General features: G+C 34.7%; 15 protein-coding genes, 3 long non-coding RNA genes, 3 other non-coding genes and 2 pseudogenes across 33 annotated transcripts; 14 read left to right on the top strand and 9 right to left on the bottom strand.

The window, feature by feature from the left end:
* Positions 1 to 2181: 2181 nt before the first annotated feature.
* LOC105633662 (uncharacterized) lies at positions 2182 to 2602 on the top strand. Its single transcript, XR_016322415.1, has 2 exons — positions 2182 to 2243; positions 2336 to 2602. It is a non-coding gene; the product is annotated as an uncharacterized LOC105633662 (long non-coding RNA).
* Positions 2603 to 4083: 1481 nt separating this feature from the next.
* On the top strand, positions 4084 to 5240 carry LOC105633663 (uncharacterized). Its single transcript, XM_012216293.4, has 2 exons — positions 4084 to 4426; positions 4519 to 5240. The coding sequence occupies exons 1-2, from the start codon at positions 4262 to 4264 to the stop codon at positions 4999 to 5001; spliced, it is 648 nt and encodes a 215-aa protein (XP_012071683.1). The 5' UTR covers positions 4084 to 4261; the 3' UTR covers positions 5002 to 5240.
* Positions 5241 to 5688: 448 nt separating this feature from the next.
* SDH5 (succinate dehydrogenase 5) lies at positions 5689 to 7834 on the bottom strand. Its single transcript, XM_012216294.4, has 4 exons — positions 7534 to 7834; positions 6547 to 6857; positions 6275 to 6460; positions 5689 to 5927 (listed from the first exon to the last, which is right to left on the bottom strand). Exons 1-4 carry the CDS (start codon positions 7682 to 7684, stop codon positions 5871 to 5873), a joined length of 705 nt encoding a protein of 234 aa, XP_012071684.1. The 5' UTR covers positions 7685 to 7834; the 3' UTR covers positions 5689 to 5870.
* A 423-nt stretch (positions 7835 to 8257) lies between these two features.
* LOC105633665 (putative carboxylesterase 2) lies at positions 8258 to 9460 on the top strand. The gene has a single exon (XM_012216295.4). The coding sequence runs from the start codon at positions 8279 to 8281 to the stop codon at positions 9332 to 9334; it is 1056 nt and encodes a 351-aa protein (XP_012071685.1). The 5' UTR covers positions 8258 to 8278; the 3' UTR covers positions 9335 to 9460.
* A 635-nt stretch (positions 9461 to 10095) lies between these two features.
* LOC105633666 (putative carboxylesterase 2) lies at positions 10096 to 11416 on the top strand. The gene has a single exon (XM_012216296.4). It carries the CDS (start codon positions 10342 to 10344, stop codon positions 11326 to 11328), a length of 987 nt encoding a protein of 328 aa, XP_012071686.1. The 5' UTR covers positions 10096 to 10341; the 3' UTR covers positions 11329 to 11416.
* A 2591-nt stretch (positions 11417 to 14007) lies between these two features.
* Positions 14008 to 17937, bottom strand: LOC105633667 (Mov34/MPN/PAD-1 family protein). Its single transcript, XM_012216297.4, has 6 exons — positions 17709 to 17937; positions 17035 to 17212; positions 16375 to 16456; positions 15256 to 15432; positions 14957 to 15124; positions 14008 to 14418 (listed from the first exon to the last, which is right to left on the bottom strand). Exons 1-6 carry the CDS (start codon positions 17848 to 17850, stop codon positions 14227 to 14229), a joined length of 939 nt encoding a protein of 312 aa, XP_012071687.1. The 5' UTR covers positions 17851 to 17937; the 3' UTR covers positions 14008 to 14226.
* Positions 17938 to 25391: 7454 nt separating this feature from the next.
* On the bottom strand, positions 25392 to 27556 carry LOC105633669 (uncharacterized). The gene is made up of 6 exons (XR_016322710.1): positions 27399 to 27556; positions 26612 to 26709; positions 26321 to 26377; positions 25983 to 26059; positions 25784 to 25835; positions 25392 to 25671 (listed from the first exon to the last, which is right to left on the bottom strand). It is a non-coding gene; the product is annotated as an uncharacterized LOC105633669 (transcript).
* A 5448-nt stretch (positions 27557 to 33004) lies between these two features.
* Positions 33005 to 35633, top strand: LOC105650560 (patatin-like protein 2). The gene is made up of 5 exons (XM_089726060.1): positions 33005 to 33219; positions 33349 to 33717; positions 33799 to 33960; positions 34046 to 34521; positions 35046 to 35633. Exons 1-5 carry the CDS (start codon positions 33052 to 33054, stop codon positions 35101 to 35103), a joined length of 1233 nt encoding a protein of 410 aa, XP_089582186.1. The 5' UTR covers positions 33005 to 33051; the 3' UTR covers positions 35104 to 35633.
* A 5016-nt stretch (positions 35634 to 40649) lies between these two features.
* On the top strand, positions 40650 to 42976 carry LOC149493437 (uncharacterized). Its single transcript, XR_016322668.1, has 2 exons — positions 40650 to 41757; positions 42650 to 42976. It is a non-coding gene; the product is annotated as an uncharacterized LOC149493437 (long non-coding RNA).
* A 1143-nt stretch (positions 42977 to 44119) lies between these two features.
* LOC105633671 (patatin-like protein 2) lies at positions 44120 to 46525 on the top strand. 2 transcript variants are annotated; one of them, XM_089726248.1, is made up of 5 exons: positions 44120 to 44340; positions 44470 to 44838; positions 44920 to 45081; positions 45239 to 45645; positions 46170 to 46525. In XM_089726248.1, exons 1-5 carry the CDS (start codon positions 44203 to 44205, stop codon positions 46225 to 46227), a joined length of 1134 nt encoding a protein of 377 aa, XP_089582374.1. In that variant the 5' UTR covers positions 44120 to 44202; the 3' UTR covers positions 46228 to 46525. The 2 variants fall into 2 exon arrangements, with proteins under 2 accessions (XP_089582374.1, XP_089582373.1); XM_089726247.1 differs by having other exon boundaries at positions 44121 to 44340; positions 45170 to 45645.
* Positions 46369 to 47659, bottom strand: LOC105633899 (patatin-like protein 2). The gene is made up of 4 exons (XM_089725915.1): positions 47555 to 47659; positions 47235 to 47396; positions 46967 to 47128; positions 46369 to 46894 (listed from the first exon to the last, which is right to left on the bottom strand). Exons 1-4 carry the CDS (start codon positions 47657 to 47659, stop codon positions 46574 to 46576), a joined length of 750 nt encoding a protein of 249 aa, XP_089582041.1. The 3' UTR covers positions 46369 to 46573.
* Positions 47660 to 50678: 3019 nt separating this feature from the next.
* On the bottom strand, positions 50679 to 53014 carry LOC105633900 (patatin-like protein 2). Its single transcript, XM_012216602.4, has 7 exons — positions 52711 to 53014; positions 52242 to 52423; positions 51945 to 52134; positions 51691 to 51855; positions 51301 to 51603; positions 51043 to 51215; positions 50679 to 50948 (listed from the first exon to the last, which is right to left on the bottom strand). Exons 1-7 carry the CDS (start codon positions 52843 to 52845, stop codon positions 50858 to 50860), a joined length of 1239 nt encoding a protein of 412 aa, XP_012071992.1. The 5' UTR covers positions 52846 to 53014; the 3' UTR covers positions 50679 to 50857.
* Positions 53015 to 55026: 2012 nt separating this feature from the next.
* LOC105633901 (alpha/beta-Hydrolases superfamily protein) lies at positions 55027 to 61397 on the top strand. Of its 5 annotated transcripts, none has more exons than XM_089725723.1 (11): positions 55028 to 55984; positions 56599 to 57756; positions 57924 to 59078; positions 59250 to 59291; positions 59774 to 59850; positions 60058 to 60142; positions 60264 to 60347; positions 60440 to 60541; positions 60690 to 60788; positions 60881 to 60981; positions 61048 to 61397. In XM_089725723.1, the coding sequence occupies exons 1-11, from the start codon at positions 55034 to 55036 to the stop codon at positions 61070 to 61072; spliced, it is 3879 nt and encodes a 1292-aa protein (XP_089581849.1). In that variant the 5' UTR covers positions 55028 to 55033; the 3' UTR covers positions 61073 to 61397. The 5 variants fall into 5 exon arrangements, 4 of the variants coding, with proteins under 4 accessions (XP_089581850.1, XP_089581849.1, XP_089581851.1 ...); XM_089725725.1 differs by having other exon boundaries at positions 55769 to 55984; positions 56646 to 57756; XM_089725726.1 differs by having other exon boundaries at positions 55844 to 55984; positions 56642 to 57756.
* Positions 61398 to 61755: 358 nt separating this feature from the next.
* HO2 (heme oxygenase 2) lies at positions 61756 to 65242 on the top strand. 2 transcript variants are annotated; one of them, XM_089725728.1, is made up of 5 exons: positions 61756 to 62372; positions 62674 to 62897; positions 64133 to 64240; positions 64327 to 64465; positions 64959 to 65242. In XM_089725728.1, exons 1-4 carry the CDS (start codon positions 61841 to 61843, stop codon positions 64417 to 64419), a joined length of 957 nt encoding a protein of 318 aa, XP_089581854.1. In that variant the 5' UTR covers positions 61756 to 61840; the 3' UTR covers positions 64420 to 64465; positions 64959 to 65242. The 2 variants fall into 2 exon arrangements, with proteins under 2 accessions (XP_089581854.1, XP_012071692.1); XM_012216302.4 differs by having other exon boundaries at positions 61758 to 62372; positions 64922 to 65242.
* A 793-nt stretch (positions 65243 to 66035) lies between these two features.
* LOC105633673 (uncharacterized) lies at positions 66036 to 68142 on the top strand. Its single transcript, XM_089725727.1, has 6 exons — positions 66036 to 66252; positions 66704 to 66939; positions 67028 to 67286; positions 67384 to 67563; positions 67670 to 67825; positions 67917 to 68142. Exons 1-6 carry the CDS (start codon positions 66220 to 66222, stop codon positions 68082 to 68084), a joined length of 1032 nt encoding a protein of 343 aa, XP_089581853.1. The 5' UTR covers positions 66036 to 66219; the 3' UTR covers positions 68085 to 68142.
* A 568-nt stretch (positions 68143 to 68710) lies between these two features.
* On the bottom strand, positions 68711 to 78426 carry LOC105633674 (uncharacterized). Its single transcript, XR_016322591.1, has 16 exons — positions 78267 to 78426; positions 77402 to 77795; positions 77061 to 77286; positions 76724 to 76972; positions 76495 to 76613; positions 75657 to 75755; positions 75436 to 75523; positions 74507 to 74736; positions 73151 to 73335; positions 72742 to 72941; positions 71221 to 71553; positions 71027 to 71128; positions 70399 to 70696; positions 69896 to 70044; positions 69531 to 69815; positions 68711 to 69192 (listed from the first exon to the last, which is right to left on the bottom strand). It is a non-coding gene; the product is annotated as an uncharacterized LOC105633674 (transcript).
* A 2598-nt stretch (positions 78427 to 81024) lies between these two features.
* Positions 81025 to 82599, top strand: LOC149493436 (F-box/LRR-repeat protein At3g58900-like; annotated as a pseudogene).
* Positions 82600 to 83883: 1284 nt separating this feature from the next.
* LOC110009418 (uncharacterized) lies at positions 83884 to 86533 on the bottom strand. Its single transcript, XR_016322589.1, has 2 exons — positions 85938 to 86533; positions 83884 to 84666 (listed from the first exon to the last, which is right to left on the bottom strand). It is a non-coding gene; the product is annotated as an uncharacterized LOC110009418 (long non-coding RNA).
* A 7095-nt stretch (positions 86534 to 93628) lies between these two features.
* Positions 93629 to 98337, top strand: LOC105633675 (polyadenylate-binding protein RBP47). The gene is made up of 6 exons (XM_012216306.4): positions 93629 to 94428; positions 95002 to 95470; positions 97162 to 97229; positions 97315 to 97445; positions 97562 to 97658; positions 97870 to 98337. The coding sequence occupies exons 1-6, from the start codon at positions 94051 to 94053 to the stop codon at positions 98038 to 98040; spliced, it is 1314 nt and encodes a 437-aa protein (XP_012071696.1). The 5' UTR covers positions 93629 to 94050; the 3' UTR covers positions 98041 to 98337.
* Positions 98338 to 101330: 2993 nt separating this feature from the next.
* HEMD (uroporphyrinogen-III synthase family protein) lies at positions 101331 to 107744 on the top strand. Of its 6 annotated transcripts, none has more exons than XM_020679219.3 (10): positions 101339 to 101650; positions 103085 to 103169; positions 103684 to 103750; positions 104410 to 104528; positions 104697 to 104792; positions 105759 to 105814; positions 106473 to 106558; positions 106874 to 107008; positions 107130 to 107204; positions 107286 to 107744. In XM_020679219.3, exons 1-9 carry the CDS (start codon positions 101441 to 101443, stop codon positions 107185 to 107187), a joined length of 912 nt encoding a protein of 303 aa, XP_020534878.1. In that variant the 5' UTR covers positions 101339 to 101440; the 3' UTR covers positions 107188 to 107204; positions 107286 to 107744. The 6 variants fall into 6 exon arrangements, with proteins under 6 accessions (XP_089581659.1, XP_089581658.1, XP_020534878.1 ...); XM_012216308.4 differs by having other exon boundaries at positions 103681 to 103750; XM_020679218.3 differs by having other exon boundaries at positions 101340 to 101650; positions 103085 to 103172.
* A 143-nt stretch (positions 107745 to 107887) lies between these two features.
* On the bottom strand, positions 107888 to 110929 carry LOC105633678 (serine carboxypeptidase 1). 2 transcript variants are annotated; one of them, XM_037637095.2, is made up of 8 exons: positions 110183 to 110929; positions 109909 to 110016; positions 109556 to 109827; positions 109217 to 109468; positions 109039 to 109145; positions 108865 to 108954; positions 108394 to 108499; positions 107888 to 108297 (listed from the first exon to the last, which is right to left on the bottom strand). In XM_037637095.2, the coding sequence occupies exons 1-8, from the start codon at positions 110550 to 110552 to the stop codon at positions 108136 to 108138; spliced, it is 1467 nt and encodes a 488-aa protein (XP_037493023.2). In that variant the 5' UTR covers positions 110553 to 110929; the 3' UTR covers positions 107888 to 108135. The 2 variants fall into 2 exon arrangements, with proteins under 2 accessions (XP_037493023.2, XP_089581657.1); XM_089725531.1 differs by having other exon boundaries at positions 109217 to 109312.
* Positions 110930 to 112049: 1120 nt separating this feature from the next.
* LOC149493435 (serine carboxypeptidase 1-like) lies at positions 112050 to 114530 on the bottom strand (annotated as a pseudogene).
* A 1016-nt stretch (positions 114531 to 115546) lies between these two features.
* TRNAF-GAA (transfer RNA phenylalanine (anticodon GAA)) lies at positions 115547 to 115619 on the top strand. Its single transcript has one exon. It is a non-coding gene; the product is annotated as a tRNA-Phe (tRNA).
* Positions 115620 to 118737: the final 3118 nt, after the last annotated feature.

Below are 118737 nucleotides of genomic sequence, written 5' to 3'. Positions count from 1 at the left end.
TGGACGAACAATGCAAGACAGATGAAGGGAAATATTTCCCTCCTCGTAAAAGGAAAAAGAGACGATTTTTGTTACCTGAGAAATAGAATTCGAGCACTGTAATCAGATAAGATGTCAACGAGACTACTTTCGTTTTAACTCTAGAAGCCGTTGATTGTTGTTCCGGCAAACATCTTTGCTCTCGAGCTTCTTCGCCAATCCACATGAAATCGCTGAGCTGCTACAAAGCTTGCTAATTACAAAAACTTCGGTTGCAAAATCAAGTAACTCCAGGTAAGGGTTTCTACTTTCTGCCATTTGCTTTTCCACTTCATTCACTCATGAGCGAGAGTGGTGAAAAGATTCAGGACCTTATATATCATATGAACCCAATAAATTCCAATTTGAAAGATTATTTGTGGGAAATTGGCCTCTACAACAGAATTTTTCATCTATTGCTAGTAGGGAGTAATCATGTCCAAAGGTTGTGTATTTATTGCAAGTGATTTGAAGTTAATAGCATAAGGGGTTTAACTATTCGTTGATGTTCAGTTTGGTTGGGCAGGTTTTATTGTACCTTTAAAGCTTACATTCAAGGAATATTCTGATTCTACATTTATCAGGCCGTGAATCTTACTTTTAATACCACTGAAGCAATCCCCAGCTAGTGAGGAAGATGGGCTCTGAGGAAGGAAGTCCACATTGGAGTGTCTTTGATGAAATCAAAACGATACCACCAACTCCAGACGCTCTCATGGCAAAGATTGATACAGGTATTACTAATTTGGAGTATGCTCGTGCCACTGCAGTCCTCGACTCTCCGTCTCCATCCCATTTAAAGAGTGAGATTCCCAATGGAGGTGCAACTCCTCGATATGATGCCCGAATGGCTGATGAAGCTTATAAGGCTGGATGTGCTGCATTAGCTGCAGGCAAGCTTGATGAGGCCCTTCATTCCTTGAACGTTTCTCTTTCAAAATGTCCTCCTGATAAGACCTCTGCTGTTGCCAAGCTTCAGTCTCTCATTTCTCTTACATCACAGCAACTCCAAAAATTGCCCACTTGACTTGATAGCGGTATGCTTAGTCCTTCAACAATTTATTTATCTTAGTTTTGGTTGTTCATTGACTGATGTTACATCTTTGGGTCTATTTAGTGAAGTCTTTAAAAATCTCATACCCTTCTTATAACATGCCCTTCACACAAAAATTTCTAGCTATGATTTTCCTTTGCTTACGATTCTTCAGTTACTTTTTGTTTTGTTATTATGCTGCTATGGATGCCTTTTCACACAAATATTTCTAGCTGTCATTAAGTGTTTATTAATATGCTTAAGAGGCGGGACTTCATATGTGAAGAGTAGGACAACCACACGAGTTGAGTCTTGCCACTCTTAATTTGGCTTGCAGTAGGACAAGTATGGACGCTTGTCGTATGAAATGTGGTGTTGGCCTGGTAATATTGACCTAAACAAGAGCAATATACAGGAACTATTACTACTTCTTGGTAGGAAACACTGATGATCTTCTGACATCATTGGTTCTTGCTAATTCTTTGATCACTGATGGGAGCAACGATGTGATGGTAGGAGTTGAGAAGGCCTCACAAGATTTTTCTTTGGCCATTGCAAGAGTAAATAAATGAAGGAGATTGTACCGTCTCATCACTGCTGTTGCAGTCTAGCCCAGAATTTGCTGAGTAGTTTTGTTTAGCAGAAGTGAAAGAGGTGAAGAAGCTGAGTATGAGTAAGCTAAGCAAGGATTTGACCCATGGTGGACGGGTTTTTTCACAAAAATTGAGTGATGGGTAGATAAAAAGTTTAGGATTTGAAAATGATAATTAAAATGGGTTTAGCACACTAAACATGTTTAAGGATTATAAGATGCTGTGAATATTAAACCGTTACCTTGACTTCTATTGGCCCAAAAATCAGGTTTGATGCTTAGTTTTGTCTAAACAAAAATATCTGATTTGATTTATTTTGGAGAGTACAAATATATAACAGTAACCTTGTCTCGACCCAGTAATCATGTTAATTATGCTGTTATTGTGAAGACGATAAGATTATTTGAGTCCCCATCTGACAAGATTACAAGCAAATTTATATATTTATGCTTGGCCGTGTTTCATGTTTGTTTGACGTTTATATTTACAAGCTAATAGAGTTTCTAATTTCAGTTGCTTAAGAGAAAAATTCTTTCATGCAGTTTTTATGCTTATTTTGGAATAAGATGCAATTCTTTGTCAACTTAGCAGTTGCAGAGGTTGACTGTCTAATTGCTTTCGTATTAAAAAGCTTGGTAATCATCATTAGTCACTCTCCTTTTGACATGGTTTGCACGCTTTTTGATCTCAGTGGCTTAAGCATCATGATCAGACAGTGAGTTGGGTGGATACTGTTCCAAATTTCAGCAGCAACTGAATGAAATGAAGTATAGAAACATTAAGCTGTATATAATTGCACCATTATCTTCATGAAAATTGTGAAAAGACTTGTCAATATCTGATCTATTTTGTAATAGACTAATTTCTTTAGCTGTCTATTATTGTATAAAAGTTGTTACATACTTGTTCTTTGTTTTGAGATGACTATGTTTTGTGTAATAGACTCACTTTCTTGCTTCATGGTCAAATTATATATCCGAGAATTGTTCGCTCCCATGTTTTTAGACCTTTGTTTCTTCATAGATGGTGAGCTGGGTGTCGGTGTATTTTAGCGGCCCGCGTCCCACGTCCCACTTAGTGTCGTTCTACGACAGAACCAGCGTGTGACGTTAACGGGTTGAGGGCGGTTGGACCAAGACAACGTGTTTTTCGGACTACAATTACTATTCTGCGATAGGTAGTTCAGTATTTTAGGTGGTCATTCGACACATGCGTTTGCCTCTAACGGATAGAGGATCGTTATTTAGAAATAAAAGTGAAAAAAAGAAAAAGAAAGATGTCTCCATAAACGATAATATCATCCCTACGGTGAAAAAAACAATCCTATAGAGCTCTTATTGTTTATTAACTCACAGCTTAAAGCTTCCACACGGAGAGAGGAAACGGAGTGGCGGGATCTCATATCTATTATTCTAAACACAATCGCTTTTGGAGAGGATTTCTAAACATAATCGCTTTTGGGCGAAAGAGATTAGCTCTCATTTAATTATTAGATGGAAGATGAGAGGACACCCTTAATAATAATAAAAAATATAAGATCTCATATGTGTTATAGAAAGTGTCTGCTGTCATTAAATTATTATGGTTTTGTGATGGGATGTGTATACAAAAGGCCGAATAAAACAAATAAAGGAATTAATTAAATTTAATTTCAAAACAATTTATGAATAAAGGAATTAATTTTATATTATTGCATGCACGTTCTTAATACCCAAAATAACAAAAATTAAAAATAGTAAGATTTTGGGTTTGGTGGGGAGGAAGAAAATAACAAGAAAAGCAAAAAAAAAAAAAAAAAAAGGCTGAACTTCTTTTTCTAGCAGATTTTTACGTTACCATCTCTGAGTAATTAATAAATACTAACGTTATACCCATGCTATGCATGGTTTTAATATATAATTTTTTTTATTAATTTTAAATTTTTTCATTTATAATATTATTAATGATTTTTTATTATGTCCAGTGGAGGCCTAATTGGAGAAATATGTCATATATCAAATTAAAATGCCAAATAGATATGCCACGTGTTAACTGTCTAAGGAAATAATGTTTGCTTTATATATATATATATATATATATATATATATATATATATTTTGATATTGACGTGCCTCTCCTTGTTTTTGTTAGAGTTACCCCTTATAATAACTTTCTTGGACGGTTCTTTTTATCCCTTATAATAACTTGTCGGTGAGCCATTCTTAACTTCTTTTCATTATCAGTATCAGATAAATAGGGTTCACGTCAATGGTTTGGTATCACGTCTAATAAGACTCCCATAACTTTAGCTTCAAGTGATACTTGAAAAAGACAAAATTTGCATATAAATCCTTTTAGATTTACCAATTCAGAGTGGAATTTTAGCCGACAAATTTGCATCAGACTGTACTGAAAAGAAGGGGTAGAAGACTTTTATAACTTTGTCTTTACCCCAAAGAATGGATACAAAATGCTTCTTGCTTGGTGCTGAACAAGTAAGTTGCAAGGCCACTGTCATACAGCCAGGTCAATTTCCACATTAACTCAATGTGTGACTTCTTTCTATTACATATGTTGGGATCTGTGTATATATTTCTGTGTTGAACAAGTAAAATTGCGAGTTCCATTTTTCTCCAACATGGGCGTTTTTCATCATGAGGAGTCACCAAATCCTTCCAGGAAATGTAAATTCCTGTCTGCAACTTTCAAGGATGCATTTTCCAATTGCCGCCCTTGTGGACGGATTTCGAAGCCAAGCCCGGATGTGGAGTACTCAGCCAGTGACATAGATTATGAGCAGGAAGTACTCACTTTTAACAATTTTATAAACATAATCTTCTATCTCTTGTGTTTTCAGGTTATGTTATGGTGTGTGTGACTTTTTTTTTTGTCTAGGTTCTTGTTTCAGAAATCCGAAGCCGAGCCATGGAAAAATCTAGGCAAAGATCATTTGTTCTGACTGATAGTTTTTCTTGGGTATTTTCTCCAAGGACCGGGGAATTGTTCTTGGCTCCGAAGATTGTGAAGCAAAGGGAGGATGGTGATGAAGATGCTGATGATAAAGAAGATGATGGCGATGAAGAAAATGATGAAGAAAGAGAGGAATTTCTCTCTGTTGGGAGTTGTTTTACGTGTTGTTCAAGTGCTTTGAGCAAAGAAGTGTTTCTATCTGTGCAGACAAACTTGTCTCGCTGCTCAAGCTTTAGTGAGCTTATTGACTTTAAAGATTTTCCAAGGCGTGATATACTTCAGGAGTTATGTCACTGTGAAGGATGGCCATTTGGTCTTTGCAGGAAAGCTGTGTTACTTCCACCTTTGCCCAAGTCTCCGACAGAATCTTGGTCTTGGCGTAAAGGCAGCAGAATAGTAAAGAATTAAAATGGCTCGAGGGCGAAGTGGATGGGAACCACAGTTAGCGGCTACCTTCCCTGAAAAAGAGTTGATTCTGTCATTAAAATTTAAAACCCCAACAGAGATTGAGGAAACAAAAGGCAATTTTTCCTACAATAGAATGACCCAAATTAGAACTTGCAGAGTCCTGGATTTGAAACCAAATGTACCAATTACATTTCTGTTATAATTGGAAACTGATCAGTGTTTTTATGTTTTTTAAACAAGCTACAAAAAGCTATTTACCGAGGCCAGTCAAAAATGCTATTTACCGAGGCCAGTCAAAAATTTACCATGATAAGCTCATTTTTTCACACAATCCTCCAGTAACTGAGTTACTGCACCAAGTAGTTAAAAAAGCATCCTATAATTAGCGAGACAATTACTCACCTCTTAAAACACAACAATTGCATTAAGATAGTAGCCAGTGGCGTTTTTACATAAAAATCATATGATCAGACAGCTTCATTTGACTCGACCAACCAAATGATCACTAAGAATTAGCAGTAGCACTTGTTAATTTTTCACAGCACGAGCATATGAAGTTCAGTAAACGGCATGTGTCTGAGAAATTTACAAATTTTTATACAATAAATCATAGTAATTGACTACGTCATCATTAGCTATGGTGTGAATGGAAGACGGGTCCAAAAACGTTATTAACCACCATAAAACTGGAAAATAAAGAAATTCTCAAACTGGATGAAAACATTTCATATTCAATTGGTGACATAGATAAGCTCTTATTCAACAGGCGTCAACACAATTTTGAAGGTTTGCCTGAAAGAACCACTCAAAAACATGATTCCAAACATAGAAAGCTCACAATTACACCAGATCCTTCCCACAATATGGCACTAAGATCTTTGCTCAACATAAGAACCAGCAAGTCCAGAAGTGCCAAGAACAGTAACCTGCAACCAGAAGATCAAATCATATTAGGAAATAAATTATTACCTCAGCACTCATCAATAGGATCACAAAAAATGAAGGAACAAAGGCTTAAGGTTGCCCCACATTCTTTGGCTCAGGGCTCTCCTAAGTGGCTATATCATTAAGATATGAGAACATGTGACTCCACATGATCTATTTTACTTGTTGCATATTCATTTCTCTAATAGGCAGTATTTACTATATGGTCCCCAAAATAATGCTTTTTGACACAAAACACTAGTTTGATTTTGATACATAATCTAGCAAATATGGGTGGCAAACTGTGTAAGGTTTAGTGGGTTTACAACAGTGAAACAAGTCCTAGTACCTTCCCCCACTCTGAACCAAGCCCACTGCATCTCATCTTCAAGTATATCATTTTTGATCCCAACTCTGTCTCTACTTTCTTCCGCAAATAACTCTCATCAGGTCCAAATGCGTCCAAATAGGCAGAATATCGTTCATAAACAGTTGAAAGTGCTTTGGTTAACTCAGATGACAAGGGCCTTACATTCTGCATAAAAATTACATCCATCATACAAATAATCACCGAGACAGAAAGAAAGAAATTGAGCATGAAAACCGTGTAAGTTATAGTACCTCGCCACTCATTCCAATGCTGTCATCAAGTTCCATTTTCAGAGAAATGAGTATGCCACTGAATTCCTCAACTGCTTCAGCTGCACGGAAAACATTCTTCAGGATCTCTTGGCCAGCATTGTCATCAGTCTTTTTAGACAATGCATTCTTCACATCGTAGATGAGAGGGTCAGGAAGCTCATCCCAACTTGCTGCCATCAAGTCCTTGAAAGCTCTTTTAATTTCAGGATCCTGAATGGCAGGCAAGTGACTTACATCCTGGCTAAAATATCGTGTACTTCCGATTCCCATTGCAAAAGAAGATCTGAAATCTGTATGAGTTTTCCACATAAGAAATAAGTTATGATAGTTATCACTCACAAAATAGCATTAATATAAAAATAATCCTCTGTCTTTCCCTAGATGTTAGTGAACACTTGCAAGAGGGCATTCAATATCACAAAGAACTGGATGTTTGGATTATTGGATACTAACTGAAACGTGCAGATAGAGACGCCACAGGTTAGGTCCATTTATCCAACACGAAAGCAACATACTTTAATCCCACAATGATATGCCTTAAACATATGTTTTACAATCATAATATCCAAAAAAAGACAATAAAAAGAAAATCCCCAAATCAAATTAAAATTAGTGATCCCGGAGAAACAACCAACTATAACATAAGCAAATATGAAGTTCTATGCTTTGCTCGTAAGTTGTGAATCCATAATCGACCCAGCATATTTAATCGCATAAGGCTAGCTATAAAGGGCATATAAACATCCAGCAGAGCTATTTGAAATATATGCAAAAAGATCCATTATCCGAAAAATTAAAGAAAAAAACTAAATTTTGACAAAGGAATTGCAGACAACAGAATTCGATTAAAAGCAAAACATAAAGTCACCACAACCAAGTCATAATCGAATCAACAATCAACTTAAAGCCCATAAACTTGAGAAGCTACCGGATATAAAAAGAGAAAAAAGTGGGAAACAAAAGTACCGGAAGGGGTCGAAACGGAAGGCGAAGAAAGACTGAAGATGGATCGAGAAGCCAAGAGGTGGCGGAGCTGGTGGTGAGTAATAGCGGCGAAACGTGAAGAACGGAAAGAGGCTGCGCGGCATATGGATCTAACTAACATCATCTTCTCCATTTTTTTCCCCGATTAGCTGCAAAGCAAACTGGTAGAATGCAGCGATGTTTTATTTTTATTTTTATTTATTTTTTGTAACGTGTTTTTGATGGGGTGTAACTGAGAATCAGAATTCAGGAATGGGCAATTGTAGGAAAATGAAAATAGTATGACATGACCGGTGCCGTTTCTTTCCATTCCATCTATCTTTTCTTTTCTTTTTTTTTTTTTTATATATTTTTTTAAAAAATAGTTTCCAGTCACAGTTCAAGCGATTATAAACTGGGCCAAAGTGAATAAGTGGACCTTAACTATGTATTTGGAGTGTAGAGCCCAATGGGATTTGACTTCCTTTAATTTGTATAGAAGGAAGGAAACCTTTCCGTCCCACAGGAAAAGTTTTCCGTTCGACCAGAACGACAGAAAGGCCTTTGAACGGCACAAAATTACTCCATCTCAACAAGGAAGATTCGAATTTATTTTAGTATTTTATTCTATGAATACTTGAATTCAAACTTAATAATAAATAAATAAATATAAATACCAACGGAAACTATTGATCCTGGAGAAAATAATAAAAAAAAATTGTAAATAAATGTAAATAAAGATGAGAGGATGAGAAGTATCATCTATACAGATATCCACAAAACACCTCTGCCTCTCTCTTTCTCTCTAATTTCCATGGCTTCAGCTTCAACCAATGATCAAGAAGTAGCCTATGAGCTTCCAGGTCTTCTCCGACTTTACAAAGACGGCCATGTTGAGAGACTCCGCAATACTGATGTCGTTCCACCATCATCTAATCTCTCTGCTGGTATTTCATCCAAAGACATCACAATAAATATTTATGAACCCAACATCTCTGCTCGCCTTTACCTCCCAAAACTCAACCACCCCAACCAAAAGTTCCCTCTCCTCGTCTACTTTCACGGCGGAGCTTTTTGCGTCGGTTCGCCATTCTGTAACAAATATCATAGCTACGTGACAAAGCTCGTAGCTGAAGCTAATGTAGTTGCAGTTTCTGTCAACTACAGGAAAGCGCCGGAGCATCCTATTCCGGCGGCATATGAAGATTCATGGGCTGCACTCCATTGGATAGCTTCCCATCGTAACAGTAACGGACCTGAGCTATGGTTAAATAACCATGCAGATTTTGGAAAAGTGTTTCTAGCAGGAGAGAGTGCTGGCGCTAACATTGCTCATAACTTGGCTTTAGCTGCTGGTTCTGAAGATTTGGGATCTGGGCTTGGTATTGAGCTTTTAGGAATTGCATTGGTCCATCCATATTTTTGGGGGTCGGATCCAATCGGTTCGGAGGCAGCCGATCCAGATAAGAAGGCACATATAGACCGGTTGTGGCCATTTATTTGCCCGTCAAACCCGGATAATGATGACTTGCGGATCAACCCGGTGGCATTGGGTGGGCCTGGCTTAACTGGGCTGGGATGTAAGAGGGTGTTGGTGAGTGTGGCTGAGAAGGATGTGTTGAAGGATAGAGGGTGGGTTTACTACCGGGTATTGAGTGGAAGTGGGTGGATGGGTGTGGTAGAGATTGGTGAGACAGAAGGCGAGGACCATGCTTTCCATTTGAATGATTTGGAGTCTCAGAAAGCTAAGAATTTGATCCAACGTCTGGCTCATTTCTTTAATAGAGATATGCCTTTTCTTTGATGTTAACTAATTTCTACTTAAAACAAATTTTATTTGTAAGTCATTTTTCCTGAAGTTTTGTTAAAAAGCTCTCATCTTTCTAGTTGGGATTGTCTTGAAAATGTAAGCTATTTTACATTTCTAAAATTTCCATCCTCAAATACAAATAAAAAAAGCCAGCAAGATTAACCTATGTTGCTCAAGTTGTAATCTTAAAATTCAAAGGTTTCCTCAGGTTTAAATTTGTCTACCTTAAATTTAAAATAAAAAATCTCAGATTAGATTTGCAACCTATGAAGAAGTTTGCACCAAAAGATTTACATATATAATTAAATATAACCAAACTACTATACAAATTTGAAATGGCTTCTAAGCAGCAGTCATCCAACAGAAATCCTCACAATCACACACGTGGCACATATGTCCTTGGCTTACAAGAACTTCAAACACAACGGAATGCCGCTCAGCACCAATCTCAGTTTAGATGACCTTTCAATTCTATCTCTCCCGTTGGTTAAGCAGATGTATCTGGAAGAAAAAAAAAATCGTAACAATTTATTAATTAATATAAAGTGAATTGTTATTTGCCTCTTTTTTTTTCCTTTCCATTAGCATTTAGCAATTAAGATTAAGACAATCCACGTGTCCTTAATTAATTCCATGAAGTCTAGAACTATTAATGTGTATTTACCCATATTTTTTCAACAAAATGGTCAGACATGTCCTCCTTATAACTAGAAACTTGTTTTCAATTAAACATGGTAAAACAACCGTAATAGTATATATAAAATAACCTTATTAACTAAGTATCATAAATTTTTTTTTCAAATTTATTTTCTCACCTTGGGGCTTGAGACTAGCTCCTAGTCCTAGCATAATTATTAATAATATAATGTCTCACCAAACGAACCTATTGTTCCTGTCCATAAAAACCCCATCTTGCATCTTTGGCCTTAAATTTCTTTAACTAAACACCTCTTTTTACACCTCGCCTTCTGTCCCTGTCTACTGTTCTTTTCTCCTTCCCAATGGCTCCGGCCAAACAAGTATCCCGTGAAGTTTTTCCTTACCTTCGAGTATACAGCGATGGAACGATCCAGAGATATGCTGGAATAGAAGTTACACCCCCAGGCTTCGATTCTCCAACTGGGGTTTTCTCCAAGGATATCTTTATAGCAACGCCAGAAACCACTCTTTCCGCCAGACTCTACAGTCCGGCGGCTACTGATTCCATCAAGAACAATAACCAAAAGCTTCCTCTTTTAGTTTATTATCACGGTGGAGCCTTTTGCATAGCATCACCTGCCGAGCCCAAATACCACCACTGCATCAATCAGCTTGCTTCCCAAGCTAAAATCATCGTTCTTTCTGTTGATTACAGGTTAGCTCCGGAAAACCCTCTACCTATTGCTTATCAAGACTCATGGGCTGCACTTGAGTGGGTGTTTGCCCATGCTAATGGAGATGATGGAGTTGATAACATTAAAACCGAAGCATGGCTACACGATTATGTAGACTTTGGACAGATTTTTTTAGCAGGTGACAGTGCTGGTGCTAACATTACACACCACTTAGCTTTAAAGGCAAGGAATTCGGATCCGGGTATTGGAAATATCAAAGGTATTGTTATGATCCATCCATATTTCTGGGGAAAGGATTCCATAGGAGAAGAGAAAATCGATAGTATAAGAAAATCAATGGTGGATAATTGGTGGACGTTTGTTTGCCCGTCCAACAAAGGGTGCGATGATCCATATATTAACCCGTTCATCAATGGAGCTCCAAGTCTTAAAGGGCTGGCTTGTGATAGTGTCCTTGTCTTTGTTGCAGAGAAGGACATATTGTGTGAAAGAGGGAAGCTTTATTATGAAAATATAGTAAAAAGCGGATGGAAAGGAAAAGCAGAGATTGTGGAGACAAAAGGAGAAGATCATGTTTTCCATATTTTTAAGCCAGATTGTGAGAATGCTCATGTGTTGATGAAGCGCTGGGCTACTTTCATCAACCAAGCATAGTAGAGTAACTTTGCTTTGTGTCAATTATATGTATAACTTTACAGGTAGATTTGCAATTCCAAAATCTAAAGTATTTACTTTACTGTAACCTAGTTTTGATTTTAGATTTGATTGTTTGCCTCCTTATATAATGGTTGTCGCTTTTAATTAAGATTGTTGACGTGAACATTTGGCTAAATAAAGATTGGAACAAAGTTTGTAAATTAAAATTAAAGAAATTAATTTTGTAAGTAATCAACCGTTTACTTTGAATAGAAATGATTCAGATATATATCTTGAACAAGGGATCCTGTATTCAATTTTTATAAATAGAAAAATCTTGGTTGTCAGTTCGTCTATAATATAAATTAAAAAAAATATTATTACAAGAACAACTTACCAATAAATGGGGATGAATTTTTCACTATTTAGTTGTTATCATTATTTTGATATTTTTTTAAAAAAATCTTCACGATCTTAAAAAATAATAAACGATATATCAAATATAGTTTAAGGGGTATGTTTAATTTTTTTTTGGTAGAATTCATTCGGTGTCCAAAGTTTATTAACCAACTAATCTGCATTTATGTTATATAGACCAAAACAAAAGGGCACCGAGCTTTCTACTAAATTTTAAAGACTCTTTATATTCAAGGCTAAACTTCTAGTTAAATAGAGAAAAGACTATTGTCATCTTACAAAGAAAATTGGAGAACAAAGCTCAAAGAAAATTACAAACACATCAGACTCAGAGGATGGGCAACCTGTAAATGTTGAACTAATATTAGCCAATATTACTTGTCAACTGCTCGTAATTTATTGTCGTGACCAAAGGTTAGCTATTAGCGACAAAGTAATTACACACGACTGTATTTTTACCACGAAAATCGAAAATCTTCAACGGTTGGGGGACCCACAAAAATCTTTGTAAGTACATGCAAGATAATAATGACGGAAGCATGAAGGAAGAAATAGTAGACCTATGTGATTTGGAATTCAATTCTCCTGCTGCTTTAAGAAAATAAGTATAGAAAGCAATTGCATTTTCTGTCTCTTGGTACATTTTACTATTCCTAAAACTCATTTCAGTCCATTTCAATTTAAGTAAGTGAAATAAAGGAAGAGAGTGTTTCAACTTCCAACGGTCTCTGGTCGATACATTTATTTCCTTTTGGGTTGATATTGAAACATTAGTGGGTAGGTTCTTCGTGGTATGATGTGCATGTTAATTAAGTTGCAAATCTGATATATAGGGTATTGCTTTTTAGGGAGCTTCCTTCCCAGACAAGAGTTCTGGAATTTCCACAATAACTGGAAAGCTCTCTGATATCATTTAATAACAGGGAACATGAAGTTGGAATCGTCGGTGATGGCTAATATCATTCTGGCTGCCTCCATGTTTCCGTCCGTAAATGTCTCATTTCATCATCTGTATTGTGGGTGTCAAAAAGTCATCGCCATCATTAATTAGAAAAAGACTAGAATTTTCCATTATTTGATTAATCAAACTTCTCTAGCTACAAATCTTAGCTTTAAGGGGCTATATTTCTTCAACGAATTAATTTTATGTGCAGAATTTCCTGGGTGGAATTGTATTTTTGTTTTTATTAATTTGACAAACATAATGTTATATAAGCTGTTGTCTGTTGTCAGTGTTTTTCACGTGTATGACAAATTGTATGAAAATAACGTCTTCCAGTTGGGTCGTGTATGCAATAGCCACCGCATAAGTAAAGTGAATTCCCACTTAAAAAATTAAAAAAATAAAAAAGAAAAAGAAAAAGAAAGAAAGAAAGAAAAGTGAACTTGAGACGGGTTTTAGATGTTGATTTCCTATGTAACTTTTGCTTTTTTTTTTTTTTTTTTTTTTTTTTGAAAATTATGTAATTTTTGCTCGAGTTTAGAGGTTACACCGATAATATAATAATTAAGAAAAACATATCAGAAGCTCCTAAAGTTTTCAAGTTTGAATTATTAATTTTGTGAAAATTTATTTGTTCATATTAACCGCTTAAGATATCATTTATGGCGAGTATAATGTTTTTCCAACCCATAAAAAGAAAAAAAAAAAATCTTCCAAGGATTAAATCGTTTGAGAAGTCAATGCAACATATAAATTTCATAGGTAAATAACGTAAAACTGAGGAGCATTTCCTTAATAATTAGTACAACTTTTGACCGCCGTAACAATGAGATCCTCCAAGATGACAAATGCACATGGCGCAATAAATTAAGAAAGAGAGAAAAAATCTCGCTTCGTTCCTCTTTCTGGAAATTCTCGAATCAACTGGTGCATAAACGGTCAATCACAAATTAGCTCTGCCTTGATCAAGAGTCTGAAGTTATATGTAGACTAGAGCTTCAAGGAAAATAAATCTTATCTTCAAGATAAGAAAATACTTTTCAAGGAAACTGAGATACATCATCATCCTTGGTTCTCTACCAACACATTAGCTTGAAATTTCAAATATTCATATAATAAAGATAAGTCACTTAAAAATTTGAATGAAAAATACAGCAGGGATTTGCTTTGTTTTATGCCAGAAAAATTCATCTTCGCAACTCTTCAAGATGGCATTAAAAACCAGTTTACTTGCCCATTTCAGTTGAAGTTAATTCTAAAATTCCATGAACAATACGTCCAAAAGCCAGCTCACAATAAGGGTAGATAGAAATGACAGAAAAAAAGATAGCCTCGCATAGAAATAAGATATTTGTCATTCCAACAATTAAATTTTGTCCGTAGCTACGGATATCCAAACATATGAAGCTACAATGCATAGTCCACTAGAACAAAAAATGAACTGAAATAAATTCGGATATAATATAAAAATCCAGGATCGTTCTACTTGAAACAGAGAATACAGCGAAGCAAGTAAAAGTAAGGGATTTTAGAGAGAATATAGAAATACAGATAATCTAGAACACAACTGTGTCGAGCATGGTACCCAAAGTTTGAACTATGTTTGAAGACATCAAGTTAGAGACATGCTCTTCAAGGTGCTTCTTCGCATCTTGCCTTCCCACATTTGCAATTGCTAGCTTCTCAGGTGGCAGCTCATCTTCCTCTTGCACTGCCTTGTTGTATTTAATAGCTAAGTTCAGCATCTCCTGCTCATTCCAATATGAACCAATATCACATTACTAGGCTACTGATAAAATATCACTACCATATTTGCTTACTACCCACCAGACGTGCATAATGAAATTAGAATGGTCCATATTGAGTCACAAATAGGAGAAGAGAGGTTCATAAGATCCATTGAGAACCCATGCAAAGAATAGAGGACGCACTTAAATTGTTCGATGGCAAACCATCACTAGATACCAGATCAGATATTAACAGTAAATTTAAATCTTTAACCCCACTCTGCTTTGGGTATAAAATATCCAATTGTATGGTAAGTAGGATAACAGACAAGTGAAATGCCTCACAGTAAAGCTGACTTTTGACCACTCAGGTTCCCTCATTTAGTGGACAAAAAAAAAAAAAAAACAAAACAAAAAAAAAAAAAGAAAAAAAAAAAAGAAAAAAAAGGCTACGCATGACATCTCATGACTCGATGCAAGGGTAGTAAATTCAATACCCATTAAATTGCAAGAACACAGAACAAAAACAGTCAGCTCTAGTTTTCAAATAATCACTCACCTGAACAGTCTGCTCATTGGTTTTAGAATGAGTATCAAACCGCCTAAGGGTCAATCCATCTGTCCACTTCTTCTTGTGCAGGTTAAGAAGCATTTTTTCCTCAAGTTCATTCTTTCTGTAATTAATGGCTATCGAGTAATAGTGTCGGTTCAATCCATGTATCAATGCCTGAATTTTTTAAGAAAAGCATGTCGAAGTTATATATAGCACAACAAAAAACAAGAGTGGTGGGGTTGGAAGTGAGAAGGGCAAAAAAAAAAAAAAAAGAAAAGGAAGGTCAGCATTGGTTATGAACTCACCTGAATGGAAGGTTTATTTAGATGCCCAAGGTTGGAAGTTGTCTGCCGTGGTTCTTGTCCAAGCATCATTGTTTGAGGGTTGATCAAACGAAAAGCATCAATTACCACCTTCCCTTTAACACTCTGAATTGGGTCCACCACAACTGCCACAGCCCTTTGATTCAAAGCTTCAAAACTCTGCAAATAATATCAAACATCATAAGTGGTTATCAATAGTAATAAAGAGCTAACAATCAAATGCAAGAAGTTGTAATTAAAACTGATCCCAATTAGAGTGATCAACTTAGAGTCATTGCAACAATCCAGTACGCATGACCTGCTCAGATCAGTAGTCTACAATCTCAAGTCTTCAAGATTAAATTGCATCGAACTTGTAAAAGAACAAATAATGTTTTGAAAGAATGCTATAAATTTCTTCTGGTACAGCGTATGTCAAAATCTTAAATCTTTCCAACCATGAGATTGGTAGAGAGGAGATAAATTTTTTCGTCCAACTACCAATGAAATGTCAAATTGGAACAAGCCTTCCTGTTCAGTGATCACAAATTCACAATTGCAGTCCTCAAATCCAGGAAATCTTAATCTAGAAATTCAGCAATAACATATATCATACATCAAAAATCAAACAGCATTGTCAAAAAAATGTTTTAAGATCTTATGTATAAATGTTTTCAACATTTGTACACAACATATTCTAGTGTCAATTTATGCTGTCCTGACCACCTACAGCACTCCTTCTATCAGAGGCATAGCTCTCCAGCCATCTTATTCATTATTTGGATGCTAAAAAGGTGCAAGTAAATCATACTAGTAATAGTAAAACGTCTTTGATGCTTCCAGAGAAGCCAATTAGAGTACTTAATCTAATAGGTTTCCAAGTTCAACAGAAGACCTTTCACCATTTCTCCTTAACAGGATCCCACCAAAATTTCAAGTCTGGGGTGCCTATGCTACTACCAGGCAAAGACTGGTGCTCAACCAAAAAACTGCAGAATTAAAAGGGAAAAGAGAATGGGAGGGGAAAAGAAAAAAAACCGATACAATCCAATAAAGAGGTAGCATAGACATGAGGTCACGCATGGATTAGAAGCATTGATACTAAGTGAATAATAGACAAACCTGTTGTGTGTTTATATCAACACCAGAGAGCCAACAGCCAAATCCAGGATGGGAGTGATACCATCCAACAACCATCTCTGGCCTGCAACACCAAACAAATGAAATAAGCTACTCAAAGAGGTGCAGTGCATAAAGTGAAAGGTCCAGCAAGAGGACCAAAAAGTTGGTAAGTAACAGAAATTATGATTTTTCACAAAGGGCATCCAAACCACCAACTTCAGCTACTTGCCACAATATGGGATATCTGATAAATATGACATAAGATAGTACAGAACCCATTGCTTTTCTATTGAATTACAGTTAAAATTATTAATTTAGATTATCAACCATCACATTCTACCACATTCACATGACTAATGCTTTTGAAAGTTACAGATTTGTCCTTCGAAGGTTCCTAATTAGAAATCCTCCATGAAGAACCAGCTAGAGCTAATCCATCTGGCGCTAACAAAATTGATCCTTGTTAAAATGGCACACCCCGCAAAACAACCAACTCCAGCAAGTTGTGCAACAAAAAGTTTCTCCAGAAGACTAGTGTATATATACTAAGGCAATTCAACTGTTTTTTTGCGAGGGAAAAAAAAACCAAATATCAAATGAATTTCCAATATATTCCAAAACTCATCATATTTAATATAAACCAAATTGATTGAAGAATACCTTCCTGTCTGTTTGAGCATGTCAAGCATATTAGTCTGAAATACGTGATCAACAGCTTCAACGCTAACACCAGTACCGCTTTGCGGCATTGCAAATACATCAACAACCCGAACTGTGTATTCATCAACAAACTCTCCAAGCATCAAGCCCATCACTTCCATGGGGACCCCAGCTCTTCCTATTATTCACATAAGCCAAATCAACAGTTAAAAAAAAATATCAACCGAATTTTATTTCCTAACCAAGTCTCAAAGAAGCCAACGGAAGCCAACAATAAGAACACCTAAATCATCCATCAAGAAGAATCCAACATCGAAGACAATAAAATTTGCACAATAAGCATATAAACACCACGAGGCATAAGGGAAAATAATAATTGAGATCAAATTATACAAACATGATAATGATACACATCATCAAGTAACAGAAATTTCAAATTCAAACTTCAATTAAAAGGCAAGAGCATACTAGTAAATAATCCAAATCCCTAAGTTACATCAAATATATGCAATCCCAACGCCTGAAGCACGATACTTAGTCAGAAAAAAATAACGCATGAGATCAATAAACCCTAACTTCGGTTTCAATTTCAAATAAAGAAAAATTTGAGTAAAACCCTAAAATTTTACTTTGACAAAAAAGTATCTACAAGTCTAGATTGTTGAGAATCATACCGTGTTTGAGCATTTTGAGGAGTGCGAGTGAGGAGATGTACACTTGCTCGGAGGAATCAAGAATTGGAGAATCCGGGGGCGGATGACCTAACGCACCTCCAGCACCCGCAAACATTCTTTGCAGTCTCTCCATACCGGACATTTTCTCCCACTTTCTCCTAGACAAGCAGAGGATCTGGGGGGTTTTCTTTAGTAGCAAGACAAGGCTTCTGTAATGAGAAACTTTAATGGTTCTGGTATTTATATAAGCTATTAAACTGCAGCTATAAACACTAAACAGGGACTAACTTGTGCGAGTGGATTTTGCTGTTATGCCCTTGTATATTCAAAAAATTACAGTAAACCTGCGTCTATCTGTTTAATAGAATTACAAAAGAGTTCTTGTCGATTATAAAGAATACAATTGTTATCCTTATATTTGGCGGAATTTACCATTTTTTCGACCATATACGGTGGCATAACATTTAGACTCGCATTTTAGAAAATTGGGGCAAAGTTGGACTTCAATTTTTACAATAGGCCTAAAATTTGTTTATTGGAGGCCCAAGCTAAATCCAGTATTATCGGAATTAAGTTAAAGGTTATGTTTGTCGGGAGCTTTTTAAGTAGTTTTAACTGTTTTGATATTTTTATAATATTTGATAATATAATATTTAAATTAATTTTTAAAATTAATTGATGTAATATTTAATTTTCAAAATTTTATAAAAAATTATTTAAACCGCTAATAGTTAAATGCTAAAAAAAACTAACTAATTTCGCTTAACACGAATTTCCACGACGGGCTATAGTAAGTTTATTGGGTGCTAGAGCAATACCACTTTTTCGGCTCATTATGAACCTCCAAGGCCAATTTACCAAAAAAATTCAAGCCCAATTAAAGTTGGTCCGGAATCTGCTGGTAGGTCTTAGTATATTTATTGGCCTAAAGTGACCAATATTTAGATCCATTATGAAAAAATCACTTCCATTTTTTAGACCATTTTGTCCCGAATTCAGTGTAAACAAGCGAGTCGAGCACGAGCCTTATAGGCTCAAAACTCGACAAGTTTAAAACTTTTAGGCTCGAGTTCAACTCGTAAAATTTTAAATTCAAGACTCAATGATCGAATAAATTTAAAATAAATATTATATATATATATATATATATATATATATATATATATATATATAAGTCCAATTAGTTTCGACGAGCATTAAAACTGATCATCCTTAAGATGGAGTTCGATTCGAACTGAAATTTTTCAAACCAAGCTTGAACAGCTTGTGAATCGGCTCGAATCATTTACACGGAAATTCCCCAACTGTAATTTAAAATTTTGCTAGCACATAAAAAGCACACATATTTACCGATGGCAGTGCATGCTGAGCCCAGTTTAATAATTTTGTGAGCCATATAATTATATTAGATTTGATTTGTGCATCATATATATTAAATTTTATTCTTTTCAGTCCAATTATAGATAGATTCTTCACGGACATGAATATAGCCAGGTCTAGTAGTCTATATATACAGTATGAACCAAAATGTGGATGGAGAATTGCAGGTGAGCATACGTGTGAACTGTAGGTGAGAAAAGTGTCTAGAGCAAAATAAACAGCAAATAAATTACTTAATTAATATAGAAATTTAGACTTTAACGTGTAGCTTTGAGTTGGAGTGAAATTCATAGCAAAATAAAATATACCAGCAGAAATAATGAAGTAAGTGAAGGGTTCATTGTGGTTTGAACGATGGAAACTTTTCCTTGAGCTTGCAGACAACAGAAAAACTTCTCTGTCGTCTGGAAGACAACGAAAAATTTTTTTAAATAGTAAAAGTTGTTCTCTGAGACAAGTGCATAGTTTTTTTTCGCTTATTTTGATCACAAGCAAATAAATTTGAGTGATAATACCACATATCAAATTCTTTATTCAAGAACTTAGGGAGCCATGGTGGTCTAGGGCTAAAATATTTGATTTCTGCATCACATTATTACACTGGACATGGAGAATTGCAGGTGAGCGTTCTATGGGATTAATTTGTAGGTGAGAGACTTGTAATGGGACCAACGACAGAAATAGTTAGTTTGTTAGTTAGCTTGTGAGCTCCAAGTTGATCCTTGAAAGCTAAATTAATTAAGGAATGCAAATTATATATAAACCATAAATGCTTAAATCATTTCCAGAAAATGCTTATATCTTTTTTGTTTTGGGTGAGAAAATGCCTTTGTATCTCCGTTAATTTCATCCATATATATCATGTAGGTTGGCCAAAATATTGTCAAGGGAGAAGCAGCTTCGTGAAGCTACAATTTTTCTGAAAGAGGTTACTTATACTCATGTGATTTTTCTGAAAGAGGTTACTTATACTCTACTTAGAGGTTACTTATACTCAAGTGATTTTTTCTGAAAGAGGTTACTTATACTCTACTTATGTGGATTTAATGTAACAGCTAAAATTTAGACTTTTTACATGTACCTTTCAATTACTGTCACGCGTTATTATAATTTTTTTAAAAAATTACTAATAAAATTAAAATTTATCAACCAGTTATATTTTAATCGATCTTGAAAGAAGATGTATTCCATATCTCATATTGTACAATGACTTTCCTATATATAGTCATACAGCTCAATACCCTAACTATATACAATTAGGAAACTAATCTATATAAATCAGATCAAACTAATTATACCAACAGAATATTACATATTCTATTACACCCCCGCAGTCTGAGGGTTAAAAGGACGAACACTAAGACTGGCTCTGAAATCTTCGAAGAGAACTTTAGGCAAACCTTTGGTGAAGATATCAGCAATTTGAAACTTGGAGGGGAGATGACTTACACGGATTTCGCCCTTCTGAACCTTTTCGCGAACAAAATGTATGTCCAATTCTATATGTTTAGTTCTTTGATGTTGTATCGGATTGGCTGATAAGTAAACCGCACTTATATTGTCACAATGAACTAAAGTAGCCTTCGAAATGGGACAATGAAGCTCTAACAACAAATTCCTTAACCAACAGGACTCGGATACAGCATTCGCAACACCCCTGTATTCAGCCTCCACACTAGATTTGGAAATAGTAGGTTGGCGCTTGGAAGACCAAGATACAAGATTATCGCCAAGAAACAAACAGTAGCCCGAAGTTGAATGGCGGGTATCCGGACAGCCGCCCCAATCAGCATCAGTATAGGCTAGAAGAGTGTTTGTAGCAGATTTTTGCAAATGTAAACCATAGTCTAGCGTACCTTTAATGTATCGCAATATCCGTTTCAAGGAATTCATATGGCTTTCAGTTGGAGAATGCATAAAGAGACAAACTTGCTGGACCGCATACGAAATGTCTGGCCGTGTGAAAGTCAAATACTGAAGAGCTCCAGCTAGTTGGCGGTACTGCTTAGAATCAGAACAAGGTATACCCTTTGTGGAGCTCAATTTTCCTTTAGTATCAACAGGTGTAAAACTGGACTTGCAATTGGTCATCCCTGCTCTTTCTAAGATATCTTCGGCATACCTCTTTTGAGAAAGAAAAATAGCATTTTTAGAATGAGTAACAACAATCCCCAGGAAATAATGTAAGCAACCCAAATCCTTCATTGCAAATTCCTGTGCCAATAGATTGATTATTTTCTTTCGAAAAGCCACAGAGGAAGCAGTGAGTATGATGTCATCCACATAAAGTAACAAATAGGCAATGTCAGCATTATGGCAATAGACAAATAAAGAAGTATCAACTCGGCTTTGTTTAAAACCAATAGTGGTGACATATTCTGTAAACCGTTGATTCCAAGCTCGGGGGGCTTGCTTAAGGCCATAGAGAGATTTCTGTAATAAGCAAACATGATCAGGGTGACTTGGATCTCTGAATCCCTGCGGTTGATACATATATACGGTTTCAGTGAGGTTGCCATGAAGGAATGCATTCTTGACATCTAATTGATGTATTTGCCATGAATTAGCCAATGCAAGACTAAGCACAGTTCTAATAGTAGCAGGTTTCACCACAGGACTGAATGTATCAGCACAATCGATTCCTTCACGCTGAGAACGACCATCACCTACAAGACGAGCCTTATACCTTTCAAATGAACCATCAGAATTTAGTTTATGCCGAAAAATCCACATAGACCGAATAACATTGACTTTAGGAGGACGAGGTACTAAAACCCACGTCTTATTCTTAAGGAGAGCCTTATATTCCTCAATCATGGCATTTTTCCAATTCAAATCATGAAGAGCTTGTGTTGGATTTTTAGGAATGGGAGACAGAAGCAACTTGTCAACATGATATGAGTGTTGATATTTAGGATTGGGTTTGACAATTCCATGTTGACTCCTAGTTACCATTCGGTTTGGAGGAGGTGGAGGTGGAAGAGGTGAAGAAGGTGAGTGAGAAGACTGTGACTCGACAATGGAGGAAGTAGAACCGGCTGGATTACTTTGAGAGTAAATACGATGGATTTCTATTGGTGTTAAGGTGTCATCGAGAAAATCATAGGAGTTAGAACATGGGAAACAGACAGTAGAGAATGGAAACTGTTGTTTATCAAATTTAACATGGCGACTAAGAATGATTTTTCCAGAAGACATGTCAAAACACTTGAAGCCCCTGTGACAAGAGGAATTTCCCAGGAATACACAAGGCAAGGATCTATTGGCTAATTTATGAATAACAGATGCAGGACGCAGCGAAAAACAAAGACAGCCAAAAACCTTAATGTTTGTATACGAAGGAATTTTGTGATACAAAACTTGAGTTGGTGACTGAAATCCTAATATTTTGGTGGGTAAAATATTATGGATATATGTAGCATGGTGAAGAGCATGATGCCAATACTGATGGGGTGTGGAGGAATGGGCTAGAAAAGTGCGAATAGCATTATTAAGTGTTCTGATTTTTCTCTCGGCTTTACCATTTTGGGAAGAAGTATAGGGACAAGAAAAACGAAATGTTATCCCATGCTGAATACAAAACTGATGCAACAGTTGGTTATCATATTCCTTGCCATTATCACATTGCAATTGTTTAATCGAGGTTTGAAATTGTGTGGTAACAAAAGCATGAAACTGAATAAATTTTACAGTAACCTCAGACTTGCGTGAGAGGGGAAAAACCCAAAGGAAATTCGAAAAATCATCCAAAAATAACAAATAATATTGGTGCCCTGAAGAACTAAGAACTGGTGAACACCACAAATCACTATGAATTATTTCAAAAGGTTTATGAGTAACATTAAACGAATCCTGAAAAGGCAACCGAACAAATTTACCAAGAGGGCAAGAATGACAAAATTCTAACTTGTCCTTATTACAATCAATCAATTTATTTTGTCTAAGAGATTGAAGAATGACTTTGACAGGGTGACCCAAACAAGCATGCCAAAGATTTGGCGAAACAGCAGAGAAAGCAGACTCATGACCAACGCTAGGAAGATGGAAAGGATATAAATCCCCAGAACTCTCACACCGCAGAATTTTGTTCCCCGTCGGAAAAACCTTCACAGAAAACCCAAACGGATCAAACTCAACAGACACCCAATTATCAGTTGTAAATTTACGAACAGAAATAAGGTTTTTAATCATGTTTGGAGCATGCAAAACATTACGAAGGTGTAAAGTGGGATTAGAAGGAGACAGCTGAACATTACCATGACCTTGAATTGGAATAATATGCCCATTACCAACAACAATACCGTCTTTGCGGCTCAATTTAGAATAAGAGGTGAGCGTACCTGGACTTGCAGTCATGTGAGAAGTGGCAGCTGAATCCATATACCATTGTCCTTCCGGCGACTTTAAAGACATGTTGTGCAAGGCCTGTTCGATATCAGTCGGAGCATATTCAGTAGACTGAGATGGGGCAGCAGCAGTGTAAAAAGATTGCTGTGAAGGATGAGACCCTAAAAGTCCTTGCTGCGGTGCTCGCGATGGACGTTGAGGCCAAGGATTTGTTGGATAGGGACATGGTGGCGCCATCCACGGCTGTGATGGGTACCAGCCATTCCACGAAGGGAAATTCCAACCAGACGGCGGCATGTAAGGAGGAGGCTGCGGATAAAAAAATTGTTGTGAGTTCCGAAAATTGCCTCGACCCCCACCAGAATTCGGATGATTCTGATTAGTCTGATACCCACGCTGATTATTACCACGCTGTTTCCCTTGCCGCCGTTTGCCTTTGAAAGTGGCTGGCACTGGAGCCGGATCCTTGTAAGAATCAGATGGAGGATTAGTAGCAGCAGTCCGCATAAGCAACGCAGTATTATTCGTTGCCTCTGATTTAGCACGTTCGGCTTTCGTAGTCTCATCCAAAATAAGCATAGAACAAGCTTGTGCAAAGGTAGGCATAGGTACTTTGTTCTGAACAACAGTAACAAAACCATCATACGCATCGGTAAGGCCGGTGAGGAGTCGAAGAACCATCCTCTGATCACTAACCTTTTGATCAACATTGGCTAGTTGATCAGCCAAAACTTTAAGACGACGAGTGTAAGCCTTTGCGTCCGGAAAATCTCTCAGATGAGTATTGGCGAACTCAGTTTCGAGATGAACTGCACGAGCAGTTTTATTATCCTGGAATAAGTTGGCAAGATGATTCCAGGCATCAAGTGCAGTATCCTCTGGATTTATAATGGTGTTGAGGAGATCATTAGAGATCGTACCATAAATCCATTGGCGCACGATGTTATCAATACGAACCCATTGCGCTTGTTCATCAGCCGATCGTGATACGGCACCCGTTGGAGAAGTAATATGATCATGGGTGAGTGTAGCTTTGGCATGAATGGTGAACAAGGTAGCCCAATTGTGATACTGGGCAGATTCATAATCAAGGGTTAAGGGAATGGCTAATTTGATATTCGTGATGGTGGTGGCTGGGTGAATTTTGTCCGCCATCAGAAAGGAATAAAATTAGCGATGAAGAGAATAAGAAGGAATAGAAATAGAAGAAGAAAGAAGATCGATAGAAGAAGAAAGAAGATTGATAGAAGATAGGTATCGTTCACGGCTCTGATACCATGAAAGAAGATGTATTCCGTATCTCATATTGTACAATGACTTTCCTATATATAGTCATACAGCTCAATACCCTAACTATATACAATTAGGAAACTAATCTATATAAATCAGATCAAACTAATTATACCAACAGAATATTACATATTCTATTAGATCTTCCCACTTATATAAAAGAAAGTGGGAGGTTTCAAATTCCAGATCTCTCTGTCATGGTAATTTCTTATTCTATTTTGAAGCAAATTAAAACTTTTTTATTATAAAACTGGCAAAAGAATTGTAAATTTTGAGAACCCAATAACATCCTTTTGTATATTTACAGTGAATATATATCAACACTACAAAAAAAATGGCATTTTGCGACCGACCAATCGGTCGCAAAATGCCAAAAAATCGGTCGCTAAATCAATTAGAGACCGATTTGCGACCGATATTTGTCGGTCGCAAAAATGCTGGTCGCAAAATATTTTGAGACCGATTTTTTCGTCGGTCGTAAATTAGCGACCGATAAATTGGTCGCAAAAAATTCTGTCGCAATTAGGTCCCAAATCGGTCGCAAATTGTAAATTTAAAATTTTTATTTTCGGTCGCTAATCGGTCGCAAAATTGAAAAAAATAAAAAAAATAAATATTATTAACCCATAATATTGTTATAATTTATATTATTAATGTTACTTTCAGCACTTGACCATGTTGGTTACACCACCGCTTGAAACTGAAAGAATGGTTCCGAAGAAGGAGAGGTTTTCGGTACCGCAGTTGGGACAAGGGCCTTAGAAAATCATGTAATTCTTTAGTATGTCAAGTTGGAAATCGTTTAATCAGAAGAGAAATAAATGCAGATTTTTACCTTCAAGATCAAAAAGTCTTTTACAATTGCATTTGTGAAAGACTAAGCTAACCAGACTATGAATGGCACCGCAGCAAACCATGTGAAGATGAAGCTGAATGGTTCTAGAAGCTGCAACTCAACAAATTAGAAAACTTTACATTGAAGCTCTAACTAATGATTGTCTTATCAGAATCTTTTTCATAAAACCAAAAGAAGAAAAAGAAGAATGAGTGCTGTTTACCTCCAGAAGATATGTTATTTCAAATCCAGTCAAATCATCCAAGAAGAAAAACCTGTACAAAGAAAAAGAAAATGAAAGTTATTAGAATCAACAAATTGTGAACTTCTAATGTTTAGATGGAATCTCCTTCAACAAAGATTGTCAAACAGATAAAATGAAAGAATTGTAGATTAGTGAAGAGAAAAGGAAAACGACTTACAAGCCTAATGCAACAACAGTTGCAGGGACATACAACATGAACATCTTTAAATAGTCAACAGACAGGTCACTGTAAACCTGTAGAAAGACGGTTGAGCAGGACAAGTAAGGTTAACCATTAGAATTGCAGGACATGGAAAAAAAGAAGAAGAAATAATCAGATTAACGTCTTGAAGTGAAATAATTAATATAAATGATAATGTCAGGGTTAAATATAAATAAAATGCTGCATTAGAAAAACAAATTTGCAGAGCTTACCTACTTAGAACTCAATATTGAACAAGATTAATGTACATAATTACAAGCACAAGAGGAGAGAAAAATTGGAGCGATATGCACCTTTCTACTACGAAGACTGCATCGAGGACCCTCAACTACGATATCACTACCTTCTTGCTGCAGAACAATTATTAATAAAAGATAAAATCAAAGATATACATGAAGGAAACTGCATTTATTTGCACAATTTCAGTTGGTGGCACTAATATATTTGTAATTGGAATGTTATAGATGCGAACTTTCTTAGTCTCATCTTCAACTCATTCATATGCAATTATAAACTAAAAGGAAAGAAAAGAAGGAAGAATAGGAAACAGAAAATATAAATGTAACTTCATTTTATATATATACCAGCTAAAGCATGCCTCATGTTCCCAAAACGCACACTAGTCCAAACACCACGGTCTAGCCTATGTTGGGCAGCCTTTGCTGATGCAAGTTGAAATCCACTGCAATAGGAAGAAAAGGTTGAAATCAGCATGTGATTGGGATAAAAACATTAATAAAAGAAATTAATATAAACATTAATAAAAGAAATTAATATAAACAATTGAATCACAAAAAACTATATATAAAAACCAAACTAGTAATCCAGTACCTCGAACAGCCAAATACTTATCCTGGATTTGATTATAAAGAAACAAACAAGCTGAGGCATATATTATCCTCCTTATGTAAAGGTAATGCATTTGGACTCCATAGTTCTAAATATACAGATATGTATTTCTCTTCAGATGCTTTCTTGTTTCCTTTAGGGTAAAGAGAAAGTCTCCAGCATCAAAACATGTAGGTGAAAAACAACAGCAATTAAAAATTAAATACTCAATTTGTCTCCAAAACTGTGAGATTAGAAGTTTGAACTGCAGTTTGAGACCCAATCGCCCAAAAGCAATAAATAAATAAATGAATGCCCCAATTTCTGGGCAGACAAGCATAAAATGCTGGCAAATAGAACCCACAATAATAATAATAATAATAATAATAATAATAATAATAACAATATTATATTTTAATAATAATAATAATAACAGTACCTAATTCCTAATCGCAAACACACACAAAACTTACCAAAAATTATTATAATAAAAACACATAAAATGGCAAAAAAAAAATTGAAAAAAAAAATCGCAAAACTTACCTCAACTTGTATCCAAATAGCAATGGAGTGACCGGAGTTGCAATGGAGCGGAGATGGCGACGTCAGGCGGGCTGGAGCGGCGTCAGGAAGGGCTGGAGCGGCGTTGCGAACAGAGGAGAGGAGAGGAGGAGGAGGAGAAAGAAAGAAGAAGAAAGAAGAAGGAGGGCGTCTGGTGTTTAAAGCAGCCCTAATATTTGTGACCGACTTGTCGGTCGCAAATTTCATTAATATCTGTCGCAATTTTTAACTCTGCGACGTTGTTTTACTTCGCAATAAAATTGCGACCGATTTGCGACTCAAACTGTCGGTCGCAAATAATCGGCGGCAAATCAGTCACAAATCGGTCGCAGAACTTATTCTTAATTTTGAAGCGCGCAATTTTGCGACGGAATAAAACGTAGTCGCAAATCGGTCGCAAATCCGTAGTACATTAGTCGCAAACTGAAAAACAAACTCGTGGAAATTTTTAGCGCTACAATTAGCGACTGTTTGTCCATAGGTCGCAAATCGGTTGCAAAATTGCGACTGATTTGAGTCGGTCGCAAAAATCGGTCGTAAATCGGCGATTTTTTTTAGTGCAATACTTCAAATTTCATAAATAAGAATTGATTTTTTGAATTTAAAAGAAGTCATCCATGAAGTGACCTAGAAAGTGAATCTGCTGCTTTTCATCGAGTAGTTCTGCAAATTTATAAGACACTATAATTACCTATTCATTTATTACCAAGTATTGTGATGAATAAACTACTATTAACATTTTATTATGGTAAAAAACTTGATAAAGAAACGTTTCATTTCTTTTGATAGCCTCCTCGTTAGTGCCTGATCAGTAGCCTCAAACCTACGAGTCTCTAAGTTCGCTCTTAAAGCAAATTTCTTTGTTTAATAGCCTTTTCCCAACTTCCATATAACATTCTCCAAATTTGCTAACACAGCATCAACGGCGAAATAATTTTTTTTTTGCTTTAATACATTGTGATTTGAAAGATCCAATAAATTGAAATAACATCATAAACTATACAACAGGAGTTAATTCTTGCTAGAAAATTTAGATTGGAGATTTAAAAACTAACTACAACACACATGGTTTAAATATTAAAATTAAAGAAAAGAAAGAGAATGATCATATGTTAGTGTTGTTAGGCATCAGCTCTAATACCACTTGTTGGGCATCAGCTCTGATACCACTCGTTAAGCACTTTCAACCACTTAAGAGAAAATTGACACATCGAAAAATAAAAATGGAACACACATAAATTTACGTGGTTCACACATTGAAGTCTTCTAAACCTGGTTGAGAGACAGACAGACAAGAAGCTGAAGTGTATGAGGACAGATAATGGTGGAGAATGCACTTGGTGGCACACAAAGTGTTTCCCAAAAAAACACCCCAAAATAATTTCCTCACTATTTTTCTCTCCCCTAATTTAGGAAAACCCTTCCTAAAACTAGATACCTCTCTCTCTACATTTTTGTATTACTCTCTTTGTGTACCTACTATTATTTTAAATAGTGGAAGAATTATTCGGAGTTTGTCCCGTGGACGTAGCCCTAAACAGTTGAGGGTGAACAACGTAAATTTCTGTGTGTTCCATTTCTATTTTTCGCTGCATCAATTTTCTCTTAAGTGGTTGAAAGGGCCCAACAAGTGGTATTAGAGCTGAAGGTTTCGGCAGGTCCAGCAGGTCAGATAGCGGTACCGGATCCGTGGATATATTTTGAAAATAAATATACCACGATGAAGAGAAAATTACGACGAGTCCATTGGTGCTGTTCGCTCGGAAAGACGTTGCAGAATCAACTTAGTGATGAATAGTATAATAGTAACTCGAGGTTGGTGGTGAATAGTTACTATTGGCGTTACTGTTGCTGAGCCCATCACTATTCACGTATAGTACTATTCATGCATACAGGTATTATTCACATATAGTATTATTTATGTGTACAGTTACTATTCATGCATACAGTTACTATTTGAGTATATTGTTACTATTCATGATCACTATTGACGTATACTGCTGTTCACGTATATGGTTTATGTTGGTGATGATATTCTGCACAAGTCAAAATGGACAAGCAAAATGATCAGTCTAAATGGCGGAAATTACCATATATGGAGAAATGAGAGATCTCCTTATAGTAATCAGAATGCATTTGCCCTTGTTTAGTTGAACTAAACCGGAAGAGAAGACTGATGAGGAATGGGCTTTGGAGCATGCGTCCAAATCTCGATTGGTAGATTTGATGATGAAGGTTTCTGTAGCACCTTCAGAAATGGTCAGTGGAAGCTCACAAAAGGTTCATTTGTGGTAGCTAAAGACCCAAAACTATACGTGATGCATGCGAAACTTTCCCAAGACACTTTGAGTGTAGCGGAGAATGACAGCACAATTGAATTGTGGCATAAACGACTACGCCACATGAGTAGGAAAACTCTGGCAAGAAAGAACGTACTACCTAGATTGGATGAAGTTCACCTAGACAAGTGTCTTGATTGTATGGCGGGAAAGCAAAACAGAGTAGATTTCAAGATTACCCCTCCTTCTAGAATGAAGAATGTATTAGATCTGATTCATTCAGATTTGTGTGGACCATTGACGATGTCATATGGTGGAAATCGACATTTTGTGATATTTATCGATAACTATTCTAGGAAGACCTAGGTATACACATTGAAGTGCATCAGGACAAATAATGGTGGAGAATACACTGGGCCATTTGATGCTTTCTGCAAAGAGCATGGCATTCGACATCAAACGACACCTCCCAAGACACCGCAACTGAACAGTGTGGCTGAGAGGATGAACCGAATTTTGATGGAGAAAGTCAGATGTGTACTCTCACATGCAAAGTTGTCTAAGAGATTTTGGGGTGAAGCTTTACTCACAGTAGTTTATCGTTCACCCTATTTCCCTCTATAATTTGATACTCCAAAGAGAGTATGGTTAGGAAATGATGTTTCCTATGATCATTTGCAGGTGTTTGATTGCAAAGCCTTCGTACATGTCCCGAAGGATGAACGGTCGAAGCTTAATGTCAAGACTAGACAGTGTGTATTCATTGGCTATGACCAAGACCAATTTGGCTATAAGTTTTATGACCCAATCCAGAAGACGATTATAAGAAATCGTGATGCTGTATTTGTTGAATATCAGACTATTGAAGATATTAAAGCAGAGTGCCAATAGATTTGATGAAGACTCAATAGACATACAGAGAGTCCCTCCAATAGAACGCAGACGAATTGGAGATGAAGAGAATGTTCCACAAGAACAAGTGCCAGAGGTAGAAAATCCAGAAATTCCTCATGAAAATGAACCAGATGAAGATTATGGTGTTCATGTTCAGCCACCAGCACCAGAAGGTTCTCAAACATTAAGAAGGTCTAGTAGAGTTTGACAACCATCTACTAGATATCCAGTCAAAGAGTATGTACTGATGACTGACGGGGGAGAACGTGAAAGCTTTGAAGAAACTATTGGAAATGAACACAAGAGGAACTGGGTTGAAGCCATGCAAGATGAAATGAAGTCCTTGCATGAGGATGAAACATTTGAGCCGGTGAAGTTGCCTAAAGGCAAGAAAGCTTTGAAGAATAAGTGGGTGTTCAGGATCAAGCAGGAAGAAAACAGCTCCCAACCACGATTCAAAGCTAGACTGGTTGTGAAAGGATTCAATCAAAGAAAGGGTATTGATTTTGATCTTTTCACCAGTTGTGAAATGACATCCATTTAGACAGTGCTCGAAATGGCCGCTAGTTTTGAACTGAAAATCGAGCAAATGGATGGAAAGACTACCTTCCTACATGGAGATTTGGAAGAAAAAATATACATGGAGCAGCCAGAGGATTTCGTAGAAAAAGAGGATTGTGTTTGCAAACTGAAGAAGAGGTTGTACGGCTTGAAGCAGGCACTGAGACAGTAGTACAAGAAGTTTGAGTCTATTATGGGGGAGCATGGCTACAGAAAGACTACTTCAGATCACTGTGTTTCTATTCTCTGATGATGACTACATTGTTTTTGCTCTATGTGGTTGGTATGTTGACTGTTGGTCAAAATTACTAGCTTGAAGAAACAGCTAAGTAAGTCTTTTGCCATGAAAGACTTGGGACCAGCAAAACAAATTCTTGGCATGAAGATAGAAGAGCTAAGAAATTATGGTTGTTACAGGAGAAGTACATTGAGAGAGTACTTCAAAGGTTTAGAGTAGAAAATGCTAAAGTGGTTAGTTGTCATGTTACTAATCACTTTAAATTGACTTCTAAACAGTGCCCTTCTACGGATGGAGAGAAGGAAGAAATGAAAAGATTTTGTATGCTTCAGCGTTGAAAACTTGATGTATGCCATGGTTTGTACACGGCCAGATATTGCTCACTCAGTTGGAGTAGTGAGTCGGTTTCTTTCAAATCTTGAAAAGGAACATTGGACTGCAGTGAAATGGATTTTCAGGATATCCAATCACATTTGCAAGGGGAGTCGTGTCGTGGCAGTCAAAATTATTGAAGCGTGCAAGGAGTTGCTATGGATGAAGAAATTCTTGAATGAACTCGGAATTCATCAAGAATGATATCAGATATTTTGTGACAGTCAAAGCGCAATTCACCTTGGAAAGAATTCCTCCTTCCATTGAAAATCAAAACACATTGATGTTAGATCAGGGATGTGTTGGAGATGAAGCTGTTACAGCTTGAGAAGATCCATACAGAAGAAAATGTATCAGTCATGTTGATGAAGATTCTTTCAAAGGAGAAGTTTGAATACTATCGATAGCTGCATGGATGATGATGGCTAACGTCCCCACTTGAGTGTACAGGGGAGATTTGTTGTGTCGGTGTCCACTCAATGGGACCCACACAGTTTGAAAAGAAAAAAAAAGAAGAGAAAAACGTGTTATTTGAAAAAGAAGAAAAGTTGGCAATTCTTTTGACAAAATGGAGAGCCATGAATGAGTTATACACGGCTCTCTCGTAACCTGCCTATAAATAGAGGCAGATGCACCTCAACAAAGCACACAGCAGAAAAGGAAGAAAAATATGTAGAGAGAGAGGTATCTAGTTTTAAGAAGGGTTTTCCTTAATTAGGGGAGAGAAAAATAGTGAGGAAATTATTTTGGGGTGTTTTTTTGGGAAACACCTTGTGTGCCACTATTTTTGTATTACTCTCTTTGTATACCTACTATTATTTTAAATATTGGAAGAATTATTCGGAGTTTGTCCCGTAGACGTAATCCTAAACAGTTGAGGGTGAACCACGTAAATTTCTCTGTGTTCCATTTCTATTTTTCGCTGCGTCAATTTTCTCTTAAGTGGTTGAAAGGGCCCAACAAGTGTTAGGCACGTCATCTTTAAATGGAGAAATTACGTACATTCATTCATATAAATTATCAACTTTTTCATTTGTGGACAAAACCCAGCAACCATTCTCATTTATCTATCGTCAACTAATATGAAAGTATTGAGTCATATCCCAGAACTAGATAGATTTTTTATGTCCATTCGAATGGGTTAATTTGGATGAGTTAAATCTTGAACAATGTGTTGAAAATTTAAAGGTGGCGTGAAGGGCCTGGTCTATAAATAACCTTCAATTTCCCTTTGGGATATTTCAAGCCTCTTCCTACGCTTTCGTTTCAGTACTATACCCTAGCTTATTACATGCATTTTCCTCCATTAATAATATCTCCTATGGAAGTTTCAACTCCAAGATCACCCTTACAGCCTCCAACCTTCGGAAACTTAATCACCATTCTTAGCATCGATGGCGGTGGTATTAGAGGACTTATACCTGCAACAATTCTTGGCTTCTTAGAGTCTGAGCTTCAGGTAAAGAAATTAAAATCTTCATTAATCATAAATTATATCTATATTGCACGTAAATTATCTTCATATAATATATATACATATATTGTTTGTAAAAAAATTAAATATTTTTTTATACATGGGTGTGTGCAGAAGCTGGATGGTGAGGAAGCAAGATTAGCAGACTATTTTGATGTGATTACAGGGACAAGTACCGGCGGTTTGGTGACTGCTATGTTAACCGCACCAAACGAGCAAAATAAACCTCTATTTGCGGCTAAGGACATTAAAGATTTCTACACTGAGCACTGCCCTAAAATCTTTCACCAAGATACCTCTCCATTTGCTCCTGTTGCGAAATTAGTCAAGTCTTTAACCGGACCCAAATATGATGGCAAGTATTTACATAACATTGTTAAGGAAAAATTAGGCGATATACGAATTGATCAGACCTTGACTCATGTTGTGATCCCTACGTTTGATATCAAGCACCTCCAACCTACTATCTTCTCTAGCTATGAGGTTCATAACAAATGTGTAGAAATTAAATATTTGATTATATCTCCAAGAGTTTTTATGAAGGAAATTAATTTTCTTTTCCAGGCCAAGAAAAACCCATCCATGAATGCCCTTCTATCAGACATATGCATAGCGACATCAGCTGCTCCAACTTATCTTCCTGCTCATCGTTTCGAAACCAAAGATTCGACAGGCAAAGTAAGGGAATTTGATCTTATTGATGGCGGTGTGGCTGCAAATAATCCGGTATATACCTTTTCATCAAATTTATTGTATATCTATATGTACATGCTGAATAAATTAAGTTCATTCGGGTAAATTATATATTCAGGCTTTGGTAGCTATGAATGCTGTGATGAAAGAAATTATGGATAAAAATCCTGACTTCTTTCCGATAAAGCCATTGGACTATAGCCGATTTCTGGTGCTCTCACTGGGGACTGGTTGGCCAAAATGTGAAGAAAAATATAAAGCTACTGAAGCGGCGAAGTGGGGTTTGTTCGGATGGCTAACGAGTGGGCATTCAACCCCATTAACGGATGTTTTTGTGCAAGCTAGTAGCGATATGGTTGATTTTCATATCTGCACTGTGTTTAAAGCTCTTCATTCTGAAGAAAATTACATCCGAATTCAAGACGATACCCTAACCGGTAACTTGTCATCAGTGGATATTGCAACAGAAGAAAACTTGAACAATCTTGTGAAAGTAGGTGAGGAGTTACTCAAGAAACGAGTGGGAAGAGTCAACTTGGACAGTGGTGCCTTTGAGCCTGCTTATGAGGCTACAAATGAACACTCCCTCATAAAGTAAGTTTCTACACGGATGTAAAAAAATATGTGTTGACAAAAAGAAATTAAGTATAATTTATTTTTTAAAAAAAATCCATTAATAGATCTTTTTAATAATTAGATTTATTTATTTCCTAATTCTAGCCATGTTTAATTCTTCCTATTTAATTTCATTTAAGTCCTTATAAATATAATAGTTTAAAGCAATATTTTAATTATTTTACATTTAATAACAATCAATTTTTGCATAACAATTATATTTTTATTTTACTAAAAAATTACAAAAAATGGTATTTCTAACAGTTCTAGTCTATCAGATACACTTAATATTTTAATTTATTAAAGTATTTAATATAGAGTTGTGTTTTTAAAAATTATGAGACATGTAAATTCAAAATCATAAATAATTAATGATTGGATTCTAATTCAAGTTTTCTCCCACAAAATAAAATCAAAGTATTGGAAATAATATTCTTAAATTCAAATTTTCTTTTGGGTTAGAAAATTTTAGATTTGGTTTAATTTTTGTGGCATGTATGTAGGTTGGCTAAAATGCTGTCAAGGGAGAAGCAGGTTCGTGAAGCCAGATCACCACATTGAAAAACCATTGTCATGGATTTTCTAAGCAACATAAAAGAAGGGTCGTGAATACTCAATTCGTCAATTAAATGTTTACTTTGTCGACAATTGTTTTCCAAACGCGTGAAAGACTTTCTAAGCAACATTGGCAACACTGATCAGTGACGACGAGTTTAGACGACCACGAACTACAGCATCAAGATCTTTTTTTCTTTGTTTTTTTTTTTCCTTTTCAACTACACAATAGCGAAAATAAATACGACAAATTGTTGATATATAGTGCCGGTCCGGCCCATGGAAACGGGTCGTGACAAAGGTGGTATTAGAGCTTAGGTTCATAATTCTAGATATAACTGCGGAGTAATTCCTGTCACGTCTTAACATAGTCTTCCTTGCTTTCCTCTTAAACGTTATTCGCAGCTAGATTAAAGTCAAGTCATTTAATGATTAAAATTTGTATAGTTGTTCTTGAAAGATGTGATTTAGTGATTGCTGCTAAAGGGGTGGTTTAAAAAAAAAAATCCTTCTATGGAATAAATAATGTTCATTTGTAATTTAAGTATGTAAGGTGATAAGTGATATATGATTAATAGGTTGAAGTAAATGATAAAAGCACGCTACTGTTATTTAATATGTGTTGGACGTGGAATATATACATGAAAATACACTGAGTGTGTATATGTGTGCCTACGGAAGAGGTATGTTGAGACTGAGTTGTTAGTGTGAATTGATAAGAAAACTAAATGATTCGGATTCAAGCACATTAGGATTTACTTAATTAGAGTATTGATTTTAGCATATCTATTTGATGAAGTTTACGTGATGTTGGTTGGTGGAATTTATTATGACTATTGAGGTAAGCATTCTTCTGGATGAAATATATATATTAATTGGTGTAATTACATAAATAATATTTATAGGGTTTAAATAATAAATGATTTGGTGTGCTTTGCAATAATAATTGATGATGAGTATTTTTTGTAAAAGATAATGTTTGGTGGAATATTTATATCAAGTGATTTTTAATTATGAAAAGTAATTACTGCTTGGTGGAGTAAAGTGTATTGTGGTATTGATATCTCTTTTCATGTGTATGAATATAGGGAATAATATAAATTATTGTGGTTATAAGAAAAGTAAATTGTAATTCTTAATAAGAGATAGATTAATTTAATCTTTATTTACCTAGTGACGGATATTGTGTGGATTGTGGCACCTTATGGGTTAATAGGACATGATTATGAATTAAAATTAACGAGATTTAGCCTTTTTATGTTTAAAATAATGGTTGCATTCTAGATGTTATGTAAGTTATAAATAAAGATTATTGTTTAATGAGAGATTCTATGATTCGAGAAGAAGTAAATGACTCATATTAAGAAATTAAGACAATTATGTTATATGAATAGTGGGTCATGACAGTTAGGTATATTGATGAATGACATTGGACATTAAGGGATAATTGTCCAATTATTAAATTGATGTTATACCAGTGAATTAGATAAGTAAAAATGGATCTAGTCCTGTTATTGTATGGATATTAAGAAAGAATCAGTTACAGAAACGTGAGGAGTATACATTAGCATGATTTAAATGAGGATAGTTAGTATTTAGAGTTTTGACAAATTTGGAATCACTGTTATTAAAATTGATAAAAAATAGGAGTAATGATTTATCGAGGGATTTAAGATAAGGATTTCTATATTTTGGGATTTCATGAATATAAAAAAGAAAATTGTGGTTTATGTTGATCTCACTAAGCTTGTATGGGAATAAATTCTAAGCGAAAACAATTAAGAGTCTATGAGTAATCATTGCTAAGATAGAAAAGATTATAGTTAACAAAAGTATTTACAAGTCGTAGAAGATTTATGAATCTATACGAGGTATCTACAAAAGAAAAAGACCTAACTCCAAGGACATTCAGGGATATAAAGGAGTGTCTAGTAGAAAAATGATAAGTTGAGTAATTAGGTTGAATCATCTATAGAATTATGAAGGCGATGCATACAATTAAGGGATAGTTAGTATAATCTAGAAATTATGGATCTAGTATAATAAAATGAATGTAAAGGATAATAAAGGAAATCGGTGGTTTTGGGATTGGAACGCTATTATATTGGGTGATAATTATATTAGGAAAATGATAATTTGAATATCATTTGAAGGAGAATAATATTTGTATAATTGAAAAGTTTTTTGTTATATCTCATGGAGAATAAAGATAAGGTGGATATTAAGAATTTAAATGATCACGAATAGTAATTTTATGCTGTAAATAAATTTAATATTTATGAAAATTTAGAAAATTAAAAGATGCTTTAGAATAAGTAGTTAAGAATATGTAGTTAGACAAAAAGAAGTGAAATATTATTAAAGGTAGAATGATGGAACATGTATATTATTGAAGGTATGAAAATTGCTTTGAGGTTTAAAATAATTATCACTGTCGATGATAACTCTAATAGAATATTAAACAAATAATTGATAATGTTATAACCAAACTTATGAATTGAGTTAACCGGGTCTTTACGAGGTGAATTTCGAGAATTTAGTGGTTCATAAATAGTAAATTTAGAATATAAAAAGAGATCAAATGTAGGAAGCTATTGAATGTCTTGTGATAAATGATTCAAGGATTGTAATCCCGATGACGAAAGAACTTAGTACTTATATTCAGAAAGAAAGATATATTTTCTACTTGAGAGAAAGAGATAAGAAAATTCTGACTTCTGTAACTTGATAGCATCTAGTTAGAGAATAGTTTTATGAGTTATATTAATTGAACACATATATTGAGCTTATAAATGTATTATGTACAAGTGATGAGTGTTATTAATAGTAATAATTGGGAATAAGAGTTGATGAAGGATCATGAGACTTAGCTTGAGATGACAACGAATGCGAAAAAATTTAATTTCTTGACGTAAAGCAATTAAAATAAGGAATTTCTATTAATCAGTGCAACTTTTGCAAATTACTTGCATTTTTGGATAAAGAAGGAAAGTTATATTTATGTCCTTACTAGAACATAAAGGTAATTAGAGTATTTTCATTTATTAGTAAGCTAGCTAGGTTTTAATTTACTATTTATCTGGGATATTGAAAATTTTGTGTAAGAACAAACAAGTGGATTCGGGATAATTTTAGCAAATTTAGTGAGAAGAGTACACGCAAGTGTTTAAAGATTGAAAACATAGAGTATAAGATTAGTGGATGTGTTAACAAGACGATCTAAGAGTACATCTTAACTATACTTGACGACCAACTTAAGTGTGTTAATCTAGTAATTTATTAATTTAAAATTTGCTCATGGAATTATTGAGATATCAATTAGGATGAGAGTCATTAATATATGATTTGAAGTCAATGTAAATCTATTCTGAATTTCTTAGTAATTGGTAGAAATTATGATTGAATGAATAGAATTGTGTTATAAATGGCAGTTTGTGACATATCTTATGGTTTAAGGGAATACTTAATTAGTTAGATCCATTCGAGGACTGGTACATTGTAACTTCGATGTTGAAGAATTGAATGAGGTATTAACCTTGTTTGGAGTAAAGAATATAGAGAAAACATAATTAAGGTTGAGGATATTCTTAGATCGTATTAGGTATAAATTTTACAAATCTTGGAGGTGATAGACATTACGATAGACTTGGAGAGAAAGAATAACTCAATGATATTGTTATCTGAATATTCATAGGCATTCATGGGATTAAGAATAAACATAAAACAAAGGACATAATTTAATCAGAAATTGGATTATAGATTTAACATTCTTAATCTCTTACTAAGCTAGAGCAAAATACACTACTTGATTAGGATTCTTGATTTCTAGATACGTAAACTTAGGTCTAAAAGGTTGATTAAAGACAGAAGAAATAGGTAAATTGGATATAAACTACGGTTTGGAGAATTTTACATCTTGATTAAGCTTGTAAACAAAAGAATATAGGCTGGACTTCTTTATGGAATTGAGTATAATAGAATAGTGTGTGCAAGTTTTAGAAAATAAATTAAGAATTATCCGGCATGGCAACAGCTAACTTGGCTAATTGCATAAGTTCTTGTCATAATTAGTTAAGAAATGGTAAGGTATGATAATTTGGAAAGAGGAATAGAGAGGTTAATAACTAAAATAGAGACTTGATTGTGAATTTAAATTCTCTCTATATAGTCGATGTACTATTTGTTTTTATGGGATTCTCATTAGTAGAATTTGAAAAGAGATTGTCTATATATCTTTCGTTGGAAAATGGTTAAGTTGTTAAATAGGTGATGTGTTTGGGATAGAGGTCAGAATCTCCTATCAGTTGATAGCAATTAGCTAGAGAAATGTCATGATTCTGTTTGAATTAAGCTTGTAGTAGTGCCATGAATTTGTTCTCTTTAATTGGAAACGATCAAATGGTACTTAATTGTAGAACTTGATGATAATGGAAAACCTCATTGAATTGGCAGCAACCATCTTATCTAATTATAAACTTCATCAATAATTGTGAGGACAGTGATATAAATATCTGTAATTGATGGAAAATGGACGATTCAACTTGTAGGTTTGAATCTCGACAAAAATAATAATAATAATAATAATAATAATAATAATAATAATAATAAGGATTCTAAATTGGGATAGTAGTAAATTCGATTGAATATGTGGATTCTTGTATCAGAAGATTTAATACTTGGTTTGTGTATGAACATCTTATTGAGTGATGATCATTGCCTATAATAGCTAGTGAGAGATAAATAAGGCGATACATCAATGTAGGTCACATGATATATAGCTAATCAGATTAATAACTCTTACCTGAGCAGAGGTTCTGAGGAACTTAAATTCTTACATGTAAAGTTGAATACTAGTGTCGAATCTGTACCTTCGGTTATGAATATTTGACTTGAGTTGACGACTTGTGGATATAGTACAACTCAAATTTAAATTAACTATGGTGATAAGGTAAATATTTAAACTTTGGGGATGAGTTCAACTTATAATCATCCTACCCTCTCTATAAATTAGATTTTCTTCCCATGTCTGTTTATTGGGTTGTCTTAATTAATAAATTTAATAAAAATTAGTTTCACCACTCTAACTAACTAACTCAAAAATATTTATCTCGTCATCACCCTTCTAGCTGCTCAGAAGAACAAGTATTCTCCTGAATGTGAATGTAATAACTCTTAGCAGATGCAACATTATGTGTGAAGCACAACCACCATTGTCGTAAACAACTGTTGCATACTAGTTTCTTGTTATTTTTAAAATTCGAGGACGAATTTTTATAAGGGGGGAAGACTGAAATAATCCGAATTTTTATTTTCAAAGATTTTCCAATTAAATTTAATAAATTGACAGCCTGGAAATATGTTTACTTATTTAAATTCATACAGTGATAAACCGTGCCGAAAACCAACTGAAAAATCGAAAATCAAACAAAAATCGAGATTTGGGCTGAATCGAACCGGAATCGGACCGAATCAGCCCAAACCATCTAGAAACATCTCCTTTCTTTTTTTATTGTTCTTCAACGCTCATCTCCCTTACAATTTTTGCGCCACCAGTCCACCGCCGACACTGCCAGCGCCACCACCTCCTCCTCCTCCTCCTCTTTCTTTCTTTTCCTTTCTTTCTCCCTTCTTTTCTTTTCTTTCTTTCTTCCCTTCTTCTTCACTGCGTCTCTGTCCCTGGCGAGACAGAGCAGCAGGGACGCAGCGGGCCGAGCTCCTCCAAGTCAGGGTGGATCTCCAGCGCGCCACCGCCGCTCCTCGTCACTGCAGCTCGATCGGACTCCTCCGCGCGCTACAGCAGTCCTTCGCTCGATCGCTGCTCCTCGACAGCCCCGCCTCTGCTCCTCCGCGCGCCACCAGCCTTCTGCAGCAACGCCACAGCCCGCCGCTGCCACTGCCACTGCCGTCGCTCCAGCGCGCCTCCAACAAGTCCGATCTGTCGTCTCCGCCTCTCTCTGCCACTGCCAGTCGGATCCGGCCACCAGCGTTCACTGCTCTTCGATCCGGCACGCATAAAAATACCGGATCTAGCGAAATTCGAAAAAAAAAATTATATTTGGAGTATAAATTAATTTTATTAATTTAATTTAATTAATTGTGGTTAATTAAATTTAGTAATTTTAGTAATTGTGAGTAGTTAAATTAATTTGAATTAATGTTGATTTATTGACTAATTAAAATATTTAACTAATTAAATTTAATTCTAGTATTACATAAATTTGTTAGGAAAGTTTGATAATAATAAATTTATGGAATTTAAATGTGGATTTAAGGTAGATTAATTGGCAGGTAATTTGAATTTATAAATTATGGGTGTAAGGTAGTGTGGATATTGTTATTTGGATGGAGGAAGGAAAAATTAAATGGGCTGTGAGAACTTGATAAATGATTGACCGAGTTAAATTGTGGATAGTTAAATTTTAGGGGAAGTGCTATTAAAATTTCAGTAGAAAATAAAATTAATTATAGAGATTAAATTACTTATAAAGATTAAATTATTTATAGAAATTAAAAATATAGAATAGGATTATTAGAGTGATAAATAAATATTGTCTGATATAATTATTTTTTCGGTGTCATGTTTAAATTTCTTAGATCGCCCGGGTCCGTCTAGTGTTCCGCCTGGACAGAATCAAAGCTAGAGATTCGTTCTCCACCACTGTGAGTAATAATAAATAATGCATATCAGCATTGCATTTGTATAGCATTTATATATACGGCATATGAATATATTATGAGTATCTTTTAAATATATTATGTTACTATTATTATATAATTATATTTGTATGATTGTACAATTGGATGGAATTAGTGTATTACGTTGAATACATTGTCTGATTACTTGTGTTGTGTATATTCTGTGCTTTGTTTGTGTGGAATTGGGATGAAGTGGGTCACCATGGGTTTGTGAGACCGTTACCGTTATATGGATCCTGATTCTGATTACCGTTACCGTTATATATTGTTACTGTTATATGGATCCTGATTCTGATTTCTGTTAGCTGGGTAAATGGGAGATCGACGCCCCCGTGTGCACCTACCGTTATGATTTGTATGATATGGAAAACCACAGTTTGGCTTCTTTATTGGGCGCACCTGATAATCTAGATTTGATTGTAGCCTGTAGGGTGGCCTCCTTTTGTGAGCGCTGATGATCTAAATTTAATGGAGACGACCGGGTTGCCTCCTGTTAGTATATATAAAAAAAAAGAACAAAAAAAGAAAAGAGAGACTGGAAAAACAATGAGAGAACTGGTTGTGTGAGGATTAAACCGGTCGGCCAGAATGGGGGATTGGCTCCCTGGTGCACACGTGAGAGGATGAGCCATGTGGGAGGACGGCTCATCGGGAGTTTCGGTGACGCCACTGACTAATTTCCACTTGCTTGATTATCTGAAGGTGATATTACTTGTGGGTGCTGATATGATGCCATATGATTGACTGTTGTGTGTTCATTCAGTATACTAGGGTGCATTTTGTGTGACTGTATGTGGTGTGTATTATTTATTATTATTCACTGAGTTGCAAAACTCACCCCCTCTCTATCTCACAGGCAGTAGACGACTCTTGATTCGATTGAAGCTCTGCAATCTTTTCCGCAGAGTTACAAATGTAAAATTCATAATTCTGCTATTCAAATTGGGTTGCGTAAATTACTCTATTTTCAAATTATTGCTGAACTCCGCAGTTATAGAGTTGTGTATTTTAAATTAGGCCTTGCAGTACGCATTACGCTATAAATAATTTATCATATAATTAACTACAGGTGACCAGTATGCCCATATTGTGAATGTGATTTACTGCGAATAGGCCTTGATTAAATTTTATTAGTAAATTGAGATTTGGCCGAATTTGTTAAATGTTTATATAAATTCGTATACTTACATGAGCTTATTGTTCCTATTAAATTGTGTGGTATAAGTAGATCAATTTAGGTTTATTATGGGCTTCGGGGGCTTTAAGTTTATCTGGGCTCTAGTGTCGGTCCAGCTTACGGAAACGGGTCGTGACAGTAAGAGACGAGGAGTTTTTTTATGTATAAAATCCTGTAATATATATGATGAAACCATGCTTGCATATATATAGATATAGATACAGGGTATTTATAGGTCTTGCGTTAATTCTTGAATTTCCGAGGACACAAGAAACCAAATTTGAGTCTACTCTTTTTTATTTTTTTTACCTTTTTAATAAGTGAGAAAGAGCAATAAAAATATAGAAATGCCATGTTCTCTAGTGCCTCCATGGCTGCATAAAAATCACATTATTCATCAATAATAAATAAACACAGTAAACATTAATTAAAATAATTCAAAAGAAATTAAGAAATATGAACTTGTAAAATAAATTACCATATACAAAAAGTGCAGCTCTATTTCCACCTAGCTTTCTTTCTTGCTTAGGTCCGGTTTTAACAACTCCACATAACCACTGTTCCATGCATATCAATCTATATCAGTCAAAACACTTACCAATTAGTAAAAGGGTTCAAGAAAATTAGCATCACTCGTGATTAATCAAAAAATAAGCATACCATTTTTTATTAATACACTGTGATTTGAAAGACTCAATAAATTGAAATAACATCATAAACTAGACAACACGATGTAACTCTTGTTAGAAAATTTAAATTTGAGATTTAAAAAACAATTAAAATACATGTGATTTAAATATTAAAATTAAAAAGAGAAAAGAGAATGATCACATGTTATATTCAAAAATTTTCAAACCTTAGCGTCCCATGGCTAGTGTTAGGCACGTCATCTTTAAATGGAGAAATTACGTACATTCATTCACATAAATTATCAACATTTTCGTTTGTAGACAAAACCCAGCTACCATTCTCATCTATCTATCGTCAACTAATATGACAGTATTGAGTTATATCCCAGAACTAGATAGATTTTTTATGTCCATTCAAATAGGTTAATTTGGATGAGTTAAATCTTGAACAATGTGTTGAAAATTCAAAGATGGCGTGAAGGGCCTGGTCTATAAATAACCTTCAATTTCCCATTGGGATATTTCAAGCCTCTTCCTACGCTTTCGTTTCAGTACTATACCCTAGCTTAGCACATACATTTTCCTCCATTAATAATATCTCCTATGGAAGTTTCAACTCCAAGATCACCCTTACAGCCTCCAACCTTCGGAAACTTAATCACCATTCTTAGCATCGATGGCGGTGGTATTAGAGGACTTATACCTGCAACAATTCTTAGCTTTTTAGAGTCTGAGCTTCAGGTAAAGAAATTAAAATCTTCATTAATCATAAATTATATCTATGTTGCACGTAAATTATCTTCATATAATATATATACATATATTGTTTGTAAAAAAATTAAATATTATTTTATACATGGGTGTGTGCAGAAGCTGGATGGTGAGGAAGCAAGATTAGCAGACTATTTTGATGTAATTACAGGGACAAGTACCGGCGGTTTGGTGACTGCTATGTTAACCGCACCAAACGAGCAAAATAAACCTCTATTTGCGGCTAAGGACATTAAAGATTTCTACACTGAGCACTGCCCTAAAATCTTTCACCAAGATACCTCTCCATTTGCTCCTGCTGCGAACTTAGTCAAGTCTTTAACCGGACCCAAATATGATGGCAAGTATTTACATAACATTGTTAAGGAAAAATTAGGTGATATACGAATTGATCAGACCTTGACTCATGTTGTGATCCCTACGTTTGATATCAAGCACCTCCAACCTACTATCTTCTCTAGCTATGAGGTTCGTAACAAATGTGTGGAAATTAAATATTTGATTATATCTCCAAGAGTTTTTATGAAGGAAATTAATTTTCTTTTCCAGGCCAAGAAAAACCCATCCATGAATGCCCTTCTATCAGACATATGCATAGCAACATCAGCTGCTCCAACTTATCTTCCTGCTCATCGTTTCGAAACCAAAGATTCGACAGGCAAAGTAAGGGAATTTGATCTTATTGATGGCGGTGTGGCTGCAAATAATCCGGTATATATTACCTTTTCATCAAATTTATTGTATATCTATATGTACATGCTGAATAAATTAAGTTCATTCGGGTAAATTATATATTCAGTCTTTGGTAGCTATGAATGCTGTGATGAAAGAAATTATGGGTAAAAATCCTGACTTCTTTCCGATGAAGCCAACGGACTATAGCCGATTTCTGGTGCTCTCACTGGGGACTGGTTCGCCAAAATGTGAAGAAAAATATAAAGCTACTGAAGCGGCGAAGTGGGGTTTGTTCGGATGGCTAACGAGTGAGCATTCAACCCCATTAACGGATGTTTTTATGCAAGCTAGTAGCGATATGGTTGATTTTCATATCTGCACTGTGTTTAAAGCTCTTCATTCTGAAGAAAATTACATCCGAATTCAAGACGATACCCTAACCGGTAACTTGTCATCAGTGGATATTGCAACAGAAGAAAACTTGAACAATCTTGTGAAAGTAGGTGAGGAGTTACTCAAGAAACGAGTGGGAAGAGTCAACTTGGACAGTGGTGCCTTTGAGCCTGCTTATGAGGCTACAAATGAACACTCCCTCATAAAGTAAGTTTCTACACGGATGTAAAAAAATATGTGTTGACAAAAAGAAATTAAGTATAATTTATTTTTTAAAAAAAATCCATTAATAGATCTTTTTAATAATTAGATTTATTTATTTCCTAATTCTAGCCATGTTTAATTCTTCCTATTTAATTTCATTTAAGTCCTTATAAATATAATAGTTTAAAGCAATATTTTAATTATTTTACATTTAATAACAATCAATTTTTGCATAACAATTATATTTTTATTTTACTAAAAAATTACAAAAAATGGTATTTCTAACAGTTCTAGTCTATCAGATACACTTAATATTTTAATTTATTAAAGTATTTAATATAGAGTTGTGTTTTTAAAAATTATGAGACATGTAAATTCAAAATCATAAATAATTAATGATTGGATTCTAATTCAAGTTTTCTCCCACAAAATAAAATCAAAGTATTGGAAATAATATTCTTAAATTCAAATTTTCTTTTGGGTTAGAAAATTTTAGATTTGGTTTAATTTTTGTGGCATGTATGTAGGTTGGCTAAAATGCTGTCAAGGGAGAAGCAGGTTCGTGAAGCCAGATCACCACATTGAAAAACCATTGTCATGGATTTTCTAAGCAACATAAAAGAAGGGTCGTGAATACTCAATTCGTCAATTAAATGTTTACTTTGTCGACAATTGTTTTCCAAACGCGTGAAAGACTTTCTAAGCAACATTGGCAATTCTGATCAGTGACGACCAGTTTAGACGACCACAAACTACAGCATCAAGATCTTTTTTTTTTTTTTTTTAGCGAAAATAAATACGACAAAGTGTTGATTTAATGGAGAAAAATTTCCTATTGTAAGGACTATAAATGAATGCATTAAGTTTAATTTACAAGGCATTATCAACATCCATATACTATATATTATAAATTATATAATATTAGCATCAATCAAAACCTAATAAAAACCTGAATTCGAAGGTAGTGCTCTTCTGAGTGCAGGGCTTGAAACACTACAGAAAGGTGAAAATCAACCATATCTGCACTTGCTTGAGTGAAAACATCGACTAACGGAATCGAGCCATTGCTGGTTAACCAACCCAACAAACCCCATTTTGCTGCCTTAATTGCATTATATTTCTTCTCCGATTTGGGTGACCCGGTTGCTAATGATATAACCAAAAACCGTCTGTAATCCAATGGTTTTAACGGAAAGAAGTCGGGATTTCCCTTAATCATCTCCTTTGTAACTTCACCAATAGCAACTAAAGCCTGATGCAATAAATTTCACCAGATTTTAAAATAAAATAATTATGATTAAACTATAATTAATTAATTAAGTACCGGATTATTTGCAGCGACGCCGCCATCTATAAGGTTGAATTCTCTAGTTTCTCCTGTTTTTTCATCTTTGATCTCAAAATAATGAGCTGGAAGATAAGTTGGTGCTGCTGACGTTGCAATACATATATCTGAAAGTAGACCATTCATACAAGGCTTCTTATTCTTTACCTAATCCACATAATGATTAAGAAAAAAAGAGATTGATTAAGTCAATAATTAACGTAGAAATTAAAAGTAATAACTATTATATGTAATAGCTGATTCTGACCTCATAACTGGAAAATATTGTTGGCCGCAACCGTTTGATGACGAATGTTGGGATAACAATGTTTGTCAGTGTCTGATGCAATCTTGTCTTTCCTAGTTTTTCCTTAACAAGCCCATGCAGATATTTCCCATCGTACTTTGGTCCAGTTAACCCTTTGATCAACTTTGTCGCTTACCAAAATAATGGACAACTGTCTTTTTTTTTTTTTTTTTTTTTTTTTTTTTTTTTTTTTTTTTTTTTTTTTTTAGAAAAAAGGAAAATCATAAAATTAAAGATGATAACACGATTATTACAGATTAATTACATATAAAAACATGTTAGTCAGTTCCAGGGACAAGCCCTTTAATTCCACCTCCATCAATGCTAAGAACAGTGACTAGGTTTCCACATGTTGGAGGCTGCAATGGTGAATGTGGTCCTTCCATGAGAAATTAATCAAGGAAATTAAAAGAAATTAAGTAAGAGATGAGGAGTTTTTTTATGTATAAGATCTTGTAATATATATGATGAAACCATGCTTGCATATATATATAGATACAGGTTATTTATAGGCTCTTGCGTTAATTCTTGAATTTCCGAGGACACAAGAAACCAAATTTGAGTCTACGTACTCTTTTTTTTTTTTTTTTTTTTTTTTTTTCTTTTTAACAAGTGAGAAAGAGCAATAAAAATATAGAATTAACAGTAAATTAAAGAAGTGCATGAAACCAAATTTGAATGTACTTTCATTAGTTTCTTGAATATTTTTCTGTCCGGCTGCAAATGTTATCCATTAAACATAAGTCAAGAATCCAAACGCGTGATTCAACTATATGAAGAATTGTAGGTGAGAATCCCATGTGATTTTTAGGTGGGAAAATAAGGTCAAGGACTAATTATTATAACGCACTAATTATTCTCTTTTAGCACCATGTTTATCCATATCATTAATTGAATGATTAATGTAATGAGAAATGTCTTGTAATGCATCTAAAAGATTTAAAATTGCCTTGCACATTATTTTAATTTTTTAATTTATAATTGCGACGAAGTTATGCGATTACATGTTTAGAGAGTGTTCTCCAATGAAATTTACTCCTAATTGATAAGAAAAATGAACATTTCTATTAACAACAACGGTGACGATGTCTTAAACTAGAATAAATAAGAATGATAACGTCAAAATATCAATTAGCACAATAACGTGTTGAAATTCCAAAGCTATACTTATAATTAGGAATTTATCTATGATCAATTCGTTATGCCGGCGCTAACATATATGCATATGTTGATCATGCATATGGATATATAATAATTATTATTTTTAATGGATATAATTAAATTAAATAAACATGGATTCCACATAATCCTATATATAAATTGTTAATCAATTTGCTCGCTAATTGGACATAAAAAAAAAAAAGGCTGTCCAGCTTAAAGCATGCCGACAAAAGAGAAGTAAACATTCATAGGAAACCAAGGGTGAATGTTAACTCGTTAGCAAAATGGTTTCTCTTACCACTACAAGCACTTAATTTTTTAAAACTAGATTGGACAATTTGTTAATGGCTTCACTGGTCCAAGTGATTTGATTCAGTTGAAGATAATTCTTAAATTTTTGGAATTGAATTGAAATATATTTTTGTATTATATTAGGAAATAGGTTTAAATTTGAAAGTTACTCTGATACCATTTGATTCAAATTAAAACTTTTCTGGGACATTTATAAATTTTAATGACTCGTGCTTTTGTGATTTGGACCTGCGCTGAATTTTGTTCAAACATGAAACTGAGTCGTCGTTGTCAGCAAAGTCGCCGACGACGGCCCCACGCAGCAATGATGCGTTGCAACTGCACATAAACGAGGCATCATGACTTCCCGTCTTCAAATTATTAATTACTTAATTAATAATGTGAAGTCCATATCAACATATAGATATTTACTATTTACTTGATTCCTTCTATCCATATGCAGTGCATGGTCCAAGAATTAAATATCATTAGAGTTCCTTTTGTTTACTTTGCTAATTTCTTCCTGACCTTTTTGAATCATTGTTTGATTCACCTTATTGGATGAGAATGAAAATAATATATACTATCCATAAAATTTAAAAAATTTACAAAATTCATTTAAGGACATATTATAAATAATAGATAAATTTTAAAAAGAAAAAGGAAAATTTTAAATAATGTGCAATTAATTAACTACTGCTTGGTCTTAAGCTCGTAAATGCTCATAGATTATAATCCTCATATGTATTAGAGATTTGCCTAATCTTTATAGAGGGGGCATTTATATGGATCCATGACAGAGAATAAGAATTACGTATACGTCAATCCGTTAATCAATTCTAAGAACCGGATATGAATCAGATTATATATACAAAAAAAATCCTAATAACTTAAAATGAAACCAATAAGAAAGCAAAAAACATGGTACGTGTAGAACTTTTGGTAGGTACTAATCACTATCTAGGTCTGACTTTTTATTGGAAAATTAATTACGTCTTAATTAAATTAATTAAAGAACTATGGTTGGCACAGTAAAGCTACCGATTTTTATTTTTCAAGTTGTCAAATAATATGTCAATTCAGGTATGATTTTCATTTTTGGTTATATCTATTGTACCCCACTTTTGGGTCCAAAATGCTCACATAATGCTTCCATATATATTTCATTTTCATGTCATATAGTATTATTTTGGAATTTGTCATATATGGAAAAGTCTACAAACCCTTTGGCAATGCCATCATTGTCATTTTGTGATGAAACCACAAAAATATAGTTCCAATGATCAACTCTGTAAGAAGATAACATATACCTAGTTGTTAAAATATTTTAACCTAATTAATACATACATTTAGTAATGATTAATCACTTTTTTGTTGGAAAATATTATTTGACCGTTTCCTTATTTGCATTGAAAATTAGTTGAACGTGAAGACAACTTGGATTGGACGCCAATTGTTCTTGCATCCAAAGACTTAGCTAGTACTTGCTAGGGCTATCAATGGTAATTTTTCCTATGAAAATTATAGTTGTATTTTTTAAGGGATTCTTCTTGTCTTAATTCGGTTTATAAATTCAAACATAAATTAAACGAATTAAAAAAAATAAACCAAGGGAAATAGAGATTTTTTAAAAATTATTTTTATTTATATTTTTTCAATAAATGATAAAAAATACTCTCATTATAATAAAAAATTATTTTTTATTGATTTGATACATGATTAAAGGTATTAGACAAATCATAGCTAATAAGTCTTTCTCATCTCAAAATATTATTAACCATAATTTGAAAGAGGGAGAGAATTAAAGAGGATGAGCTAACTCATATATATGGTAAGCAAAAAAAAATATTATGAGTAAGAGATAAAATAAATAGTAAACTAGTAATAAAATAATTATTCAAATTAACAACACTTGCATGAGTGGGATTGATTATTTAATTTACATACCCAAATTAAGAATTTAAAGAAAAACATTACAATACTTTCATCCCATTGTGGGAATTATTCAACTTCAATACTAACAACAAATAAAGAATTAATTAATCGTAATTAAAGTGAAGGGCATTTGTGCCCTTCGTTTAATTAACTTGTACATTTAAAGTATAAAACAATAAAAATACAAGTATCAGAAATCAAATCCTATCGTCACTATGATTCGGCATTTTTCCATGTGGTGACTTAGCATGGCGGAGCCGCCTCTCTTGAGAAAGCAGTTTGGCAAACCTACAAGATAGTTTTCAGATGCAATGTTAATTTTTACGAACAATAATAGTTAGCTATAGAGATCATAAAGCTGCCTATGAACATAGAAATATACCTTATAAGAGCCTCTTCATTAGTCTCCTTAGTAAGGGACTCGTATATTCCAGTCTCCGAGTTCACCCTCGAAACTGGTTTCTTTAACAGCCCTTCACCAACTTTCACAAGATTATCCAAGTTCTCTTTTGTAGCTACATCTACAGATGAAACTGTCTTGCTCAACGTATCATCCTGCAAAGTATTTTATAAATATTTCGATTAATTTTTTATGAATTTATTATTTTCAAGATAATATAATCAATCTGATGCATAATACCTGAATCCGAAGATAATTACTTTCACAACGAAGGGCTTGAAAAACCACAGAAATATGGAAATCTACCATATCAGCACTTGCATGTGTAAAAACATCGACTAAAGGTGTGGAGCCGTTGCTTGTTAACCAACCTATTACACCCCATTTTGCTGCGTCATGGGCATGATATTTCTCTTCAGCTTTTGGTGCCCCAGTTCCTAATGATATGACGAGAAATCTTCTATAATCCATTGGCTTTATAGCCAAGAAGTCTTGGCTTCCCTTCGTAATTTCCTTCGTGACTTCGCCTACAGCAACTAGAGTCTGACACATGGGTAAATTAATTGTTATAATTAGACACAAGTTCATTTACCAGACATTGGTTATAAGAAATTAATAACTCCGTTATACCGGATTATTTGCAGCAACGCCACCATCTATGAGATTGAACTCTCTCACTTTCCCTGTCTTCTCGTCTTTGGTTTCGAAATAATGGGCCGGAAGATAAGTTGGTGCTGCAGAGGTTGAAATGCAAATGTCTGACAGTAGAGCATCCAAGCATGGTTTGTTTTTAACCTGAAAAAAAATTAGTATTTGAAAAAATTTGTTAATAATTAATCTGACGAGTTTAATAAATTAATGCAAGTTCAAGTAATTAAATAAACCTGGTAGCTGGAAAAGATGGTTGGCTGGAGTCTTTTAATATCAAATGTTGGAATTACAACATTAGTTAATGTCTGGTTCAATCTGGTGTTGCCTAGTTTTTCCTTAACGAGACGATGCAGATATTTCCCATCATATTTTGGTCCAGATATTGCTTTTATCACCTTTGTCGTTTGAGGAAATAATGCACAACTGTTTGTTTGAGAATTACAAACAAAGAGCACGTTAATTAATTATGATTGACCAGCCTAAAACAAATAATAATAATAATAACAATAATAATAATATGTATTTTTAACCTGCGTTGTGGAAAGATCTTAGGACACTCATTAAGGTAGAAGTCCTTGATATCCTTGGCAGCAAACACGGGGCGATTCTTCTCATTTGGGGCAGCAAGCATGGCGGTTACTAGACCGCCGGTGCTTGTTCCGGCAATGACGTCAAAGTAGTCTGCGATTCTTGCATCCTCACCATCTAATTTCTAAACCAAAGAAAAAAATAGCGCATATTAATATCATCATTAACAAATTAGAAAAATATATAATAATAACACCATTATACCAGCCTGACTTGAACATAGATTAGCAGATGGAGACACCGCATAATGCACACCCAAGGAAAAAATATATTAAACAATATTCAAATTAATACTAATCGAGTGTCTATTTTATAATATAAGTGGAACCTAACAATGGATTTCCATCTCTTTCAAAAGCATTCAATGCAATGTATTTGAGACTAACTTGAAAATTTATACATGGGGTATACCTGAAGTTGAGATTCTAGGAAGCTAAGTATGGTTCCGGGGATAATGCCTCTTATTCCACCTCCATCAATGCTTAGAACAGTGATTAGGTTTCCATAAGTTGGAGGTTGAAGGGCTGCTGCATTTGCTCCTTCCATCAGGAATTGGTGATCAAACTACAGACTAATTAATATTTCTGTATTTAAGACCTTTATTATGATCTTATATATTGTCTCTAAGATATTTATAGCTTGCAAAAAGATAGTATCTATATATATGTATAAGATCCTTTGAGGAAAACTTTAACTAGCAAGGTAGAGCCTTAGACAAGAGCTTATATTTGTGATTTAAGTTTTGTATGGAACATGGGTATTTATAGAACTCTCATTTCATGTGCGTACAATGGATTTGTACAACTCATGAGTTACAATTCCATGTTTTAAGCATGCCAATGGATGCATTTTGAATCTTTATTGAATTTGACCGGTGTTGTATACTTTCTTTGAACTTGTATAAAATCGAAGTGCAAGGTTTATCGAGAGAGGGATAAACTTGAAAGCTTGACATTTGAATATGTTCCTCTTACAGAACAGCAAAGTATACTAGTAGGTGAGACTACCGCACGTGAATTGTAGGTTAGAATATAATGAGGTAATAAAATATTACAAAATGAAAGACTGGAATAAAACCAATTACCCAAATTGATGGAGTTGAAGAATCTGTTAGCTCTCCTTCATATAATGTTCATCATCCGCATTCAAGGGCTAATCAAATAATAAGCACTTCATGTTAAGCTTGCTTCTTCTTTTTTTTTTTTTTTTAATTACTAGATTTTGCTTAATTTGATAAAATTCATCCTTCTAAAATAACTTCAATACATGATATAAAAAACAAAAAATAATAAAAAAAAGAATCATAATTTCAATATGCTTTTAAAAAATACATCAATTAAACTTTTAAAAATCTATAATTTCATTGATTTGACTCATGAGTGAACTCATACATTTTGCATAGGTAAATCTAACCGTAAATGACCTAATTAATAGAGTTTATACATAAATCATTTTTAGATAATGAGGAGATAATATATACATATAATATTAAGAAGAAAAGTGAAAACGATTTAACTAATTGACTCTTGCTCATAATGTGTAAATTATATTATATAAGTATTAGACTATGTATTGTTGACGTCGTCGTTTTCCCCTTGTTCATGCATGATCATTGACGAAGCTTACGTGCGTGATAACAACTATGAATGCACAATATATCAAATAAAATACGCAACAAACTGTAAATCGACACAAACAAAAGACATTCTGAGCACAAAAATACAAAATAAAACCATGATTGTGAGAGGCGACGACATGCGTGAAACATGTAAAACACAGATACCGTATTTCGATTTGTTAGGTGAAGTTAGGCAAAGAAGCGACATCGTTCTTCTTCTTCACTCCCCTTCAACATCCAGAATGACGCCTGTTTTTTTGTTTTCCTCTTTCTTTTTTTCATATCTATCTATATCTATCTATATATATATATATATATAAAATATTAAATGAAAATTATTGCTATCATTCTATTTTCTAAACGAGTATAAAATGATTTTGTTAGACCAAAATGTTATAGCTTATGAGACTTTTACTCATTAACCACGGTTCAATCTTTTGATATATATTATATATACATTAGAACAATTAGTTTAGTATTACAAAAAAAAAAAAAAAAGATATTTTAAGTCAAAAATTTAAGTTATATAATTTAATTCTCTTAATTAAAAAATATTATATTGAAAAGATGATCAGATGTCATATTATAAATGTTGAGGTATTGTAAATGTTTTGATAATAGGATAAATAAAATTTGTATTTATTTATTAAAATTATAAATAATTTATATTTAATAATTGAATTTGATACTAGATAGTTGTTTTTTGCTTTTATTTTTTAGAGTTGCGTCGTTGGGAAGATTATTTTTAAATTCACCCAATAAATATAAATGTTTTTATATTTAATAATAACAATCAGATAATATAAAAAAATTCAATATTTTAATTTATGACTTATTTTTTAAATAATAAGTTATTTAGTTATATTTAAACCTAGTAACTTATATTTAAATATTTTGAATCTAAACAGTAAAAAAAAATATATGTATCAATACTTTGAATTCTGCACCATACTTTATACTCCAAAGTAACAGTTCATTTGGGCCTTTATTCCCATTTGGGCTCCAAGGAGGCTTCTTTGAGTCAAGAGAGAATGAATTAAGAATTTGGGCCTTGGCTAGACGAAGCCTTTTAAGCCCATGATTAATAGTCCACGGTCGAAAAGATCCGCATCCTGTATGGGAAAATTCCCTCTTATACAGCGTACAAATCGCGATTCGGCGTCCCGCCATCCGCCATCCGCCATCCGCCATCTTCTCTTCCAGCGACTTTACTTGTCCTCCAAAAAAAATCCTTTCACAGAAGAAGACCATGAAAAGAAACGACTAAGACAAAAAGATTCTATTCGTTTTCGTAAACAACGGAAAAATAGAAGAGTTATGCTTCGCCTCCGTTCAAGACCCCGACGCTACCGTCGCCTCCCCCTTCCTCTCCCCCGCTCCTTCTCTTCTTCTTCTACGAATTCCGCTGAAACCCCAAACAATCTCATAAATCCCAATCATATCCCTTCCCAACCGTCAATTGTAACCCATAACGCTCTTTTGACCGCCGCAACAACAACCGGTAACACTTCTCGCTCTCTTTCTCGTTACTCTGTACTTGGTCTCTCCGCCGCTGTCTTATCCGCTGTGATCGCTTCCGCCGCTCTCCTCTCTCCCACTGACCGACATTCGGCAGAACCTAACCACAGTCATGACTCTGATTCCCTGCATGCCGCCATTGAACATGCGATTTCTAAATCGAATGAGTCTTTTAGGAGAGTTTTTTATCATTTCAAACAAACAGGCGTTGCCGCATCGGTGCTATGGCAGTCGCTGAGGTCTGTGCTTTCTTCTGCCAACCACGAAGTCAGGGTGGGATTCGAGTTGCGGGTGGCGGCCTTGTTGGCCGATATTGCAGCGGCTAATGGGACCCGCAGAGCGGCGCTGGTTGCGGCGGGCGACGGGAAGGTGGTCGATTGGTTGCTCGAGACGGTGACAGTTGGTGGGGATCGGTGTGGCACCCAGGCTGAGGCGGCGAGGGCGCTTGCTTACTTGATTGCAGATCCTAATGTGTCTGCAGATGTGTTTGGCAGGCCTCACGCTGTGCCCTATTTGTTACGCTTTATATTTTCTTGCCAGCCAAAGAAGGTCAGTTTTTATGGAAATTTCTTGCCTTAGTACCAGTCACATTTTTAAATGATTGAATGGCGCTTTGTGCATTATGGATTTTCTTGAACCAATTAAATTTGCAATTATTGCCAACTTGTGATTTCATTTCAACTATATCCAATTTTTTAGTAAAAATCATATTATTCGCATTATTGCCATATGTAAAATAAGGTTTGCCAACAAGGGTGGTGGGTCGAGGAGAATCGAGAATTGTAGCTCTGTGCATTTGATAATCATTTCATTGTTACATTTAAGATAGCCGATTATCAACAACAACAACAAGAAAAAAAAGAAAAAAGAAAAAAAAAGGAAAAAGAAAGAAAGGCTGGGGGAATGAAAATTAGTGTGGCATGTATTGATTTGGGTTGAGAACCATCCATAGAGTTTGGATCAAAGGTCAATCTCACAATGGGCATGTGAGTCTCTACAGAAATTAATTATTGCATTAACTTTTAAAGATTCATTGTTGCATTATTTTCATTTTTGTCATTTTTTTGTTTAGGCACTGAGTTCTTCAAGCTTTTTCTCTTGCTCTTATTTTTCATTCCAAGTTGTGTTTTTGCCATTGATATATTGCATTTCTGTGGGAACAGCATTCAATACGTAGTTCATTCGATATGTGTGATTCTTTGAAAGGCAGGAGCATGCTTGTGGCTGCTATCATGGATATTGTAACGTCCAACTGTGATAGTTTAGCAAAGGTACCTTTCAAGTCATCCTTGCCCAGAAATGCTGAAACAAGGGATATTGCTGCAGCCATTGAAGTCATCGAGGAAGGTGGCTTGCATATGGATGGGCCACATGAAAATGAAGATGATGACAATGGTGGAAGGGGAATGAAGGGTATTGGAATTAAAATTCTTGAAGGCTCAACAGTTTTAGGGCTTGCAAGAAGTAATGGGCTGACAGAGTTGGAGGACTCTAATGCTAGTCACGTGGAAAAATTTAGTCATTCTCCAAAGATGCTGAGCTTGTTACAGAAGCAAGATAGTTCCCTGGCACACAATTTGTCTTCAGCTGTTGTTCCTGGTCTCTGGGATGATCTACATTGTCAACATGTTGCTGTGCCTTTTGCAGCATGGGCATTAGCCAATTGGGCTATGGCATCTGAGGTCAACAGATCTCATATTCAGGAATTGGATCAGGATGGGCAAGCTGTAATGACTGCCTTAATTGCGCCTGAGAGATCTGTGAAATGGCATGGAAGCTTGGTAGCTCGGTTGCTCTTGGAGGACCGTAATCTGCCCTTAAATGATTCTGTTTCTGACTGGAGCTCCAGTCTTCTCAATACTGTCTCTCAGGCAAGTAAAAATGAGGATATTCCTTTGGCTCAGGTGGCTTTATCTGGTTTTTTGCTTTCTATTGAAAGAAGCCCAGGGGCGCGGAAGATAGTGATGGAAAAGGGCCTTGAGCTTATGAGAGACACAGTTAAGCGGACAACAAAATACAAGCAAGTGCAAGAAGCATTAGCAAGAGCTTTAGAGTTGCTTTCTACCAGGGATATACATTTATCTCTTGAAGAGAGCCAAAAGTGGTCTGGCATTCTGCTTTCTTGGGTTTTTGCAAAAGTTTCATCTAACACAATACGATCTTCAGCCACAAAAATACTTTCATGCATTCTTGAAGACCATGGGCCATCTTCTGTACCAATTTCTCAAGGATGGTTAGCCATTCTGCTAAACGAGGTTCTCACTTCCAGCAAAGCTTCATCTATTAAGGGAGTCACTCAGCCTAAAAGTGAGAAAGTGAAGGTTTGTGAATACTTCTATCATTTCATTTAAATTAGGATGATGCTGCATGCAAAAGTTTAACCTGGTTTTACTTCAATAAGGTCCATTAATCTGGCATATACAGCTAGAATGTACCTATATCATCTCAATATGATATCTGTCTCAACAAGGCTTATTAACTTTTGCAGACTCAAATTGATCAGTCCAACATTCTTTTCGCCACACAAACTGCTAATCAGCTGGCAGGCGCTGTTGTAAATCTAGCAGGGAATCAGCTGGGAGCCACCACTGATTCTGTTGATACACTTCCATTGGCAGATCTTCTTTCACTGCAACCTTTTGTTGTACCATTTCAAAACTTTAAGAAAGATGCTGTATCTAAGTTTAATGTGGCAGATTCTGCATTGGCAACACTTAAAGGGATCAAAGCACTGACTGAACTTTGTTCTGAGGATTCTTTATGTCAAGACAAGGTAGCTGAATTTGGGGTCTTGTGCTTACTGAGGCGATTTTTGTTGTGTGATGATTACGAGAGACTCTCTGCTCTGGAAGCTTATGATGCATCTAGAGTCCTTGAGGCACAGGAGCGGGTTTCAAATGTTTCTGGTGAGATGCCTAATGCTGCTACTAATGATCCATCTAGCGTGCGAGTTCCACCAACAGCTCACATTAGAAGGCATGCAGCTAGGTTGTTAACTGTCCTTTCACACCTTCCAAAAGTCCAGAAGGCAATTCTAACCGATAAAGTTTGGTGTAAATGGCTTGAAGACTGTGCTAATGGTAAGATCCCAGGTTGCAGTGATTGCAAGATACAAAGTTATGCTAGGGCAACACTCTTAAACATATTTTGTTGTCACCATTCTAGCAGAGACCATGTAAACAGTGAAATTCCTGAAACTGGATGTACAAACAGAAACAGCAGCTGTCCTCGGTATAATGACATGATATTTTTGATTAATCCAGAGTTGCCTCACTGGAAACTCTGTCAAAATATGGATAGTAAGGCATTTGAAAGAAATGCATTGTTGTTGGCTGAGACTGACTCTAATAATGGTGATGGTTCATCCATAAGGAGAGCTTCAGACTTAAGAGAACGTTCTACTACTGCCAATGAATCCCAGAATAGCTCTAAATTAGAGGCTCCTCAGTTAGATGTTATTTTTGTACATGGTTTGCGTGGTGGGCCTTATAAGACTTGGCGCTTATCTGAGGACAAAACCTCAACTAAATCTGGCTTGGTAGAGAAGATTGATGAGGAAGCTGGGAAGCTTGGAACGTTTTGGCCAGCAGAATGGCTTTCTGTTGACATGCCTCAAGTGCGCATGTTTACCATGAAATACAAGGTTTGTCTCAAGAAGTTCTTGGTTTAGCTCGGAAGGTGTTTCTCTGATGTTGCCTCTTGAAATTTGTATATACTTCATTTCTTTCAGCTTTTCCTGGTTATATTTTTTCTGATGTGGTCTCTTGGTTTAGCTCCTTCTTTCTGTTTAACCCTGATTGAATGTTTGGCGCAGACGAATCTTACACAATGGTCTGGAGCTACCCTGCCTCTTCAGGTACGTAAGCTTTCCAATCCAGTATTGTCAATACCCACTTGGATTTGTTTGGCTGCATTATCCTGCGTGCTGAAATTTTGTTCATCAAAGATACAAAAATTCTTGTTTAGCACATTTTTGCAAATTATTGCAAACTAACATCAGTTGACATAAGATAGGGAGTCGGATATGCTTATCAAGATTAAGGATTACTAAAGTGATAGCTCCAACTTGATCATAACGCAAGCTGAACATATGATGATTTGTGCTAAAATGATACATAATTTTCTTTGTAAAAGCTGATTGGATATCTATTTTTTAGATTTGCATTCAGCGATGAAAGCCACCTCCACCACCCAGAGAAAAAAGAAAAAAAAAAAAAAAAAAAAGAGGACTAGCAGTCTCTTTCATTCTAACATTTGCTTTTCCAGTGACCTTTTGTTTTGAACATGAGTTTTGTCTGTTTGTGATACCATTCTCCATGTCCACATTATTACATGCAGGAAGTCAGCTCCATGCTGTTGGGGAAGCTTGTTGCTGCAGGCATTGGGGACAGGCCTGTTGTTTTTGTGACTCACAGGTAAGAAATTATTCGTGTTTCGTGTTTCTTTCAAATAAGTTATAAGCATCTTGCTATTTGTTATGATTTTATTGCTGTTTTGTTCTTCGGATGAAACTATTTACCAGCAAGCTTTTTGAGGGCCCTTGAGTATTTCCAGTGCTAATAAACCTATTTTCGTTAGGCTTATGGTTCTTTTGCATGATATTGTTTTGCTATTTTTTGCAGCATGGGAGGGCTGGTTGTTAAGCAGATGCTGTATGAAGCAAAGGCAGAAAATATTAGTAACCTTGTAAACAACACTGTTGGAATTGTAAGCTTCACTTGATGATTTGATAGCAATTTACATTACGATGCTTCAATTTTTTTTTTTCTCTAAATTATTGGCTGAGGCTGTCAGATTGTTTAATCTTGATATTTTACCTTTATTTCAGGTCTTCTACAGCTGTCCACACTTTGGAAGTAAGCTAGCAGACATGCCTTGGCGAATGGGTCTCGTGTTTCGCCCCGCTCCGACTGTTAGTCTACAATTGAGTACATAATTTTAAAGTTAAATAAGTTCCTATGATTTGGTTCATGCTGATAGTAAATAGTACCTGCTGATTCACAGATAGGGGAGCTAAGAAGTGGTTCCCCAAGACTGGTTGAGCTTAATGACTTCATCCGCCAACTTCACAAGAAAAGACTGGTTGAAGTCCTCAGTTTTTGTGAAGTAATATATAAACCTGAATTTTGATGCCTGTGCTCTTCTCCTCATCCTCCCTCAAATCCCTTTCTTCCTTTTTCTCTGCTCCCTGTGTATCTGTTTGCATGTATGTTTTTGCCTTTTGCGCCTGATGGTATCTGTTCTTGCGTTGCAGACAAAGGTAACTCCAATTGTTGAAGGGTATGGAGGATGGGCCTGGAGGATGGAAATTGTACCTATAGAATCAGCATACCCTGGATTTGGTGATCTTGTTGTAGGTGTTTTTATCATAATAACTATTATGTACTGGGTCTGATGTTGGGTTTTTCTCAAATTTTGGCTCACTTTTTCCAATCTTGGAAACAGGTGTTGGAGTCAACAGATCATATAAATTCTTGCAAGCCAATCAACCGGGATGATCCTTCCTATACTGAGACATTAGAATTTTTACGCAAGCTAACAGCCCGGTATTCAAAATGAGATGCTTCACTGTGATTTTATATACTTGAAAATTGACGTTGATTATCATGCAGGATGGTTAGTTTGCATGGTGATTGAAACAAAATTTGACATTCTTGAGGGCAATTCATCAGCAACTCATAGTAGCTACTAATTAGATTACTGAACTAAAGGAGATGAAGCTTGCTGACGAGACGATGCATTCTTTTTCAGTTAGAGAGGAAAGAAAATTCTTTTTTCACATTTTTTTTCCTCGTGTTTTTCAGATTAAATCTGTAAATTAACTTTGTACATCATTTATCATGTATTATTGCTTCTGTAAATAAGCCTGCACGTAGTTGGTGTAGGTGTTGTATATAATTTCAAATATTTAATTCCCAAAACAAGGGATTAATAAATAATTTAAAGAAAGCATTCTTGCTAAGCTGTTTTTGTTGAGAAAAATATAAGGTCTATGAATATTGTTTCAACTTAAATATGATAATTTTTAATGTTGGATTCTGGAAAAGTTCCAAATTTTGTGCCCTTGTATTTGATTCAATGGTTAGACCATTTTTGCCAACAAATTGTGCACTATTATAGCAGTTGTGCCGTTGAGATTGTTCGGTAAATTCATATTTACTGTTTGGTAAATATAACTGTCACAGTGCCAAATTTTGCGGTTCTGTCTTTAAGACGAAAGGCCATTGGACTCTGAGTTCGATCCAATGGACTTAGAAGCCTAGGCTGATATGAGCGGCTTTTAGATTTAGCTGTAGCCCATTAGAAGCAAGAGTAAAACCCTCGTCATCAAAATCTACTAGTTCCAGCAGAAGCAGTAGGAAAGACGTTAATGGTTCAAACGACTGCAGTTATTAAGTCTTAGCAATGTGTTTGTTCTCCTTAACCACAATATCAATGGCTCCTCCAATGGAGCCTCATGTAAATAACACAGTATTCCATTCCTCTCAATCAAAGGTCATAAGCCCAATTTTGACAAGAACGAGAATTGCAGCAAGCCCCTTAATCATGTGTTGCTCCAATTCCAATTCTTCTTTTACGACAACAACAACAACACAAAACATGGGTCCTCCAGTTATTAAAAAGAGAAAGAGATACAGGAAGCCCTACCCAGGAGAGAAAAAGGGCATCACTGAAGAAATGAGATTTGTTGCTATGAGGCTTCGCAATCTCAAAGGAAAATATACCCACAAGTCCGCTAGCAGTGATGACGAAGACGATAATGAGTCCAGAAATTCACAAAACAACAACAACGAATTAGATGAAAAAGAAGAAGAGGGTGCGCTTGATGGGGAAACTTGGGTTGCCAGTATGGAAGGATTCGTTAAGTATCTGGTTGACAGCAAACTCGTTTTCGACACTATCGAGCGCATTGTAGATAAATCCGATGACGTTTCTTGTGAGTATACGTGTATACTTTTTTTATCCAAGTATATGATTTCTTTTAATTTTTGTAAAATTTAGTGTACGATCCTGTTCTTCCCTGCTTCGTTAGTTATTATGGTGAAAGAGCATAAATAGAATTACCAATTATTCTTGGGCTGTGGCAACGAAATTATGTCTAGCTGTCTTGGTTGTTAGGTAAATCATCATCACTATTCCTGTCATAATTGTACCAAGTAACTAATATTGGGAATTTTTCTGCTGCCTAGAATTGCAGTTCATAAAGTTAGCCAATTTAATATCTCTTTTCATTACAGATACCTATTTTAGAAGAACTGGATTGGAACGATCACAGGGGATTGCAAAAGACCTTGAGTGGTTTAGCCAACAGGATATTGCTATTCCTGAACCCAGTGCTCCTGGAGTTTCATATGCCAAGTATTTAAATGAGCTTGCAGAGAAGAGTGCTCCTTTGTTTCTCTGTCATTTCTATAATATATACTTCTCACATATAGCAGGAGGTCAAGTGATAGCGAGACAGGTTTGTTGGTGTGTCTTTGGGTTATAGTTTTTGGTCTTGATTAAACAGTACGTGTGCAATTTCAGAACTTGAGCTTATAAGCCTTAGGAAAATCAAGTTAATCTTGGATGCCTAAGGATTTCTTTGTGAAATATGGTTTTTCTTTGTTCTCACAGACCATTTTATGAAAAGCAGTATCTTGTTGCTGTCTTAAAATCTTTGGATCGAGCCTACAGAGAAGAGTTTCTTTGTCATTTTTATAATATATACTTCTCACATATAGCAGGTGTATAATGATGGTGAGGTAGGTTTATTGGTGTGTCTTTGAGTTGTAGTTAGTGATCTTGATTAAGAGGAACATGTGCAATTTCAGAACTTGAGCTTATAAGCCTTAAGGATATCGAGTTAATCTTGTAGGCCTAAGAATTTCTCGGTGAAATATGGTTTTTTCTTTGTTCTCACAGATCATTTTATGAAAAGTAATATCTTGTTTGCTTAAAATCCTTGATACAGTAGCATATGTATCAACCTACCAAAAAGATGATAACTGTGACTGTGGTAAGGAAAATATTTTGAGGTCAACTACCACTTAGCTAATGATATAAATTAAGTTCCAGTTATACCTTGGAAAAATCTTAGTTAGTTATATAGGAAAAACTGAACTATTGGGTAGTAGACAATTGACCTTTTCTGCAGACAAACTATGTGCTCATTGAGAATTATGTCTGCCGCTTGTTTCATAGATAATTTGGCTTCTTAGCTTCAAGTTTGTTCAGTAATGCTTAATTAAGAATTGAAGAGGTGTTTGAATCCATATGGAAGTAGCAAACGTTGTATGACGAACACATGGATCTTGCATGGTATAGCTATCCATCATAGTACAGTGAAACAAAATGGCATAGCATCTGCAGCTGCCCCAAAAAAATTTGGGCAAGTCATGGACAGTGAAGAACTCTACATGGAGTTTTACTGCTTTATTTATTGTTTAGTGCTCTCTTGAGTCTGCAAGTTTAATTTAGGGATGCATAGTGATGCCATATGCAAATTTATATCAATCACGATGTCTCCTTGCCTTCTTCCAAATATGAACCATGTTGTTGTCTCATATCTGTTTGATCAATGCACTGTCATTCTATTGCTTGATCTAGTTGCTTTGAATGTTTAAATGGTTGTTTCTATTCAGATTTGAAACGTGGATTTTTTTTTCTTTTCTAGAAACCCTTACCATCCCTTGAAACTCTTCAAATTTAATTTAGGTCTCTGAAAAGATCCTAAAAGGAAGAGAGTTGGAATTCTACAGATGGGATGGAGATGTTCAAGAATTGTTGAAGGGCACACGTGAGAATCTTAATATGCTTGGAGAGGTTGACTACTTGAGACTATATTTGATGTGGCATGTATTAGCTTTTATTGGGACTTACCCTGGATTTTTGTAAATCTATCTATGCAGCACTGGTCTCGAGATGTGAAAAACAAATGTTTAAAAGAAGCAACAAAGTCATTCAGGTATTTGGGGCAGATAGTTCGGTTGATCATCTCATGAAGAAAAGTTGTTTTCGCATTCAACAATGTTGGGCAGTTTGTTCTTGGTAAGATGCAATTCTTTTTCATCATTCTTTTGTGATTAATCTGATGTCTATGCACAGTGCTTTGTGCCTTCGTTGTTATTTTTTTGGCCTAAACCTTGATTCCTGATATTGTGGTGCGATTGGTAAGAAGTCCATTCACTTAGATTATAATGTTAGGAAGAGTTAATTCTAGAGTTGTCTCAAAAAAAAAAAACGAAAGAAAAGAAATTTTTTCCCTCTTATCTTTACTGTTACATAAATTTTCATTCATGATTAAACAGCCATCAAACCACTGGCTTGGGATCAAAAAGATTTGTCTATGATATTGAATGTCTAATTTGCTCGTCAATTTTCACCAAATTTTCCAAAATCTCCACTTTTTTTTTTTTTCATAACACGAATCATAAATGATTGGTTTCTTATTTTATATACCAGTTAGCAATTTCCCTGTTGTGTCGATTTAACATCTGCTTGCAGGAGCAAGATCAAACTTTGCAATGCAATGGGATTGCAGGAGATAACTGAGAAAAGGAAGCTCTTTTATTTCTAGACACGGAACAGCTTACGCTTCAGTGACACTGTTATATCGTAAATACAGCAATTTCAGAGCAGGAAGCAGCATTTTCTTTTTTTTTGGTCATGTATCATGGAAGATCGTCTCCATTGTCTCTCTTGAATCCTCAAGTGTACAAACGACAAGGCTTGATTTGGCTATATACTAATATATGTATTGTATGAATTGCTTTACCAACAAAGCCAAGTTGTTTGATGATAATAACATTAGAAACTCAAACAGAACTTAACCATAATAAAACATATCAACACAAAAAAAGTACCTACAAAAGGAGCTGAAAGGCAAGTTTAGGGAGACAATTTCTCGCGTGGGAGTCACAACTCTGTAAAGGTGAGTATTTCTTTATTTGTTTCAGCTTCTTTTCTTTGTAGCTTTTCTAGATTCTCTTAATAATAGTGCAAGCCTGCAACCAAGTTGCTTGCATTATTGTTTGGATCCTGAAAATGGTAGAAATGGTGTATAACAGGTCATTTAGGATAGTCCTGCTCAGCAACTCGGTTGGCCACAATGTCAAGTTTCTTAGGATTGGTTTGGTATTTCTATTGCTAAATAGCTTATTTGAGATCAAAATTTAATGGAAAAAAAAAAAAAAAAGCTTTATCACACAAGATAATGGATTCTTAAAACGTGACTTTGGTTTATTGATTTTGGAAGAAATTTAAAATACAAACATTCTTAAAATTAATTTTAGACCCATAATAATTAACATTACAATATATATAATCAACAAGCAAATATAATTATTTTTAGCTTTTAATTCAAAATGAGATATTTATAATAGTAATGTCAAAAGAGCAGTACCAAATTAATATTTAGGAAAAAAGCAAACATATCCCTTGGCGGTGGCTAAGGTTGTCTCTCAAGTCTCACCCTCTCTCCCCCACTCAAAGACATTAATTATTCGTTGAAACCGAAGTTTCATGTTTGAAATTTCTGGTGGCACTATTCTTTCACAAATGTCCAATAAAAGAATGGCATGAGAAACGCGTTTAGCTATATTAATAAAAACATATAGAAGAAAGATTGCAAGAGAGCATCATTTTATATATATATATATGTCAATTTCACAAGAAAAAGCTTTAAAACATGAGTTTGTTTGACAAAATTTCTTGGAAAGACTCCCAAAAAGAAAGAAAGAATAGGAAGAGAGAGGAAAGAGAACTGCAAATGTTCTTATCTGTTTTCTCTTCTTTCCTCAAGAATGGCTGAAGATGTTTGCTTACTATTCAACAGGGTATGTACCCAATTAGCTAAGTAATTAAATCTCAATTTCAATTATTTTCCCTCTTAAAAAGACGATTGAGCTTTCTTGCTTTTAATAAAACATGTTCTAATTATTATTATTATTATTGTGTTATTATAATTTTATAATAACATGCATGTTTAATGTTTTGATTAATTTGATCTGATCTTTTCAAGTGAGCCTATGCTCTGACCATTTCTATCGCCTTCTTTATCTCCGAGATATACAACATAATAAAACCCAAATTCCTCCCTCTACTTTCTTCTTTCTCCTTAATTTGATCACAGTCTACTTTCATGGAGTATTATAGATGGAATCTACAGTATGATCCTATCTTTACTTAGAAAATTTTTTTTTTTTTTTTTAATTTTAAACACTTTCAATTCAATCTTGTTTTTTCCCTTTTCATATTCATCGTCTTCTTGTAATTCTTGAATTTCAGGATTCATCAGTCACAAAGACTCCAAAGAAATCTCCTTTAGCTTTGAGATTGGTGGTTTTAGCTTTTGCTATGGTTTGTGGAATTTATATTTGCTCAATATGTTTAAAGCAAATAGGGCCACAGACAACAGCCTCATTCTTAAATTTCATGGTATTCGACCAACAATGTAATACTTCCGATATAGAACCGTCCGAACTTCCTTACGTGCATTACCCTAATCCCGTAACATTTAGCAGGTAAATAACTACTTAATGATTGGGAAAAAATGGACACTAATTCTGTGTAAAATCTTCATTCATATTCCTATTTTCTTGTTATGTTCAGAGAGGAATGTGCTTGCAATCCTGTAAGGTATTTTGCAATCTTGTCTATGCAAAGATCAGGAAGTGGATGGTTTGAAACATTGCTAAACAGTCACATCAACGTTAGCTCCAATGGAGAAATCTTTGGAAAGAAAGATAGAAGGGCAAATGTTTCTGCAATTGTAAAGACATTGGATAAAGTATATAATCTTGATTGGTTTAGCAGTGCTTCAAAGAACGAGTGCAATGCAGCTGTTGGATTCAAATGGATGCTTAATCAGGTAAATAACTTGCTTAGTTGCAGATATTTTACATAGTTTGTATTTCCATCCCAATTTTTTGAAGGAAAAACAAACTAAGTTATATACATTTTTGCAGGGAGTGCTGGAACACCATGAAGGTATAGTGGAGTACTTCAATAGAAAAGGTGTTCATGCAATATTTCTTTTTAGAAGAAATTTGCTTAGAAGAATGATATCTGTTCTTGCAAATTCCTATGACAAAAGCAAGAAACCACTTAATGGAACTCACAAATCTCACGTCCACTCATCAGTCGAGGTTCATTCTCTCTCTTTTCTTTTCTTTTTCTTTTTTTTTTTTTTTTTTTTTTTTTTTTTTCCATAGGCGTTATCCTCAGAATTAACTGGTAAGAAAAATATTGCAGGCTAAAGTACTAGCAAAATACAAGCCTGCAATAAATACGACAACGTTGATAGCAGACCTAAAGCATGTAGATGATAGAGGTGCTAGGGCTATAAAGTATTTCAAGAGCACTCGCCACATTGTCGTTTACTATGAAGATGTCGTTGGTAACCGCACGGTAAGGGGTTTTATAATGTAGTTGAATCTTTTTTTTTTTTTTTTTTTTTTTTTTGGTAGTATCATATGTAAAGAAATTTTTGAATGTGCAGAAACTGAAAGAAGTTCAGGAATTTCTGAAATTGCCATACAGAGAACTGACGAGCCGACAAGTAAAGATACACAGTGGGAACTTATCAAACTATATACAAAATTGGGATAGTGTGTTGAAAGTACTAAATGGATCATCATATCAGAATTTTATTCATTCAGATTATTAAATGTAATTTTCAGCAATACCATATAAAAAATGATTTAAATAAAATTCGATTTTGCTAATTTCTTATCCTCCGTAAGACTCCTAAGCCAGCCAACGTGATACCATATTGTTATAATCTTAATTTCTCGTGTAGCTAATAGATAGGATAGTTGTTACCTAATAAATGTTAGTTATTTGATAAAATTTTAACGTTATTTAGTCAATAAAATTTTAAAATATAAAATAACTACTAAAATGTAAATACATTTAGAGATAAATATTTTATTTTAACATGTTATATAACTAGTAAATATTAGTTTAATATTATATAATAATAATTACTAGCTATTTATTATTTTTAAATAATTATAAATAAGATAATCGGATAATAGTAATTGTTTGCAAAAGATTAATATATTCCAAGTATAAGGTAATACAACTCAGCTGACAACCAAACTGTATTTATATACATCTAGCCTAGCTTTTAAGTGCATATATTTTCCCATTCAGAGGCACTTATTATAGTGTCAAAACAAATTAATACAAAAAATAATGAAATATTTGTCTTTAAAATTCATTTTAAAAAATAGGATCAACAAGTTTTAAAGTAAAAAAGAGTCTGATTAAGATTGAGACAGACACAGATCATAATCATCAGATGGGCACTTCATTTTGACATGCAAATGATCTAAAGGACGATAAGCCTAAATATTACAATATACAATGGGTTTGAGTGAAACCCAAACAAATAGGAACAACTACGCTACTCGATTTCACAGCCTGATAATTGATCAGGAATTAGAAATTGAAAAATGGAAATCAGTTCCATAACTAATTTTCTTTTTCTTTCTTTTTCTTCTCCCCTCCCCGTGTACTGCTTCCTAAATGATGATATTACATTTATGTTATTGAGCATCAAGATCAGTGAATTACTGATCCAATACTTGCTCCGATATCTGGTTTTCTGTTTGTGGAATAACAAAGTGATCAACTATTTTAACAGTATTTAGTGGGTCCAACTGAGAAGTGGCCGCTCGCCATTTGCTAGGAAACTGCCGATGGTGACTCAACTGCTGCAGCTGCTTTGGTTCCGCATCCCAATTAGAATCCAGCTTCCATTCCTTTGGGATCTGAAGATCACACGGAATCAGAAATATTAATATTCCCATTTCTTACTAGAATGATCTGATCTAAATACGCATCATGCAGTTTCACAATCAGTAACATCACAATCCTAGATACAGACTACACAGGATGATGGTTTAACTGCCTATATTCCCAATCTTGAGGTGCATCCTTACCGTGCCGTGCATAGATGTGCAAAAGCAAGAATCATTTCTCACTTGCGTTATCTTTCATTATCAAAAAGCTAGAATTTTTAACTTATTGGAACAGAAAATACCACTATATCGCCATAATATTATTTTTAGTAGCAAAGATAAAAAGAAAACTGTAGCCAATGAAATACCTTATCAACTGCAAGCGTATACACTTCAAGATCACCATTCTTATTGATGTGGAATCGAGTGAAGGACTTATAATTAGCAATTCGAAGTGAAGAAAATGCTTCATCAAAGTGTATGTGAAGCCAGTTAATGCAGATGTACAAGTAACTTCCAAAAACCAAAGAAACAACTGGCGTTGAGAAGACCCAGAAGTAGAGGAAGACAGCAGCATAATAAATGATAGCACCCCCTCTTGACAGTGACTCAATCCCATTCTTGCAAATATTACTCCGTGTAACTGCCATTACCTGATATTTTCTGCCATGAATACCGTACACTAAAAATTAAAAAATAGTATCGTACTTTATAACAATTATAACCTTGTTACCTCAGGAACGTCAAATGCAGACATGAGATATTTGATGCATGCTGGATAAAGCCCAAATGTCCATTGTTCTATTCGAGATCGAAGGCCAGTAGGATCTGGAAAGTGCTCACTCTCTACTGATCGGTACCACTGATATAAAGTGTGATAGCCTGGAAAAAATATCAATATATCGAGCTCAAAAAACCACATTACTCAAATAATTTCCAGGACACAAGACTTGTAATTCAAGAAATAAGCATTAATAGTTTTATAGTTGTAAAAATTATCAAATAATTAAAGCTAAATCAAACACGCAACATAGTAATAACTGAGAATTCCTCAGATGTGATTTCAACCAGCTATCTTCATCAGCAGAGACATGCTATCCATTAAGTGCATTACTCAGATGACTAGCAAAACACGCAACATGGCAACAGAAACTAGAAATGCAGCCCTTCTTCAGATTTATACAGGACCACAAATAGTAGGAAAACCCTGATTATAGAAGAAAATTTTAACTTGACCTGAAGTTGCTAGAAGATTATGTCTGATACACGTCTCAACACCCAATTCCAAAAGCAACATAAGAATTAGAGCTGCAGCCAGATGCGAGGAAACATGAAGAATTCCAATAATTGCCCGTTTCTTTCGAGACATTTTGGGTGGGACAAATGCGATTGCCACTATTAGCAATACCACAACACCTGCCAATGATACACAAGAGTGTTCCAGCACGTACATAAAAGAATTCCACACAGTGCCAAAGAAACTCCACAAGTGACCAGAAAAATTATCATCTTGCAGGATGTGGCCAAGCTTACACTAGAAATGAAGGGGAGAAAACTCGGTCAACCATCAGCAAAAAGATATATGAACCTTTTTATGTAACAAAATAACATAACCCTTTGGTTAACTATGCAAAACAGTAACAATACCATCCAATTTAAGGTCTTAGGAAGGTGCAAGCTAATTTTCACATGAAAGGAAGAGAAATGAAATGCATCCTTATTTCCAACCCAACCCACTGGGTCCAAAATTGATGCTGGCATGGACGAAAGGAGGAATTCAAAAATGTAATTCAACCTAATTGTAGTCACTGAGGTCCGAACAAACCCAACAAAGTAATTAGCATGGAATAGAAAACATGCTTACCCTGGGGAACATAGAGAAGCTCAACAAAAAGTATATAATGCCACCAATGAAATCAAATTGCCAGTTCTTCTTTCGAAACTTCAAAATATTTCCCAATGCAATCTGTCAAACATGATCAAGAAGCAATAGCACTAAGAAATTGAAGGATATATATAAATTATAAAGATCATATTAAAATGAAATCCAAATTTTACCCTGCTTGAATCTTCTAGAGAAGGATAAGCTGCCTTGGTATCATATTTTGTTCCACAAAATTCTTTGAAATTAGCAAAGACATGAGTAGGATGTAAAAATGCACCACCACATCCATTTACAAGTAAATGTTGCACGTAAACCGGCCCTTCTGATGGAACATATGAATGACGCATATAATGATGCACATCCCCAGCTATTCGAAGTTTGCACCTTCCTTTCAAATAATCACATATCAGGTGTGAGACATTCTTTCCGGAAACATCATTCCAGTACCAATCGAGCAGCCAATTTGGTTCATGTGTCATAATGATTACTGAGTCATTTTCTCCAACCTGGATCGAAGATGATGAGAAATAAGTACCATCAGACAACAGAAGAGAAGGACAATAGGCCATCACAGAAATTAGCCTACAAAATTAGAAACCGCTGTTTCAAACTCCAGATCAACTAAGACTTAATATCATATCAGAACAGAGAAAGCAGTGAAGTGAGAAAACCCAACAATCATTTACAGCAGCTACAAAGTTATTTGGTGGAACAAAATTGGTTACTCCACACAGTGAGAATAGCTCTTTAAGCATGAAAACAATAATAACAGTAGGGATGCGATCTTTAGCAGTACATTCTGCAACTTATATCAAGTTGTTGACAGAAATGTGCAAAAAATAAATCATGCTAAAAAATCAATGATTGTATCACTCAGGCGTTACATGTCTTCATTGAGGTTCTACAAGAACGAGTAAAGCCTGAAAAGTCAGAAACACAGTGGAACAGCACTACGGCCTACTTGCCATACATAAAGTTTCTAGAAAAGAAGATGAAATAATTGTCTACCATTAAAAAATTTGATACCAGATCTTGTTTAATTAAATTGTGTTGGTGAGCATTCTTTATTATACAGACAATTATAAGCACTGGTCCAAGCAAATTGACATTAAAAGAAAAGGCTTAAACACATAGATAGCACAGAGATCAACAGTAGTAACACCATCGAAAGTCATGAAACCGTCGATTTTTTTGTCATGATGATGATGCAATTGTGAGTAAGTACACACTCATATGAAGGCTAATGTCTTTAGACCCTGTGTTTGATGGATTTAAGCATGAAGAACAAATTCAGACAAGCTTTTAGGATATGGAAAATCCAAACACACTGTAGCACAGAATTTCCTCCCAGGTTCAGCAAAATAAAGTGTGCATATATATCACCACAATCTAGAAAAATAACTGCAGAACTCTTCCCAAAATTTTCACCTGATTTAATGAGAGCATGAATCATTTTTGTCTAACCTGAGTACCCAACACAATTAAGAGTATCTGTACCACCACATAAATTGGGACTTCTAATACAGTTATATGCAGCATGCTAAAAATCATAACAAGCATCCATGGGCATAACACCATAGAAACATACAATATGGTGAAAGAGGATAAGGAAAGCACACCAAGAGACTTGTTTGCTTGCGTAATTTAGCTGCCGAATATATCAATATGGTGAAAAAAGATAAAGAAGAAAGTACCTTCTCCTTTATTAGTTCCGCAAAGAATTTGAACTGGTACACATCAATATCATTGTGGAGTGCTAAATCAAGACCAAAAACCCACCATCGCTTTGGGAGTTGCAAAGCAAAGTAGCTCTTCTTTTGGGGCATAAACCACCCACCCAACCAGCTCTTATGACAAATGTACCTCATGAAAGTATGAAGTCCATCAAACCAATCTGTAAAGTTAGAAAAAGCTTATCAAGCCAACCGGTTATGAGAAAGCTGATAAGAACCCAGAGAGTCTAACAAGGAAACACGTAACACCTGATTAAGTACATCAGAAAATAATAAGAATAAATATCAAAATAATTTGCAAGAGCAAGACCATTTTTTAAACATGAAAAAAGAATCTAATGGGAGGTTCATTGTAAAAACGAGAACCAACCGTGGTTTCCAGGAATGACAAAACACTGAGGTCCATCATACTGCTTCAGTCCAGACACCCCAACTGGTAGCTCAGGCTTGTTCACAGCTATATGCTCTTGTTTATACCAAGGAGGGGGCTGTAGAGCATATTCAAAAGGACAAAACAGACGCCTCTCATAAGTGAATGCTGATGGATTAGGATATCTAGAAGAAAACCATAAGTTGTTAGTTAAAAAAGTACATAAGTGTTAGGAAAGAAGCAAAAAATAATTCGATAACCCACACACAAATGCATGCAGAAAAATGATAATTGCATATGCCCTCAACTGTGTCATGGGCTAATTACCCAATAGTCACACGACTACCTCATACTGCACGAGATCAGAGGTTCCAATTCCAGGGAAACCCAAAAGTTCCCATGAACCCAATGGGAACCCGAAAAGGAAAATGCCCTCAACTGTAAACAAGTAACAATAGATTATTTACAAATTGTTGTGCAAATGAGCAAAACAATCCAGTGAAAGCAAGGTATCTATATAAATGAAGTACAAAAATTTCACAGAAACCCACACTGAGTCTTCACATTTTAGAAACAGAGTTTAAATTACGGAAGCTATATGCACATTAATAGCCTGCAGCACCCAATACAAATCCCAATGAGCTCATACTGATGAAAGAGGTTAACATGAAAGTACTCTCTAAAGAGTAGCAATATCTATGACAAGGCCAAGACAACAATGTACAAAAGAATGACCATCAATGCAGGCAGAAGCAGATTAAAAGTGGACGTCAATCAAGTAGGAAGGTAGTGTCTGGAAAACAATGCCATGCATTATAGTAAAGCTGAACCCAACAGTAACAGCATTACTTTTCCAACAGGCAGTGAGAAAGATTACACCGATAAAATTGAAATCTGAAACAAAATTCAAACGTCTTACCTTGAGATTGGAATCTAAAATACAATTGAATTCCAAACAGCAGACCAGTAATTATCTTTGCTTTACTGGTCAATCATGAGAAATCAAATTACAGAGCACTAAACCTAACTTAGGGCTTTCCATAATAAGAAAAATTTAAACCCAGTAACAATTTTTTTTAAACTAGTAAACCATATTAACTTCTAAATTACTTTTCCAGACCCCCAACATAGTCAACCAACCTTAAGATATTCATCAGAAGTTTGGCCTATCAAAGGTTCAAATTCACCACACTTATGAATGACAAAAAATTATTAAAGGTGCTTTAGTTAACAAATAGTCAAATACAAGGACTCAATCAAGCAGTGGGACTTTTGACAATTAAGTCAATAATAATCTGACCATGTCATTTTATAGGCAATAGATGTCACACATGCATGAAATATGATCAAACTTACGCAAGATCCCCTCCTATAAGGAGAAAGTTTCCACGCGGTAGTGACAGTGCAGAATCACCTCCAGTAGGCTGAAGGCAAGGCTGGGCAAGTAGTCGAGCAACAGTGTAAGATGAGTTCCCACCATCACCAGTATCAGCCATAAAGTCAAACCATAGATCTTCTTTCTCACTAAAATGATCATATAAAAGATCTCCCTGTTGTGCTCCATCTTCAACTTTGCTCATTGCTGCCTGACGATGAAGGCAAGGAAAGACAGAAGTCACTAAATCATCAATAGAAGTAGAAGAATGATAAACATGAAAAAAAACATAGATTGAACCATTATTCAAAAAAAAAAAAAAAAAAATTAAGAACTTATCCACATGCAAAGTTCCTGTTAACAAAAAATTCAAAATATCTAACACAAGCCCTTTAGATTATTCTGCCATGTGAGTTAACAGAAATAAAAGAAGTTATTTCAGATGTAAAATTAGAAATTGAAAGTAAATTGAAAGAAAGTCAATAAAAAAAGTGAATTTCACGATTAAATTACAAATAGGCTTCCCACATGACAATTCCAAAAAAAAAAAAAAAAAAAAAAAAAAACATAAACATCATCTTTCCTGAAAATACTAAAGCGACTGCACTTGACCTTAAGGTAGTTTTATGGAAACATAGCTGGGCAATGGCCTTTTTCATCTCTTCAAAAAAAAAAAAAAAAAAATCAAATCCTAGAGAATTAACATTTCCTTCATTTAGTGACAATCAAAGGCAACTAAACCACAACTTCTGCAGTAAGTTGTGATAGTATTGGCCAAAGAACAACTCCTTCTGTAAATATTTGAAATATTTTGTTGAGTTACTCAGAGAGAGATGCAACTTATCTAAGGAAGTATAACTAAAGAAACACAAGTTATTAAATGAATATAGCATGCAGTCTGGACCTATACCTGCATCATCCGCATGTCAAAGCGACCAACAAACACAGTTACTGATACCAGGAGATCAAATAATGTCTTGAATAAATCAGCAGATGTTCTGTCAACAAATAACCACTAGCAACATGAGGACGAGCATTATAAAGTCCATGGGAACTCTTCATTACTACAACAGAAGAGAGAGAGAGAGAGAGAGAGAGAGAGCATATTAGGGAGAAATGATAAATATATACCCTGAATACCAAGGAACCATATCCAAAAACTCGGGCTTCATTTGCTTTTTCTTCAACTTTTCATACTCTTGAACTGACAATGGGTGAGAAAGAGCCCACCTGTTGATTGCAAGAAGTCAATTGGAAGAGGAGCTAAACATAAGAAGAGTTGCCAAAAACAAAGTACATGTAACACAATCAAGTAATGGAATAGAAACTCAAAAAATAAGAAGCCATATAAAAAAGATATCCAAGGAGATTACTATAGTAGAATAACCAAAAAATTCTTACTTTCTTTTTTACGCTGTTTTGTTAAAAGAATAGAAAATTATTTAGAAAAAAGATCAGTGGAACAAGGAACCAACCCCTTCCCCTGCATACTTGACCAAATAGATAACCCAGGAAACCACCGAGGAGAAGGTTTTGCATATTGAGTGAGCATACTTAATCAAACGATCAAAATTACACGAAGCTAGCTAGAGTCTTAGGTAGCAAGGCTCTCAAATGGTTACTCATGAGTATATGACAACACCAATTCAAATAAATAGAGAGTTCTTTATCTGTAAAAGAAAAGGAATGCAGATAATAGCAGTGGCACATCAACCCTCAAACTATAGTGTCTTGTCCTACACCTTAGCTGAACAAATAAAGAAATGAAAAATGAAAAGCTACTGATGGTACTAATTCAAGCCATTCCTATAACTTCATAGCGTTCAACATCACCAATGTGAAGATGGATCAAGAGCATGTCCAACTATTATGTGACCAAAAGTTAAATCTAGCACAATATTTTTGAATTCCCTTCCATACCAAGAAACAAAATCATTCCCCTAAATCAAATCACAGAATCACCACTCACCCTGTTGACCTTTCTACAACATAATTGGCAATGTAAAGCCCAATGAAAGTTGCCCATAGCGAGTAAATAGGAGAGATTTCATCTGATGAACCCACACATTCATTTCCACTACAACCTAACTGCAAATCATAAAACAATACCAGAAAACACAGAACATTAAGGACCAGAAAAGAGCTCAAAGTGCTACAGTACATGTTCAAACAGAATTTGTAATAGCAAATAGGCTTACCTCACCATATATGACCCACTTGGACAAAAGCGGATAATCACTTGCAGAACCAACTGGAGCAAACCAAGATGAACAGAACTGATCTTTTAATTCATTCATGCGGACAAGGTTTGCAAGCCAGGTATTATTTCTCTCTTCTTTCTTCCAAAAAGAAAACCAACTAGAATTTCTTCTTGGAAGTGGTTTATTTCTCAAGATAGCACGGTTACCACAGTGGCTATAAAATACACAGCAGGCTATGCTGAGAACCTAATAAAAGATAAAGGTATGAGAACAATGATCAGATCGTTAAAGGTAATACCACATGTTGCATAATATTCAAAGCTTTAAGACTTACTGCACAATTTTGGAGAATGGTCAAGATCTCAGGCCTCTTTCCAGCAACACGAGAAACAAGACCAACGTACCATAATCCAAGAAAAATAATGTGGAAGACAAGCAGAAATAAAATTGAAGATAAATATATTGTCAAATACAAAGATAAATTCATCCTCAAATCTACTCCCATTGATTGAAAACTGGGGAGATGATACAGAGCTGCAACTAAAATCCAAGCTATGTACCTGCAAAAGTCAATGTTCAAAAAATTATTAGTACCGATTGGCTCATTTTAGTAATATATGTCACATTAACAAAAGTGTATAAACAAGGAAGAAGACTTTAGTATAGAAGACTTACCACCGGCTGAAATTTGAATAACTGGGTTTGATAGTCTTCTCTAAAAATGGTGAAGAAAAGAAATAGAAGAAACCAAGTAGGCAAGCATACATAGACCACCATTTAACATTATTGTCCAGCTTTTCTATTAGAGTGTGCATGTTATCTGAAGAAATAAAGAACAGGCAACCCACAGCCACAGCAATGATGGCATGACGTGAATGCTCATGTGGGTAAGGATAAGTATGTGTCAAAATCGTCCTCACCCTCTCCATTCTGAGGCTATCAAGTAACCTATCAGAACCCATCGAACAATCTTGCAACAGTTCACTCTTACAACAATTAATTCAAAATTTTCGTAAATAAACCAGAATTTGCAAGCGCCAAAACCACCTCCAAGACAAGCTCCAGGATCCTGATCAAACAGTTCCAAACAATACAAGTGTTGAGAACTGCTGAAACTTTGTGATAGTTAGTGAAATACACAGAACTTTAATAAGCACAACAATTGAAAATTCATCGACGACTTATATTCCTACTCCGCGGTCATTCAATTTCCCGGACACCACCGCTGGAACTTCTCAAAAGAAACAACGATAGAAATACCTCTGTTTGGATACCGAGACAGCAAGACGACATAAAAAAACAAAAAAAAAAAGTAAACGTAATGTTTTTATTTTCAATTAAACCCCAAATCCTAGCATCCAAACAGAGCATTAGGGTTTTCTTCAAATACATCACATGACATAACCGCAAGCAAAAGCAAAAAAAGAAAAAAAAAAAATCTCCTATAGAATTGCTGGAACAAAGCATATTCAAAATAAACATGATTGACGAACTGTTGAAAAAGAGATAGAGATAGAGAGAGGGTGAAATGGGCAAATACCTGATAGAGATAAAGCGGAGGCGAAAGCAGAGAAAATGGACAGAAAGAGAAAGAGTGCATGTGGAAGCAAATAAAATGAAAGGAAAGGAGAGTTAGCTTAAACCGACTTGGCATCTGAGAATGTCTGACTCGTACATAACCATGGCATATTCTCTTTACTTGCAGAGGTTTTTTTTTATTTATTTATTATTTATTATTTCCTAACTATTTTTGCTGATTAATGAGTAACAATTGTGATTAAGCTTTAATTTATTTTATTAATGTTATTATTAATGAAAAGCTAAAACCCACATTATTGTTGACCGTTGGATTTGAAATGTGGACTGGTTTTTGAATTTGATTGGTTTGTGGTTGGGGCTTTTCGTCAACGTCTCGTGCACTTACCCTATCTGTATCGTTGCACAAGAAAAACGCGCTCGCTTTGCTTGAGAAAACCCTTTTTTTATTCTATATCGTATTAAACTTCTATTCTTCCATTCCTAATCTTTTCATTTTGCTCAACTCACTTAAACTTATATAGACTTTATTATTCAAAGACATTGAAAAATTTAATCTCAACATTTTTTATAAAAATTAGATATTAATAAGAAAAATCATTAATCACGTTTTAAAAATTTATAAATTAGTATGATTTATGAATCTAATTTATGTATTATTATTCTTTTTTAGGTTTACATATATTTAAGGAATTAAAAATTAGAAAGTTGAATTCATTTTGATGTACATGATGTTTGGGATAATTTTACTTAAGGATTAAATTCATTAATATCCTTCGATAGAATTAAATTAAATTGATTATACATATTTTTTCTAAATGGAACCATTAAGTATTATTGATGTTAATGTATTAAAATGGACAGTACTATATGTTTTGGAATGATTGCTTGGGCGGGCCTTGGCCCATGAGCTACAATTCTTTTAAAACTCTTCCGTCTATAACCCAATTTACCGATAAAAAATATCGCCATTGCTGCTCCTTTTTACCGGATTCGCTTCAAGGGCACTGATACTGTGATACATGGCACGAATCGTGCTGGGATCGGATGAATAAAAAAGTCTTACGGGACCACTAATTGCACCAACATCTAGACAAAAAATAATTGGGCTTTTTAGATTTTTTTTAGCTTTGGGTACCCCTGTCCCTATCATCTTCTATACATCTATCAAGAACTCTCCTGCATCGTTGTTGGTTCTGTAAATTCTGCAAATTGAAAAAAATAAAAAATAAAAAATAAAAAATATAGGCGAGAAACTATTATGGAACAAACTCTTCTATTCTTTAAAAAAAAAAAAAAAAAAGAAACAGATGAGAAATGATAATACTAAGCAAACCCAATGTAATTTAAGAACTTTCGAAGGGATTTGAGCGATACAGAAATAGATAATAAGATAGATAGGAGAGAGCTTACAATTATGAACTTGTTATAAATTCGTTAATCTGGGGTTTCAAAACAGACAATTTGAGGAAACCTCAAACTGCAGTATTTCAAGTTTGTATTTCATAAACCCTTGCGTCTTCTCCTTCCATAAACCGCCGTCAACCTTCAGCAGGACTAGAAATCAAAGATGGCCTGCCATGCGATATGTAACTCATAGAAAACGACATTATCTAACGGCGGTACCGTCGGAATCACTGCAATCAGAAAGAGGTGCGGTGGAAGTGAGACCAGAAAGTGGAGATGCGACTTCCTCAGGAGCTCACATAGAAGGAAAACTACGTTTTTACTAGAATGTCCCTATTGTTAACTTCGTTATTTTATGTCTTTAACAAACTATGTGGCCCACTCTATTAATTTATTGATCCGATACAGCACGATTCGAGCTATGGATCATTATCCTGCAAGAAGGGAAATATGGTAATTGTGATAAAAGAATATCGCCATTGCTGCTCCTGTGTACCGGATTCAAGAAATATGGTAACTAACTGTGATTGGGGTTGGGACGGTTGTAAGGAAACTGAGACTTAAGCGGCTAATTGTATAATTTCCTTATATAAAATTTTAAACTAGCATATCTCTTAGTATCTTTAATTTATATTAACAATACCAATTTAGGATTTTTTCAATTATGAAGGTGGTATATTGATTAGTTTCCCTATATTGTTTATAGGCTTAGCCCATAAATAGGGTCACTGCTTACTAGTACTGCATATTGGCGTCTCTGCTGTTGTGCGGATCATCTGCTCATACAAGTTCGTGTTCTACCTTGTTCATTATGTCTTTTTTTTGCTCATTGGTTTTGTGGGTTAAATTTTCTGGAGAAAAGAATCTTCTTTAAGAACAGTTAGTGTTTGTATACTGTGTACATAGATAAATTTGGCATGTCAATAAGTGGGCATTTATTTTTGTGATAACCCCAATTATACACCAGGTTCTGATTTATGATGATCAAGCTTTTTTTATTTTTTTTATTTTTTGATTCCTAGTTCCAACTGATTCCAAGCAAGGACTCGAAGGAGATTCAATCTGACTTCGGAGGAGATTTGAGTCTAAATTTACAAATATGAAATACTGCAAGAACGAATTCGAGCCTGTAACCTCGAGGTTGGCTTTTGGGGTCTCCAATTTCCGTTTGTATCTATCAAGGTTCAGGATATCATTCTTTATCAAAAAGGTAGTGTACATTGAAAATACAGGAAAGAAAGGAGAACGCTTCGTTATGCTATTGTTATGTTTTTCTGTGGGAAAAAAACTTAAATGATATTGCTGAGTAATTGGTTGAAATCTATACCGTTCCAACATTCCATGGGAATCTGCTAATTGTACTAATATTCTTCTTTCATTGTTCTAAACAAACTAGCAAAATGACCTCAAGATGTGCCGCGTGGATGAGTTGCCGAATGATATTCTTCTCTGCATCCTATCTTCCTTGACAATGAAAGATGCAGCTATGGCCGCTCTTGTTTCAAGAAGGTGGAGGAACTTGTACACAATTCTGTAACTTTGACATAAAAATAAGCGTGGATATGATAGTTTTACGCAATACATGGTAAGTAAACTCCGCAAGAAGATTCCTGAATTTGTAAACTGGGTGGATAGAGTCTTGAGGCGACATAAGTACGGTTCAGACATTAATCAATTTCGAATTTGTTGCTATTTGAATAAAGAGGCGACTTGTGACATTGATTGGTGGATTTCTTTTGCTTTGGAAAGAAGAGTTAAGATCCTTGAGCTTGACTTTTCTGATGGTCTTCGAGAATATAATGTGTCGTATGACCTCCACACTTTTCCATCCTCAAAACTTACAGAGGCCAATGTGTAGTCTGTGAAACATCTGGCTTTAAGTGCATTCATTGTGCTTTCTCCAGGTTTTGAAAGTTTGAGATCTCTCATTAGCCTCTCAATGGACAGTGTGGATCTCACTGATGCCGTAGTTTGTAACTTCTTGGTGAATTGTAATCTCCTTGAGAACTTACTCTTTCGCAGTTGCTGGAATTTGGTGAATTTGAAAGTTGTTGGATCTGACCTACAGTTGAAGCAGTTGGAGATACATAAATATTGTCGTTTGAAAAGTATAGAAATTTCTGCAAAACATCTAGTAGCTTTTAAATATTATGGACCTAAGACAAGCTTTTCTCTTAATAGCATCCCATGTCTCAATGAGATGTGGTTTGGCATCTGGTATGAAACAACATCATGTGCTCTTAGTAATTATGTGAGCATCTTTCCCAATCTTGAGATCCTTTTCTTGCACCGCGAAAGATCATGGGCAAGTTAAATCAACATTTAAAATATTTTCATTATCCACCTTGTTTTCCAGTCCTAATTTTGGATGTTATTGCTTTCTACTTGGATTTACAGGCTAAGACGAGTTCTGTGACATTTCCCAAGTTACCTAATCTTAAGTTGCTAGTGTTGTCGCTAATGTGGAATACAATGGTTGCATTGTATTCCCTTCTCTCCTAAAAGCTTGTCCATTCATGCAGAAATTTGAATTGCATGCGAGTGTTTGCTTCACATTGATTGAACCTATGAAAAATATAAGCTGTTTGATGTTTGTTCCTCAGTCTGTTTGTTCATTTCATATGTTTTATTTTCTCTGTTTCAGTTAGATCATTATCATGGTAATCGTGTGGATATGTCATCGCGCGATGTAATGATGGCTGCAGAATTTCGGCATGAACACCTTCATGGAAATTGAGCCAAGTGGTTTTCAGGGAAACAAAGTTGACATGGACATTTCTCTGTATCTTGTTAAAATTGCTGTTGCAATGGAGATGTTCACAAATGCAGTACAAGTAAAGTCTTTGAAAGAGTACAGTCCAAAGGTAAAGCAGAGACATGTAGGAGCAATGGAACTAGGACGGGAGCGGATGGCAAGAGAACGTGCCTAGAAGCTTGTTTAGCAGTTAATTAGTCATTATTTATATTATCTTTCATATCCTTTGAAATTTTCGTGATTAAACATTAAAATATATAGCATCAGTTTTAGTTGGATAGGATGATCTTGATTTTGATTTTAATTTTAATTTTTAGTTCAATTATAAAAATAGGTTAATTTTATTTAGGGAAAATTATTATTTAGTCCCTCCGTTTTTACATAATTATCCAACTAATCCCAAGTTTTGCGCAAATATCTAACTAGTCCCACAGGTTTAACTCCGTCTAATTAAAAGGTCCTTCCGTCCGAAAAGTTGATTTTTTTCCATTAATTATAGACTAAAAGACTAAAACACCCCTCCCTAGTTGACGTGGACCATAAGGGAAAATTATTATCTAGTCCCTCAGGTTTTACATAATTATCTAACTAATCCCAAGTTTTGCGCAAATATCTAACTAGTCCCTCAGGTTTAACTCCGTCTAATTGAAAGGTTCTTCCGTCCGAAAAGTTAGTTTTTTTCCATTAATTGAAGACTAAAAGACTAAAAAATATTTATTACTCCTTAAAACCGAAAATATAACAAGTATTTTAGACCAAATTAGACAAATATTTTAGAACAAACTATTTTCTCAAATCTGACAAGTATTATGGAACAAAGACAGTATTAAAAAAATGATAAAAAAATTAATTTGATGTTCTAATTAAATATTATTAAATTTAAGTGAATCCTGAAAGCAAATACCTCTTCAAAAAAGTAAATACCTCATTTTTCTTTTTACCCCAAATTATCATCATAGTTTCTTTTTTAGAAAAAAAGTAATAAACATAATTTTCTATTTTATTCATATTTAATATGCAAATTTTATCAAGAAACATTACTATTATCATTGATAAAATCTAAAAAAAAAAAACAAAGTATTCCATCTATTCATAAATACTTTTAATGTTTTTATGGTAATTAAGTAAGTAAATTTATTCTTATAAATTATAACAAAATATTAATTAATTTTATTACGTAACCTTAAGTAAGAGAGGAGATGTTATATGATTTTGGAAAATTATAAAAATAATTATTAAATTTAATATAAATAAGGATAAAATTGAAAAAAAAAATTAATTACTCATTAATATTCTAAAAAAAAAGATATTTGCGGAGAAAACACCGTGTCACGACCCGTTTCCGTGGGTCGGACCGGCACTAGGGCCCAGGTAAGCTTAAGGCCCCCGAGGCCCGTAGTAAGCCTGAAACACTAGAATCTATTATCTCGGTATAAATTTCAACATTCAGCCCATATGATTATGAAAAATAAACCTCAACATTTTATTAGTTCTCGGCCCAAGTTTATCTTTTACAGCATTCTATAGTTCGGGCCCAGTTTACAATACATCACATTCTAATATGGCTTACAGAATTATTTTGTCTATGTTAATTCACGACTAAATATATGTAAATCCTACAATTGTGGAGTCACTAACTCTTTGGTATACATAGCTTTTTAAACACATAATTACATAGTGAAATAATTATGGAACTAGGAAAATTTCTCTATTGCCCTGCGCCGAAGAAATATAGCCTAAATTGGATTAAAGAAAAACTTACTTCCTAAAAAATCAAACAAGACATGTGAGTTTTCTAAGGAGTAATAATTATTGCACAACACACGCAGTCACACAAATGTGTAAACATATCAATCTAGTCATACGACTAGTTATATGCTCACGCAGTCAGTCACACAAATGGCATGTCACCAGCACTCACAAACAATATCACCTTCAAATAACCACATCACGTGGAAATTAGTCAGTGGAGTCACCGAACCCCCGATGAGCCGTCCTCCCACATGGCTCATCCTCTCACGTGTGCACCAGGGAGCTGATCCCCCATACTGACCGACCGGTCTAATCTTCACTTGACCAGCCCTCTCATTGTTTTTCCATTCTCTCTTTTCTTTTCGATACCAACGGGAGGCAACCCGGTGGTCTCCATCCAATCTAGATCATCAAGCGCTCACAACAGGAGGCCACCCTGTGGGCTGCAATCAAATCTAGATTTTCAGGTGCGCAACAACAAGCGGCCATCCTGTGGTTTCAGAATAAACAGAATTATCAAGTGCACACGGGGGCGCCGATCTCCCATTTACCCGGCTAACAGAAACAGAATCAGGATCCATATAACAGAATCAGAATATAACGGAAATCAGAATCAGGATCCATATAACAGAAACAGTCTCATAAACCCATGGTGACCCACTTCATCCCAATTCCACACAAGCAAAGCACAGCAATATCACAACACAACTAATCAAACATTGCAATCGAATGCAAACATATTAATCAATTAGACATCTAACATCAAATGCAAATAAATAAGTAAATAGTGTTAACAATAAACAATAATAATAAAATAAATAATAATAATGATAAACAATAACAATGAAAATAAATAAATAAATATTGGAATACTTAAATGAATAATAATGAAAATAAATAAATAAATAGAGTACTTTATATTTATTATGTATCAAATTATAGAATTTATTTAAATAAACTTATTAATTATATTGTTAATTAAAACTAATCTAAGTTCTATCGAAATTTCGGCAGCATCTCCCCTAAAAATGGGATTATCTACCTGCTTAAATATCAGCAATATTATATCCATCAACCATTACACACACAGCCCATCCATCGGGCAATCAAACAAATTAATTTCCCTTCCTCCGTCCAAAATAATCACATCAATATTTAATCGTTAATGTCAAGCTTCAACTTATTATATAACATTAAGTAAATAAATAAATAAGCAAATAAGTGAAAAATAGCTATTTGCTTAACCTCCACACATTACTAGTTAAACAATTTAATATAGAACCTTAACAATCATATAAAACTATAGCTTATATATTCAATAATCATCAACTAAATTCGGAGTTTTTCGATACCAAAATTATATATTTCACATTAACTAATCAATCTCATAAATCATCTATAATTTATACATGTCTTTCTTTCTTCATACCATTATTAGAACCGAATTTCTAATCAAACTCACATATATACATACACTTGATAGTTCCAAATTAACTAATTAATAAATTATATTAACCTCGAAGCATGATTCAATCATACTACTAATTGCTCTAAAACTATTCACTTGTCTAAGCCTTAATTTATAACTTCTCCTAACAATATTTATCCAAGTTCCTAAATTAGCTTACATCAATATTATACCCATTGCTTCTTAACAAAATTATATTTGTTTGATTATTCATCCAAATTCAATTTAATTAACTAATATTTACTAAGTTTATAATTTATACCGAAGATAAAGAAATTGGTCTTAGAACGTACCAGTTGAGAATCGGGCGACGATTCCACGATCAGCGCGAAGAGAAGAGCATTCTGTCTCTCGGGTCCTCGCCGGAGTGTCGCCGGCCGGTCACCGAACTGCTGCCGCCGACCGCCGTGCACGGTGGCCGGAAAATCATCCTTTCCCAGAAAATTTGCAACAATCACATCATTCAACTCAAAATTCACCAAGGAGTCCATTTTTGGCGTTAATTTAGTGAGATCGGTTCTTGATTGGCCGGATCGGGTTCGACAGCAGTTTGGTGCCGCCATTAATGGTGGCTTCACCATTTTCCATCAGACGCTTGATTCAACGGCGGCAAAAGGCTCACATGGAGGAGGTGAGACGATCGACACTGCTTCTTCAAGTTGTAGCCACCGCAAACGGCGTGGATCGCCAGTACTGCGCGACACTCGGCCCCAGTCGCGTTCTTCGCGATTCTGGCCTCTTTTCTGCAAAACAACACCACCAACGAACTCCTCTCGTCGAGAAGATGAAGAAAGAAGGTCAGATCGCTGGAGACTGTGATCGGTGGCTGGAGATCGTAGAGAGCAAAGGGAGAGGGTGCTGTCGCGCGCGAGGAAGAAGAAGGAAAAAGAGAGGAAGGAAAAAAAGAAACCAAGTCAGTTTCTAGATCATTCCGGTTCGATTCGAACCGGTTCGGTCCGATTTAGAGATTTGGTCTCAATTTGTTTGGTTTTCGAGTTTTTCACTCGGTTTTCGGATTATTCGTGTGGTTTTCGAAAAATCAGTTTATGTTTCGGGTCTGGTTCAATTTATTTTAATTATTTTAATTAGATTTCATAACATTTCCTCCATTAACTAAATAAAAATAAAAATAAAAATATAGTTAGTAATCATATTTGATTTTTAGGAAAATTAATTTATATATATACATAATAGATTAATTGCTGGACTTTCATTTAATTACTCGAAAATTTAACTGTTCTCGATTCAAAATTTTCGACATTATATTTGGGCTTGGGCCCAATTTGCAAAACTTGAGCTCAAATTAAAATTATTCACTATTTACGGCCCATACCGTCAAAAGTTCAAATTTTTGATTTAATAAAAATTCAAAGGTTTCGAAAATAAAAATTCAGGGTGTTTCACACCGGCTCTAAAATAATAGTTATTTATAGATAAAAAAAGTAATTATTATTGCCACCTATATTATTATAATTTCATAACTTTGAATATGAATATTAATATTTAATGCAAGATTATCTGTGCAAAAGATAAACTAGGTATATCATTATGGCATAGAAGGACCAAAAGGGAAACAAACTAGGTATATCATTATCGCTTCATACTGGTCCACGTCAGCTAGGGAGGGGTGTTTTAGTCTTTTAGTCTTCAATTAACGGAAAAAAACTAACTTTTCGGACGGAATGACCTTTCAATTAAACGGAGTTAAATCTGAGGAACTAGTTAGATATTTGCGCAAAACTTGGGATTAGTTAGATAATTATGTAAAACCTAAGGACTAGATAATAATTTTCTCTTATGGTCCACGTCAGCTAGGGATGGGTATTTTAGTCTTTTAGTCTATAATTAACGGAAAAAAACCAACTTTTCGGACGGAAGGACCTTTTAATTAGATGGAGTTAAACCTGAGGGACTAGTTAGATATTTGTGCAAAACTTGGGATTAGTTGAATAATTATGTAAAAATGGAGGGACTAAATAATAATTTTCCCTTTTATTTAAGAATCAAAGTGATACAAATTAAATTGAATCGCTGATTTATTTTAACTTTAACAAAAAAAAAAATTTCATTTTCAGTTTGGTTTAAAACCGAACCAACTAATAGCACACTCCAATTTAAAATGAGGGTACTTTATATTTTTTTTTTAATTTATTGAAAATCTAATTGCTGAAATAATCCCATGTGTTACGCAACATAACTAGCCTTTATTTTAACTCAACAAAATGGTAAAAATAATCGGTATAGAAAGACTTGATATATCCTCGCTCTACTTCTCCTCCAAACAGAGCCGAAGGTAAAAAAAGATAGTGCACGCCATGGCAGGACATGGATTCCAGCAATTCCCAACATAATAAAAGCACATGCTCGTTTTGGCTAAGCAGGATGGCCATAGCTTCAGCGGCGGTTTAGACCTGGCCCACGTATCATCTAGTGGGAATTTTTGGACCTAACATGAATCAGAATTCCACATGGAAAAGAGAAGAAGAAGAAGGAAAAAGAAATTCTCTCTAATAGTCTTGCTATGATTGATGTATCTCCACTAGGAGAAAATCATACAAGTCTTTCCAAAAAGAAGGAAAATCTTTTGCTTCTTTCAAAGATTCCTTATAGTTATAGATACCCTTGACTTACAAGGATTCCTTTATTTTCCTCCAATGGCTAGGATTGGACAGTCCAATATTGAAATTCATTTTGATATGGTAACAGAGAGTGACTTTAATAAGCATGCCCATTTCCAAGGGTCCAAATGGACTCGGTGTTTAATTGAACTTCCCCAACTTGAGGAACCAACCAGCCACCATTTCCTTCGTTTTCAACCATAATGCAAAATCAGTTGAGGCACGGAACATATACATCTAAGACAAATTGCACATCACTGTCCTATCAATATATCATACTCATTCAATTCCTTTTTTATTCTAAGAAGCTATTTTAGTTTAATTAATTGCTTTTAATTTTTTATTTAAAATATGTTTTTTAACTTGTAAGTTAATAATTAATTTATATAATAAATAGTTAAGTGGGTCTGTAAGTAATTAGGGTAATTTTAGTTTTTTTTTTTTTTTTTGAACACTTGTAAGAATAATATAGTCTTTCACTAGTCAACAATTAATTTTAAAATAAGTAGATGATCAAACCAAATCTCTTTACTTATCATTTTTAATTTATGAGCCAAACCAAATAAATATCTTAATTGTGATTTCTATTTAAAAATAGATTTGATCGACTTAAAAGTTAAATCGAACACCGTTGGAATATTAATTTACTTAATAAAAAAATTAATTATTTCATATTTCAATCATTAATGCTTTATTTTGAAAATCAACTCACACACGAGATACTTTCTTTATTTATAAATATTTTTAGAAATCATATTTTAATTTCGAGAAATAAAATAAATTATCTTGAACTAAACAAGGAATTATTAAATAAAAAGGTATATTTCATAACATTGTACTAGTACTATAAAATTATAATTAGAACTGATAAACAGAGTTATATTTTATTTTTCATAGAGAATTATAAATTAATAAAGACGAGAATGGAGCTTGGAGGAGTTTTGTGGGGTTAGAAAGGTTGTAAGCCTTTCTTTTCTTGGTAAAAAAGGCTTTGAAAAATTAGTGCGCACTGAGACTGAGAGACCAACCCAATCTAACTTTAGCAGTATCTTCAGTTATTTATTGCTGAACCAATCTTCATTAAAATATAAACAATCTTCTGTTGATAATAATGATTTTCCAATATGACGCTAGCTAGCTACGTAGCTTCTTCTTTTGGTATACATCTTTTACCAAAACCATCTATGGTGCCTTTTACGCATTATCCAAGTCACGAGTGACTCCAGACTTTTGGTAACATCTTTCTATATCAGTTGTTCACCTGCAATTCATAGCTTAACACTTTTATCATCAACAAAATATTTGAGAAATTCTAATGATGAGAAATAAATAGATATTTTTCCATTAATTTGGTTCTGAACGAGGAGTTTGAATTTGAGATTTTTAATTTAAAAAAAATGACTCTGGTACTGCTAAATGAAATTCAGGATTGACCTGTTTAGACTGTTATATCTCCACAAAATTCATTGGTAGTACTTTTTTTTTTTTTTTATTCGTTAGGAGATCCAATGAGCTGAATAAAACTGTGAACGTACAATTAGAGAAATAATCCTTCTCTTAGCTTACTAAATTTGTGAAAACTCTTATGATCAAGAGGATTCGAACTCGAGATCTCTCGCTTTCTTTCTTATTTAAGTAACTGTATAAGATAAAAAAGAAAGAAAAAATGTACCAATGTTATATACAGTGCTAAAATACACTGTAGGACCCCACAAATCTTGCCTTTGATATTTATCATAATAACCAACGATCTTTCTAGCAGAGACTTTCTGCGCTAGCTAGCCAGTGAAGCAAACAATGGTAATTCCAATATATAAATATATAAATATTTTTTTGCTTGTATTGTACCATCAGCTTGTATTGCAACCATCGAATGTGAGCTGACAATTAAGTCAAAATAAACATGCATGATTCTTTGAATTTTTGTTACTCAATATATATATACTCACAAGCAAACTTTAAAGGACACAAATTCTATAATCCAGACTGTTCTGCAACTTGCACGTCTATTATTGAATTCATCTACAGTCCATCCAAATATCTTGCATTAACATACATAATTAAAAAAAAAAAAAAAAAAGACCAAGAAGAGAAATGTACCTGCAGCTTGAAGCCAACTATATATATATATATATTAGTAATGTGCTGAATTGCTAATTAAAATGCTTAGAAAGTTATATCCATTAATTTACTGAGAAACAATTCTAATTATTCTTCCACTGGCCTAGATAGCCAGCAAAATGTTCAAGGATGGCCAGATACTTACATGTGTGTTTAGCGTATACATCGCTTTCAGAAGTTGAAAGATACGACATTTACTGGTTAACACACACACACATATATACATAGCACGTGAACTGTGATGCCGTAACAGTGAGTCCAGTTAAAAGTCCAATATTAAGCATCAATAAGCAAATTAGTAATTGGGTTCATACCAGAAAAGTCTTATTCATCTGCTAGTACGTGGGTGCAAGTTTTATTGATGAAGAGCTGCATGTCTGGCTAATTTCTATTTTTGCTTAAGCAATCTCACAAATCAATACAAAATAAAAGAAATTCACTCTCTGTGTGTGTGCATATATATATATATATATAGAGAGAGAGAGAGAGAGAGAGAGAGAAATCATCATATACAATATTATATAGTTGCATGGGGCATGCAAAAATAATATAGAAGGAATATACTAAAATTAAACAATAGTTCCTTTCGACAAGAAGAATCTTTGGGAACATAATCATTAAAAACTTGAAATTCATCAGACCATTACTAATTTCTCAATTTCCATTTTGTAGAATTATTGTTATTTACGGAACGTAATTTAATTTTCACTGCCATTTTCCAACTCTCTAGAGTCTATATAAACCCAAGCAAGGCAATAACTTTCAGCCACCCAAAACCTCTCAACACCTTCTTCTCTTTAGATTTATTCTCTCTTTTGAGTGTTTTAGCTAGATTTTTTTAAATATCTCCATTTACATATTCCAATGGCCAATGCTAAGTTTAACTTCAGTATTGCTTTGATCATTGCTTTGGTTCTGTCACATGGAATCAGTTCCACAGAGCAAAGGGTGTTGAAGGAGATGCGTGAGGCAAGTGTAAGTAGTGGCAGTTTCAACTTCCACCGCAACATTTTAGTGGAACTGGAAGGAGACAGTGACGATTTCCGACCAACAAATCCAGGTCATAGTCCCGGAGCCGGTCATTCAAATGGCCCTAGTAGCGCTAGCATTGCACATTAATCAGTTGAGGATCATAAGTATATAAATTTATAAAGCTTATGGTTTTCAGAAATTATCACCTCCTGCAAAATATAATTTACCTTTCATGGTATAAATAATTACAGATACGTTCTGTTCACAATATAATTATAGGAACGTAGGCTTTATTTTATAATTGGGCTTTATTTCTCACATATATTGATTATGTTTTTAGTTACATATTTCTGTTTATATTTTGTATGTCGTTTTTATATTTTTATGAATAATAAAGCTGGATATGTTATAAGTAGAAATATGATTTTATTAATAATAGCTTTGGTTTTGGTTATTATAACTTTTTATAATAATAATTTTTATATTTTTCAACTGTTCATTAAGTGTTTAATATATTTAATTTTTTCAACTTGTAGTGTCTAATATAATGATTTTACAAAATGAATTTTATAAATTAAATTATTTAATAGATCAGAATTAAAGTTTTTGAGTCCCAGAAATAAATTTATGCATTTCTGGGTGAATCTAGTAGATATGTGAGTTGCCGCTGTTTTATATATTGTTGAACCAAAAAGCCATAGCCCGAATGCAAATGAAATTAATAAATTAGGCCCGCTTGTGATTTGACCCAATTTCTTCACGGCCCAGTCCACCCTCGTCAACAACAATAAACAAGTGGACAACCTTAATTATAAATTTAATTAAGAAATAAAATATCTTGAGCAGTTATAAATAATTAAGGTTGATTTCACATATCATTCTAATGCTATATTGAGCGACGATTGGTGAAATCATCCTAAACGAACGTGTTTGTTTTAATTTAACTAACTAATTAATTTTTTAATCACTGTGTTTGACGTATTCTTGGGCTGCCAATCCAGTCCAACATTCAACACCAACCAATTAAGTTCCAACTTCCAAGTCATTTCGTAGGCCCAAAGTTTGTGTCACATTCTACACGTGCGACGTGTTTCAACTTTCAATATGTAATAAGATTAATTGCTTGACATAGACTGCACGTCTAGAACACAACTTCTGTCTTATTACCTTCCTGTTCCAAGTACTCTTCAAAATCTCCATCGATTAATTCTTATTCACTGTCTATCAAAAAGGCAAGGACATTTTGCTTTTTTGATAAGCTTAAAAATAAAAAAATAAAAAAAAAATGAAAATCAAAAAGCCTTCCTCTCCTTATCTCTCAATTTAAAATTGTAAATCATCAACCATCAATTTACCATTCACAGTAAAATAGATTTTTTAAATTCAATTTTACATGAGATCTTATCCATCGATAAATTTAAAATTATATTAAAATGATTTAATTATTAGTTATTAAATTTAAAACTATACTCTTTTCGTCTAACAACGTGTGTTGTTAAAATTTTTACAAGGGTAATCAATAAAGTAATTAATTTTTTTTAAATTATAATAAAATATTCATTAATTTGAATGAATTACCATTTATTTTATATCATTAATTTGATTAGAGGCGATTTTAGAAAGTCATATAGAAAGTTATGGCAGTCAATATAAACAAATGTAAAATTAAAAAAAAATTCATTGATCACCATAAAAGAACTACTTTAAGATAATATTATATTTATGAACAAAACAAGTATTAAAACGGTTGTAATTACTGTTGATGTATTTAATTAGTGAGTTTAAAATTATAACGGCAGAATCTAAATTTAAATGTCTAATTCAATCATAAATTGCATAAAATTCAGAAATTCTTAATTAAGTTGGTTAGCATTAATGGAGTGCATTCGGATATAGCACTATCAGAATATTCATTTAGTTATTTTGTTACAAATGATAGGATATGATAATATTTTTTTACCCACAGTTAGTTGACATTTTCCTGCCTTTTTACTTAATTTAAGGTGACAGAGTCTTATGACAGAATTGAACACCCTAAATTCAACAAAAATCCAACGTGGAACATCTAACCTTAAAAAATTTCCCTTTTCATGCAGGGACAATTTCTTAAAGGCTGGGATGAAGAATCTTTACTATACATTAACCGTGTCTGCGAGGTGACGCAAAGTAAAAAAAAAAACAAAAGGACAGTAAATCCATATTACCTTATAAAACAACTGAAAAATATCTGGTTTCACCCACAAAACCCAAAAATGTGCAGCTGGCGGCGGATCCAGGAGAGGAGTGAAAACCAAAGGAGTATCACATGCATATCCTCTGGTTTCACCCAAAACCAATGGTCGAGATCGAACCTCAAAACCACAATCCAACGGCTCTAACGACAACCGCGTTCACGAAGCCAACCCATGAATCCTTCATATCCCTTTTAACAAACAAACATAAATCCTCTCCTTAGACCCTAACCGTGTCTCTCTCTTTCTCTTCCCAAACAAACCAAAAAAAACTCAGATTCATATTTCTCTCTTTCTGAAAACTCAGATTCATTTCATTTTCCTCTTAATTCCATATTTATCATTTCCTTTCCGTTTATAGAGAGGAAAGATATAACCATATTTCTGGTTTATATAATATAATATATAATAATTGTAGAATATATACATAATTATTTTTTTCTTTTTTAAGATAACAAGATAAGATGCAATCCAACGGTTCTGATTCGCAGCAGCAGAACCAGCCACAGCAGGAGCAGAACCAACGGCAGCAACAACCGCCGCCACCACCACCGCCACCTCAGCAGCAGCAGCAGCAGTGGATGACGATGCAGTATCCAGCGGCTGCGATGGTAATGCAGCACCAGATGATACCACCCCAGCATTATGCGCCGCCACCGCCCCAGCACTACATGGCTGCCTACCACCAGTACCATCACCACCACCCGCACCTACAACACACCCCTCAACAACATCATCATCAAAACCAAGGATCTAGCGAGAATAAAACGGTTTGGATCGGTGATTTACATCATTGGATGGATGAAAATTACCTCCACACCTGTTTTGCTTCCACCGGCGAGGTACAAATGACTTTAACGCTCTCAGTTTATAATTTCTCTTATGTATAATCTTTTAATGTTTTATCCCTACGTGACAGATGACATCCAATTATGTAGTTTTGTATATTTGGACGTGCAATATGGGGGATTGTGTGTGTTGCAATTTTGAAATACATGTATGACACTGTGTATGGATAATAAACACTCTTAACAAATGTGCCGGCATTTGTTCATTTGGAATATGCATGGTGATGATGGTGCTTGTGAACAAAGTTATGTAATTTAAGAGTTTATTTTCACATCGTTAAGAAAATAGGAACAAAAATTCGAATACAAGTATCATTCTGTTTTCAATTTCTAGAGAATGCTTGGAGCCTGAATATAGTTTTTAAATATTATACTTGGAAACTGATGTTTTAATATCAATTAGTTTGAGACAATCAAAAGATACAAAATTTGGATTGCGATACCAGAGAGTAGAATGATATCATATTCCATTTCCAGTCCAAATTGGACAACTATACTCATCCTTTTCTTATGAATTGACTATCAATGCTTGTCCTTGTCTTACACCCAGTGTTCTGTATTGCACAGATCGCTTCACTTAAGGTTATTCGCAATAAGCAGACTGGTTTATCCGAGGGCTACGGATTTGTGGAATTTTTTACACACGCAACAGCTGAGAAAGTTTTACAGAACTATAGTGGAATTTTGATGCCTAATACTGAACAGCCCTTCCGTCTCAACTGGGCAACATTTAGCACTGGTGACAAGCGATCTGATAATGCACCTGATCTTTCTATATTTGTAGGAGATTTAGCTGCAGATGTTACTGACAGTATATTGCATGAAACTTTCGCTAGTAGATATCCATCTGTTAAAGCTGCAAAAGTTGTATTTGATGCCAATACTGGCCGTTCAAAAGGTTATGGTTTTGTGAGGTTTGCAGATGATAGTGAAAGAACACAGGCTATGACAGAAATGAATGGTGTATATTGTTCAAGCAGGCCGATGCGAATTGGTGCTGCAACTCCCAGGAAGTCTTCTGGATATCAACAACAAGGTATTGGATTATTTTACTTGCTTAGCATTTGCATCATCGAAGTTTAGTTGTTACTAGTGGTGTTTTATCGTTTACTGCTCAACATGCTCTTGATACCTTATCTTTGGGTTGTTTAGGACTTGGAATTTAATTGCATAATAATTTTGTCACTGCATATATCTCTCTCTCACACACACATATGCGGTCATAAACGTGTACACAACAATACAAAAGACAAAAATATATGCCTGAAAAATATTCAATTTCCAAAATCATTTTGTCGAACGCCTTCACTTTTAAAATTTGATCAATTAAATGCCTACTGGATAATTGAAAAATATGAAAAATATTGCTTTAAAAAATTGTACTAATTACACATCAAATCAATATTTTTCATATAATAACCAAAAACTCTAAAAAAGGTGGTTGCTAATATAGAGAGGTATGCGATGTTACCAAAATTCATAACTTTAGGGCACAATACCTTTCCAAGTAGGGAGCTCAAGGGTTTTCTCCAAAAATATATGAGTGAATTTATTTATTGGCCTTTGGTTGTGTCATTGTGAAAAGTCAGGGTCTTTGTAAGAAATGTCTTGCCATGATGGAAGCCATTTGTCTATATTTATTCATCAAACTGAAAGTTAGAATTTTTTTTCTAGTGTATGATTACTCTTATTTTATTTTATTTAGCCTAATTTGATATGTTCATTTTAATTATAATCATGACCCTTAGATCTGTATTTTCTCTTCTTTCATATGCTAACTTCCCAGCTCTGAACAAACAATTAGAAAATTATCATTCTTCCCTAATGATAATGGAAAGGAAACAGGATTTTCACTACATGTATTGACAACGGATTACAATAACTAGGAACACATGAATCTGTGGGATGATCCTGTTTCAGATATGTGGAAGAATCTTGTGTGTTTTCAAGGTTCCCTTTTTTTAATTCCAGTGAGAAACTAGTCATAATATTTTTCAATGCCATTCTATTGGTTGATTAATAGAAGTTAAGAAATGTTGCCTAGTTATAGGATGCCCCTTGTTTCCCAACTGTAAGTTGGATCAATACTCAATATGGCTGTTAGTTTATAGTTTATAATTGTTCTATAGCATGATAGAGAAATCCGCCAGAAGGCTGCATATCTGTTTTTTTTAAGTATTCTAAATGCGTTTGGTGACCTTAAAAGTTAATTGATGTTGCACTCTCTATTTAGTGTGTTTGATGCTCCAGCACCTTGTTTTTCTAATTTTCTTTATTTTATGAGAGCTAGCGACTTAGATTATTTTCCACCAGAGTTTTTGATTTGTAAAAAGGTCAAGTCCGCTAATTGTTATGTTGCTCTTCAAATTTATGTGATGGATCTTTAACGTGCTATCATTGGCAGCGAGCAAGATCTGCATGTCCATTTCTGGTGGTGTTCACAGAATGGAATAGTGGATTTCTCGATGTACAAACTTCCATTGGACATTTGAAGGAGTTCTTTGTGTCATATATTCTCTGATCCTTTTAAGTGGTTTTGATTGTAGTTGCTTTGATTTTTACTACTTTTTGTACTTTGCCATCTTGATCTTTTGCCAACTAATATAGATTACTATAAGTACAGCTATTGTACTAAATTTTTCATCTTATGGGGTTAAAAATTGAGTTCGAAACATGAACGCGTACCTTTCAATCTGGAGTATTGCCAACACTTCTGTTTTTTCTTAGGTGGATATGCATCAAATGGTGCAACTGGCCAAGGGTTCCAATCTGATGGCGATTCCACTAACACAACAGTGAGTTTTCCAACAACTTCATGTGGGTTAACCTTTAGATGCTTCACGTTCTTCTGGTTGACTAAACCATGTTGCTCTTTCGTAGATATTTGTTGGAGGACTTGACCCTAATGTCACTGATGAAGATCTCAAGCAACCTTTTTCTCAATATGGTGAGATAGTCTCCGTTAAAATTCCACTTGGTAAAGGATGTGGGTTTGTACAATTTGCCAACAGGTAAAACTCGTAGCGTAACTCTGCTCAGCTTGCCTGTGAATGCAATGCTAAAATAAAGCTAAGTAATTTCTTCATATTAAATTGCTACATGGACCTCATTTAACTCTAATTGACAGGAGTAATGCTGAAGAGGCATTGCAGAAATTGAATGGCACAGTAATTGGCAAGCAAACAGTGCGTCTTTCTTGGGGTCGGAATCCAGCAAATAAGCAGGTATACTTTCTTTTTTAGTGTCATTATTTTTCCTCCTGCAGAATCTATGGTTATCTTGGAGAAAATGGTTTGACCAAGTTTTAGCTGTTAAAAATTTGTATTCATAAATTTGCCGGGAATGTTTTTTTCTTCTATTGTCTGTGGAAGTAGTTGCTGCATTAGAAATAAATTGGGTATTTATTGAAAAGGTGGTCATTTTGGAATTTGGCAGTTTCGAGCAGATTTTGGCAACCAATGGAGCGGAGCATACTATGGAGGGCAGGTTTATGATGGGTATGGATATGCTCTGCCACCACCCCATGATCCAAGCATGTATGCTGCTGCAGCTGCAGCATATGGGGCTTACCCCGTGTATGGTAGCCACCAACAGCAAGTAAGCTGAAAGAATTGCAACAGCAAAACACGTAGTAGCTCTAGCAAATCTGAATTTGTCACGCTAGAAGAGGCAAACCTATCTCACTTTTTCCTAGTTCTATTGGTTCTGTAGAATTCTTATAAATCCCTCCAATTTGTGGAGTGGAACCGAATTTTGATGACCTGAGGTAGTTTTCTAGGGATTTAATTAATCATTCGTTTAGAATTACAGTAGCTGAGATAGAACTTATTTATTGGAATGCATGAATTTGTGAATGTGTGGCAGTGCTTCATGAATAAAACATGTGCTCTACTATATGTTGCATCTGCTTGTTCTACTTCTAGATTCATATATTTTATAAGATGGATGTTGATCAAGAAATTAGGGTTTTCTTTTGATCTTGCAAATGCTCAAAATTGAAATGATTCTTAGAGATGTCTTGAAGCTAAAAATACAAGCTTCACCGCCGGTTCATTTTGAACCAGAACCGAGCCATACTGTAGATGAATCGAAATCAGACTTGAATTGTCGGTTCAAAGTTTTGAATTGAAATGCAAGGGCCAGTTAAGGTTTATTTGAATGTTAAAATCTGAATCTGAACCAGCGGTTAATCGACGATTTTAGTCTGTTTTAGACTAGAAATTTTCTATTTTTGTTTTCAAAATGATAATCATTCAGCCTATTCTGCACCCCTCTAAAAGTCTCAATAATATTTTACTGCATGATATACTTAAAGATTTTTTTTTTGAAAATATATTTTACTTTAAAAGTTAAAAATCTAAAAAATAAAATGGTAAAAAAAATAGAGAAATATTTAGTCTAAATTTATATTATTTTTAACTTTTTTTTTCCTTTTAAATTGTTTACTAAGTTCAAAATTACATTCTTTTGAAGCGTTTTTCAAAATTTTCTAATAATTTATTTAATTAATAACGTTTAGACCAAATAAAGTGATAATTTATTTAATTATTTTGTAAAATTAATTAATTTTATTCTTATATGAGTATGAGTATTTTAAATTTATTTAAAATAAATTTATCAATATTTTTTAAATTCATATTAATATTTTTGAAAGAAATATGTAACATTAGAATGGTTTTTTTTTTTTGAAAAAAAAAAATATAGCCAAAAACCGTGAGCGGAACTATCGGTTTATCGGAACCAGACTGAAATTAGCGATTCAAGACTAATTAAAGTTCATATTTTAAAAATTTTGAACCGCTGGTTTCAATTTCTACCGCCCACACTTAGAGAGCCAAAAATCACATCAAAATTATTATTGCCCACGCATGATGGTCACATGATCACACCTTTGTATGCATATGATGGTTATCATAGCACAAAACAGTTTGCCAGAGTAGTAACATTTTTGGAAGTGAGTTTCACAAAATTTGTGAAAATATTTATACAAGTATGACGTAAATACGAATCATATTTACGTAATTACTGAAATTAATTTTTGGGAAATATTTTTTCAACATATCCGATTTTAGAGCTGATCGACTTGGTTAGCCCGAGTATGGGCTGATACTACAAAAGCTTTTAATACCCAAGGATTTTGTGTTTGTGAGTGAGCCTTTGCGGGCTTGGGGATGACAATTTTACTTCACATTATTGAATATTCACCTCCATCCGTACGAAACGGGATAAAATTCATTCCATTTGAATATTCACCTCGATCCGAATATTCACATTGTTGAATATTTTTTTTAAAACTTAATTCTAAGTCGAAAACCTAAATTATAATTGGATTCAAATTCAAATAGTGCATGTAAAGGGATTCTGTGATGCACGGACACGCGAACACATGAGAGGTTTACCGTTTTCGCGTTTCAAAAACAAAAACATTAAAAAACGTGTCGGATCCATTTCCATAAATAATGAAAATCAAACACTCGTTTCCCTTTCAGAAAAGTTTCTTGCATTAAAAAAAAAAATCAGATTTCAAATCCAAATCAAATATGGATAATTTGCAAATCTTATTTGAAAAAATAGGAATAATTTTACTTTTAATTTCAACATTCAAATTTCAAATTTAACAGAAATTTATTATCTTTTTTCATTTTAACATTTGAATATTTTATTTTTTTTCCTTTATTAAATACGGAAATTATGAATTGATTGTCTTTTAAAAATTTTAAATGTCCTCTTTTTAAATTATTTTTATATTTATTCCGATACTTTTCCGTATTTATTTCCGTATTTTCCCATTTTGACGTCCGTGCATCATAGAAGGGATTCCAACCAATGGCTAACCCTCCCGATGCATAGCCCATCATTATCATCGTTTTTATTATTATTGTTATTATTTGAGAGCTTCTTAAGTACTTGTAAGTTGTAACCCTACGACAGAGCGAAGGGTTTCTGCTTTGTACTCTTCTAGTGTGAGAAAGGACACAGCTTAATCTATCAACTTCAGGCCTCCGGTCCCCTGCACGTGGTGCACAATTTCGAAATGCTTCTTTCAGATCACCGCCCGTACGTATTTAATCATCAAAAGTCAAGTCAACAACATCTACGGTACTGATGAAGCCTTCCTCGAGGAATGATGCGCCTGCAACCTAGCTCAGTTTTCATAAAGTGTTGGGCTCATGGGGCGCGCAGCACGCCATGGCTGGGTATGCTAATTGGGATACAAAGCACCTCAATTTTTAAACTAACATTAAGTATTTGCTTTATGTACGTCATACTAAAATATTAAGAGATGCAATTTTCAAAAAAGAAATCTTAAGAGATGCCATTTGTATAAAAAAAATTCATTAATAAAATAATTATCTTTGAGATTTTATCTTAAAAAATCATCAATAATTATCTTTAGTTTGTTTTATTTTTAGTCCCAAAATATTATTTTTAATTTTTAAACTATCATTAACGACTACAATATTTTAATAGATTAAAAAATATTTTATAATAATTTTAAATGTTAAAAATTTAATGGTAAAAGAGGCTTAAACTTATTAAAAAACGCAAATATTAAATTGCAATTAAGTCATAAATAAGTTATTAAAAAAATCATTAATACAAAATAATCATTAATAAGTTAGGAGTGTCTAGACCTTAGGGCTTAGGTTGTATCATAGCCTCCAACAGGGGAAGCACATGATAGGTTCGATTAGATTTGCCAAAAATGATGGCTACATTGGTTACAAATGATAAGCCCATGAGGGGAAGACGCTACTGTGTCAACTCCTCATTGGCTACGTTACTACGCAGCGTCCACGTGGCTTCGAGCAACTTCTACAGGTGTACTTACATCCAAAAGTTTTCGTTAACGGCCAGATTGCATTACTTTAATTTTTAACTATGCTTTCTTTTTCGCCTTTGTGTTGGATATTTTGGTTAAGATAATAATAATTTAGAGGGGTCGGGTGCTTAATTTGTTAACAGCTGGCCACTGAGCTTCTGCTCTTTGCCCAACACGTCGTCGATGGCCCGAGTCTCTCACTTCTGTCTCGCTCCTCTTCCTCCTACAGCTTCTTCTGCTCCTTGTCTGCATCTTCACGGACGAATTTATTTTCCGCCTTCTTCAATTAGAGCTTCTTCTTCGTCGTCGTCTTCGTCTTCTTTTTCCAGTTTGAAGCCGAAAGTTGTGGTCACCAGAGAACGTGGCAAAAACGGCAAGCTCATTAACGCTCTGGTGCCGTTTTCTCTCTCTTTCTTCCTATTTTACTTATTCTGTCTCTCTATTCCAGGAGCATTTTGTGTTTTTTGAAATTTTAGGTCTATTAGCGCGAGTTTTTTTTTTTTTTTTTTGGTTTATTTTATTACATTGCATTATGTCGTTTTACTGCAATTTGGAGTCTGAACTTTGTCGGATTTGCTTTGGATATTGGATTTCTCTCAAGTCATGTATTTGATTAAATGCGGAAGAGACACGCTGCGTTTTCAGCATTTTACCTCTGTAATCTAATGTTGCATGACCATTGCTGTAAATAGAGATTAGCCAAAAGATAGAGATTAGCCACCTTCAACACTTCAAGAGATTTCAGATAGAGGTCAAGGTTTTGTGATTCCCTAGATAGAGGTCAGTGGGAAAGATCCATATGGCCAGACTCCAAACTCATTTACGACTAAAGATTTTAGTTGATTTCAGTTGAGTCTGTTTATGTTTTTAATGTTCAAAGTAGACACTCATGTTTGGATCATTTAGAATAATCACTATTTTATTGAGATATGGCTTACCTGTTTGATAACTGAATGTAATAGTAAAGCAAACGCCAGTTATTCTTGATATTGCTTCTTGAATAAATTTCCTAGAAATTTATCCACCGCTTAGTATAAGTGAAAACTGAAGCAATGGGATCGCAGCTGTTGGGGGCCAGCACTGCATTTCTATTTTGTTCACTGGTTTTCTATCAGAGAAAACAATATATGGGTTGGTAAGGTTGACATTTTATTATTGGACCTATTCACTGTAAGAACTTGCATAATGGCATGTCTTTTTTTGTCGTGAAATCAATTTCGAAATAAGCAGTTGTTAATTAATTTCTATTGTTACTCATTTGTCATATGATAACCACCTGGCTTTGACTCACTGTCATACCTTCACAACAATAGCCAATTCTGACGTTTTCTTCGACCATAAGGCTGTAGTTGCCTTACCACTTTCACCATGACATCTCACTTATGACTAGGCACTGGTGTTATAGTCATCCATGCTCAAATGTTTTCATTTGTTTTAGCAATGAAATATCAGGAGTGTTTCAACTGTGCACCATATGGTTTTTTGTATCAGTCAGATGGGTAGATATGTTAGTAGCTAAAGAATATGTAAAAATCTTTTACGCTTTTATTTTCATAATATGTTTTGGGTTGGTGAGTCTCTGTTTCTGACAGTATAGCCATAACTGATTGTGTATCATTCTCTAAGCTTTACACTAATCATAGTGCTGATCTTTTGAATGGGGAAAGGAGTTTGGGGATGCTGTTTGCAGTGCTAGTGCATTATAAAACACTTAGTACATCTCTCATGGGCATAAGTTTATTCTTTGATGCAATGAGATTGATACCTTGTTGCAGATGTTTGACAGAATATGGAATTTTTTCTTCTTATTCTTCTTTTTCTCTTTAGGCCAAACATGGGATCAATTGCCTGGAGCTTCCTCTGATCCAGCATACTCGGGGACCTGATTCGGATAAACTCCCTTCTGTACTAAGTAGTAATCTCTCTAACTCGTTAGATTAGCTTTAGCTGTCTAAAACATTTACATATTATTATATCCTTTACGTGCTAACTTGTTGCATGTAAATATGTTTCTAGTTGGGCCCTTGAAAGAATCATTTTATATCAGAATGGAGACTTTTCTCAGACTCAGTGTGGCTCTGAGACTGAGGGGTCCTGACTGATCTCAACCTTGCTGATTCTGATGCAAGATTTTATATGTATAAACCGGTTGTTTTCTAGATAGTTACGTTGCTTTTCATATTTTCCCATCTATGCTCCTCCCTATTTGGTTATGGAACGCTGATTGTCAGTTCTTCTAAATGCCAAGTAATGAAATTTCTTGTGCATGTTTGTGGTACTCTTATTATGCTGTGATTTTTCAGAGATAGATATAAAATTTTAAGTTTGTTGCATGTTTTGAATTACAGTTAGGCTTTCCCTACTCTGAAAAGAAATTTTACTGGTTTCTTTTGCTTTCTTCTTATTTGGTTATAATCTTTCAGCAGATACTTCATTCGACTGGATTGTTATAACCTCCCCTGAAGCTGGCTCTGTGTTTCTAGAGGCATGGAAGTATGTATCTTGAAGTTCTTGACAAGATTGTGTCCCTGTTGTGTGTTAAGCAGTTCCTCAAATTTTTCCTCAAAGATCTAATGGTGCTCATCTCTTAGTATTGAAATCTGTGATGCACATATATAACTTTGAATGACATCTGTCCCTTGTCTTTTGCAGTTCAATAGTTTATCTGATTTATATGCAACTATTAGTTTTTATCCAAGGATGTATTTTTTGATGTGTAGACTCAGTGAATTTAGCTTGTAGTTAATTTTGGGTTAATACTTTACTAGCAATAAGACGCTACACTATTAATTTCTCCCTTATGTTAAATTTCCCTATGCTTTATTCCCTGGTATTGTGGGTCTCCCTCTCTTTGAAAAAGCGAAAAAAAAAAAAAAAAAATTGCAACTGACTTTCATCATTCAGGATCTTATATTTTCAGTTAGGCCAAGCATCATTTGTATGCTTCTCAGGTAACTGTGCACAGTTTGCAGAAACAGCTATATACTAGTTCTGCAGGACGTTACACGCTGTTGATTGATTAGGGTGTCTGAATGACATTGACTAAATCTATCATTGCATTCTTTTCTTAAGTAAATAATATCTTCCTTTTTATCTTATGACCCTGAAAAATGTTAATATAATAATTAATCTGTCGTTAACTTGTTCCTTAGGGCAGCTGGATCCCCAAATGTTAATATTGGGGTTGTAGGAGCTGGTACGGCGAGCATTTTTAATGAAGTAATGCAATCATCAGGGCAAGTTCTTGATATTTCCTTTACACCATCTAAAGGTATTCACAGATGTATAAATATGCAGTCCATCACATAAATTTATGCCTGCATTGGGCTTTTTCTTGTTATGCTTCACCAGATACTAAGCATTTTTTATGTATATATTGGTTCATTTGCATTGTATTATGTCTCACGTTTCCTGTTTTCCTCTATTCTTCCATATTCAGCTACAGGTAAGGTTTTGGCATCTGAACTTCCGAAGAGTGAGAACAAAACATGTACTGTGTTGTATCCAGCTTCTGCCAAAGCAAGTAATGAGATTGGTATGTATGATCCTTCTTGTTATATGCTTTAAAATCAACATATAGGCCTTTTCTTCTGGCTTGTAAGCATGAACTCATTTTTGTTTGCTCTCTTTAACATGTTTACTTTTTTCAGTATTGTTTATATTTGATATGATTTGCTCAAGCATATAACTAATAGTTGAAGTCTGTATTTATGATCAATGGAACATGCATTTACTAGGTGGTAGTATGCATCTTGCAAATTAGGTTGGTTACTTCTGTTGCTTTAACTACCAAGCTGTCCTAATAGGAAAAGAAAATAGAGCACCCGTGAGAATTGATTATATTCTGAAATGCAACTGCAAATAATACTTTCCATTTGGCGCTTTGTAATTTATGTTATAGCTAAAAAGGACTGTGAGATATTCAAGTTATAACCATCGAAGGCAGTGTTGTGGTGGTCATCTGTGAATAGCTCTAGGCAGATCAAACTTAGAGTTTAGCTGATCAAAAAGCTCTAATGTTTTTCAGAATAGAGGTCTCCCTCGCTTTCTTGATAAGTAGCATTTATATTGAAGTCATTGTTGGCATGATTACTAATAGTATCTATTTAGTTTTGGAAACTGTTAGAGTTTACTGGTTTTAGTATTTCTTTGCTGCTCTGCATATAATAGGAGCTTCTTCTCTAGTTCAATTGCTGAATACTAAATTGTAATTTATGGTGCCAAAGTTATCTCATTACTGGGCTCCTAGCTAACCTTCTCGGTCTTCAACGTTTTAAGATTTATCATAAATATTTTCACAAACATTTGACTTTTTATCCCGGGTGATTTTATATCATGATTGATCTTATTAATGAAATTAGATTTAGCTAGAATCATATCAGTTTTACGTACTTAGCATGTCGTATGTTGACTTGCAGCCTTTACATGCCTCATATATGATGTGAATATGTGAGAAGCTGCAAAATTATTATTTAGAACATTTCACTTGACTATGTTTCAGAGGAAGGCCTGTCTAATCGTGGATTTGAGGTAGTAAGGCTAAACACATACACAACAGTAAGTATTTCAACTTTGGTGGATCATTTTGCTCTGACTTGGCATAAAGTTATTCTACTTTAGTACTTGGAAATATGTGCATTATGATATGATATAAGTAATTTTATTTTTTGTTTTATCTAATGTGTTCTTTTTATCTGAAATAGTGTTGGTAATTAATTGATGCGTGGCCAGTTACTGACTTCTCAGAAAACTTTATTAGTATGCTAGGCATCAAAATTTTAATGTTTCTCATGACTTCATTTGCCAATATTTCTCAAACTTGAGAAAGGTACTAACACAAGAGTGAGTTAAGCTCTTTTGTTTCAAGGGTGTTTCTTTCACTTTTTAAGTTAAGATCCACTTTTTCAATAAACTGCCTTAAGAACCTAAAAATTAATTAAATTATATTGGGCATATACAGTATAACTGAATGTTTTCTGTTGGGCAAGTTCAATCCTCATGAGGGTTAGCAGCATATTTTTAGTGGTCTTTAGCCTCTGAGTTCCATATTGTCACCTTACCTTGTTGTTTTTAAGAGATTAGCTTTCTTATGCTCGTCTTTATCTGCTATGTTCCTAGGTTAGCTAAGACCTCACATGCACTTTATTAAATTGGACTGACATGGATAAATGAACGATCTTTCATCAGCCCCATCATTTGTAATTTTATCTGACAGGTACCTGTTGATCACGTTGACCAAATGGTCTTGAAGCAGGCACTTTCTTGCCCTGTTGTTGCTGTCGCTTCTCCTTCTGCAGTTCGGTAAGTAGTTAGTGGCCTTTTTTACAAACTTGATAATTAGGTTGACTTGAGCTCCCTGGGTGGCACCTGCCTTAGTGGGAAGGGTGGGAATGGGGAAGGAATTAGTTCCCTAAGAGTTAATTGAAATTACCTTCCTTTTCCTGGTTTCCCCTGTTGCTGAGGATTGCTTGGATTCAACTTGCGGGCCCTTTCTGCCATAAACCTTTGCTCCATAGAGATTTATGGCAATCCACCCCTATCTCCTACAATTTGAGCTGCCTAGATAAGTCAAGGGTTCTATGCTATGTACTTAGTTCATATGCCTCAATTGCACAGTGCCTGGGTCAACCTTATTTCAGAATCAGAGCAGTGGAACAATTCAGTGGCATGCATTGGTGAGACAACTGCTTCAGCGGCAAGAAGGTTGGGCTTGAAAAATGTATACTTTCCAGTGCATCCTAGTTTGGAAGGGTATTCCTCACTCTTTTACCTGTTTTTTTCTCGTGCTAATCTTTCTAGAATATTGGTACCTGGTATCTTCCAAGTGGGATGCTAGACTAATTTGTGACACCCTTAATTTTTTCCTTGGTAGGTGGGTAGGTAGCATCCTTGAAGCCTTGGAGGGAACATCCACGCACGATGAATCCTAGAAGTTGAAGTTTCTCAGGTAGCTGCTGTTTCTTTCGCTCTTTCTTTCTTCCCATTTTGCCTTTTTAGTATCGTTAATCATTGTACTCTTTCTCTTTAGTTTGCATCCACTCTCCGACAGGTTGACAAGGAGCCACAAGGCATGAGATTGATGCACTTCCTGAAAATGTTAAGCTCTGCAAAAAGTGGTTGCATGGCACAGGATGAAATCATTGCAAACAGCAAGCAGATAGGGGCACAATGTTTTAATATTAAGAGAGCTCGTGTTAGTAGGAGCTCTCTTTGAAGGTCAGTCTGAAAATCGTTAAAGATTGTTGCTGCAAAGAAAGCTATTCTGATGAAATTGCTGGAAAGGAAGCCTCTCGACTTGTAGTATATATTTATTTATTTATTATCATTTTAGCTAGAATTCCATATCAATCAGTGTATATTTGTTAACACTTGCAAAAAGTTTCCACTCTTGAGCTGCTGATTCCAAGTGAGATTTTAATAGGGTTGAGGTTATGAACATTGTTTTTGTTCACTTATATCCTTATAATAAATAACATCCCATTGAATATTTCGAAGACTTGCAATGCTTTGATATCGTGTTTTTAATGTTTTATGTCATGATATTTTACGTTGCCAAGCTCTGTTGTCTATGCCCAGGGCAACACCTTAAAATGTTTATTTACATGTCTCAAGTATGATGTATAATGTGAATTTATATTTGCAATTCAAAATCTCACAAGGATATTGGATTTTGTATTAATTTGTATTGATAATGCTACCGTGGATTTATTCTTAAATATGAAATTAAAAAAAAAAAAAATTGGCCGATCTCTTCAGCTAATTAGGTTGCTTCACGCAAAGCTTGTAAATTTAATTCTAGTTGCAATGCAGATATCTTTATAATTTTTTTTTTATTTAGCAGGATTTAAAGCAGAATCTGAAATGCTAAACTATAACTGCTATGAGGAATGGCTTTCAATGGTTTTATGGGGAAGTTTTCCTTGGAGGAAAGATGAGATCATGGTTAGGGCCCTCTCTGGTTGGTAGCTAGGAACTGTGTGACCAGCTCCTCTAACAGTGATAAGTGTAATTCCTTCGTACTCCTCAAGATATCCTCCAACCTGCCATCATCATCATAAAGTAATTATACTAGGAGATACGAACTAGTTATTGCTTTGGGTACTAATCATGAACGAGCTTCGAATATCAAATATTACCTCACTGCTAGTGTACCATGGGCGCCAAGCTGTATGAATTGGAAGTTTGAAGTTGTTTATGGCGTACCTAGATGATGTTACTGATACTACTGAGTCTGTGTCCCCGCTGCATGACTCATTTTCAAGTTCATGGTTAGGTATTAGTTAGTGTGTTGTTTGGTTCTTGAAATAGTATTAAATATAAGCACAGTAAATAATTATTCCATATGAATTCTTCTTCGGCTCTTGAAATATTGGCAAATATAAGGACAGTAAATAATTATTCCATATGAATTCTTCTTCAGCGTCAACAAATTATAAATTGAAATTGTATTTGGAATATTGGATATATAATAATTTATTATATGTAACAAACATTTTTCAAATTTATGAATATGTTCTTTCATGAAATAGCATTTTTACATGAGCTTATTTTTTGGTCGGCAGTTTTTTCTCAGAAAAAAAAAAAATGTAAAGAGCTGACTCACTGACCTGTATATCCAGATCCTAATTCCACTGGCTATCAGCTGCTTTACCGTAGGTAAAACTGTTGGAGGGATGTCTGTATAATCTAGAACAACCCTAGTCACCAGGTGGAAACGAATTTAGTCCTTTATATGCATACGGCAAAAAGAGTTCATAAACATGAAGAAGTTTAGTGCATACGAGCAAGAATCCCATTCTGTAGGCTTTGCGTGAAGGACCTTTTGCACCTCAGTAAGATTTAGATACGAGTGTACATAGTTACTGGAGCAGGGATCAAAATCTTTGACCTAATGATACAAAATCCAGAATTATTTTTTGGGGTTCAGCTTTGAGTGTAAAAAGTTCCTGAAATACTTACAGAAGCTGTTGATACAGAATTTAGTTTAGATTGATCGCAGAGCGGTGCATAAATGTTGTAATTGTCAATAACGCCAATTTCTCTGTCGCCCAAGTCCTGATATTGATAACAAATGTTTGAGAAATTTCCAGTAACAAAATCACAATACTTAGTTATGCCTGCATGGGTTTCATCAGAATTCAGAGCATGTGTCCAGTAATAATCATATGTTCCCTTTAAGCCGGTGTTCTGATCTATCCATGCATTTCCAATCTGTGCAGTCAATAGATCAGCTTCTTAATTATTTAAGAAAAGGAATGATTATGCGTAACACTTAATTTATACGTAATTTGAACTCACCGCTATGCCTTTGAGGTTAATTTTAGTATGATTCGAGTTATTGTTGTTGGAGAGAATTGTGTAAGCAAGCTGAGGTGCATAATGTCCAGCATAGCTTTCTCCTGTTATGTAAAAGTCGCGAGTTTTGTATTGTGGATATCTCTCTAGCCAGTTCACCAGGAAAGTGTAAGAATCCTCTGCTGTTTTCTTGTCGCCAGTGATATAATCCGAGGAAGTGTTTGAATACGAGAACCCAACTCCGGCAGGGGATTCCAAGAAGATAACATTTGCAACTAACAAATTTGTCATTCATTAGAGATAACAAGAAGATTAAGACAGTACGCACTTTTAAGATGTTGGTTTTGTTACTCTACCGTTGTTCCACGCATATTTATTTCTGTACAGTGTCTTTCCATCACTGTTGACTCTGAAAGGTCCCAATTCCTCCATGGCTCCATATCCAAAAGATGAGCATCCTGGCCCTGTTTTTTTTTTTTTTTTTTTCCAAAAAACAATAGAGCCGCCGATTTGTCATAAATATAATAGCAAGGATTAAATATTACCTTCATCTCTCATTAACAAAACAAGATCATTCTTTCTAATGGTCTATAACTGCTATTCAAATTAAGAAAAAAAGAATTCTGTTACCTCCATTCAGCCATAACACCAATGGTTTTGTGGAAGAATTGTAAGGTGACTCAACGAAATAATAGAACAGTGCTCTTCCATTCTCAGGATCAACTGTAACATAGCCTGCATATTGATCAAAATCCACTCCTTGAGGCTGTCCTGGCAAACTACCAATCTTATCGGCTTTCATTAATCCATCTTGACGTCCTACATATACCGATGACCGCAACCTGTAAGCTTCTTCGTTCCAGGGCTCAGTGTGTAAAGAAACATGGCGTTTATGAGATCTAATAAATTTGCGGAGGGTGTTGATCTGGTTAGCATCGCTTGGAACGTGGAAAGAGAGAAGCAGCAATAGCAAGAATGATTTGAGAGTTATTAATTCCATTTTCTTGTTGCCAGAAAGTTAGAGAGCAATGCTATTTATATATCGGTACTGAGACACTACTACTACTGGATTCAGTTCCAATTTCTAGCAATTACCTATGTCTTATTGAGCCGGCTTCTCTTTCTTGTTTGGTCGTACAAGGAACATATTATTATTATATATTTGAAGTTGGTATGCCTGAATTTGTCATCTCTTTTGTTTGGATATACTAGTTGAATGTTCAAAAAGAAAAGGAACTTATTTTAGTTCTTTACTTTTAATCTAACAAGCTTGGCAAAAGAAAATCCATACATAATACATCTCATCTTGCTTTTGGTAGTTGAAGAATCTGTTTTAACAGGTAAAAATTGAAAGTTTCATGTGTCAAACAAATCAAAATATCCCTCCATTTATTGGTATTAAGATTTAAGTGTATATATAATATTCTTTTCTTTGACGTGAAGAACTTTGAGCAGAAACACCAGTTGCTATCATATAAAACCAACATGATCCAAGCAAAAGATATTAATGGATTCAAGCAAAAGCACTCTTTTAACTTTTATCTATCTTTTATCTCTCTTTTAAGTCTTATCCATCTTTTGCCTATCGTTTAAGTCACTTGGCAATGGGCAGTTTTCGATTGCTTACAAACGTTTAAATCATTACAAATAAATCAATTTTCTCATCCGCCACCTTGTTTCTAATACCAGTCAATCCTTTTAGGTTAATCAATAAGCATAGCTCCTTTCCTTCCTCTTAACTGTATAAAAGATATAATTAACGGGAGAATAAATTTTCTATCAGGGTGTAATTTTTCCCCCATAGCTTCCCAAATATTATTGAAAGAATATGTTCTTTGCTCCTGCTTTTCTATCTTTTCTGTTTCAGTCTTGTACTGAATCATCTTCCTATTTTGGCCAAAATCCATCAGTAAGAGCCAAAACGAGTAGGTGAAGCTGTTCGCACCATCTTATCTTAACCTTACCGCTAGAATTTGTAAAGTACAATATTAATTACATATTGCAGTTATATATATATATATATATATATATATAAATATAAAACTGTTATGGCCTAGGATATATACCCATATTGGGCCAGTTTAAATAGGATATATACTCATATTGGGCCATAGGCAGTCCAAAGCCCACTTTATCACGAAAGGCCTAGGATTTCGCGCTTTGGCAAAACGCTAAACTAATAAAAAATGAGAATTTAGTCGTTTGCTCGCTGTCCAAACAGTCGATCGGCTTTTCTACTTTTTGTAGTTAAACGACAAACTTTGTGTTTACAAAAAATGACCGGCATTTTGTCTTAATCATTGAACGACAGGTCAGCTAAAACACGGATATAATTGATGGCTCTGACATAGCGGAAGTACCTTTCTACCACCATTTGACTGACTGTGTAAATCCTGTAAAACCAGTAATACCCGATGAAAGCTCATTACTTTCTCTCTTCTCCGTCTCATCATAAAAAAAAAAAAAAAAAGAAAAACCTTGTTTGCGCACCTGAAAAACAGTTCATATGTTCAGAAAAGTGGTGTTCGTTTACGTTGGAAAATACTCGTTTCCTATGGCATTTGATATGCTTTCATCGAATCAATAATTCTTAATTATACAATTCACAAAAATTGGCTAGTTTGATTATTTCACTCACAGCTTGTAAATTTTGTTCTAATTGTAATACATATGTCTTCATATTTTCGTTACTTTAGCAGGATTTAAAGCAGAGTTATTTGAAATCCAACGACAGAATCTGAAGTTCTAAACTATAACTGTTATGGCCTATATGAGGAATGGCTTTCAATGGTTTTCTGAGGGAAGTTTTCCCTGAAGGAAAGATGAGATCATGGCTAGTGCCCGCTCTGGTTGGTGGCTTGGAACTTCATGACCAGCTCCTCTAACTGTGATAAATGTAAGTCCTTTGTACTCCTCAACATATCCTCCAACCTGCCATCATCATCATAAAGTAATTATACTAAGAGATACGAACTAGTTATTGCTTTGGGTTCTAATGATGAATGAGCTTCAAATATCAAATATTACCTCACTGGTGTACCATGGGCGCCAAGCTGTATGAATTGGAAGTTTGAAGGTGTTTATGGCATACCTAGATGACGTTACTGATACTACTGAATCTATGTCCCCGCTGTACGAAACAAAATGGAGCTTCATTGTTCAGTTGTCTGCTTTTTTCTGAGAAAATAATTCTTAAAAGAACTTGTAAAGGGCTGACTAGCTAACCTGTATATCCAGAGCCTAATTCCACTGGCCATTAGCTGCTTTATCGTAGGTAAAATTGTTGGTAGGCTATCTGTAAAATTTACAAGACCCCTAAATACCAGGTGCAAACCAATTTAGTCCTTTACAAGCATACGGCTGAAAGAAACAGTTCATAAATATGAGGAAGTTCAGTGCATACGAGCAGGATTCCCATCTTGTGGGCTTTGCATGAAGAGCCGTTTGCACCTCATCAAGATTAAGATACGAGTATACATAGTTATCGGAGCATGGATCAAAACCTTTGGCCTAATGAAAAAAAATCCAGGATTATTTTTCCGCTGCAGCTTTGATTGTATAAAGTTCATGAAATACTTACAGCACCGGTTGATCCAGAATTTTGTTCAGATTGATCTCAGAGTGGTGCGTAAATGTTGTAATTGTCAATATTGCCAATTTCTCCGTCACCTAAGTTCTGATATTGATGACAGATGTTTGAGAAATTTCCAGTAACAAAATCACAATACTTGTTTATGCCTGCATGGGTTTTGTCAGAATTCAGAGCATGTGTCCAGTAATAATCAAATGTTCCCTTTATGCCCGTCTTCTCATCTATCCATGCATTTCCAATCTGTGGAAATAGCTCAGTTTCTTAGGTAAGATTTAAGCAAAGAATGATTATTTGTAGGGAGGCACTTAATTTACATGGAATTTAATTAAACTCACGGCAATGCCTTTGAGGTTGATTTTAGTTTGATTCGAGTTATTATTATTGAAGAGAATTGTTTAAGCAAGCTGAGGCGCATAATGTCCAGCGTAGCTTTCTCCTGTTATGTAAAAGTCACGATTTTTATATTGTGGATATCTCTCTAGCCAGTTCACCAGGAAAGTGTAAGAATCCTCGGCTGTTTTCTTATCGCCGGTGATGTAATCCGAGGAAGTATTTGAATGCGAGAACCCAACTCCGGCAGGAGATTCCAAAAAGATAATATTTGCAACTGTCAAATTTTGTCATTCATTAATTGCAGATGTATAGTAAATTTGATGAAATACAAAATTAAGATAATAGGCGTTTTTTAAATATTGATTACCGTTGTTCCATGCATACTCATTTCTGTACAGTGTCTTTCCATCACTGTTGACTCTGAAAGGTCCCAATTCTTCCATGGCTCCATATCCGAGAGATGAGCATCCTGGCCCTATATAATTTTACAAAAAAAAAAAAAAAAAACAGTAATAGAACGACGTCTTAAATATATTGGTAATTAAATTTATTAGCATACAATTAAATGTTGTCTTTGGCTCACTAAGAAAACAGAAATGAGTTCTTTCTAATGGTCCATAATTGCTATTCAAAGAAAGAAAAAAAGAAAAATAAAATTGTTGTGTATGCTATTCTGTTACCTCCACTAAGCCATAAAACTAGTGGTTTTGTGGAAGAATTGTGAGGTGACTCAACGAAGTAATAGAACAGTGCTCTTCCATTCTTAGGATCAACAGTAACATAGCCTGCATACTGATCAAAATTCACCCTTTGAGGCTGTCCTGGCAAACTATCAATCTTGTCGGCTTTCATTAATCCATCTTGCCGTCCTACACATACAGACGATGACAGCCAATACGCTTCTTCATTCCATGTCTCAGTGTGTAAATCAGCAGCATTGCGTTTATGAGATCTAATAAATTTGCGGAACGTATTGATCTGGTTAGCATTGCTTGGAACGTGGAAAGAGAGAAGCAGCAATAGCAAGAATGATTTGAGATTTATTGTTTTCATTTTCTTGTTGCCAGAAAGTTAAAAGTACTAATACAAAGGGATTCTGTTTCACGACAGCAATGGATTCTTGTTTGGTAATACAAGGAACATGTTATTGCATTATATATTTGAAGTTGTTATGTCTGAATTTGAAAAAGGAAATGGCTTTTTTTTTTGGTTCTTTAATTAATCCAAAAAGAATGCAAATCAACACCCATAGTTCCAAACACAATAATATATCACATAATGTTCTCATAAAACGGAATTGGTGCTTTTGGTAGTTACAGAATCTGTTTAAAATGTAAACTGAAATTTTCATTGAACAAGCTGTAAGGACGAATATATGGTCCTGTCAAACAAAATCAAAATATCCATTGGTTCTGTTAATCATTAAGGAGAGTTCCTTCATGTTAACTGTAAAAGATATGATGGGAGAATAAATTTTCTAACAGGGTTTAACTTTTTCCCAAAAAATTTGCAGAAAGGGCAAATTGGTTTTGGATTTCACAAAGCTGACATTTTCACGTATAAAGTTAAGAAGAATATTTTCTTTGCTTATGCTTTTCTATCTTTTCTGTTTCAGTCTTATTTCATCTTCCGTTTTTTTTTTTTTTTCCATAGATTAATAGCCAAAACAAGTGGGAAAAAGAGTATGAACCATCTTTTTAACTGCTAGAATTTGTGAAGTAAAATATTATATTAGTTACATACTGCAAATTTTTTTTATCTTAAACAAGATTAATAAAATTACAACCAGTGATTATCTTATAAATTCTATGAGATAATTCCTTTATATTCTAAAAATTAGAGGAAGTAGCAAGCTCTAAGGAAAAATTAACTACTCCTGGTGTAGGTCTACGCATACATCAAACTGATCATAAATAAATTTTCGATTGTAAGTTTGTAACAATGGTATTTTTATGATTCATTAAGAAAAAAGAAAGGCAAAACAGTATTAAATTTTAAAAGCACTTCATTAACTGGTGTGTGCATGCATTAATCTCAAATACTAGCCATCCTTCTAACTTTACCATTTAGCGGGGATAGCTCAGTTGGGAGAGCGTCAGACTGAAGATCTGAAGGTCGCGTGTTTGATCCACGCTCACCGCATTTTGGCATTTAACTTTTCTACCAACTTACGGTCCTCATATTGGGTCAGGGGCAGTCGAAAGCCCATTATGTCACGGTATGACAAAACGCAAAACCCCAATCGTAGTTTTCAGTCGTTTACTCGCTGGCATCGAGCAACAGGTCAGCTAGACAACGGTGGATCGACTTTTCTACTTTTTGTAGATAAACGACAACCGTTGCATTTACAGAAAATGACCGATCATTTCTAACATTTTTTTCTTGGTCGTTTATCGACCGGGTCGGCTCAAACTCGGATATCATATGTACTGGTTGGCGATTGGCCTACCGAAAGTACCTTTTGGTCCCAATTTGACTAAGAGTGATTCCTGTAAAACCAATAATGCCCTCCAACAGCTCAGTACTTCTATCCATCTCATCACCGGAGAAACCACCCGTATATCCGGAATATGACGTTCTGTGTAGAGTTGGAAAATCACTAGTTCTCTATGGAGCTGAGATGCATTCATAGAATCGACAGTTCAAGAGAGCAGAGAAGGAATACAGGTGGGCTGGCCTATTTGGTCTTTAAAATTATAGACCGTACAAAGCTAGGCTTAATGTCCATAATCAGATCTACTTTCAAAGCCCACAGGCCACAACCAGCTTAGACCCAAATAAGCATAATTTTCAAAAATCCTAAGCACATGAACTAATCATTTTGGGTCAGTTAAGTATTGCTTTTTTTTTTATCTATCTTTAAGAGATTGCAAATTTTATTTTATTTTAATCTGAACGAGTAGAGATTGAAAGTTAGATGAACTTAAATGTAACTTTTATGTATGTGTCGGTGAGGGCAGCAGGATTGAAACCCTTATTACAAAAAGATGAGAGCTCTCCCATCAGGACATTAATCTAGCTTTTGCTATGGATTTTTATGTCTCCTCCATGGATTTGTTCTGTGTGTGGATTCTACTTTCTTTACCATATTTCCCCACTTCAATTTTTCCACAGGACACTTTTCTTGCCCTTTTACTTTCTTCTTTTCCTCTTAGGTCCTCACCAACTTTACTTTTCTGAGAAGCTGTAAATGTAACACGTGTGTGACATATTTCTCAGAACTTGCATCGTTAAACTTGTGCAAACTGAGCCCAGAAGACAGACTTCATTTTCTGCCCTTTATCTGTGACTCTTGAAAGAACTGAGATTCTCTTACGCCATTCTAATGGGGTATTTGTTGAAATAGCTAACTGTTTTATGATAAAATGAGAGCTCAATTTTGAACCTTGTGTTGTTATTTTCTTTATGCAAGAACTGAAACTGTTCGTTTGTTCAAAAGCAAGTGACCACTTTATTAAATTTTTTTTTTTTTCTGATGGGTGGCTTTTACTGGTATCTTTCTGCTACAGTTCCTCTTTTCTAGCACATCTTATGAAAGTGGCAAGTCTTAAAAGGCTAAGAAGGTATCAAATTGGACATTATATGATTGAGTTCAATGATAATTTCTTGCATTTCCCATGGTAATTATGATATTAAATATTCTTCAACTTACAGTTCTTAACTGTGAACTGAAACCCATTTGTGAATCATCATTCCAAGAACCTTTAATTCTGTGTTTCTGCTACAAATTAAGTTGAGGATGATAGTAGTCTAATAGCTCTTAAAGGAGAGGTTAGTAGGAGATGGCCCTCCCACGCTCAAGTCTTTGTCATACTTCATAAAATTTGAAGGCACCCACACTTTGCTATAACAATAATAATTTTCTTGCTAGTTGCTACATCATTCCATCCCTGGTTGGTTACAGGAAAATACAATCAATTGAACCTGCAGGTGCAGAGGCATGCCTCAAAAAAAAAATTTTTTTCACTCTATAAATTCCCAGTTCATCATAATTTTTTCCTTAAAAGAAAAGGGAAAAATATTTGATTATTTAGTAATTTTTCAACAGATGCACATGGACTACATTAAAGAGAAAGATACTCTCAAATTCTTGTAGTTCAAGTGTGGAATGGAGAAGATCTACCTACCAAATCCTGAGGAAGTACTGTTGGCTGAACCTAAACAGAGAAAGAACCGACACTGATTGTTTTTATATACAACTGATCCAGCTTTCCAGATTTATAAATCTGATTTTACCTGTACTTTTGTCTCGTTGCTTGTTTTCTGCCATAAATCTTCATTAAGTCCATGGAAGTGTGAAATTTTGAGAACCAGATAACTAGTCAATGGTATGCAAATTTAATGACTTTTGGTTTTGCTATATTCTTCCCATTTCTTTTTTATTCTATTTTGGACAATCTGGTCTCTTGAACAACAAGTGCATACAAATTAAGTTAGAGATTTCAGAATTTCACCTATTTTATTATCTAAACACAGGATGCCATAACTCCATAACTATTCTAAATATAATGATAATGGAAGTTACTATGTCTGCTTATAAAATGCACATGTAACAGTTACTGGCATGGATTCTATATCTCTGTAGTTATAGTCCTGTCTAGTGATTAGAAGACAAACCCATTTAGAAAGAATGAACCCTAGAAATGCCAGCTGGCAACAGCAAATTAAAGTGAGCTATTTTACCCTAGCTAGGGAAAATAATACCAACTTGTTTGCTCCATTTTGATTGGGTCATAAATCAGATTTACACTAAAGCAGCTTTTAAGATTAAGCTTTATTCTTCAATAATGGAGATTTGCAGGTCTCTTCAAACAGAAACTAATAATCCCAGGTCCCCAAAGTTAAAGTGGGTTTTAAAGCTTAATCTGAAGATGAAAAGAGACTTTTTGCTGTAGTGACTTTTTCTTTTCCCTTACCCTTTCTTGTTCTATTTTGGCCTCATGCCCATATAAAGTTGAGACACCAGAAACCCATGCAGAGAGAGGAGCTTCAAAAGATAACAGTAGGACCCCTTCCAACCCAATCCCCCTTTGACTTTCCCATGATTATTTCTACTGGAATTATGTATGTCCTAGATTTTTCAGCCATTATTTGCTCTACAGATAATGGTTATCCCCAATTTTTTAATGCAGTTAATGTATGAAATTAATTGTTATTTCAATGATTATGTCTCTGTTTGAGAATTCTGTGTAGCCGATTCCTTGTCCTTTTAACAGATAGAACTATAATTATTCCATTTGACGCATTAATTTTATTCTCA

This window comes from Jatropha curcas, chromosome 9 (assembly GCF_041381405.1).
Source record: "Jatropha curcas cultivar XTBG-Jc1 chromosome 9, XTBG_Jcur_1.0, whole genome shotgun sequence".
In the NCBI taxonomy this organism is placed as follows: Eukaryota; Viridiplantae; Streptophyta; class Magnoliopsida; order Malpighiales; family Euphorbiaceae; genus Jatropha; species Jatropha curcas.
The sequence above is the reverse complement of the archived record's forward strand: the minus strand, read 5'-3'. Positions and strand labels throughout refer to the sequence as shown.

Excerpts from the sequence above, each read along its gene's own strand:
- LOC105633663 (XM_012216293.4), top strand. The coding sequence starts at position 4,262 with ATGGGCGTTTTTCATCATGAGGAGTCACCAAATCCTTCCAGGAAATGT. Across the intron at positions 4,427-4,518 it reads ACATAGATTATGAGCAGGAA|GTTCTTGTTTCAGAAATCCG; the intron begins GTACTCACTTTT and ends TTTTTTGTCTAG.
- LOC105633678 (XM_037637095.2), bottom strand. The coding sequence starts at position 110,552 with ATGGAATTAATAACTCTCAAATCATTCTTGCTATTGCTGCTTCTCTCT. Across the intron at positions 109,828-109,908 it reads TAAATATGCGTGGAACAACG|TTGCAAATGTTATCTTCTTG; the intron begins GTAGAGTAACAA and ends CAAATTTGTTAG. Across the intron at positions 109,469-109,555 it reads TTAACCTCAAAGGCATAGCG|ATTGGAAATGCATGGATAGA; the intron begins GTGAGTTCAAAT and ends TTGACTGCACAG.
- HEMD (XM_012216307.4), top strand. The coding sequence starts at position 101,441 with ATGGCCCGAGTCTCTCACTTCTGTCTCGCTCCTCTTCCTCCTACAGCT. Across the intron at positions 103,751-104,409 it reads GTGTTTCTAGAGGCATGGAA|GGCAGCTGGATCCCCAAATG; the intron begins GTATGTATCTTG and ends CTTGTTCCTTAG. Across the intron at positions 105,815-106,472 it reads GGCTAAACACATACACAACA|GTACCTGTTGATCACGTTGA; the intron begins GTAAGTATTTCA and ends TTTATCTGACAG.
- LOC105633901 (XM_089725723.1), top strand. The coding sequence starts at position 55,034 with ATGGGAAAATTCCCTCTTATACAGCGTACAAATCGCGATTCGGCGTCC. Across the intron at positions 60,143-60,263 it reads TAAACAACACTGTTGGAATT|GTCTTCTACAGCTGTCCACA; the intron begins GTAAGCTTCACT and ends CCTTTATTTCAG. Across the intron at positions 60,789-60,880 it reads CTGGATTTGGTGATCTTGTT|GTGTTGGAGTCAACAGATCA; the intron begins GTAGGTGTTTTT and ends TCTTGGAAACAG.
- LOC105633667 (XM_012216297.4), bottom strand. The coding sequence starts at position 17,850 with ATGTCCGGTATGGAGAGACTGCAAAGAATGTTTGCGGGTGCTGGAGGT. Across the intron at positions 15,433-16,374 it reads TTGATATAAACACACAACAG|AGTTTTGAAGCTTTGAATCA; the intron begins GTTTGTCTATTA and ends TATTATTTGCAG. Across the intron at positions 15,125-15,255 it reads TAAATAAACCTTCCATTCAG|GCATTGATACATGGATTGAA; the intron begins GTGAGTTCATAA and ends TAAAAAATTCAG.
- LOC105650560 (XM_089726060.1), top strand. The coding sequence starts at position 33,052 with ATGCATTTTCCTCCATTAATAATATCTCCTATGGAAGTTTCAACTCCA. Across the intron at positions 33,220-33,348 it reads TCTTAGAGTCTGAGCTTCAG|AAGCTGGATGGTGAGGAAGC; the intron begins GTAAAGAAATTA and ends GGGTGTGTGCAG. Across the intron at positions 33,718-33,798 it reads CTATCTTCTCTAGCTATGAG|GCCAAGAAAAACCCATCCAT; the intron begins GTTCATAACAAA and ends TTTCTTTTCCAG.
- LOC105633899 (XM_089725915.1), bottom strand. The coding sequence starts at position 47,659 with ATGGAAGGACCACATTCACCATTGCAGCCTCCAACATGTGGAAACCTA. Across the intron at positions 47,129-47,234 it reads CAATATTTTCCAGTTATGAG|AATAAGAAGCCTTGTATGAA; the intron begins GTCAGAATCAGC and ends GATTAGGTAAAG. Across the intron at positions 46,895-46,966 it reads GCGTCGCTGCAAATAATCCG|GCTTTAGTTGCTATTGGTGA; the intron begins GTACTTAATTAA and ends TTATTGCATCAG.
- HO2 (XM_089725728.1), top strand. The coding sequence starts at position 61,841 with ATGTGTTTGTTCTCCTTAACCACAATATCAATGGCTCCTCCAATGGAG. Across the intron at positions 62,373-62,673 it reads TAAATCCGATGACGTTTCTT|ATACCTATTTTAGAAGAACT; the intron begins GTGAGTATACGT and ends TTTTCATTACAG. Across the intron at positions 62,898-64,132 it reads GTCAAGTGATAGCGAGACAG|GTCTCTGAAAAGATCCTAAA; the intron begins GTTTGTTGGTGT and ends AATTTAATTTAG.
- LOC105633673 (XM_089725727.1), top strand. The coding sequence starts at position 66,220 with ATGGCTGAAGATGTTTGCTTACTATTCAACAGG. Across the intron at positions 67,287-67,383 it reads TCAAATGGATGCTTAATCAG|GGAGTGCTGGAACACCATGA; the intron begins GTAAATAACTTG and ends ACATTTTTGCAG. Across the intron at positions 67,826-67,916 it reads ATGTCGTTGGTAACCGCACG|AAACTGAAAGAAGTTCAGGA; the intron begins GTAAGGGGTTTT and ends TTGAATGTGCAG.
- LOC105633671 (XM_089726247.1), top strand. The coding sequence starts at position 44,203 with ATGGAAGTTTCAACTCCAAGATCACCCTTACAGCCTCCAACCTTCGGA. Across the intron at positions 44,839-44,919 it reads CTATCTTCTCTAGCTATGAG|GCCAAGAAAAACCCATCCAT; the intron begins GTTCGTAACAAA and ends TTTCTTTTCCAG. Across the intron at positions 45,646-46,169 it reads AATGAACACTCCCTCATAAA|GTTGGCTAAAATGCTGTCAA; the intron begins GTAAGTTTCTAC and ends GCATGTATGTAG.
- LOC105633900 (XM_012216602.4), bottom strand. The coding sequence starts at position 52,845 with ATGGAAGGAGCAAATGCAGCAGCCCTTCAACCTCCAACTTATGGAAAC. Across the intron at positions 52,424-52,710 it reads TCCTAGAATCTCAACTTCAG|AAATTAGATGGTGAGGATGC; the intron begins GTATACCCCATG and ends TCTTTGGTTTAG. Across the intron at positions 51,856-51,944 it reads CCATCTTTTCCAGCTACCAG|GTTAAAAACAAACCATGCTT; the intron begins GTTTATTTAATT and ends ATTTTTTTTCAG.
- LOC105633665 (XM_012216295.4), top strand. The coding sequence starts at position 8,279 with ATGAGAAGTATCATCTATACAGATATCCACAAAACACCTCTGCCTCTC.
- LOC105633675 (XM_012216306.4), top strand. The coding sequence starts at position 94,051 with ATGCAATCCAACGGTTCTGATTCGCAGCAGCAGAACCAGCCACAGCAG. Across the intron at positions 94,429-95,001 it reads GTTTTGCTTCCACCGGCGAG|ATCGCTTCACTTAAGGTTAT; the intron begins GTACAAATGACT and ends TGTATTGCACAG. Across the intron at positions 97,659-97,869 it reads GGAATCCAGCAAATAAGCAG|TTTCGAGCAGATTTTGGCAA; the intron begins GTATACTTTCTT and ends GGAATTTGGCAG.
- LOC105633666 (XM_012216296.4), top strand. The coding sequence starts at position 10,342 with ATGGCTCCGGCCAAACAAGTATCCCGTGAAGTTTTTCCTTACCTTCGA.
- SDH5 (XM_012216294.4), bottom strand. The coding sequence starts at position 7,684 with ATGGAGAAGATGATGTTAGTTAGATCCATATGCCGCGCAGCCTCTTTC. Across the intron at positions 6,461-6,546 it reads GCATTGGAATGAGTGGCGAG|AATGTAAGGCCCTTGTCATC; the intron begins GTACTATAACTT and ends ATTTTTATGCAG. Across the intron at positions 5,928-6,274 it reads TTGGTTCAGAGTGGGGGAAG|GTTACTGTTCTTGGCACTTC; the intron begins GTACTAGGACTT and ends TTCTGGTTGCAG.